A 144,179-nucleotide genomic window follows, 5' to 3' on the forward strand; every position below is an offset into this window, starting at 1 on the left:
CAATGTCGGCTCCTGCAAGCTGACCGCAGTTGGCAGCGATAAATCACTGGCTGATAACAGGGTTGTAAACCTGTCCCCCCTTCATGGATCACTGCCTTGTTGTGGCGAAGGGGCTTGCGTAACTCAGTGAAGCCATAAGCTATGCCATGCAGGGCCACCCAAGACGGACAGGTCATGGAAGAGAGTTCTGACAAAATGTGGTCCACTGGAGAAGGAAATGGCAACCCACTCCAGTATTCTTGCCAAGAAAACCCCATGGAACGTATCACAAGGCTAAAAGATATGACGCCGGAAGATGAGCCCCTCAGGTCGGAAGGTGTCCAATATACTACTGGGGAAGAGCAGAGGGTATTTCCAAGTAGCGTCAGAAAGAGTGAAGCAGCTGGGCCAAAGCCGAAAGGACACTCAGCTGTGGATGTGTCTGGTGGTGAAAAGAAAATCCGATGCTGTAAAGAACAATATTGTTTAGGATGAATATGAACTTGAGCACGCTCTGGGAGAGAGTGCAGGACAGGAAGGCCTGGCGTGCTATGGTCCATGGTGTCACGAAGAGTCGGACACAACTGAATGACTGAACAAAACCTGTCCCAGGCTGGGAAGTGGAAAAGCGGCTTGTAGCAAGGGATGTTTTACCAGGACAGTGAGTTCAAAGTGTCAAGGCAAAGAGAAGTCAGTTGTCCAGTCCGAGGTCCAAAACACATGAGAAAACATGAGCATGGCGGTGCACAAGGTCCGAAGTTGAGGCTGAGATCTGGCATGTGACACAATGTTGTTTTTCAGCAGTCTAGCTCCAGCCTGCCAACCCCTTTTAATGGCTATGACCTGAGGCAGCTGTATCCGATCAGTCCTCCTGCCTCTGAGAACCTCTCTGTCTTAAATGGACAGAGGCTCATCTGCTCCTGGACATGCAGCTGCTTTCGCTCTGTGGGGATCAGTGGCATTTTGCCCTCCAAATCCTCTGAGGAGACTGCAGCTGGGCCTGGAACCTCCACAGGGGGTGAGGGGGCTCAGGCTCCTTCTCTGCTGGTCCCTTCCCCTGGGTCTGAAGCCTGCCATTCCCCTTCATCCTCAGAGGAGTCTGAGGGGGGCATGACAAGCAGCCATGTCCCTGGCAAGTGGGTCTGGCAGCAGCCTGTCCTCTTAGCAAGCCTCCATTTTGCATAAAAATTGCGGCTTGGGATTTCCGTAAATCTAACATTACATAAATGGCAGTCGTAAAGGACCATTTATTCTACATTACAGGTGTAAATGGTCCCCTTTACAGCCACCATTAACACTACATTAGATTCCCAGACATTCCCGAAATTCCCAAGCTGCCATTTTTATGTAGAGGATGGGCTAGGGATGGCAGAGAAATCCTCCGCAGACTCCAATGAGGCCAGATTCCAAAGAATCCAGCCTCCGGAATCCGCAGCAGAGCGGCTCCACTTACTTCTGGCTCCAGAGGATTCTGGCTCCAGAGGACTCCCTGCAATAAGATTTGGCGCATGTCCAGGCCTCCAGAGCTGGCAGCGGTGATGATGGCAGCGGCAGATAAGGCAGTGGCAGCAGATAAGGCAGCGGTGGTGGTGGTTCAGGTAAGGACCTGGAGGTGCTGGTGTGACTGGGCCAGGGGCGCCAAAGTCCCAAAGCACACCGAGTGCTTCAGAGAGCCCCTGACCCACTCTGGATCACTTCATGCCCCCTCCGCTTTGCCTCAGAAGGGGTTCAAAGTGACCCAAAACAGCCCACTTCGACTCTGGGTTCAGGCCTCAGGCCGAAGGGGTGCACAGCCCTAATAGCCGGTCATTACATTACAACATTCATTCATTCATTGCATTTCTATATGAATAACCAAAGCTATCTGTCCATTTTATAACATGATAAAACATAATATAAAACCTTTTAACATTCAAGCATCTAAACTGAAACAAGTTAAAAACAATTAATAATAAAATTACCAGGACCTAACAAAAAGTAAAAAAGCCCCATCATATGGTACCATATGCCTGGGAGTAAAGTCTTGTCATGGTGCTGAAAATATGACAATGTTGGCATCAGGCAGACCTTACTGGGGAGACCATTCAATACTTGGGGGCACCAGTGAGCAGCCGTCTCCCTTGCTGGTATCCTTCAAACCCTTGGAGGATGCCAGTGTCTGGCACTTGGAGAAGGGCCTCAGATGCCGATTGTAGAGTACATGTAGGTTCATATTGGGAGAGGCATCCTGTCAGGTACTGTGATCCTCAGCCATGTAAGGCTTTATGTGTCAGAGTAGGGATGTCAGAGAATTCTGCCACGGATCTCGGTGAGGCCGAATGCCAGCGCATTTGGCCGCCCAAACTCCATGGTGGAACAGCCTGCCCCCCAACCCCCCACAGATCCCCCCCGGGATGAGACTCACCTGGGGCATATCTTCTGGGCGGCGGCAGCTCTGGTGGCAGCTCCAGTGGCGGCTTCGGTGGCGGCTTTGGTGGCGGCTTCGGCGGTGGCGGCCGGTCCTCCGACCAGCTGCCGCTGCCGCCATTTCCAGGCTTGTGTAAAAAAAAGAAAAAAAAGAAGAAAAAAAGACGTGATAGGCTACATAAATCTTTATGTAGCCTATCAGTGTTGGGTGGGTTTAAAAAAACAAACAAACCGCGTAGGCAAATGGCAGCGGCTAGGGCCGCCGCCATTTGCATTCCTTCTTTTTATCTTCTTAATCTACGTAAATATTTACGTAGACTATGACGGTGAAAATAAAGGGGAACGCAAATAGCGTAGCGGGCGCTATTTGCATCCCCTTTTGATTCACCGTTTTAGCCTTCGTAAAGATTTACGTAGGCTAAAATGGCGAATCAAAAAGGGACGTAAATAGCGCCCGCTACACTATTTGCGTTCCCCTTTATTTTTGCTGTCATAGTCTATGTAAATATTTACGTAGATTAATATTGCCAAAAAGAAGGAACGCAAATGGCGGCGGCCATAGCCGCCGCCATTTGAGTACGCAGGTTTTTTTTTTTTTTACCCACAGCCCTCCGCAGCCGGAAATCCAGCTGCGGATGGCTCTGGCCTGGCCGGGCCAGGCCTGGCCGGCTGCTCTGTAGAGCTGCCGTGGAGCACAGCTGGCCGTTCGAGGATTCTGGGGGGAGGAACGGAGCACCTCCCCCCCGGCCAGGATTCTGGGGAGAAGGACGGAACGCCTCCCCCCCCCATCAACATAATCTGTGAAAGGTAAGTCACTTTCGTACATCCCTAGTCAAAAACAGCATCTTCAATTGGATGTGGAAATGTATGGGCAGCCAGGGTCATTAGGTTAAAACTGGTGTTATATTCTCAGAACTGTTCTGGTCCCCACAATCAATCCAGCTGACACATTTGCACAAGGTGCAGCTTCCATCTGCAAGGGCAGACCCTAGGGATATGCGAAACCCCCCCTCCCAGTATCAAGCCTCTAATAATGCCTCTAATATTCCATAAATCAAGCTTTCCCAGCCCAAATGTGTGCAAATTTAAATATGTGCATTTTAATTAGCTCCTTTTCTAGTTAAAAAACAAACAAAAAACCCTCAGCAAAATGGCAGGTGCTCACAGATGGGTCTGGATGGGTGCGGGGAGTGTCTGGGAGGGTGCAAGCAGGGGCGAGCAAGGGCAGGGGCTCGGCAGGCATGGTCTGGGGGTGCTGGTGAGATGGAGTCCAATGGACTCCCAGACCCAGTCGGGTGCTCATGCCATCCCTAGCAGACCCACTTAGAGTCCATTGCAGTAATCTAATGTGGAGGTTACCAGAGCACAGACTATTCTTGTCCAAATAAGGCCACAGCTGGTGAGACTATAAGAAAAAATAAGCATTCTTTTGAACTGAAATAAATATGGTACTGGAGGGCAGCACTCCGTTGTGCAGTGTGGCAGCCTCCCAGTGTTTTTGTTTGTTTGTTTTCATTTTTAAATCTTAAGAAATAATATATAAATCAGGAGAGGCAGGAAGCCTGGGAGACACAAAGAGAGGTGTTCACAGGAACCCTGGTGCTTACAGGCACCACGTTGGATTCCTCAGATCTACGTGATGTCTGTGGAAGAACACAGACAGGCCTCCCAAGCTAAGTCATCCTAGGCTTAAACCCCTGGGAACATCAAAAATATGCCTTTCTTCCCTACAGCTGGGCTTCAGTACAGAGTTTTCTTATTCTTGTGTACTATTCCTTCAAACTGGGCAAGATCTGATGTGGTATTATTTTTGTATTAACAATTAGGGAATAGTTATGTAGAACTTGAGAAAAATGTAAGCTGCTGTCAGGAGCGCCCTAGTGGCCTCTTTCAGTACACTCCAATAGCCAACTCAAGACATAGACAAAAGGATTCTTTTTAAGGCTTTAATCCTTTTACAGCTTAATGACTCTTTCAGTTGCTAACACCAGCAACTAAGCAATGAACAGCGGAGTAGCCTATGCTCCGGGTAGGTGCTCCTCTCCCATGGATTGCTGATCCTCCTCAGAATCAGAACTGCTCTGGGGTTCTATCGGCTCAGTTTCCACCCTGACATCATCCCTGCTCCCATGAGGCCCCCCTCGTGCTCCTCCCCTGGGGCCCTGGGTTTGTGGGGGTACAGCTGGTGGAAGCGCCTCAGCAGCAATGGAGCATGCACATTTTCTGTGGGTTCCCAGGTTTGCTCATCTGGCCTGTACCCCTTCTAGTCCACTAGATATTGCAGGCAGCCATGGGAAAGGTGGGAGTCCAGAATCTCTGCAACCTCAAACTTCTCCTCCCCCTCCACCAACACTGGCAGTGGGGGGGAACCGACTGAGCGATGAGGGTCACCAGAAACCGGGGGGGACAGCTAGGGATGTACGAAAGTCACTTACCTTTTCGCGGATGTGATTCGTGGTGTGGGGGGGAGGTGCTCCATCCCTCCCCCTGGATTCCTCGATGGGGGGAAAGGCGATCCGGTCCTCCCCCCTGGAATCCTGCCTGGCCGGCTCCACTCTGCGGCGGCTCCGCAGAGCAGCCGGCCAGGGCCGTCCGCAACCAGAGTTCCAGCTGCAGACAGGCTGCTGCGGATGCAAATGGCGGCCACCGTAGCAGCCGCCATTTGTGTCCAGCCAGCCTGCCATGATAGGCTATGTAAGTATTTACGTAGCATATCACAGCAGCCCCTCCCTAAAAAAACAGCGTATGAAAATGGCGGCAGCTACGGCGGCTGTCATTTGTGTTCCCTATCTTTTGCCATTTTATCTTACGTAAATATTTACGTAGGCTATTACGGGGGGGGGGAAGGGGAACGCAAATAGAGCCAACTACGCTGTTTGTGCTCCCCTTTCTTTCGCCGTAATAGCCTATGTAAATATTTACGTAGGATAAAATGGTGAAAAATAGGGAATGCAAATAGAGGCCGCCGTAGCCGCCGCCATTTGCGTACGCGTTGTTTGTTTGTTTTTTGCTTGCCGTGATAAGCTACGTAAATACTTATGTAGCCTATCACAGCCTCTGCAGGGATGCAAAAGATATCCCTGCATTAGCTGTGATAGGCTACATAAGTATTTATGTAGCCTACCACAGCTATGATCAGGAAGCGAATGGCGGCCGCAGGGCGGCCACCATTTGCAAGTCAGCGTGGGCGGCAGCAGGTAAGTGCTCCATTTCATGTGCCTTTTGTGGGTTGGGGGCTCCATTCTGCGCACCTTTCATGGGTTGGGGGGCGGGGGCTTCGTTCCACCACAGATTTCGGGGGGCTGAATGCACTGGCATTCAGCCTCACCGAGATCCATGGCAGAATTTTCTGTCATCCCTAGGGACAGCAAGGACCGATGAAAAATGGGATGGATCTTCATGGAGGGGGGGAGAGCCAGGTGAAAAGCAACAGGGTTAATCTGGGCCATAATCTGGGAAGGCCCCATGTGGCAAGGTGCGAGCTTCCTTGCGGGTGAGTGAGAGGGGAGGTATTGTGTGGACAACCAAACCCAGTCCCCCAGTTGCAGAGATGGACCCGGCTGGTGCCGCCAGTCTGCAGAGGCCTTGTAGGCTGTCTTGGCTTGCTTGAGGGAGTCCCGTAAAAGGTGGTGTACCACTTGCAACTCCTCTAAAAAGCCATTGGCCACTGGCACTGAAGAGGGAGCTAAGATGGATGGGAAAGCCTTGGGGTGGTAACCAAAATTGGCAAAAAATTGAGTTTGGCGGGTGGAAGCATGGCAGGCATTGTTATAAGCAAATTCTGCGAGAGGCAGCAAGGAAAACTAGTCATCTTGCTGGTAATTGACATAACAGCACAAATATTGCTCCAGAATCGCATTGGTGCGCTTGGTCTGACCGTCCGTCTGTGGATGGTGGGGGGAGGAAAGATGGAGCATCACATGGAGAAGCCCAAGTAGATCCCTCCAGAAATGAGCAATGAATTGGGTCCCCTATCCAAAATGAGACCCTTGGGTCATCCGTGGAACCGGAAAACATGCACCAAAAACAGCTCCACCGTCTCCCTGGCTGTGGGCAACCCAGAGCAGTTTATGAAATTGGCCATCTTAGAAAATGAATCCACCACCACCAGAATGGTGGTCTTACTGTGTGAGGGAGGCAAGTCAGTGATGATGTCAAGGGAGAGCAGTTTCCAAGGTCCTGAGGGGGTAGGCAGGGGGTGAAGCAATCCTGTGAGCTTGCCAGAGTGGGCCTTTGCCCACTGGCAGGTTGGGCGGGAGGCGACATAGGTCTTGACATCCCGACACACACAAGACCACCAAAAATCCCGCGTCACTCCGTGCAGGGTATTGGCAAAGCCAAAATGCCCAGCAGTGGGGGAGTCGTGGCACTGATGGAGGACCTTCTCGTGGAGGGGTCTAGAAGGCACATAGACCCAACTGGATTGGTAAAGCAGGCCACCTCGCAAAGAGAAGGGGGTAGAGTGGGGGGAGCAGAGGCTAGCCCCAATTCCTCCACTTTTGTGTGAACAAAAATATCCTGAGCCTGTGCAGAGTGAAGGAGCTCCTCCCAAGAGTGAGGCACTGCAGCTGCTGCCAGGCTCTGGGGGGGGGGAAGAATCAGAGAGAGGGGGGGATTTCCCTCACCCCCTGGCTGGAGGTCCAGCTTACGAGACAGAGCATCTGCTTGTAGGTTGTCAGAGGCCTTCACATGGCAAATCTTAAGGTGGAACTGGGGGAAAAAAAGTGACCACCTAATCTGCTTCTGCTTTAAGGCACGGGCTGTCTGAAGATGTTCCAGGTTGCGATGGTCAGTTTTAATCTCAACTGGGTGCTGTGCCCCCTCCAGCAGATGACACCAGGTCTCCAAAGCAGACTTGATGGCCAACAGTTCCTTCTCCCAGATGGTATAAGTCCTCTCAGACATGTTCAGTTTCCTGGAGTGGTAGGCGCAGGGTTGCAACCTGCCTGCCGCCCGTCCGACCTGGCTGAAAAACCGCCCCCACTGCAAAGTCAGAGGCATCAGTTTGCACCACAAAAGGCTTCCTCGGGTCGGGATGTAACAGGATCAGCTCAGAACTAAAAAGCTTCTTAAGTTCCTCGAAAGCCTGTTGGGCAGATGCAGTCCAATGAAAAGGAGATTTCCTGCCCTTAAGGAGGTTTGTGAGAGGAGATGTCAGCTGAGCAAAGCTGGGCAGGAACTTTCTGTAGAAATTAGCTAACCCCAGAAAACATTGCAAGTCCTTTTTGATGGATGGAGCCTTCCAGGAGAGGACAGCCTGGACCTTTGCAGGATCCATCCTGATACCGTCAGCTGAGATAATGTAGCCAAGATAGTCCAAAGAGGTTAGATCAAACACACATTTCTCCAGTTTGGCATACAGATGGTTCTCGCAGAGGCGCTGGAGGACAGCGGAGACATGGTGCTGATGGGCGTGGGGGTCCTCAGAAAATATAAGTAAATCATCGAGATACACAATGAGGAAAGAGTCCAAATAGACCTGGAAGATGGCATTCATAAAACGCAAAAACATGGGGGGGGGGTGCAAGCAAGCCCAAACAGCATCACTAGGTATTCATACGCTCCATACCGGGTGCCGAAAAAGGTCTTCCACTCATCCCCCTCCCAAATGCGAATCAGATTGTAGGTGCCATGCAGGTCCAACTTTGTGAAAATCTTGGCTCGCCCCAGGCGCACCAGCTTCTCAGGGATCAGGGGGAGGGGGTACTTGTCAGGGATCAAGACCAAATTGAGGGCTCTGTAGTCATGCACCGGGCAGAGTTCTCCAGATTTCTTGGTCACAAAGATGGTAGGGGCGCAGGCCGGGGAGGAGGAAGGGTGAATGAAGCCATGGCTGAGGTTTGTGTCCAAAAACTCCTGCAGAGCTCAAAGTTCCAGCTCCGTCATTGAATACAGTTGGCAAGCAGGGATGGTCACCCCAGAATGAGGTTAACAGCACAGTCAAATGGGCAGTGGGGGGGGAGCTGGTCGGCCTCCTTCTTGTCGAAAACATCCCGAAAACCACATACTTCTCTGGGAGGATCACGGTAGCTGAAGAGCTGCCAGAAGCAGATGAGGAGGGGGGGAAAGGGTTAAGGCCTGGACTGGGACTGGCTCCTCGATCAGGAGGCAATGCTCCCAGCAGTAGGGAGACGCAAACTCCACTTGCTGAAGCTCCCAAGAAATCTGAGGATTATGCTTAGAGAGCCAGGAAACACCCAGCACGATTGGGTATTGGGGAACCTTGGCCAAGTGAAACTGAATCTGCTCAACATGGGACTGGGTGCGCAGAGTGAGCGGAGCTGTAATCCGGGTCACCGCACCCGAAGAAAGAGGACGCCCATCGATGGTCTCCACTGCCAAGGAGGCAGGAAGAGGCAGGGTAGGAATCTTGTGGAAGTGAGCGAAGGTTTCATCCATGAAACTGGTCATAGCCCCCCGAGTCCACTAAAGCCAGGGCCTCCACCCCACCCCACTGGGAGGAGCAGAGGTGAACATGCAATAGCAGATGGTAGGGCAGGGGGGTGAGGAAGGCACCCACCAGGTGTGGAACCAACCCCCACACTGGAGACCCCCAACAGGCTTGGGGGACAGCCCAGTCAGGCTTGGGGGTGAGGAGGAGGAGGAGGAGGAGGAGGAGGAGGAAGGAGAGAAGGGAGAGGCAGAGGAGCTGCGGGTCTAGCATGGCAGGTTTGGGCGAAATGTCCAAGCTTTCCATACCGAAAGCATCAGCGCTCTAGTTCCTCCGGTGGCAGCAGGGCTCAGGTAGCTCCCAGCTGCACTGGGGTCTCCTCCACCCCCACACAGAGATGGGGGTGGGGGAGGGGTCAGAAAATGGGGGGGAATGGGAGAAGGGAAATCTTGGCCCCCAGCACCCCGTCGGGTCTGCCGGCGCCCCTCCAGCCGACTATCTATCTGGATGAGGTCCTCCAAAGTAGGCAGGCTAGGCGTGCACGCCAACTCATCCAAGATCCCGTCGTTCAAACCATCCAAAAACTGAGCCACCAGCATGGCATCATGCAGGTAAATCCTGCATCAGCAAGCGAAAAGTTGTCGCATAGATGGAAACTGAGTCCTTGCCCTGCCTGAGGCAGTGAATCTCCCGAGAAGCTGTCTGCGTGTGCAGGGGGTCACTGAAAAATCTGGCCACTGCTGTCATGAAACCTTGATAGTCTCTGAGCAGGGGGTCATTACCGAGAAGAAGTCCTGAAGCCCATTTAGCTGCCACGCCTGAAAGTAGGTTAATGATGAAGCCCACACGAACCTGTTCCATCAGGAAATCCTCAGGTTGAAGGCACATGTACAGCTTCAATTGGGCCCGGAAAATCTGAAAAAGTCCTTTCTCACCAGAAAACTTCTCTGGCAAAGCCACCGGGCACTTGTGGCAGGGGGAAATCGGAGGTGGTGGGGGTTCAACCGCAGCTTGTAGATTCTGTACGGCAGTCGTCAGTTGAGCCACTTGATCATGGAGAATCTGGTTCTCTTGTGCTGCTGGGTCCCTGGCACCCTCCTAGGGATGTACGAAAGTCACTTACCTGTTTGCAGATTATGCTGATGCTGGGGGGGAGGCGTTCCGTCTCTCCCCCCCGGAATCCTGGCTGGCCGGCTCCGCTCCGCAGGGATTCTGTGGAGCTGCCGGCCAGCTCTGCCAGCAGCCGGACATCCGGCCACTGGCTAGCAGGGACGCAAATGGCGGCGGCCATAGCCGCCGCCATTTGCGTCCCTGCAGTCAGCCATGATAGGCTACATAAATGTTTACGTAGCCTATCATGGCTGATTTAAAAAAACAAAAACAAAAAACGTGTGTACGGAAATGGCGGTGCCCATAGGCGCCACCATTTGCATTCCTTATTTTGGCACGTCTTAGTCTAAGTAAACATTTATGTAGACTAAGACAGCTAAAATAAGGGGAATGCAAATAGCATAGCATCTATGCTATTTGCGTTCCCCTTATTTTCGCCATCTTAGTCTACGTAAATGTTTACATAGACTAAGACATGCCAAAATAAGGAACACAAATGGCGGCACCCATGGGTATTGCCATTTGCGTACGCGCGTTGTTGTTGTTTTTTTTTAAATCAGCCATGATAGGCTACGTAAACATTTACGTAGCCTATCACGGTGTTTTTTTTAAATCTAGCCATGATAGGCTATGTAAATCTTTACGTAGCCTATCACTTTTTTTTTTTTTTACCTGGAAATGGTGGTGGTGGCAGCCGGTCGGAAGACCGGCCACCGCCGCCGCTGCCAAACCACCACCAGAGCCACCGCCGGAGCCGCTGCCGCCAGGAAGATCCGCCTAAGGTAAGTCCCATCCCAGCGGCGGGCGGGGGGCCGTTCTGCCACCGATTTAGGGGGGCCGAATGCGCTGGCATTCGGCCTCCCCGAGATCCGTTGCAGAACTTTCGTACATCCCTACACCCTCCATTTGGCAGTAGGAGAAGAGAGAGACAAAAAAAAAGAGGATCGGGGACCAAGCTGTCAGGAGTGCCCTAGTGGCCTCTTTCAGTACACTCCAATAGCCAACTCAAGACAGAGACGAAATGATTCTTTTTATGGCTTTAATCCTTTTACAACTTAACGACTCTTTCAGTTGGTATCACCAGTGACTAAGCAATGAACAGCAGAATAGCTTATGCTCTGGGTAGGCAGTTGGTCCCCATTTGAAGGAGAATCACTTGAAGACCCTGAACTTATGTGCTAGGGAGAGATCCTCCCTCTTTCCCTTGGGTCCATGGGACGCAGCCATTGCTTGTGCACCAAACGGGCGCTACGCCTCCTTTCCGCCCCCTCCATCGCTCGTCGCTCCCTGCGTCTGCGTCGAGCATCTAGCAAGCCCCCCTCCTGCACTCTCTCACTGCCCAGGTCACTATCTATCTCAGGAATGCCGGCAGGAGGAATCTCTGCCAGGTGCTGAGCCTGTGAGGGATGAGCTGGCTCCTCTCCCACAGATTGCTGATCCTCCTCAGAACTGCTCTGGGGTTCTATCGGGTCAGTTTCTAGGGATGGTGGAGAATTTCTCCCAGAAACTTCGGGGGGCCGAGCACCAACGTGTTCGGCCCCCCAAACAAGTTTCGGGGAGAAATCCTCCGCACCCCCCGCACCCCGCACCCCCCGGGACGGGACTTACCTTCCCTGAATGTCCCTCCCGGCAGCGGGTCCGGCTGGCGGTTCGTCGGGTGTTCGAGCGGGTTCACGTAGCCTATCTACGATTCACGTAGCCTATCACGGCTGACTTTGCAGATCTAGCCGTGATAGGCTACGTGAATCGTCACGTAGCCTATCAGGGGGCATTTTGTTTTTTGTTTTTTTACTTTCGCGTTCGCGGCCGGGCCGGGCGAGGCGAGGCGAGGCGCCTCCTCCCAGGCCTGAATTTCGGCCGGGCGAGGCGGGAAGCCTCCCCCCCGGCCTGAATTTCGGCCGGGCGAGGCGGGAAGCCTCCCCCCCCAGCCTGAACTTCGTGGGGGGAGCAGCGAAGCGCTCCCCCCCACCGCGAACAAGCTGCGAGAAAAGGTAAGTGACTTTCGTCCCCCCCTATCAGTTTCCACCCTGACAGCAGCAACTATCCTATCTCTGTCTATCATCTATCTATCTATCATCTATCTATCTATTTCATAACAATATATTTGAGTTCCCTTTCAGACCAGTTGACTTAAAAGTAAAACTTAAAACATTTTTTTAAAACTGAAAATGTTACACACAGCAAAATTAAGAACAGGAGAAACACAGTCTTTTTAAAAATGGAGAACAGAGCTAACATATTTAACACCACCCCAAACCATGTAGAACAAAATTGTTTTAACAGGCTGCCTAAATCTAGCCAGAGAGTAAGAGAGTTTCAAAATCTGGGTGCCAACACAGGGAAGGCTCCCACCAATATTCTCATATTCCCATATTCTCACCAATCTAGCCTCTCTTCGTGATGGGACATACAGGAGTGCCCCAGAAGCAAATCTTAAAGTATAGGCACATTCACAGAGTAGGAGGTGGTCTTTCAGATATTATTTCAGATATTCAGATAACAGTTTAGGTTTAATGCAGACAGGTACACTCACACACACACGCACACAAGTGCAATCCTTTGCACACATACTTAAGTAGTAGGACTAAGACCCATTTCACTCAAACAGACCTACATCTTTGTAAACATGCAACAGAACAGAATGCATACATGGATTAACTGCATTTCCTCAGAACATCAGTGCTAAATTAGACTGTGATGATATCATAGAATAGTGAGAAAATTGCCCAGCTTCTGTGACTCCTTGAAATGCTTCTGTAGTTGCTTGTGTAAGAATTTTCTGCCCACAGCAGCTTGTAGATGCTTTTTTAAGGTGCAATCCTAACTAGATAGGCGGCCGCCTCCAACCTTGGAGGTGAACACCTATCCAAAGCAAGGCAAGAGAAGCACGGGGGAAATGTTCCCTCCGTGCTTCTCCTGCCTTGCTCTTTTTTGCTAGACACCTATTTTGGGCTGTCTAGCGGTGGGGGGGCCGACCAGGAGAGGAAGCTGCCATAAGACACATAGGATGTGTCGTACTCGCAGCTCCGCTCTCCCTGCTCTGGAACGCCCCCCAGCCCCACCCCTTTTCAGTCGCTCCGCATTTATCTTCTGAGCGCGGAGGATGGGGCTTTTCCACACTGCCTCTGAGGCAGCGCAGATGAGGGGGGAGGTCAGCTCTTGGGGAACTGACCTCAGGTCAGTTCCTGGAAGAGAGCATATCCTATGGCCCTCTAGACAGTGTCTAGTCGCTATAGGATTGCTCCCTTAAAGTTCTTTCTTACATTATATAAAAAGTGTTTTAACACATTTCAATATGCTATAATTTAAACCATCACCACCACCATCATCATTATCATTGAAATATGATAGAACAGAGAACTCAAACAGAGAACTGAAAGCAGTTCATTAATCCAGTCTGGATTCTGTTCATAAACTTAGAAGAACATACAATATCCCATAATTACAATTTATTACAGCGTAATTAGGCTATGTATTAATGAGAACCTTTTGGACACTTGTTGGTCTTCAGAATTTTTAAATAATTGATTTTTCTTTTAAATATTACCCATTTATTCCCTTACTGTACTGAAAGAGAAAAATTGGATCAATTTAAGATAAAACTTCAAAGATTACAAATAGTACTATCCTTTCATACTGATTTTTTTAGAAATGCTTATTAGAATTTCTCTGTTTTACTTCAGTATCTCAATCCTCTACACTCTTCTGATAGGAATAAGTGCTAATGCTGGGGTACAATATAACCTGCTGTGTTACTTAAGCACAATGACACTATGGGAATAGCTACCTTGTGACACTGCAGCATCATTAAAAAACAAACAAACTATTAAACAATACTGGTTATGCTGGCAATGGGAGCCTTATTCAGGTGTTCCCAATCTGTGTTTAGCAAACATGTGAGGAGGAGAGCATGCTAGCCTCACCCCCTCCATCATCACATTATTTACTCATGGAATAAATGTGTTTAGTCCTCATGTGTTTAGTCTCTGCCATTTTGGAATGCCTGAATAGGGCTGGGGATGCCATGAAGGTGGGAAATAAAAAGATCTGTTTCAGCACATCTTTGCAAAAGCATTGTTCAAAGAGCTTTTCAGCTACTGTTGCATAACATGTGTATGCTGTGTTCCTGGTCTGGTTAAGTTCACACCTTTGGCCACCAGTTCTCTTCAAGTGGTTGTGCTCAACCCACAAACACCTACAGCAATGTGTAGCAGGCCCTCCATAGGCAGAGGCTTGATTTGTATGCTTATTCACCCTCAAAAGTGGTGGGTGGGGAAAAGTCCACACAATTCAGGCTTACATGCACATGGGCTTCCATATGGAGTATCTACACCCCTATGGGCCGCTCCACCAGGAGGGGAATGATGGAGACAGAGTGGAGGTGTGCACCTGCTCCTCCACAAAAGACAGAGAATTGCCAATTAGCAACTGTGCAAACTTCCTGTGAAGGTTTGAGGACTACTGAAGCAAAAGTGGAAAAAGTCAAGCTTAGTGGCCTGGAGTTTTTGTTTTTGGAAAGGGCTATCCCTGAGAGGAGTAGTTTCATTTCCCTGGTTAAGTTTCAGTTTCATTTCCCCAGTAAAGTTTCATTTCTTCAGGTTTGAAACAGTACTTTCAGTTTTGAGGAAGGAGGGTGTAAAGACAGCAAGAGAGTCAGTAACAGCAGAGTCAGGAAGACCAGAGCCTGAAGAGGGAGCAGAAGGAACAGTCTAGGCCCTAGACGAGTCTAGGTACAGCTAGGGAAAAGGAACTTGCTTATTTTCTTTTAAGACCTTTTGTATCAATCAGCTCTATTGTGTAAATACCTATAGTTTTTGCTTGCTTGCTTTAAATTTATCAGTAAACTGTTTTTGTTAAACCCCAAGTGTCCAGTGTATCAATTACCCTATGTCTACAGCCTAAACCCCACATTATTGGGAAGGGGAAGTTTAAAAGAAGGCAGATGGGACTCTTAAGGAGGCAAGAGATCCTTAAGGAGTTGATCAGGGGGTCCAGGTCATAAGGGAAAACCTGACACTTCCCATGCTGCTTCTCTCTCCATCATGGGCCAGTGGGATGGCCATCCATGCTCTTGTACAGAGAACAGTTCTGTACTTGAAGAGCTGCCAGAGGACTGTCCTCTATTTGAAGAACTGTGCAGTGTAATCCCACTTCAAAGGTAAAGAACCATAAAACCTGTTGCCCACCAACAGTTAAGCAGACTGGACAGGGGTCACAATATTCCACACTGTGGTGTATTGGTTTTCTATTTAAATTATAATAATACTTTCTAAATTTGCACCTGTACATACAAATTAACATATGCAAATGTTGCTGTTCTGTTTTGATGGTGTATTTCCTCTATTTTGACAATTCATAAGTGGCCACCCTAACCAGTGCTGGCATGGGAAGCATCTACCTACCCACATTATTAAAATATAACAGTCTAATGCACTATGGGACCAGCCACATATGAGTAGTTCTGCAGTGGCAACCAGCCTGCAAAATTAACCAATAAATCAAAGCTTTGGTAATGAAATAGGTTACAGCGCATGTATGTAATTGCCAAGCAACTAGGGAATGCCATAAGCTTGCCCAAGATGAACATATATCCCAATGTTCATAGGTTTCTTTAATTATTATTGCCTTATAATTAGTTACAGCTTATAAAAGTGATCATACAAATAGCAGTCAACACAGGTATTCGAATTTACAAAATCTAGTGGTCTATATCAGATTCAAGTCATGGAGATTATCGTATATATAAATATTTTAAATAAATAGCTAGTCTATCTTTGAGCAAGCCTTTGTAGGCTGTAAGCTTCACCACTGTTATGATTCCCCACAGATATTTCTTTTAATAACAGTTAAACTTTAGTTGGAGAACTGATTGCTTTCCTTCTTTTCTTTCTTTTTTTTTTAAAGCAATGCTTGTGTGCTTTGTATTAATATATCTGCCAACTCGAATTTGCTATGGAAGCAGCATTTTTATGGGGATTGTACACTTTGGCAGGGATTGGGGGGGGGAGTGTAAGAAGCCGTATTAAATTTTAGGATGTATATAATTGATCAATTATCCATTTTCCTCATCTTGGAAATGGAGATACATTTAGCTTATAACTACTTGGTGCTTGTATTTCTGTAGTAATATTAATATAGAACATATATCCCCAAGCTCCAGCGGTCTCCCTATTGATCGGTAAATGAGGAATGTGGTCACGTTCCTTTCAATCAAAACCCTTTAAAAAGCAGCTAAGAACATATGCATTTTAAAAGTTAGTAAGAGGCAGGGGGAAAGGTTTAAGTAAAGAAGTTGCTATTATCAAGAGGAGTCTTGCAAATAAAGGGATACTCAAATAAAACATCCTGATCAATCATCTGTATAAAGCTAATACTTAGGTTTTTATTTTGTTTAAGGTACAATGCTGGGTGGGGTGAGACATTCATTTATTGCTTTAATTACTGCTGGAATTTCTTGGAATTAAACACATATATCCCATCTGCATTTTATTTTGTTAGCTTCTATAGCTCCCACAGACTTTTACTGGTGTTCTAGGGAGATGAATCATGTCATGTTCCTCCTAGGAAGAGCTCACTTTGAATAGGGCCAGCCATATCTTTAGGTGGCTTAGCTGGCTTTGGTGCCCGTTTTTTGGGTACCACCAAAGAACAGAACATTGTAGTTTATTGTAGCTATATGTTTAGTTTATTATATTGTTATAGAGAGCATCAGTTGGATGTTCTGTCCCAGCCACTAACATTTCTTGAGCCATCTCTGGCTTTGACATATGATTATTTCTCTGTGGCAAATCAGTGACAAGGTATGCTATGACTCCAGAAATCATACAGTGCAACCTTATGCATGCTTACTCCAAACTTTAAAACAAACAAACAAACAAACAAATTTCACCATATTCTTACTCCCAAGCAGTGGTGTAATTGTAAATTTTGAAGTACACGAGTTCATAATAACAGTCCCGATAGCCACTCTCCCAAGGAGACCCCCCCTCCCCAAGAGCAGGCAGCTGTATTAATCCATTTTATGGGTTGAATCCAGGATCTGCCTTCCATCAATGGCAGGGCTCTATCTGCTGCATCAAAGCCAAAGAAAAGCAAGTGAGAGGGAATCCTCCAATAGAATCTCCAAGATTTTTTTTCCCTTGATAAAATCCAAGTGTCGAAATGCATTGGGAATTCAATTGGTGCAGCTGTTTCTTCTTTGACTTTGGTTTCCAGCCTTACAGCTGTTTTTCTGGTCCTTCTTGACACTGTTGGTTACCCCTTTTCCCCAACGAATGTGTTTAGAATTCAAACCTTAAAATTACAACTGAGATCAATTGCTACCAGCACAATTAGACTTCAAGGACAACATGGGCATAGACCAGCCTTTTGCATTTGTGCAAAGGCAGCTGTTCCTGCACCCCATTATCATAGAGATAAACAGATTGTATCCTCCACTGCCCCCAACACTCAGAAATATTCACCTATTGGGGAAGACAGGAAAGGCTTGAGACAGATTTATCTTTGTCTAAGCCAAGGCAATTAAGCATCTGGGATTTTTGTATTTAGTTGGTTCATGGACAGGAGGTAACATATCCTATGCCATATTCCAGGAACAAAGTCACTGAGGAAACTGTAAGTTTCCAAAAGTCCTGATATTAGCACAGAGAGATTTTAAATAGAGGTCTCTGAAATCAGATGTGTTTTTTCATCTTTTACTTTAAAATCTTTAGAAGGTTCTACATGATTCATATTTGATATATCATTGAACATAGACAAAAAATACATCACTGTTATGAACAAAACACATTTGAAAAACATTTTTAAGGTTAGTTTAAGGAACATTGCCTTATTTGCACATATTAAAGTTTCTCACCCAATAACATTTCTGAGCTTGTAGAAAAAGGGAACGTAGAAAAGTCAGTGAGGACCAGAGCCATTGTCCTCCTGAGAACAGATGTTGCATCCTGTGAGAACAGAGGTTTGGGTTCTGATGAGGACACATGGAATGTCCTCACGTCGGGAACCCATGTTTGGCTCTGAAGTTCCTGTATTTTGCCTCTCATATTTGCCTGCTTTTTTTTTATTAGCACTGCTTCTGTGATTCCTTTCCACAGAATGGAATTTCTTTAAAAACTTATTATTTTTTCCAAAGTTCCCAGCTATGATTTGGGAAGTAATATATTTACTTCATCTGCTGTCACTACTACAACTCCTCAAGTTCCCCAGACAGGATAGCAACTGCTTCTCTTTTGTAGATCCTGTCTACCTCTCACAATATTTAATGTTCGCTTATTTGCATCGTAACTACACATAAGCAGACATATGTGACATTAGCCCAGTTAACATGTAAGGAGTGTTGCATCATAACTACATGTAAGCAGTTATCCTCTTCCTAGCTTTCTTATCTGATGCACATTTTTCCTGACTTTAGGTGGGAAACCTTGGTTTTCCTGAGTTTAGCTGGAAACTATTATACTTGTTTTTCTCATGTCAGCAAGCTTAGAGGTCAGTGAGAAATTCAGTCAAAAGTTACAGCATGTCAGCACAAATGCTTCTCCTAGAATGCCTTGTTAGAATCAAAGTGATTCAAACTTAATACAGGAATACATTTCTTAATATTTCCTTTGTTTCTTTATGAAAAACATGGCTTAGGAGAGTCACTGCCTATGAGAAAAATGTGGAAGACCAATAATCCTATTTTGGATAAATATTTTCCAGGCAGCCTATTATGCAGATTGATGCAGGAGACTTGCAAGGTACAATATTTGTCATAGGCTGACCTGAATTTCTTTTACCCCCCACCCCCTAAAAATACCAGAGACAATCACATCTGACTGGACTGCCAACCACCTATTGGAGGATACATTTGGACCCAATCTGGCAGGGAACATTCTAAGGTCAGGCCTGGGGCATGTACAGGGCAGATTAACATCCAGGAATTTGCATGCACACATAAGCATGCATCTTTGTGTGGCTGCTTCTTGTTGAATCTATCAAACATAGGTTGCTAGTAGCTGTTTTCTTTGAGGACCAATTGGGAGAAAGAGTAAGAGGGTGAGAAAGTGTGGCAGGCTGAGGAAAGGATTATGGTTGGTATGAAGTGTGTTTTCAGTGATGCACTGATATTTATTTATTTGCCACTTTTCACTCCTGTCCCAACACTTAGGAGCCCAGTGTTACCAAGGAGTTCCACCTCACTGCCATTTTACGTTTGTTTGTTTGTTTGAAGTATTTTTATCTCATTCCTCAGCCAAAAAGGCTTTCAAGCAGCGTACATAGAATCGTTAAAAGAAGGCATTCCCTGCCTGCGGGCTTACAAACTAAAGAGACATCTCACACAAGGAAAAAGGAATGGGGGGGGAGAGAGAGAGAGAGAGAAAGAGAGAGAGAGATTGATCAAGTCTTTCAGTGGGGCAGGTAGAACGGCACTACTTCTCTCTCTCATCTCTCTCCACGCAGCCTGCTGAAATGGCTACTAGTAATAACAGCTGAGGGAGGAGGAGCCTTCTGGGGGTGGTGTTAAGTAGGGCTGTTGAAATGGTTCTGCTTCCCTCCTCATCTCCCTCAGTACAGCCTGGTGGGATGGCTGGTGGTGGTGACAGTTGAGGGAGGGGGAGACTTCATGAGGGAGGCCTTTCAGCAGGGCTGATGGAATGGCTCTGCTTTCTCGCACATCTCCCAGTGTACTTGAATGTATACTACTCATAACACCTTGGCTCTAGAAACTTCCATGTTGCCCAGGTAAGATGTGTCAAGTAAAAGCTTGGACATATAAGGCAATACAAAAGATACACATGGGCCATTCACTTTTGGGCTGGACAGCAGGTGGGTTTCCACCCCTATGCAATGGGCATGGGACCTCCAGAATATTCAGAGGCCTTTCTCCTGCCCATTCTCTACCCCAGGGGTGGTAAGTTTGTGACCCTCCAGATGTCTTGGCCTAAAACTCCCATCCTCCCTAGCCAATATAGCCAATGGAAAAGAATGATGGGAGTTGTAGGCTGAAAGATCTGGAAGGCTACATGTTGCTTACCCCTGCTCTAAACCAATCAAGCCATCCAAGGCTTATTTCTGATTGGCCCATCCAAGTCCTAAAGAGGGAAAGCTCCGCGTGCCTAGGCATGGATATCACAGAGTAAACACATTAAGGATGTAATCCTATGTACGTTTAGAGAGAGAAAGGTCCTACAACTCCAGCATTCCCCAGCCAGTGATGCTGGCTGGGGAATGCTGGGAGTTGTAAGACTTTTCTCTGTCTAAGCATGCATAGGATTATACCCTAACACTTATTAGCATTTGTTAAGGTTTTATTCTTTCTGTTAATATTTTCTTTTGTTTTTCAATTAATTAATCATATGGTTGCTTTATTTTATAAAATAGATAGACTCATGATTCTGAGTAAACATCACAGGAACAATCCAACAGGAATATCTCGTGTATAAATACCATTGAAGAAATGTCAACAATATATTCATCTAACCGGGGCTTGCATACGGCATTCCAGTTCCAGTGGATTATACCATTATCTTTTCAGAACTTTCAAGTTTGCCTGATGGACCTTGAAAACCCCACATGAGGCTTGTTCCAAATCATTCCAATTTCTATCTTCCCCAACCTTCTTAGTAACAAAATCACTCACCCATTCTCTCATACTGTGCTCTGATTTCCTCTTGGCTGCACAGAGAATGATAAAGAGGGAACATTTTAAAGCATGAAAAAAGAAGCTTTATCACCACCACAGGAAAGCTACCACAGAACACTCCCACGTCCCACCCCTCCACATGCATGCATCATAATTCAACACATAACGTGTAAAAGGAGGGGAAGAGCCACAACCTTGCAATTTTAATACAGCTGTGTGCAAATAGCCCCTCAAAATTCTCCACCCTATTTGTAGGCAGAGATAGCTGGGGAACAATTTCACCAAATTTCGCCAGGGGGAGAAGAAATTCTCCAACAGCTTCTCATGGCTAGGGCTCTGCTTTGGCAAGAATTGTACCACACGCTCTTCCTTTTTTTTCTCTGAAGTGTTTTTGGTTTTTTGCACTGTCACTGCAAGTAGCAACAGCATCAGCCATGTTGGCAGCCTAACCCTCCTTATGGGTCCTCTGCAATGCAAGTGTGAGTAGGGCAGTGTTGAAGATGCGTAGCTAGTGCTGGACCAAAATCTGTCCTTTGATTTCCTGAAAGGTTTTCTTTCCTCATTAAAGAGGCTTCCATTTTTCTGCCTCTTTCTCAGGGCATGTTATAGCTTATTTTGAATTTATCTGGGTAGTGTTTTTGAGCTTGTGTAATCACTAAGAGGCAGCCAAGTGTGTGTGTTTGTGTTTTCTGTTACACCTCTCTCCTTTGCTCTGCCATCTCTCAGGCTGCCTGGGAGGAATTACCTCATGATGTCTTCCCTGGGTTTTAATTGAAGTGTGGGAAGCCAAGGAGGCTATAGGCTGCCAGAGACATGATTGTACAATGAAATAAATGACACTTGCACACACCTCTCAGACATCTCATGAGTAAAGTAAGCACAAGAACCCGAAGTCAACCCATGAGAATTCCTCTGAAATTTTCCTTCTCCTTTGAATTTCTTTTTGAAAGCAATTTCTTTTCTATCAAATTGAATAAGAATGGTAAAAAAAAGAAATGCAGAAGAAATATTCACCACATTTTTAAACTGTAGCTTCTGTAAGGCTGTGTATTGTCTGTTGCAAGCTCTCCTCATTGTGAAGCTCAAGTACTCCCTTACTGCAGATAAATGTAATAATTTATCTTTCTTGTCAGATTCTATATAGAAATGCTGGACCAGGGCTAAGAGTTCTTGTTTCTTAGACATGTTCTTGTGTTTAGCAGTAGGATTCTTGATGTAACATTTGAGAGTTTTGCTGAGAACAGTTGTTCAAGTGTATTTGTAAATCTTTGTTACAATAATATATTTTTAGTGTTTCTCTGTGCAAGGCACCCTTTGAATAACCTTGCCATACTTAAGTTATCAACAGGGTTTTTTTTATAACCCATTCTGGCCCTTAGTTATTGAGCATTTGGGGAGGTCATCAAGTTAAACTGGTCGATTTTCAGGTTAACAAAGAAAGTCATTTATAATCAGAGTTCTCTCATCAATAGTATTCTCATTGCAACAAGGGTCGTCTAAAATTTCATCAACGGCAATAATTTTTCAACTTTGGCAGGTTTATGAAGCTTCTCTTCACCTCTAGTAATTATCATTTGGAGGGTTTTCTGACAACATCCTTTGTTAGAGTAAAATGTTCTTGACAACGTTCTCTTTAGTGTCCTTCCTTACTTGGTTTTACCCCAACCCCTCTCTTCCATATCCCCCTGTCCTGATCTATGTGTTAATATCAGTTAGAATCCTATGTGCAATCCTATGCATGTTTAGGCAGAAAAGAAGCCCTACAATTCTGGCGGAGGCATGCTGGGAGTTTTAGGGCTTTTTTCTGTCTAAATATGCATCGGATTGTGCCATAAGTATTCTTCTCTAGCAAGCCCATTTGAATGGAATGCTTAATTGAAGGAGAAGACGTCTAAGTGCATTGAATCCATTTAATATCGGGAACAGAAATGGGTGAGCAGCCGGCTGCGCACCCAAACATCAATTGGCCTGTTCAAGTATTCCATTCACATAGTTGAAAACTCTCAAGGGGTTTAATGAGCATTCCAAAGCCTCCCATCCCATCCCTATCCACCAAGAGATAAAGTCACCTTAGGGAAAGGGGTTGAGGTAACAGATGATTAATAGAAGCATAGCTTCCAAATCCCAGGAAGTACTAGTTCCCCTCTGCTCAGCACTGGTACTTAGGCCTCATTTGGAGTACTGTGTCCAGTTCTAGGCACCACACTTTAAGAAGGATGCAGACAAGCTGGAGAGGGTTCAGGGGAGGGGACTGGAAACAAAGCCTTATGAGGAGAGACTGAAAGAACTGGGCATGTTTAGCCTTGAGAAAAGAAGACAGAGGGGAGATATGATAGCGCTCTTCAAGGACTTGAAAGGTTGTCACAGAGAGGAAGGCCTGGATCTCTTCTCAATCATCCATCCCAGGGTACAGGACACAGAATAATGGGCTCAAGCTACAGGAAGCCAGATTCCAGCTGAACATCAGGAAAAACTTCCTGACTGTTAGAGCAATACGACAATGGAACCAATTACCCAGGGAGGGGGTGGGATCTCCCACACTGGAGGCATTCAAGATGAGGCTGGACAGCCACCTGTCAGGGATGCTCTGACTTGGATTCCTGCATTGAGCAGGGGGTTGGACTCGATGGCCTTGTAGGCCCCTTCCAACCCTACTATTCTATGATTCTATGATTCTATGATGGAAGGCCTCAAAGATGATTGAAGAAGCCCAGTGGGACATTTGCCAGCTACCATTTCTCCCAGAGCATCATGGAGATTATATTTCAACTCCATGTTCCACAGCAGAAAAAGACACTCCTGGCCTCTTTTCCTTCTAGGAGAGAGAAGCCCACTGGGCATCTTCAGTCTTTGTTGGAGCCAATCACTCCTTGCTACCTTATCCCCTTTTCCTCATTGGGGGATGTGGAAGCCCAAGGTAGTGGTGGAGAATCAGGGTGTGAGTAGAACTGAGGCAGGGGCCTACACCTCCTCATGAGAGTTTGAGCAATTGTGCTCACGCAGTCAACCACTTCCAATTCATGCCCCACCTATTTGGGAATCTGGAGATAACTGATTTCTTTAGTTAGTTGGTTAGTTAGTTAGTTAGTTAGGGTATGATCTCACCAACACAAACACAGGAGGGAATTGGCGTATGGCACTTACTTCTCTTTGTTCTTTGCATATGCATGAACTGCTGTGCACTGACCATCACCATTTCCAACATGAGACTGATGCACACTGAAGGACATTTATTTAGCTGTCCTTCTGCTTCCCAGGGTATCTCAAGCAAGGTGCCCTGAGAACTGTATCCTTCTAAGAGCAGCAGTAACTTGCTGACTAGGATTGTGAGGCAGCCAGAGATGACTGGATGGGTACCTGAAAGGTATTCAGCAGCCTCCCATTGTAAAGAATTGCTGGTGATCTGTGGCGAATGCATGTCCTAACAAGGGGAGGGAAGACTGCTTCATTGGGCTCTCTGCAAGGGGCCCTACAGCCACACTTTCCCCCACTTTTATTTATGTATTTACAGCATTTTACCTTGCTCTCCAGCCCCAAATAGCTCCCAGAGCAGCTTACAAAGATTAATAATGAGACAGTCCCTGCCCTCAGGCTTACAACCTGAAAGACACAACACAAAAGGGGGAAAAATGGGACTGGGAGAGAGAAGGAAAAAGAAGAAGCAAAATGTAGGCACCGGTTCTTTGTGTCGAAGTTATTCTGCGGGTTCTTTCTGGTGAGCTCCCTACAGCTGTTCCTTCTCTGACCGATGTACAGGGCTAGGCTGCTCTCCTCCTTGCCATGAAGCTTATCCTGGGAGGCAGGAATATGCAGTCTCCCAGGGGCTCTTGGTTCTCTAGCCAACAGATGGAGTGAGCCTCTGCAGTCTCAGGAAACTGTGAGTTGGAGCTCTGCATTCCTTCTGACAGGAGGGGTGAGGCAAGTTCCTTGCACCCGCTTCCTCTCTAGCTGATGTATGGGGCCAGATTGGTTTCTCTCTTGCCATGATGTTCTTCCTGGGAGGCAGGGGAAAGCAGCCTTCCAGTGGCCAGGTGATTCTCTGGTTGATGGATGAGGCCCGAGTCTGCAGTCCCAGCTGGAGCTAGGGATGCTGGAGAATTCTGCCATGGACCCAAATGAGGCTGGTTTCCAAAGAATCTGACCTCCAGAGTCTGTGGTGGACTGGCCACACTTACCTCCAGGTCCAGAGGAGTTCCCACGGGGTGGCTCTCCAGCTTCTTAAAAAACACAATATGCTAATGGAAGCTGCCATTAGCTTATCACAGGAAAGTTACAGCTGTAAATGGCATATTGTACACCATTTGTGGCCATAAAGCATGTACTTTTACCTAAATACAGCCATAGACAGCTGCAATTTAGGTAAGAGTAAGTGCTTTATGGCTGCAAATGGTGTACAATATGCCATTTACGGCTGTAATTTTCCCACGGTAGGCTAATGGCAGCCACCATTAACGTATTGCGTTTTTTAGAAAGCCGGAGAGCCGCTCTGCAGATGTGGCAGGGCTCCAGAGGACTCCACAGGGCCCCGAGCAGCCCGAATTGCCCCACAGCAGATGCCCCCCCCCCAGACCAGACAGTGGGGGTTTCGTACATCCCTAGCTGGAGCTGTGTGTTCCTTCTGGCAGAGAGAGATGAAGCAAGCTCCCTTTAGCTCCCTCTCTGGCTGATGTATGATGCACATTGAGATACAAGGATCATTATTAGGGTCTTTATTAGGGTTTCTCTCATGTATTCATGCAGTGGTGGTGTGGTCAGGCAGGGAGGTCTCATTTGTCAAGTACCCAAGGAAAAAGTCCCAGACTCCCATGCAGGTTGCCCTAACAGCATTTGCACATGCCAAGGAGGAAGACTGGGAGAGGGTGACAAAGAATGTCCTTCCTCCTCTGTTGGGGATATTGCAACCTCGCCTGCAAGTTACAGGAAGGGGGCAGTGTTGCAGTTAGTTAATGCATGGGCAAAGCAGCCTTAGCCACTCTATAGCCTACAGTGGTTTCCTCTTCCTCTCTTTCCTCCCCTTGCCCCCTCTCTCCAAACTCCCTGCATTGCTGGGAGCACATGGCTTGCTCTCTCTCTCTCTCTCTCTCTCCCCTGCCAGTGTTATAGAACACAAAATGAACAGAACAGACTCTCTTGAAACACCACACACTGCCCGCATTTGTTAACTGTGAGTAAAGTTGAAGTCCCATGGAGATGGTCAGCAGCCTCTGAACTTGGAGACTGTTGAGTATCCAATGCAGGGTGGCTGGAATGTGGAGGTGATCTTCGCCTCCACTCTCCAGCCAGCCACCCTGCATTTCTGCTAGGCAGCCAATTTTGCCCATCTAGCAGCGGGGCTCTGGAGGGGGCCTTGGGAACTCCTAGGGAGCGATGGGGCAGGCACCCAATGCCATCTGGAAATCCAGGGGAACCACCCCACTGCCCACACCCTCGAGCCCCACTTGCCAAGCTCCTGCCCCTGCTTGCCTCCTGCCTGCACTCAGCAAGCAGCCTGTACTCACTCTGATGGCATCATTGAGCTCCATGGTCTCCATTTTTTGGAAAATAAAGTGGCGATCCCAAAAATGCACATATTTGCATATTTGAAAATGCACATTTTCACAAATGCGCATTCTCACACATATACAAATATGTGCATTCATTAAAATGTGCATTTTTGCACATACGCAAATATGCACATTTTCAGGATTGCCATTTTATTTTTCAAAAAATGGTGACTGCAGAGCTCAACGAGGCCACTGGGGTGAGTGTGGGCTGCTTGCCAAGTGTGGGAGGGGCTCAAGAATGGTCCAGGGAGCGGCAAGTGGCGGCTGGGGCTGGGCAGGTGACTGGAGAACCCAGACAGGGGTAGGTTCGAACATCCCTACTCCTGGGGACCAGGGAACTATATACTAAATGGAAACTATAGTCCCTTTGTACAGCCTTTTGCATCATTGGAAATCCTTTCTCTGTAGGCTTTGGACCCTCCGTACTATTCTTTACTCTCTCAACTAGGCTGAAAGATCACCTGGCGCTGTTTTAATTTCCACACTCTGGGACTGGCATATTTTGCTCTCGTTGAATCAAAGATCAACCTAGGAATGGAAGAGGATTGTCTTTACACTTAAGGTTTCATGAGAAGAAAATCACAGCTAGATAATAAATAGCAAATAGCAGGAAAACATTATGGCCTTTCCCCTTTTTTTCATTGACTTTGAAGAAAGCTTGTTATTCAGCTTTATCTCATCATTTAAAGCAGTTGAAATGAGAGCTCACAATAGTAGTTGTAATATGAAAGTTGTCTCGTTGGATCAGACCTTTTATCATTATTAGAATTTTTTTAAAGAAAGAAATAGTTGTGATGGTTGACTTCTTTCACTTCAGGTTTTGACATAACATCCTTTGCAATCCAGAGACTGACAGCTGGGTGGCAGGGCCTGCTATCATCCTGACAATTTATTTATTTTTCTTTTTTAATAGAACTCTAATGCAGAAGAATGGAACTGTGTTCAGTAAGTTAATATTCTTTCCTGACTGAATGCAGGTCACACATACACACACGTGCAATGCAGCAACTGAGTTGCGTTTCTTAGCATTTGATTACTGTATACTTCATGATTGGTAACTGAATGTGTCAACTTGTTTGTTTGTTTGTTTGTTTAATTAACTGCATTTGTAGCCAATCTTTTCTCCATGAAGCTCAAGGTGGTATACATCTCTCTCTCCCATTTGAACTTCACAACAACCCTGTGTGGTAGATTAGGCTGAGAGATTGAGACTGGCCCGAGGTCATCTAGTGAGGTTCATGACTGAGCAAGGACCTGACTTTGAATCTCCCCAGTTCTCATCTGACAGCTGAGCTTACTCTTTCAATCAGCTTATAAGCCATGTTGTAATTGCTGGTTGCTGAAGCACAGTCAGTGGGTCTAGGTACATATCTCAGTACCTGTGGAAAGATAACACTTGTGGAAAGTTAACTACACCACACTGACTTGTCTCAACTGGTTTCATTGAAAAGCACTTGAGGTGACATGAGGGAATATAAAGTAATGTCTATTGTGTTTGATTTGTGATGGACCATTTACACATGAAAGCCATCACCTGATCTTGCAGTCATCAAGCGATAAGTATATATACATGTCAATCAGCTTCATATATTTCTGCCTCTTAACCCTCAGGTAGAGTTAAAGTAAACTTGCTAGAATCCTAGGAGTCAAGGAGCCTTTCTATATGAAGTTTTTACTGTGCGCTCATGATTGCTCACTCACAGTAGCTCACAGGTCCTTTACACGATGCTGTCATCCTCCAGGGCATCTCCCATTGTTTGCAACCATTCTCACTTTTTTTCTTTCTTTCCCTAACAAGGAAAGTTTGGCATTATTTAGAAATGGCAGAATGGGGGTTTCCTGTAACTGTGCAATTCTGCTATACTACAGCACCATTTAGTGCTTGTATAATGAAACATATAGAAATGCAGAGAAAGAAAACTCCCAGAAAAAAGCATGTGTAAAGGAGCCAGTCTTAATCCCATAAATAATCCAGAAGCAGAAGTCTCAATGAAGGTTCAGGATAAAAGCTTTATGAAGAAATGTGCAAGGTCTTTTTCAGCTTACCCTTTTGAACAGCTTACAAGCCATGTTGGAACTGCATGGGTTAGCCCTATGAGAAACTGTAATGGTCTAGCAAAGCTAAAAAAGAAAAGAAAAAAGTACTGTTCTGAAAAGCACAAGTGTCAGTAAGAGGGCAGAAGTATCACCTGTACTGAGATCCCAGACTCACTGTTTGTGTTTATCAGCCAGCTCTTATCAGCCATAGACAGTACAGCCAATGGTCAGGAATGCTGGGAATTGAAGTCCAAACATCTGGAGAGCACCAAGTTGGGGAAGGCTGGGTTAAACTATATGTCAAAAACAATGAAGATCCTGTGAAATTCTTGTGCTGATCCAACAACGTTGCAGGATGGGTGACTAAACTGAAGCATGAGTGGCACAGAGACAGTGGGAGTTTGAGGTACACATGGACAAGATTAGGAAGACCCATGGGACTGACTGTGGAATACTCCAGCCTGCCTCTGTAGCAATGCACTGCTGCCTGCATCCCTGCTTAGTAGACTATTTTATAGGGATGTACGAAAGTCACTTATCTTTTCGCAGAATTGATTCGTGGGGGGGGGAGGAGCTCCATCCCTCTCTCTGGAATCCTCTATGGGGGGTGAGGCAATCCAGTCCTCCCCCCTGGAATCCTGCTCAGCCGGCTCCACTCCATGACTTCTGGCCGTGGACGGGCTGGTGCGGACACAAATGGCAGCTGCCGTAGAGGCCGCCATTTGCGTCCAGCCAGGCTGCCATGATAGGCTACGTAAGTATTTACGTAGCCTATCACGGCTGGGAAAAAAAACAAAAACAAAACCAGCGTATGCAAATGGTGGCTACGGCAGCCGCCATTTGCGTTCCCTATTTTTCGCCGGTCTAGCCTACGTAAATATTTACGTAGGCTATTACGGTGAAAAAAAGGGGAACACAAATGGCGTAGTGGGCGCTATTTGCATTCCTTTTTTTCCCCGCCGTAATAGCTTACGTAAATATTTACGTAGGCTAAAACAGCGGGGAAAAAAAGGAACACAAATAGCGCCCACTACGCTATTTGCATTCCCCTTTTTTTTCCACCGTAATAGCCTATGTTACGTAGGCTAGAATGGTGAAAAATAGGGATCGCAAATGGCAGCCGCCGTAGTCGCCGCCATTTGCATACGCTGGTTGTTGTTTTTTTCCCCAGCCATGATAGGCTATGTAAATACTTACGTAGCCTATCACAGCTGCAAGGTCACCAATGGCGGCCGCAGCAGCCCGGCCATGGCCGGCCAAGAGACCAGCCGCCGGAGCTGCCGCCGCCGGAGCCACTGCTGCCGCTGGAGCCGCCGCCACTGGAACCGCCGCCGCATCCACTTCAGGTAAGTTCTGTCCTGGGGGGATTCCGTGGGGGGAGGCCTGGGGGCAGGAGGCCATTCCGCCACGGATTCCTTGCCCTACTGGAATCTGTGGCGGAATTCTCTGCCATCCCTACTACTTTATGTACAGTATCTATGTATGTATGTATGTATGTATTACATTTATATCATGCCTTTCTTCCCTCATGGAACTCAAGGTGGCTACATGTGGTTCCGAGGTGGTCTCCCCTCCAAGCACTGACCAGACCCAAACCTGCTTAGCTTCAGCATGGTGGCTGCCTCACATACCTTCAGAGTCCAGACTATGCCCTGGAACCAAGCAAGACTAGAAGCAAAACCCTACAAGGCACAAGGGATTACATATAGAGGTGCTAGAGTACCACTGACTGTCTTTGGACTTAACTGGTGGTGACACATTTGCCAAAAGTTCAATCACTACTGTTTTGCAGTATGAAAATAACCATCCATAATTCCATAGGGGTTTAGAACAATTACTTACATTATAGATCTTGCCCTGTATGACTCCACACTTCTCTATTTTAGTAATATCAGAAGATGGAGATCATATCATATGATGGAGAGGGGCTGATGGTGTGGTTGCTCTCACACCACCACAATCCTTTTCTGGGGGAAAGGCATACTGACACTGGACAGAAACCATTTAATAGTCTCCTCCAATATGATTATCCCCTTCTAATGCTTCTGGAGATACATGGGTTGGAAGCATGGTAATTATCCCACTCCTGTAATGCAAGATTGCACTACATAAGGGCACTACATAAGGGGTTTTTCTATCGATTTCCAGGAAAATTTTCCTTCTTGCCTCAGTGAAAAATAACATTTCAAAATTATTTAGCTTGACTAAATAATAAAAAAGGGTTGCATTGTCATGTTAAAAAAAAAAAGGTAAATGAAATCCAGCTGTCCTAGATGCATTTGCTACTTTATCGGCATTGCATCTCCCCCTTGTTTTCTTTTTTTGCAATCCAGATGGCACTTAAGGATCCTCAGCATTCTGGTCCTGCCATTATGGAAATAGTCCCTAGCATCATGTCTCTGGGCACGTTAAGTAAATGTTCCCCTTCATTCTCCTAGCAAGCCTGAGCATTGCTGTGCAAAGCAGAACAGGACAAGCAAAGGGGAAGGAATAGGAATGTGGTTCAGTGGCAGAGCACATGCTTTGCATCTAAAAGGTCCCTGGTTCAACCCCCAGCATCTCTGGGTGGTGCTGGGAAGGGCTTCTGTCTCTGAAACCATGTAGAGCTGCTCCCAGTCAGTGTAGATAATACTGATGGGGACAAATTGTTCGGTTCATGTTTTCATATGAACATACCTAATTTCACACTTTTGAACAATTATGCAAACTAAAACCCAGTTCTCCTTTGAAATTTGCACTTCTCCAACTTTTGCCATAGGGTTCTCAAATATATATATATATATATATATATATATTTAAAAATTGCATGATATTAGGAAAACTGCTTGTAACAAATGTGTATTAGGCAAAAATGGATGCAAAAATGCACAAATTAGGAGAAATTAGGAGTACAAAAAGGTTTTCTACAGTCTAAACTAGGCACATGAGACAGCTACCTTGCTGAAGTTAAGCAGGTCTGGGTCTGGTCAGTGCTTGGAGGTGAGACCATCTGGGAACCACATGTATCTACCTTGAGTTCCACAATGGAAGAAAGGTGGGATATAAATAAATAAATAAATAAATAAATACGCTTATGATTTTTCATGTAAAGTCTTAAACAAAAATGCTCAAAGTTTGGGATGAACCAAATTTAAGATTAGAAAAATGAGAAATGAGAGAAATCGAAATTGACACACTTGTCCATCCCTAACTGAGCTAGATGGTCCAATGATCTAGCTCAGTCTAAGGGAGCTTTCCTATGTTCCTAAGTAAGAGCTCACCTGTCCAGTCTGTCTCTTTGAGGCTTAGAGAAGCCAATGCATCCTGGCTTACATTATGTCCCAGATTCATTCCTCACAGGAACCATGAAAAATCAGTGTATTTTATTTACTGTCCAATCAGAGCAGATTTGTCACATTCCAGGTTTGTTACATTCCAAATAGCAAAAACCCATTGCAGCAGCTTTGAAAAACACTCAAATGTTATGAATCTTGATAAGGGTGTATTTGTGAAATGTCTACCTTGGAATTTTCTTTCTGCATCTTATCTTATGTAACTGTCGCAATGACAGTATAGACAGTAAACTAGACTGATCCATGATGTTCCTTTGTATTTCATAACACTCTGTATCTTTTAATGTGTATGATCTTATTCTGGATGAATGTTCAAGGTGAAACTAAATGGTTATAAGACTTTTTCCACTGAAACTGTATATCATCTGGTTGCTAAAAAATACAATAAGATCTGCTGCTGCTATGCTGCCCTTACAGCAAAGAGTCTTGTTTGCGACAAATTTCCCATGCTCTACAGTGTTTAGCAGTACACCACTCTACATACTGAATGACTGTGATGGGGTAATCACCAGCTTGCTCTTGTAAGAATACTTGTCTTGGTGAAATATCTCCTGAAAGGTCCTTGTAGTCGGTTTGCACCTGACTGTGTTTGTACTGCAGTACTTGTCTTAGTATTAACTTCACTGTTTGCAAGACTCACCTGGGGTGGAGATAATTAAGGAAAGGGATACTGATGTCTCCAGCTGCTGAGAACAACTCCAGAGCTACAGTTTAAAAGAAAAGGAAAAGGCTAGACAAGGGGCTTCATGCTGACCAATTACCTTCAGAGAAGGAGAACTTTTCATTGATGAGTGTGGAACAACTGCTCTGTCAATTGCAGTCCGTAGGACATCAGGGTACGTATCACAACGTACAAGGAGGCCTGACTGAGCTACTGGTGTCTCATCAAACATGAAAGACAAACATTTAACTGTAGCATACAAGAACTTGCAAGGTTTGACAGCCTCATTTATTTATTTATTTATTTATTTATTTATTACATTTGTGTCCCACCTTTCTTCCTCTTTAAAGAACCTGAGGCGGCTATTTTTTCCATCTTGCATTCTCAAAGTGACACAATGAAATGGGGATATTGATTTCAAAGCTGCGTCACATTCTTTCTTGTCCGGTCAGAAATTATGATGAAAAACAGCATCTTGCAGCCTGCTAGCCCTGCACCAACTACCATCAAGTGCCTTTGCCCTGCTTCAGCAACATCTGCCTTCCCCTACTCTTCTAATTATAAAAAATAGATTTACAACTGAATCTAAGGTTCATGTTAACAGCTTGAATTACAAGTTACAACCTTGTTTAGCAGCCTATAAAGAGCTCTGATGATGCAAGTTAACAGTCTTTGAACACAATCTGCTTGTCACTATAGATTTCCCAAGTTTTTCTGTGGCAAGCCATGCAACATTTGGAGGAGCTTTTAATACATCAATAAATATAAACACCAAGGATTGCCTGGGTAAGCATAATCTATTGCACAGTATTACAAGAATACCAAAGATCGAACAGGATTGTAAACAAAAATAATTAACACTAAAGGCACAAATACAGTGCTTTTCAGGAGAGCTATCTCAATTTTTTCTCTCTTCATGTTCAAGCATGAAGATGTGAGCAACCTGGGAAACAGATGTAACAAACAGATGGAATATTCTTGTTTCACAGTTTCATACCTTCATCCCACAAGCGCCTAAGTAATGAGGGGCTTTGTGCCTCCATTTCAGAGTCTGAAAAAATTCAAATCTGCCAGAGGACATAAAGCCCTATGCTGTGGTCTGTTGGACTGGGGAAGTTAAAGTTGGATCTTTTCATGTGTTGCTTGCAGGCTATTTATTTGAAGGGTTTGCCTTGCCAGTTTAGAGTGGAAAATGCAAGTTATATGTAGTCTGCAATTTTCTTTGGTAACTACTAACTATACAATGCAGCCACTGAAAGTTTCAATTTGAAGACCAGTGTCAGGGTGAGAGCTTTTAATCCTCTCCCACAGGCTCTATTTTGCCTGAAAATCGATCTTCTAACTGGTTTTTCCTCTGCTGGAAAAAAAGATTGGGGTGCTTCTACTTTTTCCTTGGTAAAAACAGCTTTGGGGTAGGGCAAGGCCTGGTTCTGCAATGAGTCTTAGTAAGGTGGCCACCTCAGATGGCAGTTACTCACTGGGTGCCATAGCATGCTTGTCCCCTACACTTGGCAGCATAGTCTGAGGCTTGCAAAACTCCCAGCTAGTGGGTCAAACACTAAACATTTCCATGCTACTTTTTGTTATTGCCAGCTGTTTCTTTGATGCTAGAGGAAACAGCTTTGATCTCAGAGAAGTATTTCTATTACTAATAGGAACCGAGAGTCATGAGCAGCATCAGCCTCCATCACAGGCTCTTAGGGCCAAACTAAATGTTATGCTAAAAGTGTAGTGTGTAGCTGAGCCTGGCCATTTTACTTCCTCTTGTATTTCAGATTCAGATCAGGACCAGCACATTCCAGGACGGGCTGATTCAGACTAGGGATGTTGGAGGAAACCACCCAAGGGGGCAAATTCACTGAGCTTTTAGCATCTTGGCCTCCCAGACTTTGGCTTGCCTACCTGCAAACTGGCCTGACTCAATCTGCATCGCCATCGAGTCAGGCCAGCTCGTGGATCTCCGTGTCTTTCCCCTCCATTAAAATAGTCATTTACACAAATTGCAAGTGCAATTTGCACAAATTAAGCATATTTATGGATGCAATTTGCACAAGTTATATAAATTACAGCTGAATTTTGTGTAAATTATGCAAATTGCGATGGTAATTTGCGTAAATGTCAATTTTGATGAGAGGGAAAAAACGATGCAAAAATTCCCAGGTTGGGGGGGGGGGGACCCTGGCTCAGTTCACAAAAGCAAGCTGAGCCAGAGGCTGTGGGGAAATCTGGAGAGCCCCCAAAGGGCTGGATTTCCCTGTGACAGCCATCCCTAATTCAGACAGATGCAAAAGATGTCTGAATCCAAGTGGGGCTCTTCTGAAGTGGACTGAATCTAAATGTTCCTAAAGATTCAGGATTCACAGGGACACAGACAATGTGTCTCCAAAAACGGATGTATTCCTCCCAAACTCTCCATATGAGGAAAATGCCAGGTTAGATAGAGGGAGGAGGGAGAAGAGGTGTGTGTGTGTGTGTGTGTTGGGGGTGGGTGGGTAATTTTGTGACTGGCAGTACCAGCTTCTAATCACAGTGAATTGTTTGACCAGGGCTCTCTAATCCCAATGCTTTGTGGGGGAGGGATGTAGAAGTAATATATCATAAGATTGATCAGTGTTCAGTGCTCTTTGCTAGTTAAGGACCTTGGGAGGGTGAAGCATTGAGTGCGTGCTTGGAAAATGTCCCGTGTCCAAGTACTTCTGCCTCTGCCAGTGTATGCTCCACATCCATCATCTACCCCTCTGAGTGGTGGCTGGTGGCTCTGATTTCGGTGGGGCTATGAATCATTTCTGGGTTTCAGTCCGAACCAGCCAGAGCTCTATAGGAGCTATCCAAGGTGTTGAACCTATTTGGGTGATAGGGTCCAGCACCTTGGATATCTCCTTCAAAGTTCTGGCTGGTTCTGTCTGAAACCCAGAATGTATTCACAAAACAGAGCCACCAGTCTCCACTGACCCCTCTCCTATTCACTTTCTGTGACTGGCGCCAACTGAGCAGAAAAGAAAAAAGTCTTAAACTGTTCATCATAACTCCCTAGCCGCCTGCACCAGGCCTTCTGAAATCTTGCAGGTTTCTTTTTACTTAAGGACACCTCTGCAACATATACTGTTTTCATGGATGGGGGTAATGGAAAGTGAATCACCCCCTTCTTTGAACACCCCCTTCAACACAAATGCTGCACTAATCCTTCAGAAATTTTGCAGATTTCTTAACTAGGACCACCTCTATGTCATTTTCAAACCAACTGTGCACAAAAAACAATGGAGCATTCTTTTTTTTTCTTTTTTTGAAAACCCTAAAGTATAAAAGCTGCTCTTGAACAAAGCTCCCTGCACCTATCTATCTGAAACTATCTGTCATGCTTGATTCCCTCAGAAGGGGAAACTATCCCTGTATATTTCATCCTATCCAGCCAAGAAATAAAAATGTTCTCAGCAGTTCCCTCATAACAACAACAACAACAACAACAACACATAGGACAACAACCCCTGCACCTATTTGTCTGACATTGGCAGACAGACATAATCCCCTTCTAAGGGACTACACCTACAAATTTTATCAAATGACAAACAGAAAAAAGTTATAGCCCTTTGTTTATTTTCCATGATAGTCAATGGAAGGCATGAAGATTTAGATTTGGATTTACAAATCAAGTTTCAAATTTCAACCTGAGTTGAAGTGGGTGGCCTGTGAATCTTTCCAAGCTGTTTTCTGAATTGGGGTCCCAATCACATGTTGTGGTCAGTGCACTCCCCTAGTAATTTTATTTTTAAACATGCTTTCCACCAATTTACCCAGAACAGACAAGCTATCTGTTAAGCTATCCAGTCTGTAATTTCCTGGAATTCCTTGGATCCCTTTGTTAATATTGGCATTACATTGATTGGCCATTTCCCCATCCTATACAGGCCAGTCTTAAGAACATGCAACATATTTTTTTCTCAGAAAATCACCAGTTTCACATTTGAGAGCTTTAAGAACTCTCTGATGGATACCATTCCATCCATCCCTACTGTGAACTCAGTTTTTTCCCATCTTTCCTATCCTATCAGCAGCAAATAGCTAACTGCCTTGCTATCATTGGGGTAGCAGTAATCATTGGGATAGAGGTAACTTGACTCACTCAAAGGGTATGTTCTATAAGCACACTTCCATTGAAACCCTGAGGATCCTTTCAGTGGCAAAGGGGCCATCTTCCTTGCTGCCAAATTGATCTGTTCCCTGCGCAAGCTAGCTGAGCCTTAGAGCCTCCATGCTAGCCTCTGCTGTGAGGGATATTCCTAGTTTTTGTGGCTTGGGTGAGTTGGAGAACAAGGGCCTACTACTTTTCTGCAAAGGCTTCCACCTGGTATTCTTCTTCTTTAGAGGTCTCTATCACCATCCATTTAGGTCCCTACGATGTCCATGTGCAAACACCCCACTCAGAGTCAGGAGTCATTTATCTGGTATGTTCTACTTCATATCCCGCAGTTTCTGGATTGGAAAACTGAGCAAAGGGTTCCTCTTTGCCTCTCATAATTTGATGGAATCTTCCTCTTTTAAGCACTGTGGATTTTACCATGGAACATAAACTACAATTCAAGCTTAAATGTGCTGAAGGGTACCCAGAACTGTTAGTTAACAAGCTGAAAAGTGATTATCACCCAGTCTAATAATTAGATCTAAGGCAGAAAACTTCTCAGTACTTTACATTTCCATATTTTAAGCAAGGAAGAGTGTTCCCTGCTTCATTTCATTCTGCTAGCTGTGAGAAATGGAAGGCATTCAGCGTTACTAATTAGCTTCAAATCAAAATTTAAGGTGCTATTGTCCCGATCCATTTATTTGACAAAAATGGTGCCTTGAACTTACATAAACTAAGTCTGCCATATCAAATAGCAAGGTTATTTAAAGTCTAAGTAATCCTAGATATTGGGCAGCATGCAGGCAACAGGTCACCTATCAGTTGCAAAATACTGGGAGGAAAGGCAGTCACTGACCTTGTCTGTTTTTTCTTCTTTTCAAAGGAAATACAATAACAATCATAACCATTCCACTTCAGACACTTGTACATTTCTCCAGACATATTACATTTGTTTTTGTTTCACTAGAAAACAAGTTAAAAAGTCTGAGTTAGTTTTTTAACCTGCTTCTTTATATAATTTCACCTCACAATAAAAAAAAGTGTGAGCCACACAGACAGAGAAGTAGGAGATGATTTAGTACAATACAACTGAAATACAACTTGGAGAAGGTGTTTAATAATGTCCTTAGAATTTTGCCTTCAGGCACATTTTAGAAGATCTGGTTGTGAAATGGCAACAGAATTTAGAGGGTAGTGAGGACTAGCTAAGTGGCTGTCAAAAGTATCAGGCCTCTCCACTAGATAATAGATCCCTTCAAATTGCTCTGAAGACTGAGCAATTTGTCTACTGAAGACAAGGTAGAGGACTGTTCCATAAGTCTTCTGAATATGAATTGTCTTGCAGAATTGTTGTTTGAAATCTCCTAAGTGTCAAGAGAACCAGACCTTTAACTTGATGGTATAAGTCTGAGACCTAGACAAGTAAGATAACCTGGTGTGGTGGCTAATGTTCCAAACTCCCAAGTATTTACAGATAGGAATTCAGCATAATCCTATGCATACTTACTCAGAAGTAAGTCCCATGGAGTTCAATGGAGTTTATCTCCCAGTAAATGTGCAAAAGATTCTAGCCTTGGGGCGCAATCCTGTGGCCGCTAGTCAGCAGCTAGACAGCCATAGGATAGGTCGGTTCCCTAAGAACTGACCTTCACCCCCTCCTGTGCTGCCTCATAGGCAGCGCGGAACAGCCCTGCACTCCATGCTCAGAAGGGGCGTGTGGAGCTGTGCAAACGGGGCGTTCCCAGGGGCATGCAGGGGCGTGAAGTTGGAAATCTGGTATAACACATCCAGGGTGTTGTCTGGCCACAGCTTGCCCCGCTCCAACTTCCTGAGGCTAGACCACCGAAATCGTCTGTCTAGCTGCAAATGCAGGGCAGCAGAAGTGCAGAGAGGACAATCCCCTCTGCGCTTCTCCTGCCCTGCATTGGATAGATGGTTTCTTCCATCTGATTGCTGTCTCTGTTATTTAGTTGATACAAGCTGGATGAACCAGTAAACTAGGCCTGTGCTATCACTTCTTCTTTTTTGCGAGAAGTTATTATAAAACCTTTGCTTTAATTAGGAGTGTATCACAACAAGAATCATTTAGAGTGAAATCCTCTTTGATGAGCTTCCACCAGGCTTTAAAAACCTGGCTGTTCTGGAAGGCATTTGGGGTGGGTTAGGGTTTTTTAGAGCAGTGTTGTTTTGCTTTGTTGTTTTGTTCAGTTGATTATGTAAATTCTTTTTGTGTGCGTGTTATTAGTATTGTACTAATGTGTCAATACTTTTTTCGTGTTATTAGTATTGTACCTAGAGTGGCCAGTAGCTGGCCAGGTGGGTGGCTAATAAATCCAATAAATAAATAAATAAATAAATATACACGTCTACTCAAAAGTAAGTTCAATTCGGTTCAATGGGGATTACTCTCAGGTAAGTTGGTATAGGATTGTAGCCTTGGGCTACACTGTAATCCTGTACCCACTTACCTGGGAGTAAGCCTCATTGAACTCAATGTGATTTACTTCTGAGTAAACATGCTTGGGGTTACAGTGTTAGTTTTTTTTCTAGACAAACATGGAGCTACTCAGTTACAGCAAAGATACAGTATCTTCTGATGGTCTTTTCCTTTAATTCTTCTTTTTTAATACAGGAAATATGTCAATAAAGCTTTTCACAATCAAGCAATGAAAAGTATAGGCATATTAAATTTTATATCCATCTTTAAAAGAATTCACTTATCTCAGACACCTTTCACAGCACCTTAGCATCCTCTTACCTGAATTGCCATGTTGAGGAGACTGACTGTGGCTGATACCCTAGCTGTGGATAATTCTGCCTGATTGTTGTAGTTGTTGTTCAGTCGTTCAGTCATGTCCGACTCTTCGTGACCCCATGGACGCCAGGCACGCCAGGCCTTCCTGTCCTGCGCTCTCTCCCGGAGCGTGCTCAAGTTCATATTCATTGCATCGGTGATGCTATCTAGCCATCTCATCCTCTGCCATCCCCTTCTCCTTTTGCCTTCAGTCTTTCCCAGCATCAGGGTCTTTTCCAGAGAGTTTTCTCTTCGCATTAGGTGGCCAAAATATTTGAGCTTCAGCTTCAGTATCTGTCCTTCCAATGAGCACTCAGGGTTGATTTCCTTTAGGATGGACTGATTTGACCTCCTTGCAGTCCAGGGGACTCGTAAGAGTCTTTTCCAGCACCACAGTTCGAAAGCATCAATTCTTCGGCGCTCAGCCTTCCTTATAGTCCAGCTCTCACAGCCATACGTTACTACTGGGAAAACCATAGCTTTGATTAGACGGACCTTTGTCGGCAAAGTGATGTCTCTGCTTCTTACTATGCTGTCTAGGTTTGCCATAGCTTTCCTCCCAAGGAGCAAGCGTCTTTTAATTTCATGGCTACAGTCACCGTCTGCGGTGTTCTTGGATCCCAAGAAAGTAAAATCTGTCACTGCTTCCATTTCTTCCCCTTCTATATGCCAGGAAGTGATAGGGCCAGATGCCATGATCTTCGTTTTTTTAATGTTGAGTTTCAAACCAGCTTTTGCACTCTCCTCTTTCACCCTCAACAAGAGGCTCTTTAGATCCTCTTCGCTTTCTGCCATTAGGGTGGTATCGTCTGCATATCGGAGGTTGTTGATAATTCTCCCAGCAATCTTAATTCCGACCTCTGATTCATCCAACCCGGCATTTCTCATGATGTACTCTGCATATAAGTTAAATAAGCAGGGTGACAATATGCAGCCTTGTCGTACTCCTTTCCCAATTTTGAACCACTCGGTTGTTCCATGTCTGGTTCTTACTGTTGCTTCTTGACCCTCGTACAGGTTTCTCAGGAGACAGGTAAGGTGGTCTGGTACTCCCATCTCTTTCAGAATTTTCCCAAAGTTTGTTGTGATCCACACAATCAAAGGCTTTAGTGTAGTCAATGAAGCAGAAATAGACGTTTTTCTGGAATTCTCTTGCTTTCTCCATGATCCAGTGAATACTGGCGATTTGATCTCTAGTTCCTCTGCCTCTTCGAAACCCAGCTTGTACTTCCGGTAGTTCTTGGTTCGCATACTGCTGAAGCCTAGCTTGTAGGATTTTGAGCATCACCTTGCTGGCATGTGAAATGAGCGCAATTGTGCGGTAGTTTGAGCACTCTTTGGCATTGCCCTTCTTTGGAATTGGAATGTAAACTGACCTTTTCCAGTCTTGCGGCCATTGTTGAGTGTTCCAAATTTGTTGGCATATTGAATGCAGCACTTTAACAGCATCATCTTTTAGGATTTTAAATAGCTCAGCTGGAATACTGTCATCTCCGCTAGCTTTGTTGTTAGTAATGCTTCCTAAGGCCCACTTGACTTCACTCTCGAGGATGTCCGGCTCAAGTTCAGTGACCGCACTATCATGGCTATCAGGGACATTCAGATCTTTCCTGTATCGTTCTTCTGTGTATTCTTGCCACCTCTTCTTAATCTCATCTGCTTCTGTTAGGTCACTGCCTTCTTTGTCCTTTATCATGCCTGTCTTTGCACAAAATGTTCCCTTGAGCTCTCCGATTTTCTTGAAGAGATCTCTAGTCTTTCCCATTCTATTGTTTTCCTCGATTTCTTTGCATTGTTCATTTAAGAAGGCCTTCTTGTCTCTCCTTGCTATTCTCTGGAACTCTGCATTCAGTTGGATATATCTTCCCCTTTCCCCCTTGCTTTTCGCTTCCCTTCTTTCCTCAGCTACTTGTAAAGTCTCCTCAGACAGCCACTTTGCTTTCTTGCATTTCTTTTTGTTTGGGATGGATTGAGTTGCTGCCTCTTGAACAATGTTACGGACCTCTGTCCATAGTTCCTCAGGCACTCTGTCTATCAGGTCTAATCCCTGAAATCTATTCCTCACCTCCACTGTATATTCATCAGGGATATGATTTAGGTCATACCTGAATGGTTTAGTGGTTTTCCCTACGTTCTTCAATTTAAGCCGGAATTTTGCAAGAAGCAGCTCATGATCTGAGCCACAGTCAGCTCCAGGTCTTGTTTTGACTGACTGTATAGAGCTTCTCCATCTTTGGCTGCAAAGGACATAATCAATCTGATTTCGATATTGACCATATGGTGATGTCCATGTGTAGAGTTGCCTCTTGTGCTGTTGGAAAAGAGTGTTTGCTATGAACAGCGTGTTCTCTTGGCAAAACTCTATTAGCCTTTGTCCTGCTTCATTTTGTACCCCAAGGCCATGCTTGCCTGTTATCCCGGTGATTTCTTGACTTCCTACTTTAGCATTCCAATCCCCTATGATGAAGAGGACATTTTTTTTGGTGTTAGTTCTAGAAGGTGTTGTAGGTCTTCATAGAACCGATCAACCTCAGCTTCTTCAGCATCAGTGGTTGGGGCATAGACTTGAATTACTGTGATGTTGAATGGTTTGCCTTGGATTCGTACTGAGATCATTCTATCATTTTGGAGATTGTACCCCAGTACTGCTTTTCCCACCCTTTTGTTGACTATGAGTGCTACTCCATTTCTTCTAAGGGGTTCTTGCCCACAATAGTAGATATGATGGTCACCTGAATTAAATTCACCCATGCCTGTCCATTTTAGTTCGCTGATTCCCAAGATGTTGATGTTCAATCTTGCGATCTCATGTTTGACCACCTCCAGCTTACCTTGATTCATTGATCTGACATTCCAGGTTCCTAAACAATATTGTTCTTTACAGCATTGGATTTTCTTTTCACCACCAGACACATCCACAGGTGAGTGTCCTTTCGGCTTTGGCCCAGCCGCTTCACTCTTTCTGGCGCTACTTGGAAATACCCTCTGCTCTTCCCCAGTAGTATATTGGACACCTTCCAACCTGAGGGGCTCATCTTCCGGCGTCATCTCTTTTAGCCTTGTGATATGTTCCATGGGGTTTTCTTGGCAAGAATACTGGAGTGGGTTGCCATTTCCTTCTCCAGTGGACCACATTTTGTCAGAACTCTCTGCAATGACCTGTCTGTCTTGGGTGGCCCTGCATGGCGCAGCTTATGGCTTCACTGAGTTACACAAGCCCCTTCGCCACAACAAGGCAGTGATCCATGAAGGGGATTCTGCCTGATATTATCCTTTAAAAAATAATCCCACAAACCTTTTATGGGGACAAAAATAAACAATGAAATAAAAATGTGAGAATGCCATAAAATGCTCACATACGAGGTAGACGCACTTTGAGATGAATACTTGCTATAAAATACAGCATGTAGCACATTTATTCAATTTTTTAAAAGGAATGCGAAAGGACCAAGGAATGGCAGAAAGATTAAATACCTTGCCTTTTCCTTTCACTTCTTCTACTTCAGCCTCCCCCAACCTGGTGCCCTCCAGATATGTTAGACTACAACTCCTGTCTTCCCAGCCAGCAAGTCTTGGGGGTGATGGATGTTGTTATCCAACACATCTGGAGGGCACCAGGTTGGAGAAGGCTGCTCTGTTCTGTCACATTCAGGTCCTGCTTTCCCGACTGACTGTAAGAGTGTCCAGTCTCGTGCACCTTTCTACCTATCTCCCCTTCAATTTTTGCAGACAGCTGTACTATAAAAAAGGAGCAATCCTGACTCTGTCCAGCACACCAGCTAGGGATGAACGAAAGCCACTTACCTTTCCACAGATTATGTTGATGGTGTGGGGGAGGTGTTCCGTCCCTCCCCCCGGAATCCTCGACGGGGGGGGAGGCAATCTGTTCCTCCCCCCTGGAATCTAGGGATGGACGAAAGTCCCTTACCTTATCCCGCAGCTTGCTTTGCGGTGTGGGGGAGGTGCTCCGTCCCTCCCCCTGAAATTCTGGGCAGGGTGGGAGGCTCCCCATCCCTCCCCGCCGAAATTCTGGCCGGGGGGGAGGCGCTCCGTCCCTCTGGCCGCGAATCACGTCTCCTGCCAGGACTCAAATGGCGGCGGCTGTAGCCACCACCATTTGCGTTCCTACAGTCAGCCATGATAGGCTATGTAAATCCTTACGTAGCCTATCACAGCTGACTTTGGGGGGGGGAAGCACATACGCAAATGGCGGCGCCCATGGGCGCTGCCTTTTGCATTCCTTATTTGGGCACATGTAGTCTACGTAAACATTTACGTAGACTACGGCGAAAATAAGGGCAATGCTATTTGCGTTGCAGCAACGCAAATAGCGTTGCCCTTATTTTCGCCGTAGTCTACGTAAATGTTTACGTAGACTACACGTGCCCAAATAAGGAACGCAAATGGTGGCACCCATGTGTGCCACCATTTGCATACGCACTTCCCCCCCCCCAAAGTCAGCCGTGATAGGCTATGTAAGGATTTACGTAGCCTATCACGGTGTTTTTTGAAAATCTAGCCTTGATAGGCTACGTAAATCTTTACGTAGCCTATCACGTTTGTTGTTGTTGTTGTTGTTGTTGTTGTTTTACTGGGAAATGGCAGCGGTGGCAGCCGGTCGGAAGACCGGCCGCCGCTGCCGCTGAACCACCGCCGAACCGCCGCTGGGAGCCGCCAGCACCAGGGACATTCGCCAAAGGTAAGTCCCATTCTGGGGGTGGGGGGGTGGCGGACCATTTCTCCACCAATTTTGGGGGGCCGAATGCATTGGCATTCAGCCTCCTGGAGATTCGTGGAGAAATTCCCCGACATCCCTACCGGAATCCTCCACGGCCAACTGTGCTCCACGGCAGCTATGCGGAGCAGCCGGCCAGGCCCAGGCCAGAGCCGTCTGCAGCCGGATTTCCAGCTGCGGAGGGCTCTGGGTAAAAAATCTTTACATAGCCTATCATGTCTTGTTAAAACACACACACACACACACAACAAGACCGCAAATGGCAGAGGTGGCAGCCGGTCGGAAGACCAGCTGCCGCCGCCACTGCCATCGAAGCCGCCACCGGCGCTGCCGGCGCCGCCCAGAAGATCTGCCCCAGGTGAGTCTCATCCTGGGGGGATCCACGGGGGGGGGGGCGGGGGGGTGGCAGGCCATTCCGCCATGGAGTTCAGGAGGCCGAATGCACTGGCATTCGGCCTCACCAAGATCTGTGGCAGAGTTCTTTGACATCCCTAACACCAACAAATTGAACACCGTTGTGGCATACTTGGCCCTCCATGCTTGCTCGCCTGCCCCAACATCGCTAGGGATGCAGCTTCTACATCCTTCTCCTCTGGCTGGGAAAAAGGCACCTCATATTGAGCTGCCCAATGTGGAAGCAGCTCAAGCTCTTCCTGTGTCAGGCACTCAGTTGAGGTGGAGCCTTTGGTTTCCTATCCAGCTGACGTGGAAGAGGCAGCACCAGATACATGTTGCATGTGCTGTCTATTTTATGTCCTTATTTGAATGGCTTTTTATACATTATATAATATATTTTAATGGTTTTTAAATTTTGTGACATGTGAAAGGAGCTTGAGACAAAAGTTAATATACAAAAGTGGCTGATGGCATATCTGTCGTGCTCTAAGTTTCCTTTCCGTATTGTAGCCTAAGCTGGTGCCCTCCAGATATTTTGTACTACAACTCCCATAATCCCCAACCAGTATGGTCACTGCCTAGGGATAATGGGAATTGTAGTCTAACATTATCTGGAGAGCATCAGATTGGGGAGAGCTGCTGTATTTCATCTGTATTCAGTCTGTCTCACCATCCTCATTAATCTGCCTCCAGTTTGATTTTTAAGGCCAAGATTTCCATTTCTGTATTCTATCTGCATGAATTTCCCTTCACTGTTTCTTATCACAGGAATGCCTTCTTCTCACCATCCTGGACACCCAACTCAATCTGTCCTTCGCTATCTCAAGGATAATTTCAAGGTTCAAATATTTTGCTCAAACATTTTCCATACAATCTGCTGTCTCCTAAATTCTTCCAGACTCTTTTCTAGTATTGTGCTTCTGTCTGCTTTTAGACTGTAAGCCAATGGCAAGGGGCTGTCTCATGTTGCTGCAAAGCATTTAGTCTACTGCACATAAAAGTGCAATCCTATGCATATTTATTTTGAGTCAGGTCCCAATGTGTTCAATGGGGCTTATTTCCTGGTAAGGGGTTTAGGATTGCAGCCTAAATAAAAGAACAACCCCCCCCTAAATGCACAAAGGCAGCACTCCAAGGCAAAATGAATGCTGGGAGCAAACTTTCATTTTCAGGAGTATCAAATCATTATAACTTGTAGACACTTTAAAAAGAGTACAGTTCTACTTGTAGCTTGAGATAGATACTTCCCCAGGCATTGGAGCCACTTAGAAAACAAGCTGTTTCCCCCCAAAATCAGAAATAGTTTGATTTATATTCCAAGCTAAGCCAATCTTGGAAGTCCCCCCCTCTCTCCACCTATCCAGCCCCCAAACCCCACCTTTCCCACCAAACACCCAACCCTCCTTCCCTTTAAAGTTGACTTACTGCCAGGACTGATGCGACTAGCAAATTATGTTCTTCCTACAAATTTACAAATTTATTTTCCCTTGCCTAGAAACTGCCTGATTTGTATTCCACAGAGACAGAGAGATCCTACAATGGCAATTTATTTTAAATTATGTTTTAAAATCATAACTTTAATAACAATTAATATTAATTATGTAGAATAATGCCTGCTAGGAGTGGTACTATTTAATCCAATTGAATAAAATGACCTAATATAATGGTAGATTATAGCAAATTACCACCAGTTCCAACACAACTAATGTAAGCTGTGCCTTAGCAGCAGCTTTTCTCCCCTGAAATAACATATAGTTCCCCTCATCAGTGGAATATTGTGACCATCACTTTTTCCCAGTGGCGGCTGCTGACTCCAGTTCTGCCATTCTGGGTTTTAATTACAACCAGCCCAAACTCTAAAGGTGCTGTCCAAGGTGCTGAGCCCATTTGGGGGGTAAGGTTCAGCACCTTGGACAGCACCTTTGGAGTTTGGGCTGGTGGTAACTAAAATCCAGAATGGAATCACTGCCACTCCAGAATGGGAGTCACCAGCCTCCACTGCTTTCCCCCAAACAATCTTGACAAGGTCAGTGGCCCTGTTCCTGACCATAACAAATACTTGGGTTTCCTCCTAAAGCACACAGAATAGTACTGACCCTTTTCCTAAACAAGCATTCTATTGTATAGAATAGTTGGATATGATATGCTAAAACTTCACAGAAATGATGGATTTTTAGGAGGGATATTACTGATAACTGCGGTTGTATTTCTTCTTCTATTGAATTCTCTGGCAAAACTCTCCCATAAATTGCACCTGTAAAATATTAAGCCCTCTGGGAATGGTGCACATCACTTCTATCATGGAATACGTACTGCTTAGCACAGTGCTCTAGGTACAGAAAATGTTACATAGCAAAGACAGGAAACAGACTTGTGTCACCTTAACACATTACTTCTGGCACAAGCTTTTGTGTGTATAGTTAGGGATGTACGAAAGTTACTTACCTTTTCGAAGGGTGACATTTGCGGTGGGGGGGAGGCGCTCCGTCCCTCCCTCCGAAATTCTCTCCGGCCGGCTCCGCTCCACGGAGATTCCATGGAGCCACCGGCCGGGGCCACCCACAGCTGGACATCCAGCCGCTGGGCAGCCTTCAGGGATGCAAATGGCGGCTGCCTTAGGCGCTGCCATTTGCGTCCCTGTATTTTGCCATGATAGGCTATGTAAATATTTACGTAGCCTATCACGGCAAAAAACAACAACAACAGTGGACGCAAATGGTGGCGGCTATGGCGGCTGCCATTTGCGTTCCCCTTTTTTTTTGGCCATTTTAGCCTACGTAAATATTTATGTAGGCTATTATGGCAAAAAAAAAAAGGGAACCCAAGTAGCGGCCACTACGCCATTTGCATTCCCTTTTTCCCCCCCGCCGTAATAGCCTACGTAAAAATTTACATAGGCTAAAACAGCAAAATGCAAATGGCGGCCGCCGTAGCCACCGCCATTTGCGTTCGCTTTTTTTTTTTTTGCTGTGATAGGCTACATAAATACTTATGTAGCCTATCACGGCCTCCGCAGTGACGCAAATGGTGTTCCTTCATTAGCTGTGATAGGCTACGTAATTATTTATGTAGCCTATCACAGTTATAATGACAAAGCGAATGGTGGCCACAGATGCAGCCACCATTCGCAAGTCAGCGCAGACAGCAGAAGGTAAGTGCTCCGTTTCATGTGCCTTTCGTGGGGGTGGGGGTGGGGGGCTTCGTTCCTCCATGGATTTCGGGGGGCCGAATGCACCGGCATTTGGCCTCACTGAGATCCGTGGCAGAATTCTCTGACATTCCTAGCTATAGTCCACTTCATCAGATGCATAGAGTATTATGGAGAGCTTCAAGTTTATATATGCTGAGGCCATCAGAGAGAAGGGAAGCAGCAGTCAAGCACCACTCCATCATGCCTGGATCTGTATGAGACCATCAGAGACAGAGACAGAGACAGAGAGAGAGAGAGAGAGAGAGAGAGAGCAGCCCTTCCATTGTGTCCATGACCTACTGAAATTTGCAACTCAGAATCTAGTGCCTTAGGATGCAGTCCTATGCATGTTTAGACAGAAAAAAGTCCTACAACTCCCAGCATGCCCCAGCCAGCAAAATTGGATGGGGCATGCTGGGAGTTGTAGGATTTTTTTTCTGTCTAAACATGCATAGGATTGAGCCCTAAATTTGCTTTTTTCCCTCCTCTATCCCAATCCCATTTCCTTTTGTGTCATATTTTTCATTGTAAGCCTGCAGACAGGGACTGTCTTAAGAAATACCTTTGGAAACCACCCTGGAAGCCAGAAAGGCTAAAGGGTCGAGTAACAATTCTGTAAATAAAATCAACAAATAAATAAATATACAGCAAGTATGTTGTGTGTGTCACAGGGGGTGGCGGGGGGGGGGAAGAATTGTAAACAGTAAAGTCAGAAGGAAATTAAATGCAGAAAGTGACAATTGCATTCAGTGCAGTTGTTGCTGGTAATACAAATACCAAAGCTTATACGAAAATAAACTGGTTAGTCTTTAAGGCCCCTTCTTGGTTTTGCTGCAATAGACTAACGTAGCTACCCTCTGGGAATCATTACAGAGCAGTACGTAGGGATGGGGGAGAATTTCTCCCCGAAACTTCGGGGGGCCGAGTGCCAACACATTCAGCCCCCCAAAATTGGTGGGGAAGTTCTCCACCGGCCCCCCGCCCCCCCCGGGATGGGACTTACCGTAGCCGAATGTCCCTCTCGGCAGCGGGTCCCGGCGGCGGTTCGGCGGCAGTTCGTGGGGGGCGGGGGAGGCGGCCGGTCTCCCGACTGGCTGCCACCACTGCCATTGCAAAAAAAAAAGTAAAGTAAAAAAAAAACAAACACCCCCATGATAGGCTACGTAACGATTAACGTAGCCTATCACGGCTAGATTTCCAAAGTCAGCCATGATAGGCTATGTAAATTGTCACCTATCACGGGTGACTTTGAAGAAAAAAAAAAGCGCGTACACAAATGGCGGCAGCCCATGGGCGCCGCCATTTGCATTCCTTATTTTGGCACATCTAGTCTACGTAAAGATTTACGTAGACTACGGCGAAAATAAGGGAACGCTATTTACGTTGCCCTTATTTTCGCCGTAGTCTATATAAATCTTTACGTAGACTACAGGGACCAAATAAGGAACGCAAATGGTGGCGCCCATGGGCCGCTGCCATTTGCGTACGTGCTTTTTTTTTTCCCCCCAAAGTCACCCGTGATAGGCTACGTGACGATTTACATAGCCTATCATGGCTGACTTTGGAAATCTAGCTGTGATAGGCTACGTTAATCATTACGTACCCTATCACGGGTGTGTGTGTGTTTACCTTTGTTTCGCGGCCGGGTAGACGGGGCGCTTCTACCCGGCCTGAATTTCGCTGGCGAGGGATGGGGCGCCTCCCCCCCGGCCTGAATTTCGGCCGGGCGAGGCAGGGTGCCTCCCACCCCTCACCTGAACTTCGGGGGGAGAACCGAAGCGCCTCCCCCCCACCACGAAACAAGCTTCGAGAACAGGTCAGGGACTTTCGTCCATCCCTAACAGTAGCAGTAGTCACACACTGAAATCCAAAGCATGTTTACTCAGTGGTCTATCACCAAGTTAAAGGGAAGTTGCTCCCTCTTATGTGTGTTTAGGATTGCAGCCTTAGTTACAATACTAGTACCAGTAAGCTAAAACAGGTCACACTCAGGTATGATGACAGGTAAAATTCTGGTTACACTGAATGTATTGGAGTTTGCAATTTACTTTGATAAATTTGGAATAGGATGTAGCGTGTTGTACGTTTTAATTGGCTTGCATAACTGAACCCAGAACCACAAGATAGACCTGTACAATAACTAATTATATGCCTGGGACATGACCCTAACTTTATTACTCCTTACCCTCCCCCCCGCCCCAATAGGAGCTCACTACAACAGAAATACAAAAGATGCACTGAGAGTTGTGTGTGTATATTTGTGTAGGTAAACTAAGGTGATAGAATGACATGGGAACTAAGCATATATTAGTGAAAATAATATCCCAAATGACAGTATGTTCCAGGAAAATGGGTCTATTAGGCAAAATTGTGTACAAAAAGGCATATTTGAGAAATGTTCACAAAAATGCACGTCTGACATTTTTTAATTGCAAACCGATGAAGAAACAGCATGGAAGGAACTTATGTAAGATCAGAAAACTTAGAAAATGAGAGCAACGGAAATTGATGGCTTCATCCTTCCTTCCTAGCTAGTTACCTCAAGTTGTTACAGCTAATGTCTGTCTGTCTGTCTGTCTGTCTATCTGTCTATATATATTTCCATCAGGAGAAGCAGCAAATAAAAGAAGCAGCCCCAATCAGACTGATATCATGCTAGTACATGCTACCTGGTTAAGAGCAATCAGGAAAATGTCAACTTTTCCTATGGCCCAGAAAGAGAGACCTGGCTGGATGAACTATTGTCTCACTTCCTTACACAGTAAATTGTCCTTGGGAATGGCCTCCTCTGCCACCACTTTTTGCTCCCCTGATAAATAGATGTGTCCACAGTATCAGACAGAAACTAGAATTTGGAATGCCTTGGCCAAGAGTTCTCAGTCTTTTATAGAATAGGGGGTGTTCAATGCAAAGTGAAAAATATAAGAAAAGATTGACTTGTATAAAGTCATTGCTAATAATGTAGGCCACCACTCAGTCATACATTCCACTCAGAAGTTCCAGTCCAAAGAAAGTTAGCCACACTTAAGGCTCATTGAAATGAATGGGACTTAAGTGAGTCAAAATTGGCTTGCCCCATTGATTTCATTCATGACTACTTCTTCTAGAATGAGCACCCTAGTAAAAAAAATCTCCTGAAAATATTCACTTCCTTTTTTAGTGTCAAACTTCCATTTCAATGGATAGTGTTTCCTTTTGCAGTACTTTTTATTTAGTCTGCCACTCGTTCACTCTAACAGCATCTCATCAACGTTCAAAGAGTCAAAACATCTTATATTTTAAATGTTGTGAAGGGAAAGGGATTACATAAACTGTTCAAAACAGTGTTTCTTGCCATCTCAAGGTTAATAGGGGTAGTAGTAGTAGGAGAGAGAGAGAGAGAGAGAGAGAGAGAGAGAGTTTTTAAGATTACCTGTTGGAGAGGTCAATAGAGAAAAAAAGCGTAGAGTTTCAGTGGACCTTACTAAAAGAAAATAGGTATTTAATCAAGTAGAAAAATACATCCTGCAAAGTTCCACACTGTTCCTTGTAGAAAGTAGTTGTTAACAACTGCCACTCACAGCCATGCATCCCATTGATTTTTCTGCACTTTCCTGAATTGATTTCTCACATTTATCATCCACACTTGCTTGACAAAAATCAAAGAGGCATGGGTTTTTCCCATATTCTCCTCCTAAGAACCCTATTAGGTAAGCTAACTTAAGAGAGAGAGAGAGAGAGAGAGAGAGAGAGAGCACAGCTTAAGGTTTCCCAGTGAGTGTCATGCCTAAGCAGAGATTTGAACCCAGAACAATCCAGCCGCCATACCTGTCCAGGCTAGGATTGAGTCTTGGAGAGAAGCAACCAGTCTTCTGGGTACTTGAGGAGGCCCTGGAAAAAAGAAGCTATATGACCAGCCCGGCAAGGGTCATGGTCAATCAGCAGTTATGCCCAGTAAACAAGATCACAACAAGGTAGAGGTTACTAACACCTTGGACAGCACTCTGCAGAAGCTTAGGGATGTAAGAGAATTCCACCATGGATAATGGTGAGGCCGAATGCCAGCACATTCGGTCCCCTGAACTCTGTGGCGGAACGGCCTGCCACCCCCCCACCCCCCCGTGGATCCCCCCCCCGGGACGAGACTTACTTGGGGCGGATCTTCCAGGCGGCGGCGGCTCAGGTGGCAGCTGCGGCGGTGGTGGCGGCAGCAGCTGGTCTTCCGACCGGCTGCCTCCACCGCCATTTGCAGTCTTGTAAAAAAAAAAAGAAAAAAAGACGTGATAGGCTACGTAAAAATTTATGTAGCCTATCATGGCTAGGTTTTTTTTTAAAAAAAAACAGGACGTGATAGGCTATGTAAATCTTTACGTAGCCTATCATGGCTGGGTGGGTTAAAAACAAAAAACAAAACCGCGTACGCAAATGGTGGCGGCTACGGCCGCCGCCATTTGCGTTCCTTATTTTTGGCCGTACGTAAATCTACGAAAATATTTACGTAGACTATGACGGCGAAAATAAAGGGGAACACGAATAGCGTAGCGGGCACTATTTGCGTCCCTTTTTGATTCGCTGTTTTAGCCTACATATACATAGGCTAAAATGGTGAATCAAAAAGGGATGCAAATAGCGCCCACTACGCTATTGGCATTCCCCTTTATTTTCACCGTCATGGTCTACGTAAATATTTACGTAGATTCAGACGGCAAAAATAAGGAACGCAAATCGCGGTGGCCATAGCTGCCGCCATTTGCGTACGCGGTTTGTTTTTTCCAAGAGCCCTCTGCAGCCGGAAATCCAGCTGCGGACGGCTCTGGCCTGGCTGGGCCTGGCTGGCTGCTCTGCAGAGCTGCCGCGGAGCACAGCCGGCCATGGAGGATTCCGCAGGGGGGAGGAATGGATCGCCTCTCCCCCCCATCGAGGATTCCGGGAGGAGGGACAGGACGCCTCCCCCCCACCATCAACATAATCCGTGAAAGGTAAGTGACTTTCGTACATCCCTACTGAAGCTGCTAGGCTGGGGTAGCTTCTCATGAACAAGAGTTGTTGTTCCAGCAAGGGACTAGGGTTGGCGGAGAATTTCTCCCCGAAACTTCGGGGGGCCGAGCGCCAACGTGTTTGGCCCCCCGAACAAGTTTCGGGGAGAAATCCTCTGACCCCCCCGCCCCCGCACACCCCCCGGGATGGGACTTACCTTCACCGAATGTCCCTCCCGGTGGCTGGTCCGGCCGGTGGTTCGGCGGGTGTTCGAGCGAGGCGAGGATGCTGCTGCCGCCATTGCAATGAAAGAAAAAAAAAAACGCCCCCTGATAGGCTACGTGACGATTCACGTAGCCTATCACAGCTAGATTTGCAAAGTCAGCCATGATAGGCTACATCAATCGTCACGTAGCCTATCACGGGTGACTTAAAAAAAAAAAAAAGTGTGTACGGATAATGGCGGCCCCCATAGGGAGCCGCCATTCCCGTTCCTTATTTGGTCGCTGTAGTCTACGTAAAGATTTACGTAGACTACGGCGAAAATAAGGGCAACGCTATTTGCGTTGCCCTTATTTTTGCTGTAGTCTACGTAAACATTTACGTAGACTACAGCGACTAAATAAGGAACGCGAATGGCGGCTCCCTATGGGGGCTGCCATTAGCGTACGCGCTTTTTTTTTTTTTAAAGTCACCCGTGATAGGCTACGTGATGATTGACGTAGCCTATCACGGCTGACTTTGCAGATCTAGCCGTGATAGGCTATGTGAATCGTCACGTAGCCTATCAGGGGGCGTTTTTGTTTTTTTTTTAACTTTCGTGTTCGCGGCCGGGCGAGGCGGGAAGCCTCCTCCCTGGCCAGAATTTCGTCCAGGGAGGAGGCTTCCCGCCTCGCCCGGCCGCGAGTCCCTTACCTGTCCTCGAAGGACGTTCGCGGTGGGGGGGAGGCGCTTCCCTGGTCCCCCCACAAAGTTCAGGCCAGGGGGGGAGGCTTCCTGCCTCGGCCCGGCCGAAATTCAGGCCGGGGGGGAGGCTTCCCGCCTCTCCCTGGCCAGAATTTCGTCCAGGGAGAGGCGGGAAGCCTCCCCCCCGGCCTGAATTTCGGCCGGGCCGAGGCAGGAAGCCTCCCCCCCTGGCCTGAACTTTGTGGGGGGACCAGGGAAGCGCCTCCCCCCCACCGCGAACGTCCTTCGAGGACAGGTAAGGGACTTCCACCCCTACAAGGGACTAATATAGCAACTGAGACCTTAAGTAGGTTGGTCAGTCAGCTCAAGTGTCTCATAAGCTCCATCTCACACTGGGTACTGACTGCAGCTTTAAAGGGCCCATGCACATTTCTCCACCCTTAAACTCCTACATGGCTGAGGGACCTGAGACGCTTTGGAAGAGCCATTCTTGAAGTCTGAGGCAGGTAGGAGGGTCGAGTCCTTGGGTCCAGAGGATGCATCAGAGGTTCCTGAGGGTCCTTCCTGGAGTGGGGTGACCAGTGCCTTGCTGGGCAGAGAGTCCTATTTGGGGTGACACTGAACGTCCAGACCCAGGGCCTTGACAACACCAGACTGGTTCTCTGGCTCTCTGCTATTAGGGATGTTCTGAGAGTCGGGGGGGGGGAGTACAACAGACTGCCCCTCACCCACCCTCCCAGACCTCATTTGCCAAACCATGCAGTACTTGCAGACCCACTCGGCAAGCACCCCACAGCTGGACGAGTGCCTGGAGGAAGCTTGGGCTCTTTAAAGTAGGTAATGCTGCATACTTGGTAGCCACAAAGGGTCCATTTATACAACATGAGAAGGTGTGAATGGAGCATTCACACTTGTAATGTTGTATGAATGAGCCCTTTATGGCCGCCAATTACGCAATATTACCTATTCAGAAGTGCCCGACCCACCATTGTTGTACACAATGGTGGTTTGCTAGGAGGATCAGGGACCCCACGGCTTTGTTGGGCACTTGCTGGGCCATGAGAAAGCTCGCATGGCATTATGAGCAGGGGCAGGCAGTGGCTTGGGAAGCACCCGACAAAAACAGGCATGGGGGAGTCCATCCATCCCCATCTGCTATACTGGATCATTGACACAGGCCCCCTTATCAACATTGTCTTTCCCTCTTCCTCAGCCATCTTCAGAAATGGTGGCTTTTTATGGCCTTTGCTGCAGCTGATAACAACACTTGATTGGGAGAACAAACACACTCACATTGTGTGTTCCTCTCCCTGTAGTAATCCAGTCACACTTAGGGATATCAGAGAATTCCATGATGGATCTTGGTGAGGCTGAATGCCAGTGCATTCGGCCCCCCGAAATCCGTCGTGGAACGAAGCCCCCGCCCCCCCAACCCACAAAAGGCGTGCGGGACAAAGTCCCTGCTGCCTCCACCCCACGAAAGGCATGCAAAACGAAGCACTTACTTGCTCCCGTCCGCGCTGCTTTGTGAATGGCCATTCACTTCCTCCTCTTCAAGCCATGATAGGCTACGTAAATACTTATGTAGCCTATCATGGCTAACGCAAGGCTAACATTTGCGTCCCTGCGGAGGCCGTGATAGGCTACATAATTATTTACGTAGCCTATCACGGCGGGGGGGGGGAACCCCAGTGTACACAAATGGCGATAGCCACCGCCATTTGCGTACGCTGGGGTTTTTCCCCCTGCCATGATAGGCTACGTAAATATTTACGTAGCCTATCACGGCTCAATACAGGGACGCAAATGGCGGCGGCTATGACAGCCGCCATTTGCATCCCTGCAGGGCTGCCCAGCAGCCGGATGTCCGTCTGCAGGCAGACGGAGCTGGCCAGTGGCTCTGCAGCTTGGCCGCGGAGCGGAGCTGGCTGGGCAGGATTCTGGGGGGAGGGATGGAGCACCTCCCCCCCACCGTGGATGCCCCTCAACAGAGCAAGGTAAGGGATTCGTACATCCCTAGTCACACTGGCTCCCTAGAATGAACAGGATGGCATAGCATAGTTATATAGTATAGTATCACCAAATATTAAATTAAGAATATAATATTAAAATGTTGTTCTTTCTAACAATTATGAGAAATAACCAACTGTCCATGTTTTTGAAATGTTAGGAATCACACTGTGCCTTTCCCAGTCAAATCCACAGTCAATTTGATGTATCCCATGGGAGCTGCTAAAGCATCCCTGTAATAAAAGTTCGGAAAATAGCTAAGGCAGTCAGCCTAGACCAGGATGAATGATGAATGTGAGTGTAAAGATGCTTTTAAAGAAATAAAATTTATAGTTTTACCTTAAAACCCCTCAGCCCCTCTCCGGAATGGTATGTTTCATCGTCCTTTAAGGTCCACCAGAGCATGAAATCAATGTCACCATTCAGACAAGGTAGCAAAAAATGTTTTCTGGTGTGTGTTTTTTCAAATCTATGCCATCAGGAGCTCTCTGGCACCACAATTTATAATTTTATGGACTTTACTTTCTCTGTGATCTCCTATTAAGGTAAATGCTTTGTACTGTTGTTGAGGTGACACTGTCACTGTTGTCAGGTCTAATATTAGCTTTTCCAGCTGTATTTTAAATAACAGCAGCATGCAAATGCATTGCACTTTATCCCCTGTTTGTTTCCAGTCAAGCAGATTAATGAAATTTGAAACACATCTGATGCGCTTCAGAGAGCTCTTTCCTCCTTTATCTGTTTCCATATCTTGGGAAAAGAGAAGTAGAAAGGCACAGTGGTGACAGTGTACAGCATGCATACGTATTCAAAGTTTACATTTTGTATACAAAATATACAAAGCATTCAGCCCCCTGAAACCCGTGGCAGGATGTCCTCCCCCCCCGCCCCCCTGCGGAATCCCACCTGGGAAGAAAGCTTACCGGGGGCAGATGTTCCAGCGGCTCTGGTGCGGCTCCATCGGCGGCAGTGGTGGCGGCGGCAGCGGCAGCTGGTCTCTCAGCTGGCTGCTGTGAAATCAAATGGCAGTCACCACGCCATTTGTGTAGCTGCCTTTGCCATGATAGGCTATGTAAATACTTACATAGCCTATCACAGCAAGCAAAAATAAAAACAAAAACCCCACATAGGCAAATGTAGGGATGTACGAAAGTGACTTACCTTTTAATGAAATTGATTCGAGGTGGGGGGGAGGCGCTCCGTCCCTCGCCCTGAAATTCTGGCTGGGGGGGGAGGCGCTCCATCCCTCCACCCCGAAGTTCTGGTCAGGGGGGGAGGTGCTCCTGGCCGGCCGGGTCTGCAAATGGCCGCGGCCATAGCCGCCACCGTTTGCGTCCCTGCAGTCAGCCATGATAGGCTACATAAATGTTTACGTAGCCTATCACGGCTGATTTAAAAGAAAAAAAAATGCATGTCCGCAAATGGCGGTGCCCACGGGCACCGCCATTTGCGTTCCTTATTTTGACACGTCTTAGTCTACGTAAACATTTACGTAGACTAAGATGGCGAAAATAAGGGGAATGCAAATAGCGTAGCGTCTACGCTATTTGCGTTCCCCTTATTTTCGCCGTCTTAGTCCACGTAAATATTTATGTAGACTAAGATATGTCAAAATAAGGAACACAAATGGCAGCGCCCATGGGCACCGCCATTTGCGTACGCGCATTTTTTTTTCTTTTAAATCAGCCGTGATAGGCTACGTAAACATTTACGTAGCCTATCACAGTATTTTTAAAAAGTCTAGCCATGATAGGCTACGTAAATCTTTACGTAGCCTATCACTTTTTTTTTTTTACTGGAAATGGTGGCGGCGGCAGCCAGTCGAAAGATCGGCCGCTGCAGCCGCTGCCGCACCACCGCTTCACCACCGCCGGAGCCGCCGCTGCCAGGAAGATTCGCTGAAGGTAAGTCCCATCCCGGGGGGGCGGGGGGGCAGACCGTTTCGCCACCGATTTCGGGGGGCCGAATGCGCTGGCATTCAGCCTCCCCGAGATTTGTGGCGAAATTCTCTGACATCCCTAGGCAAATGGCGGCGGCTACAGCAGCCGCCATTTGTGTTCCCTTTTTTTCACTTTTTTAGCCTACATAATTAATTACGTAAGCTATTACAGTGAAAGAAGGGGAACGCAAATAGTGTAGTGGGCTATTTATTGCGTAAAAATTTATGTAGGCTAAAATGGTGAAAGAAAAGGAATGCAAATGGCGCCCACTATGCTACTTGCGTTCCCCTTTTTTTCACCGTAATAGTTTACATAAATATTTACGTAGGCTAAAACAGTGAAAAAAAGGGAACGCAAATGGCGGCCGCCGTAGCTGCCACCATTTGCGTACGCGGTTTTTTTTCCGGAAGGCTGCCCAGCGGCCAGATGTCCGGCTGTGGGTGGCCCCGGCCAGCGGCTCCATGGAATCTCCATGGAGCAGAGCTGGCTGGACCAGGATTTCGGGGGGAGGTGCGGTGCGCCTCCCCCCCCCATGAATCACCCCATCGAAAAGGTAAGTGACTTTTGTACATCCCTAATTCAAAGGAAAATTCAGTGTACCTTGGTGAGCAATTCTCCATGGCTTCTATGTATAGGTTGGGACATTTAAATTATCCCAATTGTCATTTAAATAATGACATTGTAATGGCATTATTTTAAAGATCAACATAGACCTCCATAGGTCTATCTTGTTAATTACTTAATTGACTCTATTAAGGAAGAAATCCTATGGCCGCTAGACAGGTTCCCGGACAACTGACCTCCCCACTGCTTCTGCTCTGCAGCAGCACAGAACAACCCCGTTCCCCGTGCTCCTCTTGCTGAAAAGGGGTGTGTCTGGGGGCATTCCGGTGTGGGGAGGGCGGAAATGCCTGTACGACACATCCAATGTGTCATACAGCAGCCTCCTCCCCCGCTCCACCCTCCCGTGGCTAGACAGCTGCAATTGGCTGTCTAGCCAAAAATGCAAGGCAAGAGAAGCTGGAAGCAACGATCCTTGCATTGGATAGGTGGCTATCTGAATAAAATTGCACCCCAAAATGGTTTCACATGATTGAAATATAGGGTCCAATTCACTGCACATTTTTTCTACATCATGTCCCACATCTTCCTCCTTCAATAAGCCATCATGGCTCTCCTCTTTGTGGCTCAGACTTTCCTAGCCTTGACCCTGCCCCCCTTCCTTTTTGTGGTGAATATTGGGACCCATATTGCCCAGCCTGATTTCAGTAGGCAGTTAGGGGATTCCACGATCCAATTCATTATGACATATTCTGCATTAAGAGTTCATGATTTTATTCCAGCACCCAATCCCACACAGCTGGGCCTCTTAGGCCAAGAGTAAAGTATTTCTCCGAGTCCCATGGGAATCTTGTTGTGATACTTAACATTCTGGGAAACATCTGTGCCGAGATGTACAGTGGTAAATAGCTGACAATGGAGGTTCTAGTGTCAAAACTGGACAGCGTAAATCAAGAGGTCACAAGGTCATGAGCAATAACAGGGAATGTTATTGCTCATGACCTAGGAATGTTATCAACCCAGGAAGGGATGCTTGAAACAGGAAACATTGGGTCTCCCAGGTTAAAATACACAGAGAACTATTTTGAGAAAATAGATTATTTGTCACTGACATATTGATTGCATGTTATGATGATCACTGATGTTTTTTTTTATAGACATATTTTCATCTCTAGAAATCCAGTTTTGAGACTAGGAGATATAGATATTTAGACATAGAGTCAGAATCAAGGAATGTTTTGATATTTCCATTATATTAAGACAAAACATAAAATCTGAATGTACATAAGCTCATAAACATGTGTAAAAATGCTTAATATATATAGAAGGCAGTCCCTGGGAGAGCTCAATTTCTTTGCTTGATTTCGGAAGACTGGTAAGATGCCTTATTTACTATGACATTTTGCCCTTCATAGGCCTGGTTCTTAGAAATTTTGGTGTTGTTCTGATTTCTGCTCATACCAGCATTATAGTCTGCAATAGGGATCTACTTAAAAGAAGTAAAAGATAGAAAAACAAAACAAAAACAAAAGCTTGGTCTCAAGAGTTGTTCCTGAACTAAAACTCTCTGTTTAATAACAGATGATTGTCAGTAAAAACTTGCATTCCTGGAGGCACTTTGGGCTGGGGAGAATTGAGTGGGAGTGGTTACCTGGTGGTCTAGGACCCACTAAATACCAGAATTCCATCTCATAGAATCCCTGGGTGGAGAAGACAGATTTGTCACAGGGTGCCTGGAGGAAAGAGCAAAGTGCAGCTTTTTCATGCTCCATTTCGTCCCACAGATGAATCAGTCAGTACATGTGATAAAAATTACAGAATTTACAGAATGCGATAAAGAATACAGAATTGAATCACTTGGAAGCTCTTTCTACGGCGTTCTTTACCTATGGGAAGTAGAATCCATATTACTTCCTTCAGTTACAAGTTTGAAAAGACATATTTTATAAGCCATATCCAAGGGTTTAGGATAAGAGGAAAAGCTTCTATTTCCCTCAAGTATACCTTAACAGAGAACACAGAGCAAGAATTCACCCATAACAGAAGAATCCTTCTATGAAATCTCCAGATGAACCTCCTGAGAAACAGTAGTTTCAACCTAGCAGTCAACTTGAAGAAGCCACTCAAAATAAAACAGAAGATAAGGTATCCATGTAGGTAAGTTTCCCTCAAACTTGAAATATCAGTCATTTTCTCCAGGGAAGATGATCCCTTGCCCGTTTCTATACCTTGTCTGTGATATTTCTTTTTGGATGGGGAAACTGGAACTTTTCATCAGTTTGCTTCTTATAATCAATGCCATTTCAAGGTGCAGTCCACTGTATACTAGTTCTCTGTAAGCTTTATCATTTTCCATTTTGTCTGTGTGGGAGAAGCTGTGTATATTGCTTCAAATTCAGCATCAAGCTGTTCTAGCACTCACAGATGGTGAAATGTTTAATAGATTGCAGCCATTTCTTAAATTAAAAAGATTCATGCAGTGCTTGTTAAAGAACAGTAATCAGTAGGAATAAACATTTGATCTGGATGAGGCCCAAAGCAGGAGCAGAACTGGGCCATTTTGGACCATGTCTGGTGTTTCCTGAGGCACGGTGGGCTTCCTTTGGAAGCCAGAGGGCCAGAACAAGGCTCCAATTCAAGGTTGGAGACGCACAGACTGTATGTCTTCTGAAAATAGCAACTTGGGTTTCATTTCTCTAAAAAGCTGATAAGTGAGGGGAGGGGGAGAAAGGGAGTGCAGATCAGTGACTGACAGGTCCACCTTCTAAACTTAGGGCATGTTTTACTAGGGGCTGTAATCACTGTGCTTTTGGGAAGGACAAGGATGAGACCGTGAAATGGCCATTCTTCCAGTGCTATGAGGCTTTACTGTAGCCCTGTTCAGGCATTTGCCTGAATGCGTGAGGGTTTTAAGTGGGTAGAGGGTTGGGCCCATACATTCTGACACTGCCCCCTACATCTAGGGATGTGCATCATGGGGAAATACATTCCTTTTCAGTCTGTTTGGATTTCCCTGGTGCCCCCTGGCTCAGCTTATAATTGCGAGCTGAGCTGTGGGCTTTTTCTCAAAATCCAGGAACTCTTCTCAAATTTTGGCCATAATTTGTGCAAATTGCACCTGCACTTTACACAATTTGTGCAAATTTCAACCATAGTTTGTGTAATTTGTGCAAATTATGCCCAAAATTTATGCAAATTACTGTCACAATTTGCACAAATTGCTATTTAGAGGGGGAAAAAACCTGGAAAACCTGTGAGCTGGCCCAACTCGATGTGATCGAGTTGGGTCAGCTTGTGGTGAAGCAAGATGAAGTCTGGGAGGCCAAGCTGCTGAAAGTTTGGCAAACTCCACGCTGATTCCACCCTCCTTAGTTCAGACCTTGCTGTATTGAATCAGCAAGGTTTGAAAGGGAGCTCTACTCATATTTGCCTGAATGTGAGTAGAACTTTCTGCATGATCAGCCAACTCTGATAAGGCAAGATCCACAGTCATGCAGAGTTCTACTTACATTCAAAGGAATCTAGGGATGTCAGAGAATTTCTCCACGAATCTCGGGGAGGCCGAATGCCAGCGCATTCGGCCCCCTGAAATTGGTGGAGAAATGGTCTGCCCCCCCACCACCCCCGGGACGGGACTTACCTTCCTCGAATGTCCCTGGCGGCGGCGGCTCCGGCCGGCTGCCGCCGCTGCCATTTCCAAGTAAAACAAACAAACAAACAAACGTGATAGGCTACGTAAATGTTTACGTAGCCTATTACGGCTGACTTTGGGGGGAAAAAAAGCGTGTATGCAAATGGCGGCACCCATGGGCGCCGCCATTTGCGTTTCTTATTTTGGCACGTGTAGTCTACGTAAACATTTATGTAGACTACGGTGAAAATAAGGGCAACGCAAATAGCATTGCCCTTATTTTTGCCATAGTCTACGTAAATGTTTACATAGACTACATGTGCCAAAATAAGGAACGCAAATGGTGGCGCCCATGGGTGCCGCCATTTGCGTACGCTTTTTTTTTTTTAAGTCAGCCGTGATAGGCTATGTAAACATTTACGTAGCCTATCACGGCTGACTGCAGGGACGCAAACGGCGGCGGCTATGGCCGCCGCCATTTGCATCCCGGCAGGAGATGAGGTTTCGCAGCCGGAGGGACGGGGCGCCTCCCCCCCGGCCAGAATTTCGGGGGGAGGGACGGAGCGCCTTCCCCACACCATGAAGCAAGCTTCGGGATCAGGTAAGGGACTTTCATCCATCCCTAAATGTGAGTAGAACTTTCTTTCAGATCTTGCCAATTCAACATGGCAAAGTCTGAACTGAGGGGTACAGGGCCAGTGTACCCAACAACATAGGGGGTGGGGCCAGCTGTCAGGAAGTCACTCCCTGATGCGTTCTGAAATCCTCAGGTAGCCAGAATCAACATGCAGACAATAGGGCTCTTTTCTATGGTTTTATTCCCATTCAACCTAATGACGCTTACAGATGCTAATTTCTTGATCCTATGAGTAAGACTTAAGAGGGCTGCCTACTCAGGGGTTCTAACCTTAGGAATCAGTTGATCTCTGTTTGAAAGGGAAAGTGGGAAAGCACTGTACTTATGAGTTGGGAGGAGAGAGTCCACCCCTTTCCCATGGGGCATCGGGGCGCCGCTTTTGCTGACGTGACAAGTGGGCTGAGCGCCACCTCTCAGCACCTGCCATCTCATGCTTGAGGGTGTGCCAGCGCCTAGCGTCCATAAACTGCTGTTGCTCTGCCCTCTCTTTGCCAGGGTCACTGTCACTCTCAGGAATGTGTACCGGGAGGGGCTCTCCCCCTGGCAGCGCCTCTGAACAGCATGCAGTTTCCTCTCCCCCGGTTTCTAGCTCTTCCTCAGAATTAGAACTGCTTTGGGGCTCTCTGAGCTCTGATCCAACCCTGACACCGATGTGCACAACCCCAACCCTCTTCCCACTTTAAGCCCTCATGCTTTCAGGCAAATGCTTGAACAGAGCTGATGAATAAAGCCTCACACTGGTTTTAAGACATCATAATTCTCTTGTCCAGGAGTGGGGACATTCCAGCAAATGGGCCTAGCCTTGCCGGTGGAGGTTTCCCATCTGGCCCACAGGCCCTGGTGCTAATTCCATAGGCCCACCCCCTGCATCTCCAAGCCACTGGGTCTACTGGGGGCTTGGGGAGGAGGCAGGGAGAGGAATCCCCACTGTTGTCTCCAATTGAGAGGGGAAGAGGCACACAGAGGCTTCCTCTTCCTTAGCACACCAATTGGGAGGACAAATGGTGTGCTAAAAGTGCTTTCCCAGCAGAGACACCAAGTGGGAGAACAATCCTCCATTCCATGCCTTGGCCGGCTTGGCTTCCCTCCACTCAGGTTTTCCATAAGTCAGCTTGGTTATGCCTGCCCCCCAATGGATGTGGAGTTCAACAGCTGGTTGGCCACTGTGTGAACAGAATGCTGGACTAGATGGACCCTTGGTCTGATCCAGCATGTTCTTATGAAGGAAGGTTTGGGCAGGTGAAGCCCTGTTTGCCCCACATCCTCCCCAAAAGAAGAAGGTGCAGGACAAATATTGTTTCTTTTTCCTTACCAGCAGAGCCAAATTAGGCCATAGGCACTCCCATAATCACAGGCCCCAAAGATAGATCTAATATTTACATTCTATAGGTCCCATAGTCATAGACTTATACACAGGGGTGGTGTGTGTGTGTGTGTGTTACCTTGGGCTAATGGGGCACAGTCCTGGGAAGATTCTAGACTCCAAACTATTCACAAGGAACCTCAGAACAGTAGCCCAGAATTGCCAAATACCCGCATTCATTTCTTTTTCATTTCACATACTCTGACTTTTCTCTGTCCTTCTTCTGACCTGTGGCTGTTGCAACCAATTCCTCTTTCATAGCAGAGCTAATCAGAAACATTGCTACAGTGGCTCAGAGAGGTCCCATCCATTTGTCTCCAGAAGGGGAGGAAGGATTGTCGGGTAGTTTTGCTTTTTCCCCTTATCAATTTTCAAAAGGTTTGGAACACAGGACATATGGCTACACTCATCCTTAACAAAATGTGGCAAATCTCTCTGAAAGCCTAGCTTAGCCATTACCCAATGAAAATGTTGCATCCAACCAAAAGGAAACTACACAATGCAAACTACTGATAACCTGTGTTTTTTTGTTTCTTTTAATGAAGTTGGCATGGATCATACTGACTTGAGTTTTAGTGCCAGTGACAAATTCCACACACCGTACTTCTCTCCTATAATGGATAAACTTATCATTGAGATGGGCGGACAAGAAGCAGCATATGCCGTGCCCAATGTAAGGTTTGGTCTCCCCCCTGTTGATAGGTCTATGTCCAGTGATGAAGTGGCCTCTAGAACATAGCACTCATTAATAAACACCAATCCGTCATGCATTCACAGATTAATTTTTATTGTTATAATGTATGAATGCAGATAGGAAACCTGGGGCAGAAATGATCATTGCACAAATAATGGACAAGCTGGGACAAGTTTTCTAAATGTCGACATTGCTTTTAGAACGTATCTTGCATTTTTTGGAACAAGTTGTGAAAGGGAGTGCTCTTTTTCAAAGCTGAAACATATAAAGAACTACCTTAGATCAACCATGGGACAGAAAAAACTATTTTCACTTGCAAACTGAGAATAAGCTTTTGCAAAAAAAAGAAAAAGGAAGTTGAAGATGTAATCTGTGATTTTGCTAACAAAAAGAGCCACAAAGTTCATGTTTAATTTACATTTACTCAAGACATATTATACCTCTATGAACTGCTAAATCAAACAATAATATGCTTTCATTGAATTGAATATTTTTGTAGGTCCCAAAATGTTTTTGGAGGCCCTTGGGACTTTGGCAGGCCCTAGGCACTGCTCCTATTGTGCCTAATGGATAATCCATTCCTGCTTACCATAAGCAATCCAGGAAGAGAAGGTGGAATAGCTGCACATTACCTTTTGATTCTTAGCAATAGGAACCCTCTGTCTGGGAGCACTCTTAGACCTGGTTTGCATGATCACTGCAGCCCACCATAGGTTTAAACCATGGTGGGTTATGGCATGTGCTGGGCAGAATCGGAATATTAAAGCTGTGTCCATGGCTTGTTGTGTTGTCTGAACCCAGTAGGGGTGGGCTGTGTGAGGGTTAAACAACCCTCGCATAACCCATGGCCTGATCATATAATGCCTATACTGTGCCAGCTGCACTGGTTACCAGTGTGTTTCTGAACCCAGTTTAAAGTGCTTGTTTTGATCTTTAAAGCCTTAAATGGGTTGGGAACAAATTACTTGAAGGGCTGCCTTTACCCATATCACCCTGCCTGCACTTTAAGATCAGCAAGAGAGGCCTTTCTCATTTGCCCACCTGTGAGAGCAGTTAGGTGGGTGACCACACATGAGAAGGCCTTCTCTAGGGATGGCATGGGCACCCAACTGGACCCAGGAACCTGCCAACCCCCGCATGCCCCTGAACCCAGCTCAGCAAACCCCCACCCCACATGTGAGGCCAGGACTCACTGCAGCTGCCCAATGTCCATCTGAGTGCACAAGATGGGGCTCTGTATTTTGCACAGTACTTTGCACTCTGTTTGCACAGTAGATTTACACAATTTATGGCCACTGTTGTGTAGATCTACTGTCCAAACAGTAGAGCTACAAAATACAGAGTCCCATCTTGTGCAAAAAGCTCCGAGAGTTGGCAAGAGCCCTCTGGACGGCCCAGCAGCTCACCCCGCACTGCTCACCGGGTTGGGTAAGTAGCAGGGGTTCAGCAAGCGGTGTATGCGGAGGGCAGGGGAGGTTTCATCCATCTCTAGCCTTCTCTGCAGTTTCTCTATATAAATGCCTGTAATCACAGAATCATAAGGTTGGAAGGGGCCTACAAGACCATCAAGTCCAACTCCCTGGTCAATTCAGGAAGCCTGATTGCCATGTTATGGACATTGCCTGTTTAAGGCCTCCATTTGCGTAGATGGGATCCTTAATGGAAAAGAACAAGCAGCCACTTGAGTGGCAAATGGCACTTGAAAAGGGAGCAGACATCTGCTCACTGCTGCTGAACACCCATGGACTGTGCAGCAGTGTCCTCCACACCATTCGTCTGGGTTGGGTAAGTGCTGGGAGTCTGGGAAGTGCTGCGCAGAGCGGGCGCGAGGTGGTCCATCCATCCCCAGTGTGAACTGGCTCTTCGTCTTTAATGCGCTGAAGACTCTTAGTTATTTTTCCTGTAACAGACCAACACAGCTCCCCCTCTGGAAAAAGATAAAACTGTGTAGATAAGTTTTGTCTACCATGAGGATATCATTAAACTTACTTTATCCTATATATACATTTCTGTTTCCAAGAGAGTCACTAAGCAAACAAATGAAAGGAAAAAAGACATATGTTGCAAGTCTTGTTCACTACAGAAAATGACAAGCTTATTTACATTAAAATGACATTAAAATCTTGCTAATTATCACATATGATTGCAAGGCCTACTGTGTGATTTAGAAGGAGCGAAGGCTGAATGTAAAGGAATAAGTGACAGTAATGCATACCAAAATGCACTGTGTCCTTTCTGAGTGCATGTTCTAGCCTGATCTTTAAAACTGAAAATACTATAAACATATTGAAAGAAACTCAGCAAATGTCTGTACCACATTCCAGATGGTGGTGCCAAATTCCAGTCCAAAGGAATGGAAAAGAATAGGAGCAGGCAACTGTACCAGGTTGTCATTTTGAAAGTCTTGTATATGCTTTCAAAGCATCCAGTTGTTAAAGGTCTCTGCCCCACCCACTACTCTCTCAACCAGAAGCACTCCACTAAAAACTGTCCTTTTGTGACACTGGAGAGTTAGTGCAGATAATGCCTAAGACAGAGCTGTGACTCCACAGATCCCCACTTCAAATCTCACATCAACAATGAATCACTAGGTGGCCATCATTCACTCATTGCTTTCTCAGCCTGAGCCCCTTATTGAAAACATGAGCATAATAATACAACCTATCTTACAGGGCTGTTGAAAGGACCACTGAGACAATGTATGGGATGTGCTTGGGCAAATTAACATTCCAAATAAATGGTTATCATTAAATAACTTGACTGGAGATATGTCCCCACTCTCTCTCGTGTGTGTATACAAAATATACAAATCATACACAATTTATTATATACAGTTCATACAAAGTTCATACTATGTATAATTAATAGAAAAGTCATTATTCCCAACAATTCATAAGGGGGGGCGGAGGGAATACAAAAGGTTGTATAGGATCTTGGAATTCATTTTTCAAAAAATGCTACAAATAAAATCCACTTTTTCATAAATCCTTCAGTATTTCTCAAAATACCTTGATTCCTTAAAAAAGAAATCATACCTTGATTTCTCAAAAAGAAAGTAATCTTAGACTTTGGGAAAGATCGAGTCTTAGGGTGCAATCCTATGCAATCCTTTTTCATTAGTCAGAAAAAGCCCTATAGGTCCTGGCTGGACTTATAGGTAATAAGTAAATATTTATGTAGGCTAGAATGGCGGGGGGAAAAAAGGAACACAAATAGCGCCCACTACGCTATTTGCGTTCCCCTTTTTTCACCATAATAGCCTACGTAAATATTTACGTAGGCTAGAACGGCGAAAAATAGGGAACGCAAATGGCGGCCGCCGTAGCCGCTGCCATTTGCATACGCTGGATTTTTTGGGTGGGGGGTTAGCCGTGATAGGCTACGTAAATTCTTATGTAGCCTATCACAGCTGCAAGGACGCCAATGGCGGCCACAGCAGCCCAGCCGTGGCCGGCCAGGAGACCAGCCGCTGGAGCTGCCGCTGCCGCCGCATCCGCCGCATCCGCCCCAGGTAAGTGCCATCCCGGGGAATTCCGCGGGGGGGCGGGGGGCAGGAGGCCGTTCCACCATGGATTCCAGGGGGCCAGATTCTAAAGAATCCGGCCTCACTGGAATGTGTGGCAGAATTCTCTGCCATCCCTAATTACAAAGAACCAGTAACTTTCAGTTGAAGTCAGTTTCACAGGATTAGGTGAGGTACTGTTGCAGAAATGCTCACTCTCATAGAGGCATCCAAAGTTCTGTTGACAATCACCCAACAGAAACAGAATTAGGCTGAAATAGAAAAAAAGAATGTTGGCAATAGAGTTTGGATGCATGGCACTCCACTAATTAATCTATGGAAAAATAATGACCATGGTGACAGAATTCAAATCACCGGGGATTATTTTCAGAAAATCTTTGTATAATGCACATCCAAGAATCCAAAGATAGCTACTCAATACTATAGAAATATCAACTACAAATGGTATGTAGAACAGTTGGTACAAATTAAAGTCTTAATGTCTTAATATTATGATGCTTTGAAGATACAAGCCCATATTAAATAGACACTTAGAAGAGACTGATGAAAAGATTTAAACTGTGCAGGAGAAATCAAATATTCTATATAAATTTAAGAGAAAAATCACTTAAAAGTGATATACAGGTGATATATCACCAAGTAATATGAGCTGGATATATTTAAATTCAAGTTAATTAATGTTGAAGGTGCAAACAGGGATATGCTGGTGATTCTCATATTTGATAGATTTATCATGTATCCAAATTTTTATTCTTTTTAGAAGAAATAACAGTTATAATTAAAATAATAATGGGACAAGTTGATTATCTTGTTATATATGTAAAGCCATAAAACAGGACAATCGAGAGTGACAAATATGTTAATTATGGAAGGAATTTAAATTGGAAAATGGAAACTCAATCTGTCAAAGAGCAGTTAAGGCAAATATGGAATACAGTATTGATGGTGTAGCTTACTCATTTGATAAGACTTCTGGGATGAAAAGAGAGAAGGAATGTCTTTCTGACATTGAACTGGAATGTGTTGTTTCTTTTTGGATTTTTGAAGATAAAGTTAGATCATTTCAAGGGATTTTCTTTATTGATAAATTGTAGTGTTCTATTGGTTTATACAAAAAATGAAGTTGTTTTATCATGTATATTTTGTTTGTTTGTTTGTTTGTTTGTTTGTTTTGAAACAGAAAGTGCCCCTGCCTGATTTTCACAGATCCCACCCACCCTCTTTCCCAATCAGCTACTCACTCACCAGTGTAACCCATTCAGCAGGCATTTGGGGAGAGCCAGGAGAGGATGCTGCAAAGAGCAAGGAGCAGGACAGTTGCTTCCATCAGCCCTGTTCATGCTCCTAAATCTCTGGGCCCCACCACAATGAAACTCTTTTTGAAACACTCTTTTCACACGACACAGAGGAAATAGGCATAATTTAGTCTACGTGATCGCCCATAGTAGACTCTTTCTACCGAAGGAAGTTGTTTAGATTCTTTTGTTAGCTTTCTACTTGATCTAAAACATAACTTGTAATCTGAATATATTACGTAATAGGGTGACTTAAAGTTAATCAGTATATATGAAGAGAAAATATATCTTTCGCTATTACAAATCATGAAAATGATTTTCTATGCTGAATAAAAGTAAAGGCTGCTTTTATTAAACTACATCTCATTCTGCCTCATTTAGTCAGAAATGAGAGAATGATATTTTATTAGGATGCTGAATGAAAAGAACATTTTGATCTTAAAAAAAAAAAAAAGCTTACTGAAGGATGCTGGCAGTTGGAGGACTTTTTTTTCAGTCTAAACATGCATAGGATTGCACCCTTACAATTTCATCCATTACAAAAAGCACGTAAAATGGCAAGTTGAGGGTCTTGCCTTAATCTGTAGTCCACGTAAACAGGACCTTGTACGGTCTCACATATTGTGCTCAAAACTTTTGCTTCATGCATCCACACCTTGCCTTGGGGAGCAATCCTATGTTCCCTAGTGTTGGGGGGGGGACACACACAGGATTGTTTGGTTTCATGGATCCAAGCTCGAAGACAGGGCTCCAAGCTTGGAACCAGGAAACCATACTCCCCTCCCCCTCCTCCTTGTAGCTGGTGCACAGAGAACCATGCTGGCCACCTCTCTGTGCTTGGTAAACTTGGTAAAGGATGTGGAAAAGGGGATAGTCCTGGGGGCTGGGAGGAGAGGAGGCCTGGATGGCTGGCATACACCTTTTCCTATCACTGCCCCAGCCTCTTTCCCTCCCCCTCCCCAAAGCCTCCACTAGATTGGCGAAATCATCTATCTAGCAGAAATGCCATGTGGGAGGAAGGAGGCATCTCCCACTCTGCATGGGATACACATAAGACTTCGAGTTCGGAGGCTTATGTGTGCTCAGGAGTCACACAAGCCATAGGATTGCGCCCTTGGTCTATCTGCCCCAGCCCTCTTCCCCTTAGCTTGGCAGCAACATTGATGCTTGTGTCAGTGCTAAATAAATTAATAAGAATTCTCTTACAATGACATATCATGAATATCATCTCCATTACTTTCCAATGAGTAACAGAGGGGCTGAAAAACTTTTATAACATTGAAAGTATAGCATGGATTTTCAAAATTTGAATAAAGGGTTACACATTTGAATTTTTGAAATCATCTACACCAGCCTTCCCCAGCCTCCAGATGTGTTGGTCTATAACTCCCATAATTCTCTACCATGGAGGACACCAGGTTGGGGAAGGCTGAACTACACATATACAGAGTTTACATTTTGATAAAAACCTGTTGTAGCTCAGCCATCTCTTATCTGATTTTTCTAAAATGGAGACATCTTGCTTCCATATCCAATGTCATAGTGATAGGACAAATGATCATCTCAGTTTTATAAGACACAGAATGTTTGTTGTTTGTGGATTTGGCTGAGAATGCCTCTTAACAGAGAACACCTGAACTATATCAGCTGTGTTATAATAGAACATAAGCAACATCCTAAGTTTCACCATGAATGGAGCTTTCCATTTAGGGAAGGAGAATTGTGCTTTCTGAGAGCACAGCTCTTGTTCCATGAATGTAAAGTGTTCTTGTTCATTGAGCAAGAATGTTGAATGCCACCCTATATTCAGTATGGTGAACGGTAACAGAAGAGCAAACATTCAGTATATTCAAGGGTTATATAATTCCATCTGATGGGTAAAGATTTTAATTGGACTCACCATTTCCCCAGCCTTATTCTATGGATGTATTTACTGAAAGGACTTTCTGTTTAATCAAATGTTATAAAACAGGAAACCCAATTTCATCTTCTCTTCATAACTTTTTTTAAAAAATGTTCTTGTTATCTTTATTATGCAGAAGCACAATAATCTAGGAGTACCACAACACAAGAAAAGCTAAATATCACAAAGAAGCTTCCTCAAGTTCAAACATCATAATGATGCAACCATGAATATATCATTCAGTCGTAACTCCCTTGTCAATCCTGTCTCCTGTCTTCCCACAAGGAAGAAAGTTAGAATATGGAGGGACTTGATTCTTCTAAGAGCTGATGTGGTGCTCACTGAAGGCTGGTGGCTCTGATGTCAATGGTGAAACTGCTCTGGGTTTCAGTCAGAACCAGTCAGAACTCTGAGGAAGCTATCCAAGATGTGAAGCACCTTGAAGAGCGCCTTTAGAGTTCTGCCTGATTCTGACTGAAACTGGGAGTGGATTCACTGCCCCATGGATAGTGGAGCCACCAGCCTCCACTGGTGGTGCTTCCACTTGGGAACTCCTCAGTTGTGAAATAAACCTTATGATAAAATGGGTCACAGGATTCTGCCCACCAATGTCTGCTTCCCTTCCTTGCTGCAGACAGTCTCTCAGCAACTAGCTTTGTAGAGAACAAGTGCATCTGAGCTGTATTTACTATAAAGGTTGCAAGTGAAAACTGGGGCTAGAAAACTAGGGATGTCAGAGAATTCCACAACGGATCTCAGTGAGGCTGAATGCCAGTGCATTCGGCCCCCCAAAATCCATCGCGGAACAAAGCCCCCACCCCCCCAACCCATGAAAGGTGCACGGGACGAAGTCCCCGCCACTCCCAACCCACAAAAGGCGCGCAAAACGGAGCACTTAACTGCTCCCATCCACCCTGCTTTGTGAATGGCGGCCATCCTGTGGCCACCATTCACTTCCTCTTCTCTTCATAGCTGTGATAGGCTACGTAAATACTTACGTAGCCTATCACGGCTAATGCAGGGATGCCATTTGCATCCCTGCAGAGGCCGTGATAGGCTATGTAAGTATTTACATAGCCTACCACGGCAGGGGGGAAAAAACTCAGCCTACGCAAATGTCAGTAGCCGCCGCCATTTGCGTACGCTGGATTTTCTTTTCCCCTGCCATGATAGGTTACGTAAATATTTACATAGCCTATCATGGCTAAATACAGGGACACAAATGGCGGCAGCTACGACAGCCGCCATTTGTGTCCCTGCAGGGCTGCCCAGCGGCCGGATGTCCGGCTGTGGGTGGCTGGAGCCGGCCAGCAGCTCCGCGGCTTGGCTGCACAGCAGAGCCGGCTGGGCAGGATTCCGGGGGGGGGGAGGACCAGATCACCCCCCCCATCAAGGCTTCCAGGGAGAGGGACGGAGCACCTCCCCCCCACTGCGGATGCCCCTCAGCGGAGCAAGGTAAGGGATTCGTACATCCCTAAATGGAACGGAAGGTAAGTGTTCCGTCCATCCCTATAGAAAACTGATTTCTCAGGTATCTACACAACAACAACAAAAAGCCAAAATGTCCACCCTGCTGCTGGGAGGCAGTCTGTGCTGCCAGAAATGGTGCAGCCTGTTCTGGTCTGTCAGGGGTACAGAACCTCAGACCCAAAGATCAAATCCACCGTACCTGGCATCTCAGTCTAACCCTCTGGGTTCCTCAGAAGGCCAAGCTCCTTTCTGCTGGCCCAAACCCTTACTACCTACCACCAATTGGTGGTTTCCCAGCTCTTGTGTGGGTTTTCCCCCATTCTAAAAGCTTGAAAAGTCTCTCCTAAAGCTTAGTTACTGGCAGTAAGAGGTATCAGCTAAACTATGCTGAAATTTTTGTTGCTCGGGGCATTTTAGCCCTGGCCTTCTACCTTTGGCCCTACCTACCACTGGAATGTGACCCCCAAGAGCTTTTCTGACATGCAATTCAGCCCTTGACCAAAAAGAGATTGTGCACCCCTGTTTTATGTCACTGAACTTGGGTATCATTGGAAATGCCCTACCCCCATATCCGGCTTTCCTGGCCTTGGGGGGGGGGGCGTTGCAGGCAGGCGGGGAGAAGATGACTCGGACTGCCATTGGGCAGCCCTTCCCACCATTTGGGGGGAGGAGGGGGCAGAGGGGCCTTTCTTCCCATCCTGCGCCCCTCTCCCCTCAGTCTCTTCTGGCGCTGATCATCAATGGTCGCAGCTAGGGATGTATGAATCCCACTCACCCATCCGTTCCGGGGCATTGGCAGTGGGGGGGAGGCGCTCTGTCCCTCCCCCTGGAATCCTCTGCAGTGACTCGGTGGAGCTGCCGGCTGCAGCCGGCTGCAGCCGGAATTCCGGCCACGGCCGCAAATGGCAGCTGCTACACCGGCCAACATTTGCGTGGCTGTCAAGCTGTGATAGGCTACGTAAGTATTTACATAGCCTATCACGGCCAAAGGCAGGGATACAAATGGCAGCCTCTATGCAATTTGTGTGGCTGCTTTTGCCATGATAGGCTATGTAAATACTTACGTAGCCTATTACAGCAAAGAGCAGGGGCGCAAATGGCATAGCGGCCGCCATTTGCGCCCCTGCTCTTTGCCGTGATAGACTATGTAAGTATTTACGTAGCCTATCAGGGCAAAAGAAAGCATGACTTACTTCTGAAGATGAGGTGATCTTCTTCTGAAGATGAGGTGGGTCCTGACTTGGCTGTGATATTGGGTCGCTTGGAGGCCGTAGAGCAGGGCAATGGGATTGTGCCTCCTCCCCCTGCTCAGCCACATAAGTCCAACACCGTGCAACCTAAAAGAACAAGGCTACAGACACAGCACTTTCTTTTGTATTCCATTTCAGCTCATTTGGATGCCATAGAGGCATCCTCCACACCCTCATTAGCCTGTTCAGGTTTGGAACATCAGCACGAGGATGTACTTTCCTCTGCAATGGCTCAGGCAGAGACAGTAGGTGAACCAACAACCACCAGTGCTCCCGGGGACTCAGGTGCTGCTGCCCAGGACACAGGTGAGGTAAACGTTGCACCTCTACAAACTGGGTCAGGATCAGGGCCACTAGGGCCTTGGGGATGGTTCCCTTGGTTCAACCTCCAGGACTGGCCTTTCTCACCAGCCCAAGGGGTCAGGCTTAGTGCAAGGGTGGGGGGCCCAGTGATTGTGTTGGAGATCCCTACTCTCTCACAGCATGATGGGGCAGTGCCCTTGGCTCCAGCCATGGAAATCCCTCCGACTACCAGTCCTACTGTGGCTGTGGGGATGGTGGTGCCTCCCACCTCACCCCAGGCTGAACAGGGGCAGGCCTTTTCTCCTTTTTCTGGCCCGGTGGCTCCCCCAGTTTCAGCCTCACAGGGTGTGAGGTCTCCTTCATCTTTGACAGCCATGGCGGCTTGTGCTAGCATGTGGCAGGGACCTGCAGGACAGATGCAGGGACTGTTACCGTCACTTCCACCTGCATAGACAGACCCCTCAGGTTGGGCACCTGCTTTGGCCTACGCCTTCGTTCCAGCAGGCAGTACAGCCAGACCCTTTTGCTAACTTGGCGAGGGGGGCAATGCCTACTGGCACCACTTCCTCTCCAATAGGTTTTCACTTGACCCTAGCCACTAGGGACAAGATCCTAAGGGGGGAATTCTTTGATATTTTTTCCTTGCTGTTCTGAGAACCGGAATATGTCGAGAATGACAAATCTAGGGAAAGAGAGATCCAAAGGAGCAAGGGGAATAAGGTGGCCTGCACCTGGTTTTGGTTACCAGGTTTTCTGATTTATTTTGGAATCGTACAGCAAAGATTCTGACCATGGGTGGGTTCTCACAAAACATATGGACATTATTTACAGGGAATACACAGAGTACGAGGGTGGGGCATGGCTGGTGTATGATGAAGCCTTTCGCTGGAGGGCCACAATTGACCCATCCATTCTGGGACCTTAAGGATCAAGACCTCTGGCTACAATACATGACCCCATCCTGACCAGGTTTTGGGGATAAATCTGATAGCGGTCACATCCTGGCCACGCATGCACCTGCATCAGCCTCAAGGCCGCTTGCAGGGCAGGGGGTTCAACACCGGGGGCTGTGCTGGGAATACAGTTCCAAGGGCTCTTGCTCTCGGAACCCATGTAGGTTTTGCCATGAATGTTCCATTTGTGGTGGACAGCACTCTTGCACTGCTTGCCATCGTGCCAGGGGCTGACAGGGACCTATACAAGGAGGTAGAAAAACCAGAGGTGGACAACAGCCCCCTCCAAAAGGGGCCCAGTCCAGTTAGAATCAGGCTTCTTCTGCGACTATTAGGGTGTTACCCATGCAGGGCGGACACCATCTATCTTGTGCTGGGCTTTAGGGACGGTTTCAGGATTCCTTTTCAGGGACCACGAAGGGCGCAATCTGCTAGAAATCAGAAATCTGTCTTGGCAATGCAGCAGTTGGTGCAGGTCAAGATTGACAAGGAAGTGCTCTCCAGCCGGCAGCCAGGTTATCGGCCCATTTGCTTCGCCCCCGATTCCTAATCTATGCATGTCGCCCTTGGGTATAGTACCGAAAAAATCCTCTGTGGAGTTCAGGTTAATTCACAACCTTTCCTTTCCCAAAGGTGGATTGGTTAATGACGAAATCCCTGACCATCTATGCTCAGTTCGCTATATTATTAATTTTATTTTATTATTAAATTTATTAATCGCCCATCTGGCTGGTCACCCAGCCACTCTGGGCGATGTACAACACACAATAAAAACAGTTTAAAACAATAAAATTCTACAATAAAAACATTTTCTAAAATACCCTAACCCACCCCAAACACCTGCCAAACGCCTATACTTCTTTTGACGCGGCTGTTTCCATGGTCTGGGCTTTCGGTTACGGGGCTGTGATGGGAAAATGTCTGCCTTTCGCATTTTACCCATCAACCCTTTAGACTTTGACCTTTTAGGGTTCCGTTTCCAAGATAAGTTCTATGTGGACTGGGCTCTCCCAATGGGGTGCGCTATATCCTGTGCCATGTTTGAAAGATTCAGCACATTTTTGGAAAGGGCTATTAAAGACAGGTCAGGCATGCAGAGCATTGTCTATTACTTGGACGACTTCCTGTTTGCCAGGCCTGGAGATTCCATGCAATGCAGACGGCAGAGGATGAGATGGCTAGATAGCATCACTGATGCAATGAATATGAATTTGAGCACACTCCGGGAGAGAGTGCAGGACAGGAAGGCCTGGAGTGCTATGGTCCATGGGGTCATGAAGAGTTGGACACGACTGAACGACTGAACAACAACAACAAATCTGGGAAGAGAAGGAATGGTGGGAATCACAGATGACTTAAAAGCTGGGAGCCCATCAGATTTATTTTATTTATCGTATGGCACATTTAAATCGCATTACAATAAAAACATAGAGCATAATAAATATGAAATGTAAAATATAAAATATAGACAGGAATATTACAAACGTATGTCTAGGCTACAGATATAGTTTTTTACTTCAGTTGTCACAGCCAGGAAATCAGCAAAGTCTCCATTGTAGGCTCGGTTTTCACACTCTGTCACTATATGTTGGATAGTTTGTTTTTCAGCCCCACAATCACAATTTGATGATGTTGTTTTGCCCCATTTATAAAGGGCATCAGGACATCTACCATGACCAGTGTGAATTCAGTTCAAGGTTGTCCATATTGCACAGGGCTGGTCAAATCCAGATGGTTTATCCAAGATGCAGGGCAAGCTTTGGCATTCTGGAAGGCAATTTCCTAGCCAATGTTGTTTCCATGTGTTGTGGATATTGAAATCATCTTCTAGAAGAGCTTTAGTAGTAGAAATGGCTGGATGTCTCGATCTTAGCCTGTTTTGCTTAGGGATGTCAGAGAATTCCGCCACGGATCTCAGTGAGGCCGAATGCCAGTGCATTCAGCCCCCCAAAATCTGTGGCAGAATGAAGCCCCCCGCCCCACCATCCCACAAAAGGCGCACAAAACGGAGCACTTACCTGGTGCCGTCCGCGCTGCTTTGCGAATGGCGGCCGCAGATGTGGCCGCCATTCGCTTCCCCATTTAGGCCATGATAGGCTACATAAATACTTACGTAGCCTATCACGGCTAATGCAGGGACGCCATTTGTGGCCATAGCTGCCGCCATTTGTGTTCCTGTTTTTTTGCCTTGATAGGCTACATAAATATTTACGCCATTTGTGCCCTTGTCTTTCGCCGTGATAGGCTACATAAATATTTACATAGCCTATCACAGCCAAAAACATGAATGCAAATGGCGGCTGCCGTAGCCTCCGCCATTTGCGTCTGCAGGCTCCACAAGCCCGCGAATGCACCCGGCCAGTGGCTCTGCGGAGTTGCCGCGGAGCGCAGCAGAGCCGGCGAGGTTAGGATTTCGGGGGGAGGTGTGGAGCGCCTCCCCCTCCCACGAATCGTGCCTGCGACAAGGTAAGTGACTTTCGTACATCCCTAGTTTCACTCCAAGTAAGTTATGTCATTTAATATTGGTAGCTGGAGACTGGCAATAATCTTCTGGTATTCTTGAAGAGGGTGCTCTTTCGTCTTGCATCCAGAGGTGGTATATGGCTCAAAAGAGACAGCCAGTATGTGGGAATAGATCGTATTGTCCCACTAACAATACACATTGACTCATTCATATCAAATGAAAGGTTTAACGGTACCTCCAGCAGTGACAGAGAGGTAGAGGAATGAAAAAGGGATTGCATTAAAAGGATAGGTAATTGTTAAATAAATCACAATTGTGGAAAGTTTCTAGAGAGTCTGTGTAATTCTGTTTCCCAGAAGCACCCCCTGGACATACCTTGGGGTCCCAACTGTCTTAAACGTTTATGCACATTGTGCCTTAATTCATAGATCTACTGTTTCTATGGTGTCTAGCATCACAGTGCATGCATGAAGAAATGTTAAAAGGCTTCTTCTTCCCAAGACTGCATGAAGAGAAAATCCAATTAAAGTAATAAAACACTAGCTTTCCTTATGATAGATAACCTGCTAGCTTCCTCATTCCTTATTCTCATTCCTGTTCTTGATCTTGACAAACAATGAGACCAGAATGTCTCAATTTGTGGAGCACAACTGGAAGAAGGGAGTAATGAAACTGCTGCCATAATTTTGCTGCAAGCTTTTACAATGCTTCATCACATCCTGAGCTGTCCTCTTCCATTTACAACGTGTTGGAACTCTTGGAGTGCAATCCTAAGCAAGGTTTACTCAAAAGCAATTCTCACTGAAAGTAATGGTGCTTCCTCCATAGAAGTGTCCTTAGGACTGCAGCCTTACTGTCACTGAAAGCTCCCTAATATTAACTGCTTGTTGCTCTGTAGGAGCAGTAAGTGATTTCATCGAGTTATGAATGGCTAAAGAAGTATATTTCTTCAGGTCTGCAGAATCCATTTTTAAACCAAACATGTTTTGGAATATCATTAGATTTCCATAGCAATGGTGGCTTCTGGCTATAGGCCTCTATATGCCTCACACTGGAGGAGATGGGGAAAATTGAGCAACGGGGATGCAATCACAGCCAACCAGCCTTCTGGGATGGACAGGATAGGATGCTGAGCTCCTTAGGCCCACATCATAGTGGCATCGACCTGGGAGCAGGGCATCATGGGTGGGTGGGAAAGAAGACTTCTTTCTTAGTCCACCTCCAGCCTACTTATGGGGCAGGCCTGTGTGTGTTCTGTGTCAGCCCTCACTAAGGTGGGTGTCTTCTTTTATAGAGGACAGTCCTCTATTTGAAGGGCTGTCCTACCCACTTCCAGTTCAAAGATAAAGATCCATAAGAATGGTTCCCCATCAAAAGTTCGCACCTGAACAGCAGATTGAACAGGCAGACACACAGGGCACCTGGTCAGAGTCTTCAGCACAACTGTGAGGTGTACTGCATTTCTCTTTAAATTATCATAATTTCTAAATTTGCATCTATACCTACAGAGCGGAATCCAGCAGGGTGCTTACATTCCCGCCGATTCTTTTCCGCCCTGCCGTGTCCCTTCTACTAGTGGTAGGGGTGGTGGAGAATTCCGCCCTGGATCCCAGTGAGGCCAAATGCCAGAGCATTCGGTCCCCCAGAATCCGTGGCGGAGCGAAGCCCCCCCCCATGAAACGCGCGTGGAACGGAGCCTACCTGGCACCGTTCGCCAGTGGGTGCTCCTCGAATGGCGGCTGCCATTCGCCTCCCCAGGAATGCCATAATAGGCAACCTAAGTATTTACATAGCCTATCACGGCTAACACAGGGACGCCATTTGCATCCCTGCAGAGGCTGTGATAGGCTACGTAAATACTTACATAGCATATCACAGCAAAAGCAGGGACACAAATGGCATCCCCTATGCCATTTGCGTCCATGCTTTAGCTGTCATAGGCTATGTAAGTATTTACGTAGCCTACCATGGCAAAAGGCAGCTACGCAAATGGCGTAGGGGACGCCATTTGCATCCCTGCTTTAGCCATGATAGGCTACGTAAATATTTACATATCACGGGCTTGCATAGGGACACAAATGACGTCCCCTACGCAGGACGCCATTTGCATCCGCGGCAGCCTGGCAGCAGCTGGAGACCCTGCTGCGGGTTGGCCCAGCTGGCAGCTCTGCAGACTGGCTGCGGAGTGGAGCTGGACGGGCAGGATTCTGGTGGGGAGGAATAGATCACTCCCCCCCCGTCGAGGATTCCGTGGGGATAAATGGATTGCCTCTCCCCAACTGCGGACCCCAGAGGAGCCAGGTAAGCGGGGTTTCAGACACCCCTAAAGTGGTGGGTCAACCTATTGTATTGCACAAACAGAACTCATTGCTTACAGAAGGGAGATTTAGCACTTCCTAGGGGAAGCCCTGAAATGAGCAGAAGCTCTTGTTTCTGGAAGAAGGAAGGTCAACGGAGATCTCTTATGGGAGCTCCAGTGACTTGCCTCCTTCCAGAAATGAGCATGTCCGCTCATTTCAGGTTGCCTCGGAAGCTGTGCAACCTTACAGGTTGTGCAAGCACATTTTTTATGCCAATCACTGTCCTCTTTTGTCCTCCTTTTGGGTGATGCATATCTTCTGTTTTGATGATTTGTAAGTGGCCTCCGTAGTCCACACTCAGCATTTAAGGCTGAGGGCTGAATTCCATTTCAGAGAAGCTCTCAGGAGGCTGCTTTCCAGCAGTGGGCAGGGCTAAAGGGAAAAGGGGCAGGGCCACCCCCCAAAACCTTTGGCTTAAAGATTTTGCTGCCAGTAACTAAGGCTTAGGAGAGGTATTTTAACCTGTTAGAAGGGGGGGGGACTGCACAAAAGGTGGGAAATCACCAAACGATTGGTGGTTGGGTCAAAGAAGGTGGTGCTGAGGGAAGGAGCATGGACTTCTGGGGACCCCTGGAGGGGTGTAATTGGCTCACGGGGCTGAGGTTCCACCCTTAGTTTCTGTAGTGAATCCAAGTAAGTTCTGGCGGCAGCACTGAGAATGACAGTGGTACTAGTGCTGTGCCGAAAATTTCTCCCATGCTTTTTTCGACGGTTCTCATTCAAGAAGAGAAATTGCTTCTGAAAAGAAATTCAATGGTGAAGAAATTTCAGAGAAATTCTCATGGGCTGGGTTTGGGTTTCTTCAGCTTACCTTAGTTGGGAAGTGGCCAAGGAGAGAGCACAAGTGTCCTGTTCTTCATTGTACAATCATCTCTCTGGCCGCTTGTAGCTTCCTCCCCTTCCGACACTTCAATTAAAGCCCAGTTTAAGGCATCATGAGGTAATTCCTCCCAAAGGCTTTTTCAGATCAGGACATGCAGGTGGCCTGGGAGGCTACCTGTGATTAGGTAAGCTAGGTATAGAACATGCTAAATGAGACAGAACAGTGGACACCTCTTTCATGGGGGGAGAAAACTTTCAGGAAATTGGAAGACAGATGTTGGCAGAGCTTGAACTCCACCTCATCCTTGGAGCTGGACACAACACTGCCCCCACCTGCACTGCGGTGGATGCAAAGCAAACTGGAGGCCAGCCTGCCAAGACCACTGATGCTGTTGCAGCACAAAAAAACCCAAACCAAGAAAGAAAGCACCTGTGCCACAAGCCTTGCCAATGGGGTGTCCTAACTGGGAGAAACTGTTGAGAATTTCTCCTTCTCCTGGAGAAATTTGGTGAAATTGTCTCCCAAATTTCTGTGCCCACAAGTGAGGTGGAGAATTTCAAGAGGCCCTTTGCACACTGCTCTACGTGGTACCATATGAGTTGAGCCAAGAGGAAGAGGTGATAGCAAAAGAGTGGTAAGGGGAAAGCTGGGGAAAAGAGCTGAAGAAAGTCCCTTCGTTCTCCTACTTCCCTCATCATCACAAACTCATTCTCAGTAGTGACTAGACACTACCAGTACCAATTTGGCTTGTCTGTCTCATGACATTGTGGTCAGTTGTGGCTGCTGAGTCATAGCCTAGCCTTGTCCTCCCAGCAGGCCACATGCTGCATTGAGATGCTGACCCACCACGTCGGGTGAGTATACCAGGGACTAGGGGTTTTGCCAGCCACACTACAGGGAATGGGGGCATGACCCCAAAGGACAATATGGAACAGAGCAAATGTCCATGACATAAGGACAGCAGTATAGGGAATGGCAGTGCTCAAATGGTGCCGCCACCCCCCCCCCCCCACACACACACACTTCCATTTGAATGCAGCAGGGATACTCTGGTAGGGAGCTGTTGATCTTTTGGCATTATCTGGAGCCTTGGGTTCAGGGCCGCTCATGGGCTTGGTTTGTGACTTAGGAGAGGGCAGGGAGATAGCTTCATTGATATTTAGTTGCTCTTGGTCATGCCATAAACTGGGTTTATTGGAGCTGTTATGTGGCACAGAATTGCTATTCCAAGTAGATTAAGAACATAAGAAGAGCCATGCTGGATCAGATCAAGGGTCCATCTAGTCCAGCATTCTGTTCACTTCACTTGGTCTCTGTTTCATGTATATTTCAGATGAAAATCTGGCTGAGGCTGTCAACATTCCTAAAGCATTTGGGTAAGCTGCTATTTAACAGACTTATATCTGTTTCTTTAATTATGCTTTACATCCAGAAGAATGTCTGACTTCATAGTTTTGCAGATGGTTGGGAAAAGTAATATGGAAAGTTCCTTGCACTAATACAATCACTGGAGTCCTAACATTTTCTCTGCTTAATTAACTCTTCAGTCTTTATGATGGAATACATATTACACTATTATTCTATGAAGTCGCTACTCTGATAATAATGTCTAGAGTTTGTAGGATTCTTTTAAGAAGATATTGATTTTGAATATGGGAATAGGTACTTTAATAGGTTTTATTTTGCTATCTTATTGATGCTTGCTTTGCTGCAGGAACAATGTGGAGCAACAAACTTCCAAGTCATTCCACAGCTTAACTTTGGTTGAATAGGTCTCTACCATGGTAATTATGTTGCTTCAGTTTCAAATGGTTAGGGGTGTGCTTTTTACTAGGAGTTATGGACTCCTATTTGCCTGAGTTATCCAAAGCTTCATCCTGTGATGGCTCATGATGGCTTGTGAGGATGCTAGCAACCATCACTGAGTACCACTATATGGGAGAGGGAGCCCTAGCATCTTAAGAGAGACTATTGTGAGGTGGTTGAGAGGGCATGCTCTATTAAATCAGCAGCATGCAGGTGCAGAATGGAAGAAACGAAAAACTACAGCAAACGAAAAACTGCAGCAAAGTAGGGATGTCAGAGAATTCCGCCACGGATTTCGGTGAGGCTGAATGCCAGTGCATTCAGCCCCCCGAAGTCCGTGGCGGAACGGCCTGACACCCCCCTGCCCCCGCAGATACCCCCCACCCCCATGGATCCCCCCGGGATGAGACTTACCTGGGCGGATGTTCCGGACAGCGGCGGCTCCAGCAGAGGCTTCGGTGGAGGCGGCGGCTGGTCTTCCAACCGGCTGCCGCCGCCGCCATTTGCAGTCTTTTTTCCCCCCCATTCATGATAGGCTACATAAAGACTTACATAGCCTATCACATCTGGGTTAAAAAAAAAAAAATTGCACGCAAATGGCGGCGGCTACAACCGCCGCCATTTGCGTTCCCTATTTTTGGTTGTCTTAGTCTATGTAAATATATACATAGACTAAGATGGCAAAACTAAGGGGGAATGCAAATAGCATAGCGGACGTAGCTACGCTATTTGTGTTCCCCCTTAGTTTCGCTGTCTTAGTCTACGTAAATATTTATGTAGACTAAGACAACCAAAAATAGGGAATGCAAATGGCAGCAGCCGTAGCCACCGTCATTTGCGTACGCTTTTTTTTAACTTTTTTTTTTTAACCCAGTCGTGATAGGCTATGTAAGTCTTTATGTAGCCTATCATGGCTGAATACAGGGACACAAACGTCGGCGGCCAAGGGGGGGGGGTTCGTACATCCCTACAGCAAAGTGTGGATGCTCCACTTCTGGCACTACACTCTATATAAATTAAATTTGGCACTTCCGAGACAAGACAAGGTGATTTGGAACTGCAAAATCAAGAAGGAAATTTGGATGAAAATAATTTCAAAAGCATTCCTAGTAGAGAAAGAGAACTTGTATTTTAAAGGATAACTTCTTTTTCTCTGAACAGCAGGCTTTATCTCCTATCGGTAGTGTCTATGTTACTTTAAATGGCAAAAAGGGCAAAAAAAAAAACCAAAAACAGCCCAAAAACCCAAAGGTTGTAAAGTGCAAAGACAGAGAAGAAAACTGATGAATATTTATCATGAGTAAAAACAAAAAAGATGAGCATCGTAAGGAGTATTTAAATGACAGCATGGCTTTTAAAGGTTACTAAGCCCTTTCAATGACACTAGATTGGGTGATTTTATCTTTTAACTAGTAATAATGAAGTTTTGAGGCGTTATCAGTGAAAGCATTTCATAATGAGTGCTTTGAAATTGTCTGTCAGGAAGCTCAGTACATTTTAATTGGATTGTGTGGTTTTCATTAAAATATCTAGTTCTCTGAGATTCAATACAATGTAAGAATTGTCATTACTCAAGTGGGTCACAAGCTCGTCCTTTGGTTTTCCAGTGCTGGAAATGATCACTTACTATCTGCATGGAATAATCCTTGACCTGGAAGTAGGAAGGAAACAGATCAAATCAAATAATTTTTCAGACCTTGGCAAGGTGTGTGTGTGATCATCCCATGGACATGGGATGTTCAGGATAGAATCCTGCATATCTTTCTTATGCTTTCTATGTATGTGTAGTATTTTGATAGTTTGAAAACTTGAAATGTGCTATATAAATTGTTGTTGTAGTTGCTGTTGTTATTATTATTATTAAGTTTGCTATGCTTTCTTTTCCTTTGGGTGTATTATAATGCACTCTTTATTCGTAGCTCCTGATGGGATTGGACACGAGGTTGACATCAGGAGATGGCAAGAAGGGCCATAGGTAAGCGGGACAGCATATGCTTTGCAGGCAGAACATCCCAGGTTCAATCCTGGCTTCTCCAGGTAGTGCTAGGAAAGAATCCTGCTTGAAACCCTAGAAAACTGCTGCCAGTCAGTGTCAACAGTACTGGGCTAGATGGACCAATAGTCTAATTCAGTATAAGGCAGCTTCCTGTGTACCTGTCCTGGGCTTTCCCCCTATCTGAGACTGGAAATCTGCAAGGGAGTCTCCTTGTCTTGAGCTCTGCACTCCTTTAAGATTCTATTATTTCTTGACATGTTCACTGGCATCTGGAGATAGGTTGAGACACTTTCCTTGTAAGGAATTAGGGATGTACGAAAGGTACTTACCTTTCGCGGATTATGTTTATGGTTCGGGGGGGAAGCGTTCCATCCCTCCCCCCAGAATCCTTGCTGGGGGGGAGGCGCTCCGTTCCTCCCCCCCAGAATCCTGGCCGGCCGGCTGTGCTTCTCAGGGATTCTGCGGAGCCGCCGGCTGGCTCCGCCAGCAGCTGGAAATCCGGCCGCTGGCTAGTAGGGACGCAAATGGCGGCTGTAGCCGCCGCCGTTTGCGTCCCTGCAGTCAGCCATGATAGGCTACGTAAATGTTTACGTAGCCTATCATGGCTGACTTAAAAAAAACAAAACATGCGTACGCAAATGGTGGCGGCCATGGCCGCCGCCATTTGCGTTACTTATTTTGGCATATCTTAGTCTACGTAAACATTTATGTAGACTAAGACGGCGAAAATAAGGGGAACTTAAATAGCGTAGACGCTACGCTATTTGCGTTCCCCTTATTTTCGCCATCGTAGTCTACGTAAATGTTTACGTAGACTAAGACATGCCAAAATAAGGAACGCAAATGGCGGCGCCCATGGCTGCCGCCATTTGCGTACGCGCGTGTGTGTTTTTTTTTAAAGTCAGCCGTGATAGGCTATGTAAAGATTTACATAGCCTATCATGGGTTTTTTTAAAAAACCTAGCTGTGATAGGCTACGTAAATCTTTACATAGCCTATCACTTTTTTTTTTTACTGGAAATGGCGGCGGCGGCAGCCGGTCAGAAGACCGTCTGCCACAGCCGCTGCCGAACAACCGCCACCGCCACCGCCGCCAGGATCCGCCCAAAGTAAGTCTCATCCTGGGGGGGCAGGCCATTCCGCCACCAATTTCAGGGGGCCGAATGCGCTGGCATTCGGCCTCCCTGAGATCCGTGGCAGCATTTTCATACATCCCTATAAGGAATAGTGGTTCACTGGGGTGGAGGTGGGGCATCTGTACCAGGAGGTTCTGCCCCAGGCTGGTGGTTGTCTGGCAGCCTGCATACAGAGTGCTGCCTACCATATCCATATTTGGGTCAGTGTGCATCTCCTCCACAGACTAAGCTGCTGGACCACAGACCGCCCACCCCCAGCAGCACTCAAGTGCTTCCTCTTCCATGTTGGTCTTCTAGTCACTGCTCAAATGTGGGGTCATGACACAGCCTCTATTTCTAGAATTGTATGTCACTTACATAGCTTTAAGAAAATATAAAGACATTCCTATTCTCCTCTTGTATGGTCTTGCCAGGCAGCATTAAAAAAATCCCCATAAATCTTTCAATAACTCTGCCTGGGCCCCTTCTGGTTTACAGTTGATGTTCAACTTCTGACCTATAGCTTTGAGTTGTAGCATGGCAGGTTTATAGAAGGTTATAAAACCCAAAGGGGGGCAGGGAGCTATAGTCATGCCTCTATAAGCCATGATGAAGCAGTTGCTGCAAAAGTTGTTCTGCTTTGTGTGTGTTGGTATGCTTCTTAAAGAAATATCTGGATGCAATTGCTCCTGAATTGTTGTGAGTGATATTCTTAAGATGATCCAACCAGGTGCAACATCATTCAGATTTTTAAAATGATGTTGCTGAGGAAAGCAAAACAGGGTTCTAATGAATTCTGTGGCAGTCAAATGTTGATTACCTGGGCTATAAAGAATCACTTGTGTCCCACTGATTGTACGACAAAATCAGTATTGCAAGATCCATCCGGCTTACTATAATTGAAAACACTTGGCATAAGGTGTTTAAGAGTCATAGAAGGAAAAAATCAGAATTCAAGTTTCAAGTAGAGCTATTGGTGAGGCTGCATCATACTTACCTATAGTTTAATTGCTATTTTCACAAGAGTTTATTGACATTTCACACTGTCTATAGCAGGAAGACATTCTGCAAAGAAGCACGTTTGCTGAAGATCAAATATTTCAGACCTTTTCCTGAAAGTACATGAATCAAACCATTCTGCAAGAGATGCATTACACAATGAAGGAACAAAGGGGGGGGGGTAATGTTTTCCCCAGAAACTTCTAAAAATGAAAAAGGTCAGGCAGAAAAGTTAATGTTTGTATTTTCAGTGGAAAGAAAGCACACAGATATGATGTCTTTCACAATATTGCAGAAGGAATATTTCTGTATTCAATATGCTATGAAATCAAAGATTTGCATACCATTTGCTGAAACTCTACCTTAGAAAGGAAAATGCAACATAAGTTTCATTTTGTGCAATGCAGGGTATTGAAATGGAAATTGGCAACACTATTGATTTGTAATTTTGTAGTGGAGGCAGAATTACTACGAGGTTATCATTCCACCATGAAATACTTTAAGTTACTTGGCCTTGTAGCACAATATAGTGCATTGCATGTCACTTCCTTGAGTGTGCTATTTTTTTTTTCTCAGTCAGGCATATGTATGTGGTTTCTTGAAATCCATGTGTCAATATTTCATTCACCTGAATTAGAAGTATTTCACTGATTATAAAGGCACAGGAATTATGTAATTCTTCATAACAGCCTAGCAGCAACAATCCAGCCTACCCCTTTAGTTTCAGATAAAGCTAGTTGATTGTCATATCATTGAATCATGGAAGTCACAGAATGATTGTTGGTCTTATATCCCCATTCCCACCCTCAGCGTGCAATATCTGTTTCCATGATATGTGGTATTAAAAAGTAAACATAGGGCCGGTGTCAGAGATCAGCAGCACTGGGCACTTACGGAGGGCCTGCTAATCCCTGAAGCCTTCTGAGTGAGTGAGCGAGTGAGTGAGTGAGTGAGCAAACAAGCAAGGAGAAGCAGCAGTGCCTTTTCCTCTCCCTCAGGGAGGTGGTGCAGATTGGGCTCTCAGATAAAGAGACAAGTGAATGAGCATTAACCACTGTGGTGGTGGTGAGGAGGGGGTCCACTCAGGGAAGGGGGACACTGAATCAATCTTGCCCAAAGCCTCTCTGCCCTGGAACCAGCACTGAGTAAATGTAAAATAGTTACTAATATAGGAAGGTAGCATTGTAATATAATAGGTGGACTGATCAGATCATACCTGAAAGAAGGAAAGGAAATAGGTAGATGATATGTTAGATGAAGACATATCCAGCTTGCAACCACATTACCATGAGGAAAAACATTGAGGCTAAACTGTTGATCATATTTGACTATATTTTTAGAAGCTTATTCCCATGGATCTATGTACCTATTGTCCAGATCCTGTGAAATTTGCTGGAGCCATTTAGAAGCAGTGCTAGAGCAGAACCAGCAACATTCTGAGTTGCTGGCCCAGCCCCTTGTCTAGAACAGAGAGTGTATGCTTGTTAGGGATGGTGTGGGTGCCCGATCAAGTCCAGGAATCTGGCAGAAACCCGCACACACACACTTGCTGCCCCAAGCTGCACCTGCTGAGCCCCTACACTGCTCTCTGAGCCACTCACACTCATCCTGAGCCCATCCAGCTCTCTCTGCAGCTGCTATTTTGCAGGGAAAAAAAGGTGGGCACAGATATGCACACATTTGTTCTTACGCAAAATGATGATGTGGATAGCCAATATATGCAAGGTTATGGGGTGAGTGCAGGGTGAGTGTGGGTGGTTCGGTGAGCAGGGTGGTGGTGGTTGCAGGTCTGGGTGTGTGTGAGTGGGGTCAGGGGCTTGGCAGGCACCCAGAGAACCTGGATGGGGGGAGTGCCTATCCATCCCTAGGGCTTGCGCAATCAAAGTAGAACCTGTCTGTCACTTAAGAGACAGAAAGAGTGCTTGACAGGCTGTATCAAGAACCACCAGACCCAGAGTTCTTAGTTTATAGGCAGAAGAGAGGGACAGCTGGTAGGAGGGGAAAGCACCATAAAATGACAGGTGTAAATATATGTGAGTAAATGACTAGCTCACAGGAATCATGTTCTACCATCTCTGAAAATAATCCAGAGTCTAGTCAGAAAGAATGTTTTGAAATGTTGGGTAATGCTATTTCTGAATTAGAGCAATAGTTTTACATTATATTTAGTCCTAAAATATGTGACACGTATCCCGAGAGACTGGAAGGTAGGGCTGTGCACTGCTTCGGTATGAAGCCAGAATAACAAGGTGAAGCGGGCTGATTCGAAGGTGCCTCGGCATGAAATGAAGCGGTTCAGACCAGCACCAAGGTTTCCTGAAGTGAAGTGGCTCCTCCACAAAACGCCTTGTCTGCTTTTTATATTTGGAGCTCTTCTTATGCCTTCTGAGTAGGGATGGACGGAACACTTACCTTCCGTTCCGTTCTGTTTCCACTGGGGGGGGAGGTGCTCCGTCCCTCCCCCCGGAATCCTGCCCAGCCGACTCCGCTCCACAGCCAAGCCGCGGAGCCGCCGGCCAGCTCCAGCCGCCCGCAGCTGGACATCCGGCCGCTGGGCAGCCCTGCAGGGATGCAAATGGCGTCTGTCTTAGCCGCCGCCATTTGCGTCCCTGTATTTATCCATGACAGGCTATGTAAATATTTATGTAGCCTATCACGGCAGGGGGGAAAAAACCCAGCGTACGCAAATGGCAGTAGCCGCCGCCATTTGCGTATGCTGGGTTTTCCCCCCCCTGCCATGATAGGCTATGTAAATACTTGTAGGGATGCACGAAAGTCACCTACCTGGTCTCGCAGCTTGCTTTGCGGTGGGGGGGAGGCGCTTCGCTGCTCCCCCCGAAGTTCAGGCCGGGGGGGGAGGCTTCCCGCCTCGCCCGGCCGAAATTCAGGCCGGGGAGAAGCGCTCCGTCTCCCCGGCCGCGAACTTCAAAAGAAAAAAAAAACGCCCCTGTGATAGGCTACATAACGATTAACGTAGCCTATCATGGCTAGATCTGCAAAGTCAGCCGTGATAGGCTACGTTAATCGTCACGTAGACTATCACGGGTGACTTTGAAAAAAAAAACAAACGCGTACACAAATGGCAGCCCCCATAGGGAGCCGCCATTCGCGTTCCTTATTTGGTCCCTGTAGTCTACGTAAAGATTTACGTAGACTCCGGCGAAAATAAGGGCAATGATATTTGCATTGTCCTTATTTTCGCCGTAGTCTACGTAAATCTTTACGTAGACTACAGCGACCAAATAAGGAACGCGAATGGTGGCTCCCTATGGGGGCCGCCATTAGCCGTACGTGCTTTTTTTTTTTTTTAAAGTCACCCGTGATAGGCTACGTGACGATTAACATAGACTATCACGGCTGACTTTGCAAATCTAGCCATGATAGGCTACGTTAATCATTACATAGCCTATCACAGGGGCGTTTTTTGGTTTTTTTTACTTTTCTTGTAATGGCGGCGGCGGCAGCCGGTCGAAACACCGGCTGCCGCCCCCGCCCCTGACGAAGAACTGCCGAACTGCCTCCGGGACCCGCCACTGGGAGGGACATTCGTGAAAGGTAAGTCCCATCCCGGGGGGGGGCAGGGAGCGGGGGGTGGAGAATTTCTCCCCGAACAACCTTCGGAGGACCGAATGCGTTGGCACTCGGCCCCCCAAAGTTTCGGGGAGAAATTCTCCCCCATCCCTACGTAGCCTATCACGGCCTCCGCAGGGACGCAAATGGCTATGAACAGCTATGAAGAGGAAGCGAATGGCGGCCACAGGACGGCCGCCATTCGCAAAGCAGCGAGGACGGGAACAGGTAAGTGCTCTGTTTCGCATGCCTTTTGTGGGTTGGGGCGGTGGGGACTTCATCCCACACGCCTTTCGTGGGTTGGGGGGCGGGGCTTCGTTCCACAATGGATTTCGGGGGGCCGAATGCACTGGCATTCAGCCTCACCGAGATCCATCGCGGAATTCTCTGACACCCCTACTTCTGAGCAGCCCAGACAGGCTATCTCCAAAATGTATCAACTTCTGAAAGATCACTTGGAGGGGCAGGTTAAGGAAGAGAGAGGGGGAAAGCAAGAGGATGCCAAGGTGCCAAATGTATCAGTTTGAGAGAGGTGTGGCCACTGGGAGAGGCAGGGAAAGGGGAGAGGAGAGGAGAGGAGAGGAGAGGAGAGGAGAGGAGAGGAGAGGGAGGAGGAGGAGGACGAGGAGAGGGAGGCAGGGATCTTTCCTGTGAGTCAGCCTCCGTTTACTCATTGTGAGAGAGGTGGTATTACTGGAGAGGAGAGGGCTGTCTGAACATTAATTGGCTAGAGCAGTGGCCTCCAAAGTGGGGTACATGTACATGCAAAGGGGGGGCTCAAGGTGATCCATTGGGGTGCATGAAGCACTTGATAACTGAGCAGCCTCCCGCTGCCCTGACAAGCTGCCATGGTGTGCAGTGATGGTGGTGGCGGTGGTGGTAGCAACAGGATGGGACAGAAGCTGAAAGGGAAGCTCCATGGCATTTCTCTCTCTGCTCCAGTCCTATCCTGCCTCTGCTGTGGCCACTGGGCCATCCCACTCTCCTTTAGCAGAATGAAGCCGAGAAGAAAGTGTGTGCTCTGGGGTCTGGATAAAATGAAGATCCATAAAATTCAAGAGGGATCCTCATGATTTCATATGATTTTTAAAGGGGAGATGCACAAAACCACCATCCAATCACATGGCACATCTGCCTCCATGGACTGAACCAGAAAAATCACAGATCTGCCACTTGTGGGTACAGCCACAGTGCAAAAACCTGGATCCTTGGCAGGGATTCTGTTGATTTCATATGTTTTTGAAGAGCAAATCCCCCAAACCACCATCATATCACAGAGCACATCTGTATCCATGAACTGAACCAATAAAATCACAGATCTGTCACTCACAGGCACAGCCACAGTACAAAAACTGGGAAAAATGTCTCCCCCCATTCCCCGGAACAAGACGGTTGCCAGCACGCGTCCAGAGGGCCTAGGAGCTGGCGGTGGCAGGGGCGACAGCCCATCCTCATTGCAAGCCACCGCTGCTGGCCTCATACAAACCTTCACGGGCTCCTCGCAAGCAAGGAACTCATGAAGCCTTGGTCAGAGGCAGGAGTCGGCCTCCAACTGGGATGTCCAAAACTTGCTTTGGCTTCGTAGGCTGAAGTTGAATCAGGCCTACCTCGGAAGCCCTAGGAAGCCCCGAAGCAGCTTCCGAGTCAGATCACAGGGTTCATGCACAGCCCTACTGGAAGAAACTTCTGAGGGAGCAATCCTATGGCCACTAAAGACTGTCTAGAAGGCCATAGGATTTTTTAGTTTCTGGGAACCAAGGTCGCTGCCCAGAAACCATGCTCCCTGCCCCCTCCCCCTCTCCTGGCCCCTCGTACCTGGTTCAGTTCTCTCTGCACTGGATACATATCCATGCTTGGAAATGGAGCATGGAGACAGCAAAAAAAGGGCCATCCTGGAGGCACAGGAGGAGACCATTGGAGCCACATTATGCAGCTTCTTATGCGCCGTGCAGCCTCGCCCACCCCTAAGGTCTGTGTAGCCAAAAATGCAAGGTGGCCAGAGCACAGAGGCAAGAATCAACTGCGTGTCTAGATGCCCTGCATTGGATAGTCATCAGGCTCCAGGTTTGGAGGCTGATGACTATCTCCATAGGGTTGCACCCTGAATGTCTGCCTCACCTAGGGATGAGCAAACAAGCAATGTTTGAAATTCCTAGGATTCTCCAAACGTTGTTTTGCTGCTCATCTTGTGCCCTGTTCCTGTTTGTGTTTATGATCACTACTTGCTCTACATGAATGGGAAAACTGGGTAAATTGTGCAGTGGCTGAACAAGAAATTTATGTAAATTTCCCAAAATTTGTGCAAATGTCCTCCATAGACTCATGTGGGGCTGATTCAGTCTGCAGGATAAATTTGCACAAATTAAGACATTTGTGCAAATTCGAACTGGGAAGTTGAGTAAATCCAACACAAGCACACGTCCAGCGATTTGCAAACATTATCAGTGGTCGTGAGCTCACAATTGTGTTTGGGTCATTGAAGAGGGCATGCTTGCATGTTTTGTGAGCAAAAACAATGTTCTCATACTTCCCCAGTCTCACCTACAGATCTTTCTGGGGATATTCCTTTCTTGGAATATTGCATCTAAATTTTTTTTTAAAAAAAATCCAGTCTACTTTTAGAAAAGAGAATGTACATCCTCCCTTACCTTATTAAATGAGAGTCCCACCCCCACCCCCACCCCCCCAAGTCTTCAACTAATCTGCATAGCCCTGAAAATTTGTTTGTTTGCTTGTTTATTTATTTATTTTGCACACTGCCAGGAAAGCTAAAAAGACATTTCAGCGATCTAGCACTCATCACAAACTGTTCTGCTTCTGGGCAAGAAGGGTTAAGCCACCTAGGTATTTTGTCTATTGAGTGTAAACTTCCCAGAGAAATTGATTCATGAAAAATTCACGATTTTGCATTGAAAAAGCCAGAAAAATAAAGCTTTGAAGTGAACTGGTCCATTTAAAAATATTTGCAGCTGCATTGGCCCATTAGAATAAAAAATTAAAAACATCATCATTTATTAGGACCAAGCAAAATGTTATAAAATAGTCAGCAAGCTTTGTAGGACCCTTTTTCAGGATGGATGTGATATTAAACAAAAATAGCAAAAAGCATGGGTCATGGTGGAAAAGCCTCAAGGGTGAGCCATGGTCTCATTTCAGAAATGTAGATAATGTAATTTCAGAAGCAAAATACATATGTTTCTTTCATGACTCATGAGAGTCATGGGCTGGTATCATGGTATAAATCTGAGAAGGGACTCGTGTTACAAGCTTATACCGGACCAAATAAAAATGGTGCTTGGACCCTGATGACACATACTAGCATGACTGGTCTTTTGACATATCCCAGTTCTTACTTGCTGTGCTGTTCCATAGTTTATTTAGGATTTTAAAGGAGAACAGAAGCTGTGGAGGTAGCAGACCAGTTTGCCAAAAAAAGAAAGAAAAAAAAAAGTAGTTTAACAATGGTTTCTTTCCTTGGTAAATTAAAATAAAATCTATTTCTAGTTATCAAACTACTGCCAAAGTTTTTTCATGATCCAATGTGGGTCTTCATTTAGAGATATGTTGACAGGTGGTGGTGGTTGTGGGAGGGAAAAGCTTGTTTAGAAAACCTGTTTAGAGCCAAGTGATTTCAATAAGGATCAGTGAGGAGGCTGATCTGGGATTAAGAGGGCTGTTTTCTTGGTCAAGACAGAAGAAATAAAGATCATATGGAAACATCCATAGAACATTTTCAGAAAGACAAGGTCATATATTACAGTTGGAAAGGTATTCACAATTTGACAAATAGCAGATGTCAACATAGAGGCAGGATTGAAGGAGATGCTGGTCTCAAAAGAGATTCTTTTATGTGAAAAAGAGAGCTGGAGTCCTAAATAATATATGAACATGAAGCAGCAAGTGTGACACTGGACAACACAGGGAACTCAATGGATAGGAGTTGCTGATAGTGATAATTGTATAGCAGTCGTTCCTTCAAACTGGCAAGATAATCTGCAGAGAATTACATTGTGATATTACAGAAGAACAGATGAAGGACAGAGAAAAGCAGGCTTATTTCATAAGATTTTATGGGCTGAATGCTAGGATTCCATGAGCAAAGTTCTACAGAAAGGCTGCTCCTGATATACACTAATGGAAAGGGGTGAAGCTAATTTGACTGATTCTCTCTCCTCACTGCTCCCACTGGCCCCTGAATATCAGCTCTGGAGGTTGAGGGATCTGCTGGAACAGCATGGGCATGATGGTGTTGGGGGATTCAGGGAGGAGAAGAAGGAATCTGTGATAATCACTTCTCCCCTTCCATTACTTGGAGCCTCCACTGGATAAAAGGCCTTTAGGTTCATGAAATGGTACCCTAGGATTCTACCCAATGTTTCTGAGAAGGATGTGTTGATAACAATTCTTTAAAATAATAATTACCCCCCACCCAGCAAGTCTATGACTAAGGGAGGGGAAGTAGTACATATTGAGCTAGTTCACATGACACACTGGGTGCCATTTTGAATATGCAGTCTCCACTTGGGGGTTGCCGGGTTGTGTGAATCTGGCCCAAGAGTTATTTGAGGGTTAAACAAGCCATACATAACCATATAGCAAACTGAGGGCTTTGGCATGTTGTGTGAACCAGGTCATAGGCTTGGGTTCAGAGAAGCCTGTATGCATGATTGGGGGGTGGGGTAATCCCCTTGCATCATGACTTTCTAGAGCAGGGGTAGGCACAAGATAGATCTCCGGATGTGTTGGACTTCAACTCCTAGAAGCCCCTGCCATCATGGCTAATGATCAGGAATGCTGGGAGTTGAAGTCCCAAACGTCTGGAGATCTACCTTTTGCCCATCTTAGCTCTGGAGGACACTGAAACTTTGGAGAGCTTTTTGAGGGTTATAGGTAATCTGCCATCAGCAAGGGGAAGCTGTGAGCAGAAGAAAATCCTTGCTTTTCTAGACCCAAGGCTTAATCCATCAGGAAAAGCTACACATCTTGACTTTGTGCTGCTGTGATAGGATGGACCAGCAGGTATTACAAGTAGATAGCACCACCATGGTTTTGCCTAAAGAAAAAGGGAAGGCAAACTTTGGAAGTTCTTCAGGTACAACATCTGAGGAATGTCAAGGGATGCCAAAAGAATTTCAATAAGCTTATGAAAATAATTACTTAGAGGAGCCCCATGCATCTATAAGAGAAATATTGTATTTCTAAATCTTGAAATATTTAACAATCATGTACACAGTAATTTGCTTTTATGTAAGGAAAATAAGATTTCCAAATGAAGTACCATATTTTCTAGGCTATGAAAACAATCCCTCTGCCTCTTACATATATGCCCATGCCAGTTACCCACTATGGGCTTGGTAGAATTGTTTTGAATTGTTACTCCTGTTATGGCCTCAAAACATCCTGCACTGGATATATTTAGGCACATTTTCTGAGCATGAGACTGTATCCCTTAGCCTACTTAGCGTAACTGGTATTACTATTATTGGTATTATTATCCTTTGCTGCTTTGAGACAAAGGGGTCTCAAAGCAGCAAAGGATAATAATGCTAAGCAGCTTACATAAACTTTTTTGATATAAACATTATGATATATTTATTTTATATAATCTCTATTTTAATATAAAACAGCTTATAACATTTTAATATAAATAAGATGTTTCATACATTCCTCTGTGTGTATAATCATACGTTTCTCTCTCTCTCTCTCCCACACACACACACACATGTGTATATATATATATATATATATATATATATATATGTATATGTATATGTATGTGTGTGTATATATATATATATATAATATCCCATTTTAAGAATACGATTTCTTTAAAAATCTAAGAAGCACATAATAATTGCTTTATAATTATTTAAATCCTGCCTATCAGAATCTCATGCTCTGCTTAACTCTCTTCTGAACTGCTGAATTGCCCCATCATTCTCACTGAGTGGCTGTGAAGGTCATGGGCTCAGAAAAGTGAGCTACTACACTGCATTTCATAATGTACGATGCATGTTAAAAAGGATCCACAGTGTGACAGATGAAGCTCATCTTAATAAGAATGAGATGGCAAGAGATCAACCCATCATCCTGCATTGAGCAGGGGGCTGGACCCGATGGCCTTGTAGGCCCCTTCCAACCCTACTATTCTATGATTCTATCATCAATAGTCCTGACAAATGTTGATTATGGAACTGATTATATAGTTTAGTCAGCAGTAATCATGTAAAAGGGATATGAGCATTGGTTAATGCTCAAATGGAGCAAATTCTCACGTGTCTTTTCACCTGCATAGGTATTTGGTTTTCCATCCGACTTCAGTACTCATGCCAAATTTCTTTCAAACATGTTGGATTTCATACTGAAGTGGTATCAAAGAACACAAAATATTCACAGCATTTAAACTGTAGTGACTTTAAGATTCTGAAATGTAATTGAGGTTGGCCATTATAGATAATAAAAGGAAATGCTTGATTTTGATATGGAATACTTCTGGGTATGTCGAAAGCTATTTTATGACCCAAGATCCAATGGGACACCTGACTTTTCCCATCTGACACAAAATCCAATGGAAGATCAGAAAGTTCATGGATTTTCCCTTTATTTCAATAAAACCAAGAGAAGGGAAAATAATTTCTCCACTGCACTGCATTTTACTCTATATGTTATCTTCCCAGTTTACATAATGGAAAAAGCAACTCCAGTGATTTGGGCATGGAGGGGGAAACCATGTGTTTGCTTTCTCACTCCATGTTTTGGCACCCCCAAACTTTCTACTCTGAGAAAGATGACATCTCTTTGCAGACTGAGACTCTGACTGCTATAGTTTGTTTTACACTGTAAGGATTCAGGACCTTACATCTCTGTGACAATACGTAGCTGTCTGACTACCTCCTTGGCCATGTTGGGCAAATACAAGATGCTTAGACTACAGATGGCTGGAAACTACAACAGCCTGAAAATTCCCAGGGTGGATATGCTGAAAAACGGTACACATCCCCCCCCTGAAAAAAAAATTCATGTGGGAGCATACACTCTCTTAAATTTATAATGATTATTTTTCCTAACGTAGTTATACTCCCCTGAGAATAGAAACGCTGCCAGAGCAAGTGAGTTGTTGAATAAAAAGAAAAGAGTTTGAGGCAGCAACCAGAACTGTAATGGGGCTTCAGATTCCTAAACACAGACATGGAAGCAGTGCCAGCTCCAGGTTTGAGGGGGTCCTCAACAACATGTCCTCTTGGTGAGCAACTTCCTATAACATTGATGGACCCTGGTGGACCCCTCCTACTTCGTTGAGCCCTGACAGTCTTAACTGGTGGCAATGGGCAGTAATGGGCAGCTGGGAGCTGCCATTTTAATTTCCCTCAATATCCCCAATGTAGAATTGCACTGGGGAATTTGTGGAAAATTAAAATGGCAGTACTCAGCTACAAATTATTATTATGTTGTTGTTGTTGTAGTTGTTGTTGTTGTCGTTATAAGGTGAGCATGACAGACATCAGTGGTGGGCCCTCTCAGAGCCTAGACAGACTCTGAAGATATCACATGCTGACACCAGGCCCAATGTGAAGGACATAAGAGCTCTAGAAGTGCAAAACAGCAGCTGCATGTTTGGCTACTTTGGAAAGAGTTTCCTCACTATTCTTCTGGGATTGATAACAATTAGATAAGGACAGGGTGTCAGGGGTTTCTATACCTATAGAGCTTCATAGATAGATCAATGTGTGAAATGAAAACATTGGATCTAAGAGAAAGGTGTAGAACAGCGGTGGGCAACTTGTGACCTGAGGAAAGTTTAACAAATGGCAAGGAGTCAGGTCAGGTGTTGAAATGACAGTGTCCTCTATGGAGTTTATTAAATGTTAAAGGCCTTCAAGTATTGAATAAAGCGCAATTTTATTTTTTCTTAGTGTAAGCCCCCATATTATTGGGCAACTTTGTAGGCTTCTCACCTAGGGAGATTGGTATCAAGCAGGCACCAATCCACATGTTAACAATTGCTAGCTGCCTGATGCTGATAAGGGTGTGATCCTTATGTCAACAGTTCTGTAGCTTACTAATTTCCTCTGTTTGCTTTACTGTTTTATCTCACTGAGGAGATGAACAGGGTTTCTTTCCCACTGTGTTGGAATGTTAGTCAAAGGAGAGTTAAAAATGTTTTAACTCTTTTAACTTGGTGTTTTATTCTTTTACCTTGTTGTTCACCACTCCGAAATCTTCTGATGTGGAGCAGTATATAAATATTGTAAAAAAATAAAATAAAATAAATAGGAGAGGTAAATTATTTATCTGCCTGCAATGCTTTGAGCACATTCTAAAATATCAGAAAAGGGTATAGAAGATTGGGCTGAGGCCTAACCAATTTGGTCTCGCTCCAAAGGGAAATGCTACCAGCCTGGAGAATTTTTGGTCCTAGGCACAACATCTCACATGCTGTTGATTGGGGCTCCCACATGCAGCTATGATGAAGGCGCCAGCTTCATCAGCTGAATAGATGTGTGAGCTTTTTTGTACTTTTATTCTGCATCCATTTTCTATCAATAAATTGTCATTCCTTTCACAAGTGGTCTAGTTTCATCTTGATAATCCAAAGAATCTATATTGACTGGGTCCTGAGTAGATCAGGCCTCCAGATTAATACATGACCCTCCAGATGTTTTGGCTTACTGCTCCCATCATCCCCCACTACTGGGTAGCTATGTAGGCTAGGGCAGATGGGAGTTGTAGGCCAAAACATCTGGAAGGCCACAAGTTGCCCACCCCTGGTGTAGATAACAGAAGATGAGGATCCCGTATAGGACCTTGGAGGAATATTGATAGGCAGAGCAATCCTATTTTATGGAGTGTGGGTGGGTGAGATTATGTGGCAGAGCAACCACCACATCCAAAGATCTGCCATCTTGATGTGACCAGAGCTGGAACTTATTCTTCTGTGTGTGTGTGTTTCTTTTCCTTCCTTTCTTTCCCTCCCATTGATTTAAATGGGAGGAAGTTTACTAGGCCAGCTCCATGGCTGAAGTAGTTGATTGCCCCTTTTTTGGGGGGGGAGCGGTCAGAGGAACAAGGGGGCTTTGGATTTTGCAGGGGCATAAGTGCCATCCGACTCACAGGCTTCATTTCTGCCAGTGAAGTGGTACTTATGCCACAGGGAAGGGAAAGGCAGAAAGCCCATTACAGAAGGAGAAATGGCACATTACATGCTGATGTGTGTAAGTCCCCCAAAACATTTTTTAAAGTGAAAAGCAGCCTCAGAAGTAGGGGTGCTGCTGCCAAAACTCGAAAATAGGTGATTCATTGGTAGAATCTATTATGTTTGTAATGCCCACATGTGTACCAAGCCTGAATAGCTATACAACAAATGTTAGTATTTTCATCATTCAAACCAAGATTGATTACTAGATTGATTGCCAGCTATGTTCTGCACCTGCACGGTCTGCATGACTAGGCACCTGAACTTCACCATCTCTGCATATGTCCTGAAGTTGGCTAGTTTAACCCTTCATTTTCTGAAGGAAATGTAAATGTCCCATTTGCAATCCCTATGGAATGATGTCACTCAAACTTTTAGTGCCTGTTTTCCAAACCAATCAGTGTAAAAGTATGGATTTGAAATCCTTCAACAAACCAATCATGTTTAAAGCAAAAGCCATGTAGGTTAGACTCCACACCTTTCAAAGTTTCTTCATTGCACATGGCTTGGTTTCCTTTCTGGATCTAGCTAGTCAAACATTTTCTCTCTAGTATCGGATATACAGTATATACGTGTATGTGTGTGTATATATGTATGTATGTATATGTGTGTGTGTGTGTGTGTGTATATATATATATATATATATATATATATATATATATTCTTGTTTGGTAAGTAAAAGTTTACTTAGTCCAGGTGCTGGTGAGTGGCACTGTGTGAGGGGATCTAAGGAGAAGGAGGTCAGGAGCAGCACAGCCCAGGGCAGCTGCCAGGCGAGGAGAAGATCAGGGCTTTGGCAGATGGAGTGAGTAACTTGGAGAATAGCTTGCCAGAGAACCACATTATGCTCCTGGAAGGAAAGGTGGTGGCAATTATAAATTCAAGGAGGCTGGACTAAGGGTAAGGTGGGAAGGCAAAAGCTGCTGTAATAATGCCAGCTGTTAATCACACTGTGATTAACAGTGCTGTTCACACTGTGACTGCAGCTGGTCCCTCTGGCTCCAGCAGCTCCATACCAACTGTAGAGAAAATGGTAGGGCTCATGAAATCAGCCAATCAGAGAGGGAAACATAATATTGAATGATAAATGGAAGCATCTGAAGTGCAAGGTCTGACTTTAAAATAAAAATCTTCTCTCTGCTTGTCAAAAAGACTTTAAAGCTTTATTTTATTCATCTTCCTTTGGGAGTATGGGTTGACAGATTCTGAGCCTGGACATCCCTTGGGTTGTATGTAGGGATGTACAAAAGTCACTTACATTTTTGCAGCTTGGATTCGTGGTGGGGGGGAGGTGCTCCGTCCCTCCCCCCGGAATCCTCCCTGGGCCGGCTCCACTCCACTGCGGCTCTGGAGAGCCGCCGGCCAGGGCCATCCGCAGCTGGAGTTCCGGCCGTGGACGGGCTGCTGCAGCCGCCATTTGCGTCCAGCGAAGCTGCCTTGATAGGCTACGTAAGTATTTACATAGACTATCACATCAAGCCCAAAAAACCCAAAATAAACAGCGTACGCAAATTGCAGCGGCTACGGCGGCCGCCATTCGTGTTCCCTATTTTTAGCTGTTTTAGCCTATGTAAATATTTACGTAGGCTTTTATGGCGAAAAAAAGGGGAATGCAATTCACGTAGCGGGCACTATTTGCGTTCCTTTTTTCCCCCGCCGTAATAGCTTACGTAAATATTTACGTAGGCTAAAACGGAGAAAAACAAGGAACGCAAATGGCGCCCACTACGCTATTTGTGCTCCCCTTCTTTTCGCTGTAATAGCCTACGTAAATATTTACATAGGCTAAAATGGCTAAAAATAGGGAACGCAAATGGCGGCTGCCATGGCCGCCACCATTTGCGTATGCTGTGTTTTGTTTTGTTTTTGGCTTGCCGTGATAGGCTATGTAAATACTTACGTAGCCTGTCACGGCTATGATGAAGAAGTGAATGGCGGCCGCAGGGCGGCCGCCATTCTCAAGTCAGCACGGACGGCAGCAGGTAAGTGCTCTCTTTCACGTGCCTTTCGTGGGAGGCTGGGGGCTCCGTTCCGCCACGGATTTCGGGGAGCTGAATGCACTGGCATTCAGCCACACCAAGATCCCTGGTGGAATTCTCTGACATCCCTAGATGCATGGCAGGAGGTACCGCTTCCCAAGGGAGTATGCTAATACCAACGAAGCAAATAGCCAATGTTTTAAGGAAGCATGATGTAGTAGTAATGGGGGACTTCAATTTCCCCGATATTTGTTGGGAGACAAATTCTGCAAAACATGGCCCCTCCAGGAAATTCCTGACTTGTGTGGCAGATAACTTCCTCCTACAGAAAGTAGAGGAAGGAACTAGAGGATCGGCTATCCTTGACTTGATCCTAACCAACAGAGATGACTTAGTGGATAAAGTAGCAGTTACAGGAACTCTGGGGGAAAGCGACCATGTTGTACTTGAGTTCTTGGTTCTAAGGGAAGCAAAAGCCGAGTGTAGTCAAATGCGTACCCTGGATTTTAGGAAAGCTGATTTTCATAAACTCAGAACAATGATCAGTAAGGTCCCATGGCAAGCGATGCTAGCGAGAAAAGGAGTCCAAGATGGGTGGGAGCTTTTAAAAAAGGAAATTCTCAAGGCACAATCACAAGCAATTCCAACAAGAAGAAAAGGTGGAAGACAACAGAAGAAGCCAATGTGGCTTCAAAAAAAGCTTAGGGATGACCTGAAAACAAAAAAGGACACATATAGGAAGTGGAAAGAAGGCCAAGTAACAAAGGAAGAGTACAGGCAGATAGCACAGAATTGCAGGGATGGCATCAGGAAGGCTAAAGCTGAGAATGAGCGGAGGTTAGCAAGGGATGTTAAAAACAACAAAAAGGCTTTCTTCAGCTACGTGCATAGTAAAAGGCAGAGGAAAGAAATGGTGGTTCAGCTATTAAATAAGGATGGCAAAACGATAACAGATGACAAAGAAAAGGCAGAGGTGCTCAATTCCTACTTTGGCTCAGTCTTCTCCCAAAAGAGGGTCTATGACCCCCCTGGCAAAGGCGAAGTACAGGCTGAAGGGGCAGGATTGCAGCTTGAGATCGACAGGCATATGGTCAAGGAACACCTCATTACTTTGAATGAGTTCAAATCTCCAGGGCCAGATGAACTGCATCCTAGAGTCATAAAGGAACTGGCAGAAGAACTCTCAGAACTGCTGTCTATTCTCTTTGAGAAATCATGGAGGACGGGGGAAGTGCCAGATGACTGGAGGAGGGCTAACGTTGTCCCTATTTTCAAAAAGGGTAAAAAGGAGGAACCTGGGAACTACAGACCAGTCAGTCTGACATCAATCCCTGGGAAAATTCTGGAGCAGATCATAAAGCAATCCATCTGGAAGCACCTTGACAACAATGCCGTGATTACTCGAAGCCAACATGGATTTGTCAAAAACAAGTCCTGCCAGACAAATCTGATCTCATTTTTTGATCAAGTAACCTCCCTTGTAGACCATGGGAATGCTGTAGACATCATATACCTCGACTTCAGCAAAGCTTTCGACAAAGTGCCCCATGATATCCTGATGAGCAAACTAGCTCAAAGTGGGCTAGATGAAACAACGATCCGGTGGATCCACAGTTGGCTACAGAATCGGACTCAAAGAGTGCTTATCAATGGGACCTTCTCAAACTGGGAAAGGTAACGAGTGGGGTACCGCAGGGCTCAGTCCTGGGCCCAGTGCTCTTCAACATTTTTATTAATGACTTGGAGGAGGAGGGGCAGGGAATGCTGATCAAATTTGCAGATGACACAAAATTGGGAGGGATAGCTAATACTTTGGAAGACAGAAATAAAATTCAAAGTGATCTGGATAGACTGGAGCGCTGGGCAGAAAACAACAGAATGACATTTAATAGGGACAAATGCCAAGTTCTGCACCTAGGAAAAAGAAACCAAATGCACAGTTCCAAGATGGGGGATACGTGGCTCAACCACACTACAAGCGAGAAGGATCTTGGAATTGTTGTAGATCACAAGCTGAATATGAGCCAACAATGTGATGTGGCTGCAAAAAAGGCAAATGCTATTTTGGGCTGCATTCATAGAAGCATCGCTTCCAAATCCCGGGAAGTACTAGTTCCCCTCTACTCAGCACTGGTTAGGCCTCATCTGGAGTACTGTGTCCAGTTCTGGGCACCACACTTGAAGAAGGATGCAGACAAACTGGAGAGGGTTCAGAGGAGGGCAACAAAGATGATCAGGGGACTGGAAACAAAGCCCTATGAAGAGAGACTGAAAGAACTGGGCATGTTTAGCCTTGAGAAGAGAAGACTGAGGGGAGACATGATAGCACTCTTCAAGTACTTGAAAGGTTGTCACAGAGAAGAAGGCCAGGATCTCTTCTTATTTATTTATTTATTTATTTATTTATTAAATTTATTAATCTCCCATCTGACTGGTCACCCAGCCACTCTGGGCGATGTACAACCCACCATAAACAATTTAAAACAATAAAATTTTACCATAAATTTTTTTTTTAAAAAAATACCCTAACCCACCCCAAATGCCTGCCTGAACAACCATGTTTTTAATGCACGACGGAAGCTCATTAAAGAGGGGGCATGACGGAGTTCCCTAGGGAGGGAGTTCCACAGAGTGGGGGCCACCACAGAGAAGGCCCTCTCCCTCGTCCCCACCAGTCTAGCTGTCCTGGCTGATGGGACAGAGAGAAGGCCATCCGAGGCTGATCTTGTTAAGCGGCCTGTCTGGTGTTGCTGGAGGCGCTCCTTAAGATAGGCTGGGCCGGAACCATATAGGGTTTTAAAGGTCAAAACCAACACCTTGAATTTGGCCCGGAAAACAACTGGTAACCAGTGCAACTCCTTCAGCACTGGAGTGATGTGATCTCGCCGGCGGCTGCCTTTAATCAGGCGAGCCGCCGCGTTCTGTACCAGCTGCAGTTTCCGAACCGTCTTCAAGGGTAACCCCACGTAGAGCGCATTACAGTAGTCTAAACGAGAGGAGACCAGGGCATGTACTACCGATGGGAGCAGATGGTCGGGAAGGTAGGGGCGCAGCTGCCGTATCAGATGGAGTTGATATAGCGCTGTCCGGCTCACAGCTGACACCTGAGCCTCCATGGACAGCTGGGAGTCCAAAATGACCCCCAGGCTGCGGACCTGGTCTTTCAAGGGTAGCTGTACCCCATTCAACACCAGGTCAACATCCCCCAGCTTCCTCTTGTCTCCCACCAAAAGTACCTCGGTCTTGTCAGGGTTGAGCTTCAGCTTATTCCTCCCCATCCAGCCACTCACCGTCTCCAGACATTTGGACAGGGATTCTACGGCCAACCTTGGTGAAGATTTGAATGAGAGGTAGAGCTGAGTGTCATCTGCATATTGATGACACTGCACCCCAAACCTCCTGATGATAGCCCCCAGTGGCTTCACATAGATGTTAAATAGCATCGGGGAGAGGATGGAACCCTGTGGCACCCCACAAGTAAGTGGCCACGGGTCCGAAACCTCCTCTCCCAGTGCTACCCTCTGGTACCTGCCAGAGAGGAAGGACTGGAACCACCGCAATACAGTGTTTCCAATGCCCAACCCCTCCAGGCGGTCCAGGAGGATACCGTGGTCAACGGTATCAAAAGCCGCTGAGAGGTCGAGGAGAACAAGGAAGGAGCATTCACCCCTATCCAGAGCCCTCCTCATATCATCCACCAAGGCGACCAAGGCCGTTTCTGTCCCATGCCCAGGCCTGAAGCCCGACTGAAATGGGTCTAGATAATCAGTTTCTTCCAAGTGTGCCTTCAACTGCACCGCCACCACCCGCTCAATCACCTTGCCCAAAAATGGCAGATTTGAGACTGGGTGAAAGTTGTTCAGAACTTGAGGATCCAAGGAGGGCTTCTTTAAGAGTGGTCTTATCACTGCCTCCTTGAGGGCTGATGGCATCACTCCCTCCTCAAGGGAGGCATTCACCACCGCCTTGATCCCCTCACCCAGTCTCTCTCTGCAGCTCATAATGAGCCAAGATGGGCAAGGATCAAGTAAGCAGGTGGTTGGCCTTACAGATGAAAGCACCTTGTCCACTTCATCAGGAGGAAGAAGCTGGAACCGATCCCACAAAACCAGTTTGCCACAGGCCGCCTCTTGCTCACTAACTGTATCCACAGTGTGCAGAGTAACACACCTAATCTGATCAATTTTATCTGCAAAGTGCCTTGCCAAAGCCTCACAGGAGGCCTTAGAATGCTCCAGTGGTTCCAGAGCCACAGGACCGACCAGGCTCCGGACCACTTGGAACAGCCTCCTGGGGCAGCACTCTGCAGACGCGATGGAGGCAGCATAATATTCCTTTTTTGCTGCCTTCACCGCCTTCTTCTTGATCATCCCAGAGCGCAGGACACGGAATAATGTGCTCAAGTTACAGGAAGCCAGATTCCGGCTGAACATCAGGAAAAACGTCCTGACTGTAAGAGCAATACGACAATGGAACCAATTATCTGGGGAGGTGGTGGGCTCTCCCACACTGGAGGCCTTCAAGATGAGGCTGGACAGCCATTTGTCAGGGATGCTCTGACTTGGATTCCTACATTGAGCAGGGGGTTGGACTCGATGGCCTTGTAGGCCCCTTCCAACCCTACTATTCTATGATTCTATGATTCTATGATTCATGCACAGTTCTGGCTTAGCACTAAGAAAGTGAGATGCTGGGTTGGGGGCTGCTCAGCCACTGCTGTCTCTTCTGACAATGGGGGGGGGGTGCTAAGCAAGGGTTGGTGGGGGAACTCAGACCAATCCAAGCAATTGCCCAGAGTGCCCAGAGAGCTCCTTGCTGATGGCCCTTGACAATCAGGAACAATCTGGGACAATCTGGGACAATCAATTTCATCATATGCTTTGTTTGCATGGTTAAAGCATGCATCAGAGCTAGAGGACATTAAAGTTATGGTAAGGTAAATGGTTACCATTGTTATGATTGACTGTGGTATGGATTATTAGATCTTTCTCCAGGTTGCATTAAACACCATTTATTTATTTACTTATTTAAACCATTTTGAATAATAAATTGGCCCAGCTTTGGGCGGGGAGTGGGGGAGAAAATGCTCCCCCAAATTGTGGGTAGCAGAATTTCCCTGACATAGGGTGGCATTGGCTCACATCACTTTGTGTGAGGTGTCTTAAGTTTCTCCTTCTCCTTCTTCTCGCTTCTTCAGCGACAAGGCTCTCCATAGCCTCTGAGCCACGTTTCCTACTGGGGCAGGGGCGGAATGGCCATGGGCATGATACCACATTTTGTGGAAGGGGTGTGTGGAAGGGGAATTTTCAGCACACCTTATGTTTTCACCTCACTCTTCAGCTGAAGGGTTCCCAGAGTGGCCGGCATAAGATAAGTAACGAACAAGACAGGCCGTCCCTGCACTTAGGTTAGAAAGGGACAAGGGACAAAGAGGAAAAGGGCAAGGAGATTCAGGTGCTCATTCAGTGCTTATGATGACCGGCTAGAATGGGAGCAATTCAGGCAGAGGAGGAGCCAAATGGAGCTGGTGTCTCAACTGAGCTGATGAAATGGCCCTGCTATCTTTCTCTCCCTCTACTGTAGCCTGATGGAATGGCTACTACTAGACATCTTTACTTTAAGAACAGAAGAAGAGCCCTGCTGGATCAGACCAATGTCCATCTAGTCCAGCATTCTGTTCACACAGTGGCCAACCAGCTGCCCACGGGAAGCCCACAAGCAGGACATGAGTGCAATAGCACCATCCCACCCATGTTCCCCAGCAACTGGTGTACATAGGCATACTGCCTCTGATGCTGGAGTTGGCATATAACCATCAAGACTAGTAGCCATTTATAGCCTTCTCCTCCAGGAATTTGTCTAACCTCCTTTAAAAGCCATGAAAATTGGTGGCCATCACATATTTGGATCACATGAGTTTAACTCTTATGCAGAGTTAATAATGCCCATGCCTATTGAAATCAGTGAGTTTAGGCACACCTAACTTTACATAGGATCACACCTTCCATTCCTACTTTCACCCCAAAGCATTTCAGATAAATTGTTTCATTATTGCATCAGTGAACACGCGGGGAGGGGACCCCCCCCCGCAAGCTACCAAATGTTTTAACATAAATATCAAGTGCAAAAATTGGTTTATCAATATAATATCTAGTATTTTGATGCTTTTCCATGAGGTGGCATTACTATTTAAAATCATAATTTTATTTTCATACCTTGACAGTTGGGGGTGATAGACTTTTCATTTTTTTCTAAATGGTTAGTCAGACATCATTGGTTACACTACACCAGAGGTGGACAACATGCGGGCTGCAGGCCACGTGCAGCCCTGATACTCTTCTATGGCCCCCACTGCCCCCACCACACTGCCAAAATTGTCCCTGCCATGCTGCATGGTGTCAAAAAATAGGGATGGCAGAGAATTCTGCCACGGATTCCAGTGAGGCCAGATTCTTTAGAATCCGGCCCCCTGGAATCCATGGAGGAACAGCCTCCTGCTCCCCCCGTCCCCCCCGCAGAATCCCCCCGGGACGGCACTTACCTGGGGCGGATGCAGCAGATTCAGCGATGGCGGCGGTTCCAGTGGTGGTGGTGGCAGCGGCGGCGGCGACTGATCTCCTGGCCGGCCGCGGCTGGGCTGCTATCACCGCCATTGCCGTCCTTGCAGCCATGATAGGCTATGTAAGAATTTACGTAGCCTATCATGGCTACCCCCCCCAAAAAAAAACCCAGTGTATGCAAATGGCAGAAGCTACGGCGGCCACCATTTGCATTCCCTATTTTTCACCGTTTTATCTTACGTAAATATTTACATAAGATAAAATGGTCAAAAAAAGGAGAACGCAAATAGCGTAGTGGGCGCTATTTGCGTTCTTTTATTTTTCACCATTCTAGCCTACGTAAATATTTATGTAGGCTAGCATGGCAAAAAATAAAGGAACGCAAATAGCACCCACTATGCTATTTGTGTTCCCCTTTTTTTCGTTGTTTTATCTTACGTAAATATTAACGTAAGATAAATCGGTGAAAAATAGGGAATGCAAATGGCGGCCGCCATAGGCACTGCCATTTGCATATGCTGGGTTTTTTTTGGGGGGGGTTAGCTGTGATAGGCTACGTAAATTCTTACGTAGCCTATCATGGCTGCCTGGCTGGACGCAAATGGTGGCCGCTATGGCGGCCACCCTTTGTGTCCGCAGCAGCCCGTCCGCAGCTGGAAATCTGGCTGCGGATGGCGCAGAGCTGGCTGTCGAGGATTCCGGGGGGGAGGACCGGATCACCTCCCCCCCGTCGAGGATTCTGGGGGGGAGGGACGGAGCACCTCCCCTCACACCGCAAAAGATTCCGCGAAAAGGTGAGTTTCATACATCCCTACCAAAAAATCCCAGCAGTTTGCTGCTAAAATTCGGTGGCAAACCACTATGGGTCCTTCAAAAGGACAAATGTCTCTTGTTTTCAAGTGGCCAATCCATGTCACATTGCCTTGTGGAGGCAAAACCATCCAAAGGAACTAATGAAATAATGGGTTTATATTTTAATTATTTATTTTTTAATGAGGATGACTTATGTTATAAATTCTGGTTGCCTCAGGAACTTTGAAAGTAGAGAATACTGCTAGTGCATTGTGTAAATAAATAAATGATGAACAATGAATAAGGAACAGTTGAAAAATGGTATAAACATTTTCTACAAAAAACATGATCGGATAATGATTTGCAAGGAGTTTGAACATAAAATCAGAAGGGGCTTGTGTTGTAACAATACCATTCAAGCCACTGGGGGGGTAGTGTTTAGAGCCCTGAACATGGACCAGACCAAGAAGCTCCTGGGTGAACTTGGCTAGTAGTCATATTCCCTGAGGATAATATATTTCAGTGGGTTGTTTTGAGAATAAAATGGGTAAATCTCCATGTATACCACCCTGAGCTCCTTGAAGGAAGGGAAGATATCAAAGCATGAGAAAAATCAACATGGGTGGTATCTAGAGGGTGCTACCCTTAAAGGCAGCCTTAAAATCATTTTAAATAAAAATAAATAAAACTAGTGCCCCTCCACCAATGGAAGGCATCTGTCAGTGGAATGGGAGGGGCAATTTCCTCTAATCTCAGCACCTGAACTGGTGTCAAGGGTGGGCATGGTCAGGCACTTGCCAAGGGTCCACACCCTAGTAAGAGCCCACTGAAAACAGCCCCCTGGACTTGTTCCTTGTCCTCACTATTGCAACCTGCTTGTTCACCTGCTTCTTGCTTTGGTCCAGATGACAGTAGTGGTGAGAAGGAGGAGCAGAAGATGCCACTGCATACTTGCTCATTGGCTGTCAAGAAAGCAAGTGGTACCAATGATGAGAAAGAGGATGGGGAGCAACAGCAGCTGGTAATAATAATCGTAGTGAGAAGGAAGACTCACTGAAGGAAGGGTCCGGTGAAGAGGTCTTGCCAAGATCCTTGGGAGTGCTGGCACTGCCCAGCAGACCCCCTGAAACTCCTCAAATCTATTCCAAAGGGTTGGGGGACTCTCTGGAGCAGTTTGGGGACATGGGGGACTGTAGGGCGAGGAATCACCCCTCCTTTTCCGTGGATGCCTTTTATCAGCAGAAGGACACTTTTTGGATTTCACCCTATGGATCTATTCATTGTATTGGAACTGTAGCAGGACTTCAAGACATCATAGGATGTGAGTTTTGAAGGATCACTGACTGCACATGGTATATTTTTCAGGCTAGGCTCAGGCTAGGTGCTTTTAAGTATATGCATAAGAATGTAAAAGGTGAACACAGCTAACATTAATTTCATACAAGATACGCTTATCGGGGATTTGATTGTCTGTAGCTTCCAGCTAAGTGGCTCTTCACTAGCAAAACTCAGTTTGCTGCCACATACTGTGTGAAATGGCCCAAAGTCTTGTCATGCACATGAATGTAAGGAATCATTCATAATACCTCAATGTTATATTTCACCACAATAAAGTTGTCTTCAGTAATGTAACAGCCTATTACCCCTTGTTGTGCAATTGCTTTGATACTGATCCAGAGAGATAAATACACCGACTGAGTCATTATCCCCCCACACCATGTAGGTGTTTTTAGGCAGTCTCCCTGAAACATTCTGACAAGCTCTGGCACTGTTTTGTTTAGAAATGTGATGAGATAACAGCATGAAGCTGGTATAAGTGCAGGGTGTGGGTGACACCGCATATTAATCAAATTGAAGTTCACCGTTTTTGATTTGTTTCCTTTCTTTGTCTTCTTAAAAGAAGAAGAAGAAGCTACTTCTTATACTGAAACTATGATGTGCTTGGGGAATTCATTGGTCCCAAATTCCAGCAAACTGCACCTTTATAGAATGCCGCCGTTCAGCCACAGCATTCATCACTGCAGAAATGCAGTTGCAAGCATCACAAATGACATTTCCCTTAGAGCAAAGCTGCAAATGAGGAAGCACCGATACCTGTTTGGAGACTGATTTAGTGTTAACAGGGGAATCATTTTGTTACACTACAGAACACAAACACTCTGTACAGTCACCATTTTATAAGTGGTCACATCTGTAGCAAATCTGTTTTGCTGAATCCCTCTCTGTATTGCTGTTCTCTGTACATAAAAGCTGGAAAAGGTATGCTTGGATTTCACTCTCGTGTCAAAAAGACAGCACAATCCTATCTCTTTCTACTCAGATGTAAGCCCCACTGAGTTCAATGGGACTATATATAATATGCACAGAGCTCATGCTATCACCAAGTATAATCTTGTGCACTAATGTAATGTGTAAAAAGGACTATAGGGCATATTTGCAAAATGGTAGATTATCATAGTGTATATGTAACAACCTGGGACCAGTTTGTATATGCTAGCAGATGCATTAAATAAAGCTGGGAGGCCAAATATTTCTAGTTGCACCCAAATGTGTGAAGCAGTTTTCAAAATAGAAGAAAGCAACTTTCTTGTTCTAGCAAATATTGGGTTCAATACAATTGTGAGGCGCACCCTAGCGGCCTCTTTCAGTCTACTCCAATAGCCAACTCAAGACACAGACAAAAGGATTCTTTTCAAGGCTTTAATCCTTTTACAACTTAATGACTCTTTCAGATGCTAGTCACCAGCGACTAAGCAATGAACAGCAGAGTAGCCTATGCTCCGGGTTAGGCAGTTGGTCCCCGTTTGAAGGAGAATCACTTGCAGACCCTGAACTTATGGGCTAGGGAGAGTTCTTCCCTCTTTCCCTTGGGTCCACAGGACGCGACCGTTGCTTGTGCGCCAAATGGGTGCTATGCCTCCTTTCCGCACCCTCTATTGCTCGTCGCTCTCTGCGTCTGTGTCGAGCATCTAGCAAGCCCCCCTCCCGCACTGCAAGGGTCACTATCTCAGGAATGCTGGCAGGAGGAATCTCTGCCAGCTGCTGTGGCTGTGAGGGACGAGTGGGCTCCTCTCCCATGGATTGCTGTTCCTCCTCAGAATCAGAACTGCTTTGGGGTTCTATGGGCTCAGTTTCCACCCTGACATCAATGGCGATAATCACACTTCGGTCCTGTTGAAATCAATGAGGCTTTCAAAAGTCCCCTTCAGGCATTCAAACTTCGCAGAGTCACATCCCTGTCTCTGCCATGTTCACTTTCCATTTGTTGAGAAGGGAACTCAGAAGGGGGGATCCTTCTCAGCTCACGTAGGGTAAATCCCAAAGGGAATCTACACTAGTAGAGAAGGCAGAAGGCCCATTACAGAAGATCAGTGTGAAGGGCAACGACGCCAGCCTCAGTGATGCAACAGTGGGGGTGGGGCCAGGGAGTGCACCTCCACTGTGCCTCCTCATGTGATTGGAATTGCATGAGGCAGAAATGGCTGAATAGGACTTAACCTTGACACTGAACTATCTTGGGTTGGATACAAACCATGATATTTCCAAAATGGAGAACTTTATTTAGCATATCTGAAACTCCTCAGGACCACAGTAGATGTTATGGCCACAGACCTAGTTGTAAGTGTCAAGTCACTGTTGAGTTCATATAATAGAGGAGAAAGACATGTACAGTGGCACCTAATAGTCAGGAGGGAAATAGGGGAATGAAAAAGCTTTCACCCCATGCTGCTAAAAGCAATCATCATCATCCACTAGGCTCCATACACAAATTAAAAATAAACCAGTATCTTGCATATCTCTAAGGGTACATTCCTATGCTGGCTGGAGAGTGCTGGGAGTTTTAGGACATTTTTCTGTCTAAACATGCATAGGTTTGTGCCTCAGATCAGAAGTGGTGGTGTTGAGAGTGGGAGTGATCTGGAGCAAATCAAAATGTGAGGCCCCTCGCGCTCCCTTTCCCTTGCTGCATCAATGCCATTTATGAGGCCCTTCCTGGAAGTAGGGATGTACGAAAGTCACTTACCTTTTCGCAGCTTGGCTTCGCGGTGGGGGGGAGGAGCTTCGCTTCTCCCCTCGAAGTTCAGGCCTGGGGGGAGGCGCCCCGCCTCGCCCAGCCAAAATTCAGGCAGGGGAAAAGCGCCCCGTCTCCCCGGCCGAAATTCAGGCCAGGGAGAAGCGCCCAGTCTCCCCGGCCGTGAAACAAAAAGTGAAAAAAACCCTGTGATAGGCTACGTAACGATTAACATAGCCTATCATGGCTAGATTTCCAAAGTCAGTCGTGATAGGCTACGTTAATAGTCACGTAGCCTATCACGGGTGACTTTGGGGAAAAAAAAAAGCGCATACACAAATGGCGGCAGCCCATGGGCATATAGCGTTGCCCTTATTTTTGCCGTAGTCTACGTAAATCTTTCCGTAGACTAGATGTGCCAAAATAAGGAATGCAAATGGTGGCGCCCATGGGCTGCCGCCATTTGCGTATGCGCTTTTTTTTTCCCAAAGTCACCCGTGATAGGCTACGTGACGATTAACGTAGCCTATCATGGCTGACTTTGGAAATCTAGCCGTGATAGGCTACGTTAATCGTTACGTAGCCTATCACGGGTTTGTTTTTGTTTTTACTTTATTTTGTAATGGCGGTGGTGGCGGCAGCCGGTCAGAAGACCGGCCGCTGCCCCCGCCCCCGCTGAAACGCCTCCGAACCACTGCCGGGACCCACCGCCAAGAGTGACATTCGCAGGAGGTAAGTCCCATCCCAGGGAGGGTGGGGGGGGCAGAGAATTTCACCACCAATTTCGGGGGGCTGAATGCGTTGGCATTCGGCCTCACCGAGATTCATGGAGAAATTCTCAGAAATTCTCCGCCATCCCTACCTGGAAGTAGGGGTGCACGAAAGCCACTTACCTGGTCTCGCAGCTTGCTTTGCAGTGGGGGGGAGGTGCTTCGCTGCTCACCCCGAAGTTCAGGCCGGGGGGGGAGGCTTCCCTCCTCGCTTGGCTGAAATTCAGGCCGGGGGGGAGGCTTCCCGCCTCGCCCGGCCGAAATTCAGGCCGGGGAGGAGGCGCCTCGCCCGGCCGCAAAATAAAAAGTAAAAAAAAAAAAAACACCCCCGTGATAGGCTACGTGACGATTAACGTAGCCTATCACGGCTAGATCTGCAAAGTCAGCCGTGATAGGCTATGTTAATCGTCACGTAGCCTATCACGGCTGACTTAAAAAAAAAAAGCGCATACGCAAATGGCGGCCCCCATAGGGAGCCGCCATTCGTGTTCCTTATTTGGTCGCTGTAGTCTACGTAAATCTTTACGTAGACTACAGCGACCAAATAAGGAACACGAATGGCGGCTCCCTATGGGGACCGCCATTAGCCGTACGTGCTTTTTTTTTTTTAAAGTCACCCGTGATACGCTACGTGACGATTTACGTAGCCTATCACGGCTGACTTTGCAGATCTAGCCGTGATAGGCTACGTTAATCGTCACGTAGCCTATCACGGGGGCGGGTTTTTTTTTTTACTTTTCTTGGAATGGTGGTGGCGGCAGCCGGTCGAAAGACCGGCTGCCACCTCTGCACCTGTCGAAGACCTGCCAAACCGCCGCCGGGACCCGCCGCCGGGAGGGACATTCGGGAAAGGTAAGTCCCATCCCGGGGGGGGCGGGGGCGGGGGGCGGAGAATTTCTCCCCGAAACTACTTCGGGGGGCCGAATACATTGGCACTCGGCCCCCCGAAGTTTCGGGGAGAAATTCTCCCCCATCCCTACCTGGAAGCAGTATTTGTCCTGAATAAATCAACGTCCATGAAAATGAGCAGATGTTTTGTCTTGCATGGCATAACTGTAGCAACCGTTTCCATGTCTCTGGCATGTGCCCTGTAGTTGCTCATGTTCTCTCATTCACCAGGAAAGTTTGTCTATCTTTTCATTAAAATCAGTTAATAAGGTATACTAATGGCATATAAGTGCTGTCAACAAACTGTCTTCCTGCAACATACCTTTATCCAGTGGTGAAATGACTTCTGGGTTTTAGACAGAAAATCTTGTTGCAAGAGCTGTGTAATGATGTTATAAATTAAACCAAGGACCTGTTACAACTAATAAGCTGTAAAGGGCAATGGTATTTGGACAGTGTGCATTAATTTAGATCTGGTAGTAACTGTGAGTGGTTTCTTCTGTCATCCTTTTTTTTGAAAGGAACACAGTTTTGCCAAGGCAACAGAGGTCACTTCATTGTCTTCATTTTTTAATTTTTACAGCCAGTGACTTCTTTGTGAATAAATAATGTGCCATATTCAGACGACATCAACTAACAATTATCAAAGTCGTTAGGAGACAATGCTAATTCGTTTCATGCTTCAAAGGCTACAGCTGCCACACACGTATGCCAATCAATCAATCCCCCCTCCCCTCCCATTCTGTCATTGATGTATTATCAGTACACCAGTGGTAATAATTATAAGTCCGGATTTTTTCTTCTCTCTTCCTTAGATAAATCTATGGTCTATATTGATTACTTTAATGTTCCTTTGTGATCACTCTGCATGTAGGTAATATTCTGAAAGATAAACTGTGTTCCATTTCCTTCTTTTTCTTCTGTAGAATGTATTAAAATACAACCTTATTACAGGCAATTTAACACATTTCATGGCATTTGAATTAGAATTGCCTTTTGTGTTGCTGTAATTGACATCTCATAGTTAGAAGCTAGCACAATGGAGCTGAAATGGAGAAAAGATTTGCCTTTCACAGCCTGTCAGTTCTGTCCTGAATTCTTCAGTAAAATAAGTTGGTGGTCACAGCACAATCCCCAATGGAAAACAGGCCCTATTAGAAAACTGTTGCAGTTATTGGAGAACATGCTTCTGTGGTCAGGGTCAACAAAGGCTTCAATGAATGGTAGTGTACATAGTGAGTGAATTGCTTCTGAAACCCCAAACCACAATGACGGAGTGCTTTGAGGGTCAGGGTTTTCCTATCACAGGCAGGGACACCTTGGTGAGAAGAACCATTTGAAATATAGTATGTCTTCATTTAATAGGCACCAGCTTTCCATTCCCCTTGACCTTACCTAGATGGATTGTAATAATAATAAAAAAAATGAATTCTGTAAGCAGCATAAAGATGGTGCTGGTATGGATGCTGCTGCCTTAACAAAAGAGAGCTTGTGAATTTATGAAGTGGGGATCTCTCTGCTTCCCCTCCCCCAAGCCATGAGAATAATTAATTCTCCTTTATGTTAATGTGTGGAATTGGTTCCACCCTAACAATATAGGTACTGTCATAATCTCAGCTAGAGCTAGGGATGTATGGACTGTGCAAAATCTCCTCTGTCTGTGTTTTGCAGATTGTCAGGCACCTTTTGTTCCATCGTCCGCCCACAGACAGATGTGAATATTATTTTTTTGTCCTGCAGAAAAATACGGAAATAATTACTTAAGTATTTATGTAAATATTTACATAATGTACCTCAGTACGTAACATTTAGTGTATCATCAGCGCTTCCTCAGCAGAAACTGTGTTAATTTTGAGAAAGTAAAAAATAATCTGAAAGTCCATGGACTCAGTGCAGCTTGAGGGGGGGTGCTCTGCAGCGGATTCCGCAGGACAGATTCTTAGAAATCCAAGCTCATTTTAGTGAATCCCGAATTTCTCCAGCATCTCTAGCTAGAGCTACTTAAGTTGACATTCAGCCACTTCCTGGGTTGTGCCCACTGAAAAAGAATTGACTCTCTGAAATAAGGAGGACATTTTTTAACAACCTTCTGGGTTAGGCTAGGGTGGGCCTCCATTGGCAACATATGCCATAGTGTTGGGACCTCAACAGGAATACCCTGTTCTGTGCCCTAGGCCAGTGATTTTCAAACCATGTTCAAGGTAGGGATGGTGGTAGGCATGGCGGAGAATTCCGCCATGGATCTCAGTGAGGCCGAATGACAGTGCATTCAGCCCCCTGAAATCCATGGTGGGTCAAAGCCCCCCCACCATCCAACCCTTGAAATGGGCCCAGAACGGAGCACCTACCTCCTGCTGTCTGTGCGCTGCATAGCGAATGGCGGCCATGGCCGTGGCTGCCATTTGCTTCGTCCATATAGCCGTGATAAGCTATGTAAATACTTACATAGCCTATCACGGCTAACGCAGGGACACCATTTGCGTCCCTGCGGAAGCCGTGATAGGCTACGTAAGTATTTATGTAGTCTATCATGGCAAAACTAAGGGAACGCAAATGGCGGTGGCTATAGTGGCTGCCATTTGTGTTCCTTTTTTTTCCGCCATGATAGGCTACGTAAATATTTATGTAGCCTATCACGGCAAAACAGAGGGGCACAAATGGCGTAGTGGCTGCCATTTGCACCCCTCTGTTTTGCTGTGAGAGGCTACGTAAATATTTACGTAGCCTATCACTGTGGGGAAAAAAGGGAATGCAAATGGCGGCCACCGCCATTTGTGTTCGCTGTTTTTTTTTCGTGATAGGCTATGTAAATATTTATGTAGCCTATCATTGTCCAGTGTAGGGACGCAAATGGCGTCCCCTACACAGGACGCCATTTGTGTCCGCACCAGCCCGGCAACGGCTGGAGGCCCCGCTGTGGGTTGGCCCGGCTGGCAGCTCTGCGGCCTGGCCGCAGAGTGGAGCTGGATGGGCAGGATTCCGGGGGGGAGGAATGGATTGCCTCCCCCCTGTTGAGGATTCTGGGGGGAGGAATGGATCACCTCCCCCCCACCTGTGCAACCCGGCAGAGCCAGGTAAGCGGGATTTCATACACCTCTAGAAGAAGGAGAATTCCGCCACAGATTTCAGTGAGGCCAAATGCACTGGCATTTGGCCCCCCGAAATCCGTCATGGAATGGCCTCCCACCCCCCGCCACCCTGCAGAATCCCCCCGGAACGAAACTTATCTGGGGCTCTGGCAGCGGCGGCTGGTCTTTCGGCTGGCTGCTGCGGCCGCCATTTGCATCCTGCCAAGATGCCATGATAGGCTACGTAAATACTTACGTAGCCTATCACGGAAAGATCAGTGGCACAAATGGCATGAAGCCCCACAACAGAACAAGGTAAGGGATTCGTACATCCCTAGCAAGGAACCTTTGTGGTTCATTGTATATTCATTGGAGGTTCCTCAACAGTAGTAGGCGCCTTGCTTCCCACTAATTATCTTTCCCCGCAATACTCAGATGTAGGGGCATGTTGGATATTTTCACATGAGATAGATCTGAGGGACAAAAAACTAGCCAATGCCCAGCATGAACTGAGTGCTCACTCCAAGAAGAATGTGCATTTTGTCCTTTAACACTGAAATTCAGGAGTGGGTCGAATGAGAGCAGTTAGGCTGTGTCTGTGTGCCTTTTTCAATTGTCTATAAAATTTTCTCCTATCTGTCTGTCTGTCTGTCTGTCTATCTATCTGAAAATTGATTGCTCTGATCCTTTGGAGTTGTAGTAGAAAGCGTGAGAATTTCATGCCAATTGGATGGAAAATGATGAAGTTACAAGCAGTGCAACATCTTCCACTGAATGCACACACACACAAAAAGTGAGAAGAATGAACATGAATGAACTAGTTCTTCTGAATCAGTTACAGAAACAAATGAAAAGCAAATGAGTGGAACTTTTAATAACAAACATGAATGGAATAAGTCAACGGGTTTCTTTCTTGCAAATCTCACCACCCCAGTATGTGCTCCACAATCCTCTGCCACACATCCAGGAGTTCCATGACACTCAAGTCAAAGGGAAAGGGTCTCCTTGGAGCAGGAAGTTTGAAAACCAGTATCCTAGCCAATGGTTATCTTAATGGGCAACGTAGCTAAGAAGTCAATATGAGTGACTCAGGTAGGTGGAAACATACACTGACCAAAAGAGAAAGATGTTCCTTCCAGTACATTAGTATTGTTAGTAGGATTAGTGCAAAGCCTGAGGGCCAAAACTGCCTGCCTGAGTTTCCAGTCTGGCCCTCTGAGTTTCCCTAGCTGGCCATGCCCGCTGTGGCTCAACCACTGATCATTTGGTGGTTTCCCAGCTTTTGTGCAATTCCCTTCCCCCAAACACACACACATGCATTCTAAAAGGTTGAAATGCCTCTCCTAAGGCTTAGTTACTGACAGAAGAACTGTATGTTAAAATGTGCTGGCATTTTTGGCCTGAACCCTTTTGCCCTTGGCCCTGCTCACCCCTGGAATGGGGCCCATGACTCCATGAGAGCTTCTCCAAAATGGAGCTTGGCCCTCAGGCTGAAAGAGGTTCAACACAGCTGATCTATACAGCGGTGCGCAAAGGGCCTCTTGAAATTCTCCACCTCACTGTGGGCAGAGAAATTTGGGTGACAATTTCACCAAATTTCTCCAGCGGGAGGAGAAATTCTCCAGAGTTTCTCCGAAGAAGGGCTCCCCATTGGCAGGGCTTGTACCTCAGCCACTTTCTTTTTTCCTAAGGGGTCTGGGGGGGGTGGGGGGGGCTGCAACAGCATCACCTGTCTTGGTGGGCTGCCTCCCGCCCCAGTTTGCATCTACCACAATGCAAGCGGGGGCAGTGGTGTGTCCAGCTTCAGAGATGAGGTGGTGTTAGTGCTCTCCCAAAATCTGTCCACCAATTTCCTGAAAGTTTTCTCCCCCCATGAAAGAGGCTTCCATTGTTCTGCCTCATTCAGGATGTTTTATCATTTATGTTATTGGTGTTTTTGAGCTTAATCACAGTTAGCCTCCCAGGCTGCCTGCATGTCCTGATCTGAAAAAGCCCTATGGGAGGAATTAACTAATGGTGCCTTAAACTGGGCTTTAATTGAAGTGTAGGAAGGGGAGGAAGCTACAGATAGCCAGAGAAATAGGATGTCAGAGAATTCCGCCACAGATCTCGGTGAGGCCGAACGCCAGTGCATTCGCCCCCCCAAAAATCCGTGGCGGAACGAAGCCCCCCTGCCCCCCCACAAAAGGTGCACGAAATGGAGCACTTACCTGCTGCCGTCCACACTGACTTGCGACTGCCATTCGCTTCCTCATTATAGCCGTGATAGGCTATGTAAATAATTACGTAGCCTATCATGGCTAACGCAGGTACGCCATTTGCGTCCCTGCTGAGGCTGTGATAGGCTACATAAGTATTTACGTAGCCTATCACAGCAAAAAAACAACAACCAGCGGATGCAAATGGTAGCGGCTACGGCAGCCGCCATTTGCGTTCCCTTTTTTTTGCCATTTTAGCCTACGTAAATATTTTTTTATTACGTAACTTACGTAAATATTTACGTAGGCTAAAATGGCAAAAAAAAGGGAACGCAAATGGCGGCTGCCATAGCCGCCGCCATTTGCATCCGCTGGTTTGTTGGGTTTTTTTTTGCCGTGATAGGCTACGTAACTATTTACATAGCCTATCATGGCAAAATACAGGGACACAAATGGCGGCGGCTACAGCCGCCGCCATTTGCATCCCTGCAGGCTGCCCAGTGGCCAGATGTCCGGCTGCGGGCAGCCCTGGCCGGCAGCTCCACAGAATCTCTGCAGAGCAGAGCTGGCAGGAGAGAATTTCGGGGGGAGGGACGGAGCGCCTCCCCCCCACCACGAATGTCACCCTTCGAAAAGGTAAGTGACTTTTGTACATCCCTACAGAGAAATGATTGTACAATGAAAAACAGGACACTTGTGCTCACTCCTCAGCCACCTCCTAAGGAGGTAAGGTCAAGAAACCCAACCCCAACCCCTGATAATTTTTCTGAAATTTCTTCACCATTGAATTCCTTTTTGAAAGCAATTTCTCTTCTATCAAACTGAATGAGAATGGTCAAAAAATGTGGGAGAAATTTTCAGCACAGCAGTAATCAAAATCAAGACCATTGTTTTTTTTCTTTTATCATTTTTCTATAATATTCAGCTATACTGTGAGTTGATGTGCATGTATCTCAACTGAAGGTGAAGGTGCATGTATCTCAACTGAAGGTGTCTTCTGACATTACCTTAGTGTCATGGAAGCTCCTGCAATGTACACCTCTCCTGCATTTGTCCAGTAACATTGGAAGGCTTGGGACACATGGGAGGCCCCTGTGATGTGGCTCCTTCCCACATCAGTGTTGCCAGAGTTCCTGAAAGCAATGATGTCAGTATGGAATGGAGTCACATTGTGGGCCTCTCCCACACGGCTTCGATCTTCTCCTGAAGTGTTGAAGGAGAGACGCACAGTACAGCAGCTAACCTACCACTAAGGTAAGGAATCAACAGCCCATTATATGTCCATATGTAGAGGGTAAATAAATCATTGCCAGGTTTCACTGCCAGTTTTTGATAGGGATGTACGAAAGTCACTTACCTGAACTCGCAGCTTGCTTCGCGGTGGGGAGGAGGCGCTTCGCTTCTCCCCCCAAAGTTCAGGCCGGGGGGGGAGGCTTCCCGCCTCGCCCGGCCAAAATTCAGGCTGGGGAGAAGCACCCCGTCTCCCCGGCCGCGAACTTCAAAAGAAAAAAAAAAGCCTCGTGATAGGCTACGTAATGATTTACGTAGCCTATCATGGCTAGATCTGCAAAGTCAGCCGTGATAGGCTACGTTAATCATCACGTAGCCTATCACGGGTGACTTTAAAAAAAAAAAAAAGCGCATAAGCAAATGGCGGCCCCCATAGGGAGCCGCCATTCGCATTCCTTATTTGGTCCCTGTAGTCTACGTAAAGATTTACGTAGACTACGGCGAAAATAAGGGCAATGCTATTTGCGTTGCCCTTATATTCGCCGTAGTCTACATAAATCTTTACGTAGACTACAGGGACCAAATAAGGAACGTGAATGGCAGCTCCCTATGGGGGCCGCCATTAGCATACACGCTTTTTTTTCTTTTTTTTTTAAAGTCACCCGTGATAGGCTACGTGACGATTAACATAGCCTATCACGGCTGACTTTGCAAATCTAGCCGTGATAGGCTATGTTAATCGTTACGTAGCCTATCACAGGGGCATTTTTTTTTTTTTACTTTTCTTGTAATGGCGGCGGCGGCAGCCGGTCGAAAGACTGGCTGCCGCCCCCGCCCCTGACGAAGACCTGCCGAACCACCGCCGGGACCCGCCGCCGGGAGCGACATTCGTAAAAGTTAAGTCCCATCCCGGGGGGGGCGGGGGGGCGGAGAATTTCTCCCCGAACCTTCGGAGGACTGAATGCGTTGGCACTCGGCCCCCCGAAGTTTCGGGGAGAAATTCTCCCCCATCCCTAGTTTTTCAGAGACAAAGATGAGAGAACCGACCAAATCATACCACAAATGTAGAGAGGAACATTTCAGAGTAAGGGGAGCATGAAGCCATTGATTAAATTTATATGGAGATGTTTGTGTGGACCGGATTGCAAGGAAAGGTTTATGAAAGATTTATATAAAATGTCAATAACAGGGATTTCTTCTGTTGAATGCAATCTTTCTTTGGTGTTATTAAGACTTAAATCTCAAATTTCCCTTCATTTCCTTCATGTTTATTCTGTGAACTGTTATAGTATCTGTAAAAAAAATATAGAGATAAATATTATATAAAGGTTATACAAGTAAGTTTAGACAAGGCAGGGAAAGTGCAGAAAGAGTGATGCCAGGACTGTTCATCCTATCTGGTCAGGAAATCCTTTCTGAACTGCCTCCTCCATCTCTTTGGATTGTAGTGAAAAACTATAAGGACTAATTTGCCTCCTCCCTACTTTCTAATGGTGCCTATACCATCTCACTTTTTTTGGTCTAATCAGCTTCCTTAAAAGCCTTGTAAATGGTTTATTACTAAGCAGTGGCCAGGTTCCAAAGAACTGGTGTGACTTAAATGAGCCCCAAGAGGGCCTTAAGATACTTGTTTTTCTTGAACAGCTCCTCCATCACATGACACTGCTTTTGAAACTGAGGGAAGCTTCAAAAGCAGGTTCTGACACATCATGGAAGTCAGCTGTTCATTGTGGGTGGTTGGTGGTGCATAGATGCCTTTGGGCCACCCACTGTTTAGTTCTTAGACAACATGAGTTTTACAGTTCATAATCTGAAGGCACATGAGACAGCTATCTTGCTGAAGCTAAGCAGGTCTGGGTCTGGTCAGTGCTTGGAGGGAAGACTACCTGGGAACCACATGTAGCCACCTTGAGTTCCACAGTGGAAGAAAGATGGGGTATAAAGGTAATGAATAAATGTAATGAATAAGAATTTGCATTGCCTAATCTGAGTCCTTGCGAAAGCTTGGCTCCTCCACAAGCTAATTACCTTTGGACACACATTTGCCCATATCTTCCCTCTATATCCCCATCTCTTCTTTTCTCTGTGGTTTCCCCACTCTCTGTTTTAGATTATAAGTGCTCTGAGAGCAGAGATCTGACTGGGTTGCCTATGTAATTCCATAAGGCATTTATGTACACTGGTGGTGGTGGTGGTGGTCATCAACATCATCATCAACAACAACAACAACAACAACAACAACAACAACAACAACAACAAATCATGTGCATATACACATCATTACTTAGTACCTGATGGCTCAGCTGAATGCATAAATTATCTCCACTGGAAAGGACTGTGCTAGAGCTGACAGGTGATATGGATTTTCCGTGTGTAGTAGTAAACCTGTAATGACTTGTTCTCACATGCTTCACTTGATGTCCCAGGATCAAACTAGAAGTTCCATGCCAGGTGTTGGCACTCTCTCCATGCTATTTTTTAATGAAAAACCCACAGAATGCAAACCATGTGTACATCATCATACTGTATGTATAAGAACATAAGAACACAAGAAGAGACATGCTGGATAAGACCAAAGGTCCATCTAGTCCAGCATTCTGTTCACACAGTGGCCATGCATGAACACCACCCACCCAGCCCTATTTTATTGTGCTCATTTTTATTCAGACAAATGCATGTTGATTTTATCAGATGGGAAAATTAGTTTGTCTACTGTTTTCATCAAGAAGTGCTTTCCATGTATGAGATCTGTAGCTTTGTATTTACCTTTGAGGGAACCTACTTGCTAACTTCTGTAGCCTTCAACAGGTAGGGATGTCAGAGAATTCTGCCACGGATCTTGGTGAGGCCGAATGCCAGTGCATTCAGCCTCCCGAAATCCATGGCGGAACGAAGCACCCCCACCCCCCACCCCGTGAAAGGCGCACAAAACGGGACACCTACCTGCTGCCGTTCACGCTGACTTGAGAATGGTGGCCATGTCTGCGGCTGCCATTCGCTTCATCACTATAGCTGTGATAGGCTATGTAAGTATTATGTAGCCTATCACGGACAAAAAAAAGGGAACGCAAATGGCGGCGGCTACAGCGGCTGCCATTTGCGTTCCCTTTTTGTTTTTGGCCATGATAGCCTATGTAAATATTTACGTAGACTATTATGGCAAAAGAGAGGGGCGCAAATGGCGTAGTGGTCGCCATTTATGCCCATCTCTTTTGCCATAATAGGCTATGTAAATATTTACGTAGCCTATCACGGCCAAAGAAAAAAGGGAACGCAAATGGTGGCTGCCATAGCCGCTGCCATTTGCATTCGCTGTTTTTTTTTTTTTTTTGCCGTGATAGGCTACGTAAATATTTATGTAGCCTATCACAGCAAAATACAGGGACGCAAATGGCGGTGGCTACAGCAGCTGCCATTTGCGTCCCTGCAGGCTGCCCAGCAGCCTGATGTCTGGCTGCGGGCGGCCCCGGCCGGCGGCTCTGCAGAATTGCAGTGGAGAGGAGCTGGCCAGAGAGAATTTTGGGGGGAGGGACGGAGCGCCTCCCCCCCACAGTGAATGTCACCCTTCAAAAAGGTAAGTGACTTTTGTACATCCCTATCAACAGGTGATGCCCCAGCAAACAGTTAACTTCTCACAAAAAATGAAGTATTTAATATAACCATGTTTATTGCACAAGCTCTTAACATTAAAATGTAACAGAAATAATATATGTATTGACAGTCATATTAAGACAAAGTTAGCTGCAGTAAAACAATGGTAACTCAACCTTAACATGAAGCTAATGAAGATTAAAGAGTTCCTGGCTTCTGTTTTGTAACCACCTTGAAAGGTTCTCTCTGAGATAAGATATGTACAGCAATTGCATCTATTAATCTTCATACAGCAGGGTCACAAGGAGAAGTGGGAGTGAGAGGAAAGAGATGGGATTCTAATATGACAGCCACCATGGGACAATTCTTTGATGTCAAGGACAATGCCCATGTGTCAGTTAATGCAGATGCTGACCCTTCGTCTATTGTATAGGCAAATTAAGGGACAATCTGTTTCTCATCATCAATACCAAGCAATTGGCTTAATGAGTTGAATTGTTGCTATAGAGCTGCAGGAAGCTACAGTATTTAAATGGGGTTAATTCCTTTGAAGAGTGAAACCAAGTAATCTGTAAGCTTGGAGAGTCATAAACTCATTTAGGAGGGAAATCCTTTTGACCTTATGAAGTGGATATATTCTGATTTATACCAACAAAAGAACAGGTCTATTCTAGTTCTAGATATGAGACTTTTCAGCTACTTTCTGATCTGCCCTCCTCCTCTCTGTGTCAGAGCCAATAGCTCAGGGATGCAGAACCTCCTGCCAGTGGAGGTTCTGCATTGGGCCTGCAGAGCGTCTTCAGATTTCTCCAGGAGTGGGGCTTCATCTGACCGATGGAAAAAAGGCCTGATGGAGGAAATTTGCCCCCCTTAATCTGGTTCTGCACCCTTGCAGTAACTGGTTATATAAACCTACCAAGGTTTAATTTTGATCAATGTCTAACCAATATTACCTTTGTGGGATTATTTGCAATAATAGTAACAACGTGTTTTTTGTTTGTATTTTAGTACAACACACCCAGAAAGTTTTGGACTTCTGTTCTTTGAACAACTGCGACATTAACATTTTCTGCACATTACATTGAACATATGGAGGGGAACAGTACATGCTCTCTCTGCTCCTGACTTCCACATGTTCAGGTTAACATGTGCACAGGTGCTTTGTGCATCCAATGGTGTGGCTGTTTCTGCCCAATCAGAAACCCTGGAAAAGTAGGGCTCCAAGCTGTGCCAAAGGAGCCCTATGCACAAACGAGTGTCAAGATTCCCCCCCCCCTCCATTTTTGCAGCAGCATTCACCTCCTGCAAAAATGGTGGAACATTTTGGCTGCTTTCAGGTGGAAAGTTCTAAGAAATTGGGGAGGGTGGCTTTAAAGTAAAGAAAGTAGAGATGATGTGGCTGGTGGTTATTTTCTTTCTTTTTTAAAAGACAAAATAAAACTTTGAAACAAACCTTGCTGGCCTCTGAGTGCAACCAGCGAGGCTCTCCACAGTTTCATGAATTCCAGCAATTCTTCATTTGCCAGATCCCCCTGGAAAAAAACACACAGCAGAAGCCCATTAGGTCATAAGATTCTACTTCTCAATGGCAGGTCAGTGAATGGGAAGACCTTTATGATCCAGGATGTAAACCTGGATGAAAAAGCCTACCTGGTGTGTGTGAATGGTACCTAGTTGGGTGAAGTTGGGGAGGGTCAGTTTGACTTCACTGTACTCCCTGGGTTTTCAGGTGCAGCAGCAGGCAAGTCCTGATGGATAGGGATGTGGAGTCACAGGGATCTACCATGAATCCCCCTGTTGTACCTTGTCCAGTGATCTCTGAGATTTGACTGTGTGCACCTAGTGACGGGGCACTGAGACAGGATTGGGATTCTGTTGGTCTACTGGCCACCCTGCTACTCAACTATCTGCCTCCCTAGAGGACGTCTGAGTGTTGGTGTTAATTTCCACCAATCTGATTGTGTTGGAGTTATTTTAACACCCACACTGAGGCCTCCTCATAAGGAGAAGCTCAGAATCTCATGGCTTCAATGGCAACCATGGGCCTGTCTCAATTAATATCTGGTCCCACTCATGTGGCAGAGAACACCCTTGATGGTTTTTGCTGGCCAGGATGAGAGTGCTCCATGGGTGAAGGCATTCAAAAGAACTCAGTTGTCATGGACAGATAACTACTTAATAGGGTTTAGATTTGCTGGGACTGTGGATCTCTGCAAGGGTTGGGAACCTATTAAAATCATCTGTCCTCAGAGTCAGAAGAATTCCGGAATGCTCTGGAGGATTGTACAGCCGCTCAAGCTGGCGATAGGGATGTCAGAGAATTCCGCCACAGATCTCGGTGAGGCCGAATGCCAGTGCATTCGCCCCCCTGAAATCCATGGCGGAATGGCCTGCCACCCCCCCCCGCCCTCTGTGGATCCCCCCTGGGATGAGACTTACCCGGGGCGGATGTTCCGGACGGCATCAGCTCCAGTGGCGGCTTTCATGACGGCTGGTCTTCCGACCGGCTGCTGCTGCCGCCACTTGCAGTCTCATCTTTTTTTTTTTTTTTTTTTACATCAGTGATAGGCTACGTAAAGACTTACGTAGCCTATCACGGCTGGGTTAAAAAAAAATGCGTATGCAAATGGCACCCAGTACGCTATTTGCGTTCCCCTTTCTTTTCTTCATCTTAGTCTACGTAAATATTTACGTAGACTAAGACGGTGAAAAATAAGGAACGCAAATGGCAGCAGCTGTAGCTGCCGCCATTTGCGTATGTGTGTTTTTTTTTTACCCAGAGCCCTCTACGGCCGGAAATCCGGCTGTGGATGGCCCTGGCCTGGGCCTGGCCGGCTGCTCCGCAGAGCTGCCATGGAGCACAGCTGGCCATCGAGGATTCTGGAGGGAGGGACGGAACACCTCCCCCTCACCATGAACAGAATCCGCAAAAAGGTAAGTGACTTTCGTACATCCCTAGCTGGCGATCCTATTGAAGCCCTGTTTGAACTGTAAAATGGAGAGATGACCCAGGTGGTTGACACCATGTTTTAAGGATGGTTTGCGCTGCTCTTTAATTTTGATTGTTTTGATCAAGAGATTGTTTTTGAAGTTGTACAACACCTCGATAGCTATTCCAGGCAGAAAGGGAATTCACACATATTTTTGACACATAAGTAGATAGATCCATGTTATGTTAAACTGAACATGTGGAAGCCGGATGTGGGACATGCAGTCCAGTCCTGCTCTAAGAGTTTAATGTAACATTTGCAAAGAGCTGTAGCAAACAACTTTTGAAACTGAGTTGATTTTAAATGATCATGTGAATATTGCATGGAAGCCTGCTGTTGAAGTGAGGAAAGAAATAAAAAGAATCCCACTGCATAATTAACTTTTTGGATCCTGGCCACTGAATAAACATCCCTCCTCCCTATCCCTTCATATACCACCAGGAGCAAACAACCAATTGTCCCAGCTGCTACTAGATCCAAAACACTTTGAGGTGGAAGGAAGGAAGGAAGGAAGGAAGGAAGGAAGGAAGGAAGGCAGGCAGGCAGGCATGGGAGCAATGTATTCTGCTTTATGGATGCACTGGGTGACAATTTTAATTTGGCATAGAGATTCTCAAAGTGCAACCATGCATGTTTGTTAGGGATGGCAGAGAATTCTGCCACGGACTCCAATGAGGCCGGATTCTAAGAATCCACCCCCCCAGAGTCCGCAGCAGAATGAAAGACTCACCTCCACCACCCGGGGGGATCTGTGCAGGCCGGATCCTACCTGCTGCTGTCTGTCCACTGCTGTCAGCTGCCACCTGTCCCGTCCGCTGCTGCCTGTCTTCAGATGCAAATGGCATCCGGCATAGCGGATGCCATTTGCATCCCTGCCTTTTACCGTGATAGGCTATGTAAAGATTTACATAGCCTATCATGGCAAAAGACAGGGACGCAAATGGCATCCGCTACACCAGATGCCATTTTGCATCTGAAGACCGGCAGTCCTGTAGCGGACAGACCCGGCCAGTGGCTCTGAGAACTTGCTGCAGAGCGGAGCCAGCCGGGGAGGATTCCAGGGGGAGGAACGGATTGCCTCCCCCCCCCCGTGGACCCCCCGGCAGACTCGGAGGTGAGTTCTTTACACCCCTAACATTTGTGCAGTCTCTCTAGCATCTCTCCTGTTGATGGTGATATATATATATATATATATATATATATATATATATGAATGATATTATCCATTCTGTCATGTCCGACTTTTGGTGATTCTATGGATCATCTCTCTCCATGTATCCCGATCTTGTACTATTTCTTTGAGCTGTTCCATGCTCTGGTTGGTATCAGTTTTGATGGTATCTAGCCATCTTGTTCTTTGGCGGCCAGGTTTCCTTTTGCTGCTAACCAATCCAAGCATAATAGCTTTTTCTAGTGAGTTCCTCCGCATAACATGGCCAAAATAAGGCAATCACGGTTTCATGATTTTTCCATCCAATGACATGACACACAATACACACACACAAACACACACATACATACTATATATATATATATATATATATATATATATATATATGATGTGTCCAGTAGGTGAGCAGGCCATCATACCTATTTTTATGTATATGAGCATACATATTTGTTCCTATTCTTCCAGTGATGAAGTGTCAAATGTTTAACTTTAAGGGGTGCACTCTGCTTGTGGCATACTAGTCCATATGAGGGGAATTTTTTTGACATGGCTGTTATTGCGTGCTGTGCAAATGTCATGGTTTGTGCAGCATCCTGTTTTGGCAGAGGGAGTTTAACTTAATGATTGCCCTTTGATTAAATTGGAGGGAGGCTCAGCATTTAAATATAATTTCTCAGTGTAAGGCTTACAGCCACTGCAGTGTGGCCACCATCTTGCTGAAGTCCTTGCTAAATTCTCTACTGACTTTTGAGCAAAGTTCTGCAGTTCCTAACTTGGAAGTGCATTGACTTTTGACGCTACAGTTTTGCCTTTTTTTTCCTGTTGAAGAGCTTGCTTTTTAAAAGACTTTCCCTCTGCTAGTGACCCTTTCAAATCCAAACAACTTAAAAAGAAACAACACAACTTAAAAAGAAAAAGGGAGAAAATAACCATAGGGATTATGAGAAGAAATTGGTGGATGTGAATTATATATATAAAAATCAAGAACTACCATGCAGAAAGGAGACACATGGAAAGCACTTGAAAAGACAATGTCTGAAAGGATAGCACATATGATGCTTGCAACCTAAGTCTCTAATACTGCAGTGTTATTCTGACTCCTCTCCCTTTTATTTTACTGGAACTATATACTCCATGTTGAAGTACTAGCATCTTCCTTTAGTCTCTGCCTTTGTTTCTCCCTTTGGCTGGTTTTGACTGGCATCATTTCCCTAGGTTGAACAAGGGGGAAAAAATCAAGCTGAAAGGAGCCAGAGAAACATCAATCTCAGGATGAGATTAAAACTGAAGGAATGGTTCAGTGGTAGAGGTGAGTAAAAGTTAAAAGACCAAGAATGGAAAAGAAAGAGCAAAAAGGGAATGAGATATAATGAAGATGAATGTTAAGGAACAAAGGAATGCCACACCGATGGCACTTTCATTCTGACATCCATGTTGCCATCCATTATGAATATAGAGATTACACACACAATCTCCATATTCATCTGAATATAGTTTTACATTATCACAGGCGCAAATATTTATTTATGTATTATTTTTTTATTTACAAGATTTATACACTGCTCTACATCCAATAAAATATACATATGGTGAACAATAAAAAAGGAGAGATCATAATAACATTCCTCTTCATCATTGTAATACAGAATTAAGACCTTTAAAATCAGATTGTACCAATAAAACCATGGCTAGATAGTCAGGAAAAAGCATGTTTAGGGAATATTGGACACTATTTGGTGGCATTTTTCTCAAGACATGGGACATGACTCTCAGCAGTTCTTATTAAATTACAATGCTGTAATGACACTACTTGTGTACGTTTCTTCTGAGAACTAGTAAGTGGAGGGGATTGGTTTTGTAGGAGGCCTTTTGTGAAATTCAATTCATAGCATCAAAGCATGGGTGATTGAACAGCTTTTCCAACTGTGAGAGGTAGTGTCCTGACTTGGCATGAGGCCCAGGAGAAGCAGACAGCAGCACAGGCAATCACTGGTTGTTCTGTGTCTTATCAGGCAAGGTAGAGTCATATCCAGTAAAGCAGAATCACACCAGATAAGTGGAGACACATCAGGTTAAGTGTAATCAAAGCAGGTCAAGGTCATGTCAGGCAAGTCAGGACCACAAATAGCACATTGCAGGAGGTGCTGGCTAGAATATTCTCCCACAAAGAGAGCTGTTGTCCCAGCAAGGACTGCAGGGCCTTAAAAAGGGTGCCAGAGCTTGGTCTTCCATTGACTCCACCCCTGCTGGATGCTTACTATAGTTCTTAAAGGACCAGTGTCTGTTTCCTCAATCTCATATTCCTGCATGGCTGAGGGAAAGGAGAAGCTGTGGGGGCTCACCCTCAGAGTCAGATGTTGATGGGAGAGCTATGTTTTCAGGCCAGAAAGGTAAAGAATGAGGTGCAGAAGGCTCCCCCTGAAGCAAAGTGACATGTGACCCATCTGAATCCGAGTTCTGCTTGGTTTGATGCAGAGCCCCAGAACCAGGGGACATGACAGAAAGCAATAAAAAAAAATGACAATCTGAGTTTAATCTGATCTCTGCTTTTAAAAGTTTTCTCCACAATGTTTTAATCAGAAAGAAAACTAAATAACAAGAAAGACCCAGTAATAATTCATATGACAACAGTTTGTGTAACTGGACAATGTGTGCCTGTTTCATTTCATTTTAGGCAAGGGAAGAACAAATAGTTGTAATGGCTGAATCTATCTACCTAAAATTTCCCCGACCCTGCAAAAATGGATCCCTCCCCACTGTTGGATCCATCAATATGTATTGAAAGTCCTGCGTATTGCTCATCATTACATAATAGTTGCATGCATGTTGTTGGTCACATGTAACAATTACTAGAGGGGTAGCCGTGTCAATCTGCTGCAGCAACCCCCCCCCACACACAAAACCCAGGAATGGTCCTGTGGCACATTAAAGACTAACAAATTATTATGGCATAAGTCTTCATGGACCAGACCCCACTTCATCACATGCATACAAAGTTATCTTTGTCAGATATATAAAAGGGATGTAGGGAGAGGGAGAGGGAGGTGGGAGATATTAGCAAACCATTACATTTTTTTATTTAGTTCCTACTCAGGTTCAGCTGCAACCAAAATTGTTCTGTTTTGGTTCTGATTCAGGCCAATAAAGGTTCAGTAACTGTTCAGCACATATAACCAACTGGTCCAACTCTGGTCCACCTGAAAAAAAAATCTGTTTTCCTTTCCCAATTTAGGATTTGTAGACTAATCCCCATTTCAAATGCATCCCAACTTCCTTTTACATTTACAAATGTTATCATTGTACAGTTCATGTAAATAGTGTCTGACACACATCAAATATGCCCAATGTCTCCTGTCTTGTATTATTCCATCACCTCACATATGTTTCATCCCTTCTATGTTGTAACTTGTATCTTGACCTGTCACAAAAGGGAAGGTGGTCCCCAGTCCAATCCCTGTCCAAAGCTTACCAGGCCCAGACTTTGAAAAGGGCTGAATATAGCAGCCTGTACAAACAGAAAATATATAAATCCTCCCAGATATTGTTTTTATTTTATGTTAGAATTCCGCCATGGATTTCAGTGAGGCCGAATGCACTGGCATTCGGCCCCCCGAAATCCGTGGCGAAACAGCCCCCCGCCCCCCCCGCAGATCCCCCCTGGGACGAGACTTACCTGGGGTGGATGTTCCGGATGGTGGAAGCTCCAGCGGCGGCTGCGGCGGTGGCGGTGGTGGTGCCTGGTCTTCCAACTGGCTGCCGCAGCTGCCATTTGCAATCTGGTCTCTTTTTTTTTACCAGGATGTCATAGGCTACGTAAAGACTTACGTAGCCTATCACATCTGGGTAAAAAAAAAAAAAAAGGCGTACGCAAATGGCGGCAGCTACAGCCGTTCCTTATTTTTCACTGTTTTAGTCTATGTAAATATTTACGTAGACTATAATGGTGGGAAAAAAAGGAACGCAAATAGCACCCACTACGCTATTTGTGTTCCTTTATTTTTCACCGTAATAGTCTACGTAAATATTTAAATAGACTAAAATGGCGAAAATTACGGAATGCATTTGCGTACGCCGTTTTTTTTACCCAGCACCAGCCAGTCTGCGGCCAGAAATCCAGCTGCAGATGGCCCTGGCCTGGCTGGCTGCTCCGCGGAGCCGCTGCAGAGCAGAGCCAGCCGTCGAGGATTCTGGGGGGGAGGACTGGATCACCTCCCCCCCGTCGAGGATTCCGGGGGGAGGGACAGAGCGCCTCCCCCCCACTGCGGATGCCCCAGCGCGGAACCAGGTAGGTGTTTCGTACATTCCTATTTTATGTGTTCTTTCTGACTCTGGTTCTGCTGGAGCCAGTGAATGTACCACACCAGTGTTTTATTGTTTCATTGATCCATTTTTTTGAACCAGTAACCTGTTCATTTGTTTTTCTGGTTCTGTTCCAGTTCAGGTTTGACTGAAACGTTCAGAGCTTTTCTACACAAGGCTGTTAATCCACTGTATCTACTTTTGTTGCAGTATTGAGATATGAGCACCACATGAACAGCTTTTCCTTTCCTGCTTTTCCACCACATAACCTCTATGTGGCAATGTGGTAAAGCAGAATAGCACAATTATACAAGTGGAAAAATCATTTTATTTTGCTTTCAAAAATAAGATCACATTTTCCATGTTATTAAAAAAAAAAAGAACACCTTGCCAGAAGTCTCGTTTAAAAACAGAAGTGAAACTGGAGGTTCACATCATTGTCTAAAGAACCCATAAGCAACCATGAGTAGGGAAAGTTGAGCACACAATAAACACCACATGTAGAAAAGCCCTTAGATAATGATTTGGGTGCTATTATACTTTGGGGGGGTAGGTTTGCTCCACCTTTTGGTTCAGTTTGATTCTCTGGTTAGCAGAGATGTCAGAGCAGAATGAAATGCAAGAAATCCATGATAATTAAATTAAAGCAAGGGTGGCCAACCTTTATTTCTGTTGAGAGCCATATTCCTTCACAGGTGATCCCAAGATGGCTTCAGCTCCACCCACTTTGATGGTGGGCAGAGCTGAAGCCTGCAGTGGGCAGAGGCAGGGCCAAAAGGGTCATCCCTTTTCCCATTCTCTTTTTGTGACCTCCTTTTCTCCCTCGTTCTCACTTCTTTCCCACTCAGTGGGCTGCCAGGTTACTCTTCTCAGAGGTCTGAACAGATTGCATGCAGAGGGCTTTTTAGGCTGAGGGCTGCAGGTTGCCCAGCTCTGCATTAAAGCCAATGTCAACAAATTTATTATGTAAATTTATTACAGACCAGAGCAATATGTGTTTGAGAGGGCCATAACTATTAGATCTTTTTTTATACCCAAAGTCTGGCATTCAACACCAGCATCTTCAGACATTTATCAGGATCTCAGGTTGCAGGAATGGGAAATAAAAGATGCCTAAAACCTTGAAGAGCCGCTACCAGTGGCAGCTGGTGGCTCCAGTTCCAGAGGGGCTGTGATGCCTTTCAGGGTTTTTGTTACCACCAGCCAAAACTCTAACAGTGCTATCCAAGGTCCTGAACCCATTTTGTAGATAGGGTTCATCAGCTTGGCTAGCACCTTACCGCACCATAGATAGCATGATTAATGTTTTGGCTGGTGGAAACCGAAACCATGAGTGGAAGTACAGACCCTCCGTAACTGGATTCACCAGTTGCCAGTTGCTGCTACCAATCAGAATAGATACTGAGGTGGATGGGCCAATAATTTTCACTTAGCAGTAGGACAAGTAGTAATGGATGAATTTGTCTGTTTCACTTCCTATAATATTTACATTTTTTCAAGCACAAGTTTGTTCCATTCTATTTCTGTATCAGTTTACAATGTTTTAATAAGTCTGCAGGAAAAGTCAAGTGCATTTCTGTACGTATTTTCACATACCAAAAATTCATATGCATTTTCCCTAATATACACATTTTGCAAACCCTTATATATGCCTTTCTGTGTTCACCCTTCCCTAATGTGTACATCTTTGTGCATAATTTTCTCTAATGTATGCATTTTGTACTCTTTTTTTTATTGGAAAACTGCATCACCAAATTTGAACAAGGGCAAAAACCAAAGGATAATTGCATTCTGCTTTACATTTTAGTTCAGGAAGTATCAAGATTCAAAGCAAAAAAAATATTCTTCCCCCAATCTACAACTTCTGCTGTTATCTGTATTTATTCTGCATTTTTATTTGAGTAGATCAATCAATACACTGAGAGTTGTGATGTTTAAGGGGGGTAAGCATAAACAAGAACTTAAATAAAACATTGCAGGAATACAAATGTAGAAGACATCAACACACACACACACGTACACACACATGTACACACACACACACACACACACACATACACACCATTGGGGGGGAACTACATGACAAATAGCTCTATTATTCTTACTCTGGACAAAATTCAGCTATGGGAAGCTATATTGGGAAGCCAAAATAACCTATTTTGGGATAGGTTAGAAAATTTGTCTGTGGAGTTTTTTGTAATGGAATTATACAATTTGCACCTCCCCAGCCTTTCATGAGCCGAGGCAGAGTTGCATTCCAAAATCTGCATTTTGCAAGCTTTTTGATGCAGCTCATCTTGGGAGAAATACTCCCAAAAATATGCACATTAGAAAAAAGCACAGACACAAGATATGTGTATTTCAGGAAGGTGTGCATAAAAGAGCATTTCTGCAATGTAAAATACTTGGAAAATATGTGCATATTCTAAAATATGCAGATAAATGTATACATGGATGTGCATATCGTGAAAAATGTATACAGATTTCCATACACATTTAAAAAAAAAAAAATATCACAAGCTCATGTGGAAATGGGACTGAAGGAGCTTGACTTCAAAAAAAACCTTGACAATTTTAGCATGACCAAGACTGACAGATCTCTCCTGAGTCAGGGGCCTTGGTCTAAAAGAGTGCTTAATCCTTTCACTTATGCCTTCTGTCCACTCAAAGTTCACCTCCCCCACCAGCTGCCTTCCAATGAGTAGGGGGGAAGGTATGGGGTCCTATAACGTTTACCCCGCAGGGAGAAAAGCAGCTGTGGGCAATCTGCAGCAGAAAAATAACCTTAGTTAAGCACATCCACTCCATCTACCATCTTCTGCTGTAGAGCTCACTGTGGCTGCTCTCTCTCTCTCTCTCTCTCTCTCTTTTAATGGTGTGTGGAGTGAGGAGAGAGAAATAACAAACCGTGTGTCACACTCCATTTGGCACTGAATCTTTGGGAATGAAATACACTGAGTTTGATAAAAGCATTTCTCTTCCTAAGGAGTGCAAAGCTAGCCAAAATATGGTTTCCCAGTTTGAATGAAAGTCTGATATTGCTCAATGCCAGGATCGCCTATCCGATTTCCCAGTTCAAGCATAGCAAAATGTGCCAACAGATTGTCACCACCTGACATGTTTTGTTATCTCCTGAGTAGCCCACTAACTCCTTCTTTGTTTTAGGGTCTGGAAAACCAGATAGGTTGTCCTTGTGCCAAGCTGACTGCTAGTGAGAAATTGCTAGTTCAATTGGAAGGCTTCCAGAGGCACAAACATCTAAGTTAGCTTTTGTAAAAAGACTTGTTCCCATTTAACTTTCATGTTCCATCTTCTCTTTATCTTGTTCTCACTTTGAACTGAAGAGGGTTAAGTCCCCTCAGCAATATGATGTGGTGTCTGCCTGTGGGCCATGGACTGTCAAGAATAAATAAGACACTGATCATCACAATAGCATAACAGCATCTGGATACTTCAAACGAGTTATCTAGCCCCCCCCCCCCGCCCTCCAGCTATCAGCTTTTGCTTTCTTCTTCCAAAGAAGTTTTGGCATTACACTGTTTTAGAGTAACACAGGTAACAAAGAATACTGTAGTGGTGTTGAACCGCAGGCTCATGGGCCAAATCTGAGCTACATGGAGTACCAATCCAGACCTCTGGGGTCCAAGATGGCCACAACCATTCCTCCACCCCTCTTCTCCCTGACACCAATTGTTTGGTAGTTTCCCAGCTTTTTTCCCCTTTCTAAAAGGTTGAAATGTCTCTCTTAAGGCTTAGGGGAGGGGTGTACAAAAGCCCACTTACCTGCGTCTGTGGGGGGTCCGCTGGGGGGAGAGGCGATCCGTTCCTTCCCCCCAGAATCCTCAACAGGGGGGAGGTGATCCGTTCCTCCCCCCTGGAATCCTCCCCGGCTGACTCCACTCCTCGGTGAGTCCATGGAGCCGCCAGCCAGGGCTGCCCACAGCTGGACTTCTGTCCGCTACCGGTCTGCGGCCGCAAATGGTAAATGGCATTTCAGCATTTAACGCACCACTTTACTGAGGCTTCTGCTTCTGGATTCTTTGTGGATTAAGATAGGGATGTCAGAGAAATCCGCTGCAGATTCAAATGAGGCTGGATTCTTTGGAATCTGGCCTCAGGGATCTGCAGCAGATCGGGACTGCTTACCTCTGCTCCAGGAGGACTGGAGGTGGAACAGCACTAGGCTGCTTCTTGCCAGGCAGTTCCATTTGCCTCCTCCCTGCCGATCGCCATGTCTTTTTTTTTTTAAAAATGGCCATCAGCAGGTTGTGCCCATAGACTTAGATGCAAACAGAGCCATGAATTTTGTTTCTAAGTCTATGTGTCCATAGGCTTATATGCAAGATTCATGGCTCTATTTTGCATATAAGTCTATGGGCACATCCTGCCGATCGCCTTTTTTTTTTTTTAAGACATGGTGGTCAGCAGGGACAGGGAGGAGGCAAACAGATCTGGCTGGCAGGAGGGAAGGTAAGTAGCCCCCAAGCTGGTTCCCCCCCTGGAATCCTCATGGAGTGGAGCCACTCTGGAGGATTCTGGGGGGGGGAGGAATGGATTGCCTCCCCCCCCCATGGATTCCCCACCAGAACAGATGGTGGGGAATCCATATACCCAGAGATTAAGATTGACTCCTTTACACTTGGTTCCCCCCGCCAGGGGATTTCTTTCCCTTCCTTTCTATATGTTCCATTACACAACCACTAGAGGGTGCTGTGGTATAGCGGAATTGCACAAACGCATGAGGGTTTCATGCTGCCATTCACAGAAATACCAGAATTCCCTCATGGGGGGCGAAGCTATCAAAGCACAGAAGAAACCCTGGAGGACAATGACATCGTGTAAAGCACCCACAAACTACCATGAGTGAAGAATCATGAGCTTCTCTGAAACTGAATCCAGCCTTCAGGCTGAAGAGGTTTGGTAACCCTGTCTGTGATAAAGGATGATAATGGAAAAGGAAGGGTGGGAGAAGGGAAAAGGAAGGTGATAAGATATATATATATATATATATATATATATATATATATATACAGAGAGAGAGAGAGAGAGAGAGAGAGAGAGAGAGAGAACATTTGTGTGACTTTAAAAAAAAAAAATACTATGTTAGCAAGCCATTCACAACTTTATACTAGTTCCACGGAAAAGAACACTAACATACATTTGATATGAAAATGGATTCTGTCTGAAATGGTGACTTCAGATGGATTAAAAAAAATGTTTTTGTTCTATCTCTTCTTTTTAACATTGCCTTCCTTGAGCATTTCCAACCCAGGAGCAGCAAGGCCTATGTACCAAAATTCCAGCTGTGCCATGAATGGTCCACCACTGATGCAGTTGTACTTAGGGTAGCTCCTGCAGTACTGCTAGGGTCTCTTCCATTGCTAAAGAAAAGACATTTGAATATGAGAAGCTAGCATTTCCTCTCATGCTATTCATATGAAGAGCTGCTTATTGTTCATGCAGAACAAAGGTGCTTATAATGTAAATGAGTACTGTGGCCAATGTAGGTTTTACATTACAAAGTAATTGAAGCACCACCTTCCCTAAATCTTATGATGGGGCTGCTGTGGTTATGGAACTTTTTTCATACTAGTTGAATTATAATGGCGTTTTTTGTTTTTTTTTTTGTAGTTTTTAATTGTAATGTTTTATTGTAATATCATATTATGGTCATTTTATTTTTTATAATTGTATTTCATTTGCTGCCTTGGGTGTACTTGGTCCAGAAAGGTGCATTATAAATATTTGAACAAAACAAATACAGAAATAAAAGATGTGAATATGTCCTTAGTTCTGTTGCCCCAGCACTAGAGACATAATGTTGTATTCCATGAATGTCTGAACAGAAAGGTTGCATGGGATGAAGTGAACTTCAGTCCATGAAAGCTTATGCCATCATAAATGTGTTACTCTTTAAGGTGTCACAAGACTCAGGATGGGCAAATCTGTCAGTTTCACTTTCTCTCACATATGGATTTTTTAAAACTCAAGTTCTTTCTCTCCCACATATAAAGAACTGTGTGAATACTGGGTAAATATATATATATATATTTATTGAAAGCAAACTGAAATTAAATCCTCACTCATCTGCACTTGCCAAATTCAATAGGTACAGGCTCTAGGGATGGCGGAGAATTTCTCCATGAATCTCCAGGAGGCCGAATGCCAACGCATTCGGCCCCCCGAAATTAGTGGGGAAATTCTCTGACACCCCCCCCCCCCCCGCTATGGTATAGCACTAATAGCATTGCCCTTATTTTTGCCGTAGTCTATGTAAATCTTTACGTAGACTACCCATGCCCAAATAAGGAACGCAAATGGCGGCGCCCATGGGCGCCGCCATTTGCGTATGCGCTTTTTTTTTCTTTCAAAGTCAGTCGTGATAGGCTACGTAAAGATTTATCATGGCTGACTTTGAAAATCTAGCTGTGATAGGCTATGTAAATCATTATGTAGCCTATCACTTTTTTTTTTAATTTACTTTTTTATTTCGTGGCCAGGGAGATGGGGCGCTCCCCCCCCGGCCTGAATTTCAGTGGCAAGGGATGGGGTGCCTCCCCCCCGGCCTGAATTTCGGCTGGGAGGGGTGGGGCGCCTTCCCCCTACCAAGAATTTCGGGGGGAGAAATGGAGCGCCTCCCCCCCCACTGAAAACAGCTGCAGGACCAGGTAAGGGACTTCCGTCCATCCTTAGGTACAGCTATTCCCAGCATGGAAAAAAGCTCTGCTTGGTTGCCATTCCTTCATTTCATTTCTGTATTGCCGAATAGCCAAAGCTTTTGGGGTGGTTCACAAAAAATTACAATACAAAATGCATCATATACAATCTTTAACATACAAAAATTTTAAAAGAGTTTACAAGCAAAAAAAAAATTACAAAATAATATTGGGACCTGATAAAACAATGACATTAAAAGCTTCATCATATGTCATCAAATGCCTGGGAGTAGAGAAAAGTCTTAACCTGGTGCTGAAAAGGTTACAACGCTGGTGCCAGTGGACCTCAGTGGAGAGAGCATTCCACAATTGGGGGCCACCACCAAAAAGGCCCTCCCCCTTGTTGCATCCTCCAAACCTCCGTCAGAGGAGACACTTGGAGAAGGGCCTCTGATGATGATCATAGTATATGGATAGGTTTATATTTGGAGAGGCACTCTGGCAGCTATGCAGTCCTGAGCCATTTAAGACTTTGCAGGTTAAAACCAGCACTTTGAATTGGGCTCAAAAACATATAGGCAGCCAGAGCAAGTGGGCTAGAATTGGTGTTATATGCTCAGACCTTCTGGTCCATGCTGTCCATCTGGTTGCTGCATTTTGCAGAAACTGTAGTTTCTGAACAGTCTTCAAGGGCAGCCCCATGTAGAATGCATTGCAGTAATATAATTTGGAGGTTACCAGAGCATAGACTACTGCTGAAGTCAGATTATTCTTGGTCAGATAGGAACATAGCTGGGCCACCAGCTGAAGCTTGTAGAAGGCACTCCATGCCACTGAGGCCACCTGAGCCTCAAATGACAATGATGGTGCCAGGGGAAGCACCTAGCTATGAGCCTGCTCCTTCAGGAGGAGTGCAATGCCATTCAGAACAGGATGAGCACCCTCCATTCAGGACTACCCACTAACAGCTGTTAAAGGTAGTGACCCTAACAAAGCACTAACATGGTTAAAAGCACAGGGATTCTGATGCAGAATTTTAAGAACTATGTACTCAAAGCCCTCTGCCTGGATGGACAAATCAGTCAGTTTTTATTTCTCCCACGTTTGAATTTTTCAGATCTCAAGTTCTTTTTGTCTTGAATATGGAGAACTTTATGAATTTTGGTAAATTCATATAAAAACTGAACAAAATGAAATTTTCACCCATCCCTACACAAGACTCCATGTAGTTTTTGCTACAACAGACTAACACAGCTACCCCTTTGGAAGGTGAAACATTAGAGTGGCTAATGAGATAAGATAAAGAAATGTTCATCATGTCCTATAAAGATTTTCAGAATATCATGTTTGTCCATGGCATAATGGCTTCATTCTTAAAAGCAACAACCTTCTCCATACTTCTCCTTAGAGTTTTCCCACTCCATCTTTCTAAGGGTCGGTCCATGCATTCACTTCATGACAACATACTTGAATGTGTGAATGGCTGTCACAGAGCTAACAGCCACCGTCACAACAAATGTTTTTAAATGGAGTCTGTTCGCACATCCAGCAGCCAGTTATCAAGCACAAAGAAATCAAAGTATTTGTGTGCATAGACTGTGGGCTTGAGCATGTGGTTTCTTCTCAACTCCAGGCAGCATTGGATGATGCTGATTATTTAGATCCATTGTAAGTTGTCAGGCCTGGTTTTGAGATGCAAATGCAGTAGATGACTTAGGACCTAGGTGACAGGGGTGATGCTAGGGGACTATACTATGCTGCAAGGTTCCATCTTGTTCCCTGTTCTTTTTTACAGCTACAAGACTGCTGGGGGAAGTCATCCCAAGGTTTGGGCTCAAATGACAGTAATATGTGGATGACACTCAGCTCTACTGTACCTCCCAGTTCCATCTGCTCATCTCAGGGAGGCTGTAGGACTCTTTAACCAGTGTCTGGGTATGATTTTTTTTTTCTGGTATTGACAATGGCAAACAAGCTAAGTTTTAATCCAGACAAGACATAGGTACTGTGAGTAAGGAAACTGCCTACTCTGGATGCAGTATTACAACTGAACCTAGATATGGTTGTGCTGTGGGAATATTGGGAATAGTATGATAAATTTGCAGATAGAAGTTGCAATAAACAGTCTGTTAAGACTTACAGTTAAAGTGAAAAAGAAGGATAAAAAAAACTTTATTCAAGGTAAAAAAGAAAAAAAAAAGAACATACATACATAGTCATCTCAGCTGCTGGGAAATAAAACAGCAGCTCATTGCAAACGGAGGAGAAAAATGGGAGAAGGCTAAATAAGAAGGGAAGTGGTCAAGATATAGGAGTAGAAAAGGGCAATTAAAGTCTCAGGTAGCCGGCTCAGGTCGACTCAGCCTTCCATCCTTCCGAGGTCGGTAAAATGAGTACCCAGCTTGCTGGAGGAAAGGTGATCATGACTGGGGAAGGCAATGGCAAACTACCCCGCTGTAGTCTGCCATGAAAACTCCAGTGTAAGCAGGCGTCCCTCTAGGGGTCAGTAATGACCCGGTGCTTGCACAGGAGGAACCTTTCTTTTCCTTAAGCAAGTTAGGGCACAATCCTATGGGGATAGGTGGCTGCCTCCAAATTCAGAGGTGACCGCCTATACAATGCAGGGCAGGAGAAACACAGAGGGGATCGTTCCCTTCATGCTTCTCCTGCCCTGCATTTGCAGTTGGACAGCCGCAAGCGGCTATCTAGCCGTGGGAAGGCAGAGCAGGGGAGGAGGCTGCCGGATGACACATAGGATTTGTAGTACTGGCATTTCCACCCTCCCCACCCCGGAACGCCCCCCGGAACACCCCATTTTGGCTGCTTCGTGCTCCTCTTCCGAGTGCAGTGTGTGAGGCCATTCTGTGCTGCCTCACAGGCAGCGCGGAAGGGGGGGGAAGGTCGGTTCTCTGGGAACCGACCTCGGAGCACAGGCTCTGAGGTCAGTTCCTGGAAAACCACATATCCTATGGCCATCTAGCCTCTGACTAGTGGCCATAGCATTGCTCCCTTAACCCCTTATTTACCAGACAGAGGATTAGTCAGCAAAGTCAGAAAGACTATCATAACTATCACCTCCCACTGGCCCAAACAATTAACTAACAAGCGTTGCTGCCCATTTTTGATATGTGCTCCCCCTGAAGGACCAAGTTTAGGAATTTACCATAGGCCTATTCAGACATTTCAAAAGTGTATTGTTTGAACACATGCGGAAGGGGAGTGCTCCAGCCCTGCCCCTCTCCTTCATCATGTCCATCCCCCTGTATGCATGGTAGGTGACTGTCTGAATCGGAGAGCCTCCTTTATCTATGGAGTTCTCCATGCGAGCCAGAACACTGGATAATTAATGTTCCATATCATGTAGAGAGCCCCATGGAGAGAGGAGGCTCTCCAACTGAGACAGTTGTGCTTCACCATACTGGGTGATGAACGTGCGCTCCCCCCTGCCCTGCATGTTTAAACAACACACTTTCAGAATGCCTGAATAGGGCTAAGTAGAATTCCCAAATATGGTCCTTCAGGGGGAGCACAACCATATCGAAGTTCAGTTGTAATCACCATGCTTTCAGAACTCCTGAATAGAGCTAGGGAGAATATCCATTCCAGAGGGCATCGTGAGGAAGTGATAGATGCATCATGCTGCCACTGCCATTGTTTTGAAGCTGAAAACGTATTAGCAGGATACGTAGTCACAGAGAAAAACCAATCCACTGCCTCTCTGTAATAGCCAAAAAGCTGAGAAATTGAATATTATTGTGGTAAACATAGAGTGGATTACAGTGGATTGGCTTTTCATAGTTGTAGTAAAAATGTCTTTCCTAAAAATCACTGAACATTTTGGTGGCCTTTGGCCTTTACATTTGCCTACTGTGAGGCTCAATCCAACAAGTTCACTTGAACTCATGGGTTTCAAACATTTTAAGCACCCAAAGGTTTATTATATTGTGACCAAATATTTAATTGAGGCCATAAACACTGGTTATTTCATTGAATGGCATCAATTTTTAAAAAATTTAACATGCTGCTATGTAGCCAGTTTTTTGTTTCACTTCGGTCTGCTTGACCTGTCCTTGACTGTTATTTTGAAAGGGCAGAGCTAAAGTGCTTACCATGTTCTACAAGGATATTCTCCCAGTTTTGTTTGTATTACAAATGTGCAAACTATAGCAAAAGCATAACATGTGTATTTTCTTATTTCTTTCTGGCTACGGTATTTCTCTCTGATGGTCTCTTTCTACAGACTCCAGGAGCCATTTGCTCCATGACGTGAAGAGATAACTGTGCTCTATGCCCAGGCCCTGCTCCTGCCATTGCGTCCCCCACTGCCGCCCCCCATGCTGTCCAAGCATTGGGTGAAGATCTGAAGGGGAAGCCTGCTGAACACACAGATGCTGTACTCATGACTGTTCTCATCTCGCAGTTTCTCATTTCTCATAGGCAATAGCTCAGTGGCACATGTTTTGCATGCAGAAGGTCTCAGGATCCATCCTAGCCTAGTAGGGCTAGGAAACAATCCTGCCTGAAGCCCTGGAGAACTACTGCTAGTCAGTCCCTGGGTTTGCACAACCCCATGAGCCATGGCACCCAAGGCCCTACTTTGCATATAGGGATGGGGGAGAATTTCTCCCCGAAACTTTGGGGGGCCGAGTGCCAACGTATTCGGCCCCCCGAAGTAGTTTCGGGGAGAAATTCTCTGCCCCCCCTGCCCCCCACCACCCCCAGGATGGGACTTACCTTTCCCGAATGTCCCTCCCGGTGGCGGGTCCCGGCGGCGGTTCGGCAGGTCTTCGACAGGGGCACAGGCGGCAGCCGGTGTTTCGACCAGCTGCCGCCGCCGCCATTCCAAGAAAAGTAAAAAAAAAAACATGCCCCCATGATAGGCTACGTGACAATTAACGTAGCCTATCACGGCTAGATTTGCAAAGTCAGCCGTGAT

This window comes from Heloderma suspectum, chromosome 3, assembly GCF_057233095.1.
Source record: "Heloderma suspectum isolate Gila_16-S chromosome 3, 16-S_ref, whole genome shotgun sequence".
In the NCBI taxonomy this organism is placed as follows: Eukaryota; Metazoa; Chordata; class Lepidosauria; order Squamata; family Helodermatidae; genus Heloderma; species Heloderma suspectum.